This window comes from Pleurodeles waltl, chromosome 6 (assembly GCF_031143425.1).
Source record: "Pleurodeles waltl isolate 20211129_DDA chromosome 6, aPleWal1.hap1.20221129, whole genome shotgun sequence".
Lineage (NCBI taxonomy): Eukaryota > Metazoa > Chordata > Amphibia > Caudata > Salamandridae > Pleurodeles > Pleurodeles waltl.
In genome coordinates, this window is record NC_090445.1 from 181,752,128 (window position 1) to 181,896,306 (window position 144,179).

The following is a 144,179-nucleotide window of genomic DNA, read 5'->3' on the forward strand; positions in this document are numbered from 1 at the left end:
TTGTGCAGCATAAATATGCACTGTTACTCGTTCACTGCTTCTTTATTGACTTACAGGTGTATTTGTAATATATGCTTTTCTGTGCTTGTCACTGAATTGTATGTGTTGTGGACACTTTTACATCCGTACATGTGCCAATCCTGAAATTGGTTTTAATTGTACTGTGTGTTATTTTCCTTCTGCTGTTGGGGTTTATCTGTCTCCTCCTGCGTTTCCCGAAGGAATAATTACTCTTTGAAGACTTACTTTATACATTTTCATGTATCTTATGATACATTGCACAGTTGTATTCTTAATTCTACGGTGGTTTTAGCAGATAGCATCTATGTGTGCTTTCTCTGTGTTTGTGAGGGTCAGCGTGTTAATTATTGCACAACAAGAGGTGCCACCGCAGAGGCAAAAACCAAGTGTTAGCACTATCTGGAATGGGGTGATATCGGTCATTGTGATGTCACTGAGAACGAATGTCATGTGAAGTGACTTCCTGTGATGTAATCAAGGGTCACATGACCTGTGATATCACTTCCGCTACCCCGGGTATTTTGGTGAAACAACGTCCATGAATCTACATGTTCTTCACAATATTTAAGACTTTATGAAATTATTAATTTTAATTCACTGAAAATAAACCAAGTTGGCGTGTGCCTGGTTGAAGGCTACATGAGTCCCCAAAAAGATGAGCATTTAACAGAGTAAATGTAATCAACATTTCATTCATTATGAATTTCGATTGCTGCTACATTGTATGCGATAACAAAAAACACAACGATGTGATTGTCATATGTTCACTTTAATATTTTCGAGGCATTATAACTTCTACAAAAGTAATGGATGAAGATGCAAGAGCCGCATAGATGGGTACACGTTGATAGGATTTTAACCGGCTTCAGTGTTTGCAGGCATCTACCACTGCTGACCATACTGTACAGACTGTAAAGGCAAAAACATCAATGAGAGGGTCTTTGCATAAAGCCACCATCATCCTCTGTCAGCATCTGGCGTCTTATATTTGTATTTTACAAAATGGGCCTAGGAACACTTCGCACTTTTTTAAGCATGTATGTATGCAGAAACCTCACAAAGAACATATATAGCAAGTAAAAAAAGATGACAAAAGACACATTTTTAGTTTGAGACAAAAACGTGTATGTTCGTTGCTCAAATTGGAATACATGTATGCATATGATATACAGGTTAAGGTACCCATGCCTGCAGAGGAGTGCCATGACATTATACAGGAACAAGGCTCAATTCCTTTATAAAGTCATGGAAATCCAAAGCCACGGCAGAGGGCACGTTATTCCTACTGATGGATGGTCACACTATCACCCACGCCAAAGAGGCATAAATCCTTGGTGTCGTGCTCCTTCAAATAAAAGATAGTATGATTGCTGACGAAGAATATAAGCAAACTCTGTACACAACAAAAAGCAGCTTGCAGTGTTTTCCAAAAGCATATTACAGTCAGTTTAATGTAAAGACGATTTCACAAAAGCTGTAGCTCATAATGAGTAGTAACATAGAGAAATATTTTCCTGCAATGATCTACAGTGCACAACAAATAAACATGTTGCTTGAGTCGCTCCTGTGTCCTGATCGTTGTAGTTTTAGAAAAAACGCATCATAGGAAAGAAAAATATTTAAACTGCAGCTGTAATAATGCTCTGTGACCTGGCTTCCAGCCTGGCTGCTGCTTCTGGCAACAGGCATTATTACATCACAATTCAAGTGTTAATGAGCTATTACTTTTCAACTGCTACATTATTTTGTTATTCTATAGTTGAATAAAGATGTCACCAGTCGTCTGTAGTAAGAAAATTAGAGATGTGTTTTGGGATTGCAGGCTACCATGTTTGATATTCCTATAATACGAACCTAGCAGAAAGACAGCAGAGTGCCCTATGGGGTCGAAGGCAGCAATACTGTCAGAGTAAATGTAAGTGGGGCTTCTGAGAAGGGAGTGGACATTTTACTGTGCCCCAATGCTATGTTCTTTAAATAACAATTTCTTCTTCTTTTTCTATACTGTAGATGGGTAGGAGTGGCCCTTAAGGATACGGGATGTCATTTCAGTTTGTGGGTGTGTTCATGTCTAAAGAATGATTCAAGCTGATCCTATCATGTTGTAGAAATGTTGAAGGAATGCAAGGATATTCAGATGCAACTTACATTGTATCTGCCGATGGTTCTTGCTCCGTATTTTCTACGATCTTCTTCTGAGAGCTGATCCATGGATTTTTCTGAAAGAGGGGACATCATTAGTTTAATCAACTCTGATAAATGCATAAAGTTCAACACTAGTAATGGTTCTCTCAAGAAAAATATACACTAATACTGGTTCTCTAAAAAAAAATATATATATTCGCCCTGATTCCAGAAAAAGGTATGTAGCACAGAAGTATAGTTATACCAAAGGTAGTCCTTACAGAGGAGGGTTCTAAACAGCGCTGGTCCTTCCATAAAGTAGAGCAAGAGAGAAATACGTACCAGAAGTACGTGTTGTTTTGTGTTTTCTTTGGGGGTATATGATGTTGAGTGTTACTTACTGTAATCTTATTTTACCTTTTGTCTTGGTTCCTCCAGCTGCGCCTCGAGACTGTGTGTTCTTTAAGGGTTCAATGTTCTGGACTGCTCTAGAGGGTGTAGTGTTGGGGCCCTAGGCCCCCATGCTACTAAAATGGACGACACGGACACAGTTGCTTAGTAGGTATAACTGGCCTTGGGCATGTGCGCCCGGCCCTTTTTATTGCCAGGGTCACCTGACCGGTGACGCCTGTGTTGGGTGGGTGTGGGGTGTATGTGGGAGGCCAGCCCTCAGCAGAGAGGCTGGACAAACACTAGAACGTGTCTAGCAGGACACTACAGAGGGTTCGGTTCTCAACAGCCACCCTTGGCAGCTGTGGAACCTCTGCCTTACCGCATGGTTGCAAGATGTGGGCTCTCATTGTCAATCGGAATAAATCCTTCTAAAAACGTACTGCTGTGCAGTGCAGTTCTTACCATCACATCGTGGCACCACGGAAGAAGCTGCTGAGAACCTACCCTGCTGGTTATTCTGTTGACGCTGGTCCGCATCAGGTTCGCCTATGTTAGCCTCACCAGTGGAAGCCTGTTGCATGTGCCCTTGGGTGAACCCTGGCTGGGAAGACACTCTTTTTATTTCCCGCTGTCGATGTTTGTGCTCCAAAGGAATTTTAAAATGTTGATTGTATTGCTGGGGTCGCTGCTGAGTGTTCCCTTCCAAGGAATGAACTTAGAGGTCACAAGCTTTTCACATGCACCACTCTTCTCTGCGTGAGTTCTGTGGTCACAAATTTGTTTTGTGCACATGTGCTGCACTCGCCTTTACAGATGTCATCAGAATGTCCTGATGTGCAGGACAACTTTACGTGGCAGCCATTTTGAATTGGTCCTCACTTCAAGATTTTAGCTGCCTGGTCACATGACTCTATATATGTTTTGGTTTACGTTCGACAAGCATTGCACATTACTCAATATTTCTTGTTATTTTAAGAAGCTTCTGTCAATTTTGGCAAGCATTTCACTGGCTAGAGGTACTGTTGGATTGTTTGTTTTACTAAATACCAGTGTTTGTCATGGCTTCAAATCAGCTAGTTCAGACACAACCTTTCCTGCAGAACCCAGGAAAGCATCCAGTACAGCGGAAACAGTGGCTCTGCATATTTGAAGATTATTTGGTGGCCATTGATGACACTAACTTTGAACCTAAAAGGAAGGTAGCTTTATTGTTTAGCCATATAGATCAAGAGGGGCAGCACGTTTTTGATAATTTACCCATGGCACAAGCCCCTATTGGTGGTCATGATGTCTGGAATGAGAACGTGGAAGCAAACACCAGGCTTAAAAACACATTTTAAGAGCACTTGAGTGTGCTTTTGGAAAATATAATGGTTTCAAAATAAAATAAGCACCTGAGATGAGATCATTGAGGACTTTCCGCCAGGTTTAAGATTCTTGGCCTCAACCTGCAATTTTGAAATTAACGTGGCATTTACATTAGGGATCAACAGCTGTAATTCTAAGAACCTTCAAGAACGTGTGCTGAGCAGTAGGGATTCCACTTTAGCAGAAGTTATATATATGGTCAAAGCTATAAAATGCACATTAGTGTCCAATGAGCTCATGGCTTTGGACCAACCATGTAATTCTTAACACTGGTTGCAGGTTTCTTCAAATTTCATTTCCACTAAGGACAAGTCTTTTAAGAGTGTGCCCAAGAAAATTCAACCTGTCTGTTTTAGATACAAGTCAAAATTTCATAATGGCACCAATCCTGCCAAAGCTGCCTTGCCTTAGGTAAATGCAGTGCTTAATTTGTGCTTGTTGTTTCCTGTGCGGGGCACTGGCACTTATTTTTGAGGGCTGGCACTTATTTTTCTGCCTCAAGCACTTACTGCAAGCAAAAGACACATATGGGAAAGAGGAAGAAGAGAAAAACGAAAGCGTCACAATGGGAGAAAGCAGAAAGCTGCAAGAGTGAGCTGAAGGAGCAGGAAGTGGCTCTAAATGGATTGAAGAGGCCCGAGATGGCTTCAGGATTATGCTGCCTCAGTATTCCGTGTTTGCACATTTAATTACAGCAGCTGCATGTTTAAGAGGAGGTCTTTGGGCAGAACCACGTTTTCAATTCACAAATTAAGCACTGGGTAAATGTAATAACTCAGGAAAGTGGGTAACTTCCAAAGTGTTAGCAATGGTGTAAAGTCTGTTATAAAAATCAATAATGTAGATGTTGATTGTATCACTGATTTATCCAGCGATCTCACCATTCAGGCTACTCCCTATTATGAAAACCAGGGTACTATCATTTCACTGATAAAGCTAAAGGACCTTGGTTTGAGGTACAAACAGGCTAGGTCACTCTGAATATGCACTCTGGATAGAAATTCAGGTACCCCAGAATGTTCTTCTCGGTATGCCAGACATCAATCATAAAGCATTTGGTGAGCATGATATTGGTTTGTTGGGATATTTTGTTGAATCAATAAGCTTTCTAGGAATATCTACTCTTACCAAGGTATATGTTGATTTAAAGGAATGGAAGTTAGTGAGTTGACAGGATTTGGCTAAAAAGTGCCTGATGTTTGTTCCAGGTTCTGATACACTAATGATGCTCACCAATATCCCAGTTTCCTTAATTGAATCTACTTTTGCGAACAATGCCACTGTGCTTTTTCCCAACGTGTTTAGTGACAGTATTGGGTCAGAAACTCCGAACACAAGATCAAATTCAAACCTAGTGCTGTACCAGTGGTTCATAAACCGAGGCCAGTTCCTTTCAGTGTGAAAGATGGTTTCAAGGCTTTGTTGCAGAAGTTATACAATTAATGTAAAGACACTATACAATCTAGTGATTCAGCTGATTAAGTTAGTCCTATAGCTTTTGTTTGAAAAACGTCTAGTGAAATCAGTTTATGTGCTGACCTCCACACACTTTACAACAATATTGTGGTTGATTGGTACTGTTTGCCCAAGGTACAGGAACTGTTAGCCAACCTGGGACCAGCCAGATTTTTTCATTCATTGATTTGCGTTCTGCTTATCATTAGATCCCCTTAGCATCAGAATCGCAGGATTTAACCATATTCATAACAACGTTTAGTGCGTTCAAATTCTTACGCTTGCGTTTGGGCCATCCTCTGCGGCAAGCATTTTTCAGAAATCTGTGGATCCAATTTTGGATGGCATTAGTGAGGTTCAGGCCCTCCAGGTCGATGTCTTAATTTTTGCACGGAGTGTGGAGGAACATAATGCCATTTTAGATAAGGTCATATCAGTTTTCAAGGATGTAAACATTACACTCAGGTATGACATGTAGGTTTATGGTGCAAGAACTTGACTATTTGTGTCACAGTATCACTTTTGAGGGTGTTAAACCCACATTTTCTTTAATTCAAGCTATTCAGGAGTCCAAGTCACCAAAGCTAAGGATAAAGATAGCCTCTGTTCTTTCTTAGGTATCAGTGAATATTATACCAGGTTCATAGAGGGTTATGCATTTATTGTTCAAACGTTGCATGTCCTTTTCAAGGAATGTCGTTTGGGACAAATGTATTGATGAAGCTTCTACCAAAATCAAGGAGTTGATAACTTGCACACATGTGCTTTCTTCTTTTATGGCAGGAATGGCAAGAAGGAAATGTTTAACAGTTGATGCCAGCCAGGTTGGTTTAGGTACAGTATTGACCCAATAGATTGACGGTACAGAAGAAACTGTGTTTTTTGCTTCTTGCTGTTTGAGTTAAGCTGAATGTAACTACTGTATCATTGAAAGGGAGGCCCTAGTGTGTTGCTGGGCTTTGGAGAAATTCAAAACATATTTGTGGGGTACTGAGTTTGAAATCTGTACTGATCACAAACCATTGATCACATGCTGGAAGGTAATGGTTTTGGGAAAGCGTTTTCAGGACTTGTGAGACTTCTTTCACAGTTACAGAAATATGTGTTTTCCATCAAATATATTCCTGGTGGTCAGAGCAGAAGGGTTCACTACCTTCTAGGATTTTGTGGCTTATGTGGATGATTTGTTTGAAGGCAAAGGAGCCATTTCTGTGTCACTTTAGTTGGGAACTTTGCGTTTGGATGGTGCCTGCAAAAAGTTATCATTCGTTAGACCTGGTTGGCCCCATGAAAGGAATCTGGATGTGGATGTGAGAGCTTTTGCCAAAGGTTGACAAGAGTTGTCTATGGTCAAGGGTGCTCTGATGAGGTATGATTTATACAAACCCTTAGTGTCACTGGGCCTGATTTAGATATTGGATGAGGGAATACTCTGTCACAAATGTGACGGATATCCCGTCCGCCATATTACTAACCCCATAGCATAGAATGGGATCGTAATACAGCGGACGGGATAACCGTCATGTTTGTGATGGAGTATTCCTCTTTGTTGACTTCTAAATCAGGCCCACTGATTAAACTAACCTATATATATATATATACTGAAGAAATATATTTGGAGGCCTTCATTGGACAGCCAAGTCAGCAAGTGGGTTAACTGTAGAACATACTCTCTCTCACAAACACTGGCGGACTTTTGAGTCTCTCTTGCATTCTGTGCCCTTACCTGGTGATGTTTGGGTTAAAGATGCATTCGATTTTGCAGGGCATTTTGATATGTTACCTGTTGGAAAGAGGTTTTTATTAGTTATTGTTGTTTTCTTTTCAAAGTGGGTTTATTGGTAATTTGTACCAGACCCTAATACCACTTCAGTGATTACGTTTTTGCAAAGAATTTTTCAGATCGAGGGTGCACCAAGAGAATTGGTGATGAATAACAGTACACACTTTGAATTTATCCAAATAAGGAAGTTTACTGAGTCAAATTTGATCAAACATCTAAGAGTAGTGTTGTATTCACCCAGTTCAAATAGCTGACTGGAAAGAATGAATACTTTTTTGGAAGAAGGCGTTTAAACTGCTGTAGCAATTGATGTAGATGTATAAGAGCTTCTAAGGCAGAAAGTGTGGGTGCTACCCCCACATCACTACTGGGTTGTCTCCTTTTAATTTGCTGTGTACCAGAGCACCCAGAGCAGGTGTATGTCCTGATTGGCTGGATGATCTAGTTTATGAAGATATTGCTTGTTCTGACAAGGATATTGCTGATAAAGTGTCATGCAAACAGAGTACGTCTAATGTTCTTTTCGACAAGAAACGCAGAGTTAAGGAGATGCCCATCAATGCCGATGATTAGATTCTCATTAGGAAACCTTATACGGTTAAACAAGGGAAATCAAATTTCACGTCACCACTTAAAGTGTTGAAAGTGTTTAGAGGTGCTCTTTTGATTTGATGGTAAAGGTTGGTGGAGCAGAAGATGTTTGGTGAAGTTGACTTCAGAGCAAGCACACATATTGTTGGATGGAAGGAACAATGAGAGAGATTTAACGGTTGATGGTGATGACTTGAGCCATTTTGATGGATCTTAGTGGATGCATGTCCCCCATATGACTTCAAATTTTCCACTGATGTTGTGGCTCTTATAAACTTTGCTGAGCCATCGTTGAGGTTTGATGGTTCTACTACTTCAGGAGTTTTTCGAAGGAATATTGATGTTGAAGGGGGTTGTAGGTAATGTTACAGCTGGTTATCAACACATATCTGAGAATTGTTTGAAAAATGTTGAATCTAGACCTGTTCGAAATTTATCTTTACCTGCTAGATTTAAAAACTTTTATCTCCATTACATTTCTTTTTAATTTGTTCTTCTTTATTTTTTGTTTATTAAGGGGAAATACAATGTGCAAGTAGTACATGTTGTGTTGTGTTTAATTTGGGGTATTGCTGATGTGGAGTGTTATGTACTGTAATCTTACTTTACCTTTGTCTTGGTTTATCAAGCTGTGCCTCGAGACTGTGTTCTTTAAGGGTTCTATGTTCTGGACTGCTCGGGAAGACTTGCTTCTCAATGGCCATCTTTGGCAGTTATGGAACCCTCTGCCTTACCAAAACCCTCTATTCTTTCTATGTTTTTGATTGTCATTTGATTTTTCTTCCAATTCTCTTTAACTAAGTTCTGAGTAATGAAGGGAGATGGTATCCCCCCACGTGGAGGGGAGCAAGAATGGTGGCAATCTATAAAAAGGGGGACAGAGACTCTCCAGGAAATTACAGACCAATAAGTTTAATTGACATGAGCCAAAAGATTTTTTTGTAAACAGATTCTGGCAAGGTTGCATTCATGGATTGTTGACCATCAAATCCTTGCTGATTGGCAGGCTAGATTCCAAAAAGGGGTTAGCACAATGGCTCAAGTCTTTAGGTTTAAATCACTTTGTTGGAAGTACCTGACCCTAAAACATGACCATCTCTACGTTGCCTTCATTGACAAGAGGGCGGCTTTTGACTTGGTTCGATGAGAGTCTCTTTGGAGAGTTTTAAATGCCTATTGTATGGATAGTGACCTCTTGGGGGTAATAAGATATTTGCACAAGGGCACCTACGCTAGAGTTAGGAGGACTGTGGGAGGTGATCTTACTGACCCAATCCCAATTGCAAGATGGGTGAGACACGGGTGTGTCTTGGCCCTTACTTTGTTTAGCCTTTATATTAATGGGGCAGTGGACCAGTTGGCTCGGTTCAATCATGATGCTCCAAAATTAAAGGGAATACCAACCCCTATTCTTATGTTCACTGACGACACCTTGCTTATATCAGGAACCCCAATGGGACTGCAAAATGAATTAGATTCTTTTGCAGCGTTTTGTGAAGTGAAGGGGTTAGAAATTCATCCAGAGAAGTCAAAATATATGGCCATAAATCCACATAAATCCTTTAGGGGGTAAATGACTATAGGGGGTGTCCCCATTGAGCAGGTTAAACAATTTGATTATTTGGGTATAAGAATGTCAGACAATTTTTCTTGGACTTCACAACTAAAGAAAAGCTCAGTTATCTTACAGCGGCGGGCAATGGTTATTGGTAGGAGCATAAAGACTAATAGAGTAATTGTTTGTGGTTCATTCAGATCAGTGATGACGTTTGTGGTGATATGCTATATGTGATATTACCACTTGTATCCTTGATGAAAATTTCTAATGGTCTAGTGGATGATAACGACTGCTACTGTTGCATGTACTACAGGTGCATATCCTTTTATACATTCAATGAAGACGGAAGGCTGCAATTCCAAATACAACATAAAGATGTCCCAACCATTGGCATAGAAACATGGTCCACTGTCAGCAAACAACTGTGAGAAACGCACTGTTTTGTAGCTTTTGTTTCTAAATGTGATTTTTCTACAGAGCATACATTTCCTTCTGTCTGAGACTGTAGCGGCTCACATCAAACTTTCTGATGGAGCCTCTGATCCAAAGTGTGTAACCCTGTTTCAGATGCAGGACCGGTGTACTGTAACATGTGATATGATGATTAAGCTTCAATTCTTTGTACTGAACATTAGATCAGTGTGTGCCTGCAGTTTAGAGACCTTCCTCAAGACACTTCTATAGTGTCTGATTTCTCAGCTATCCAAACTGTCAAAATTATCATAGCAAGCAGTTTTTCAACAGCTTTAGGAGTTCATTTCTTTTAACTCCATTCTACATCCTCCTCAACTAGGTTTCCAAAACGGTTCAAGTAGTGAACTGGCTGTTATCTTGGGCACTGATGAGCTTCTCGATGCACTGACGACAGTGTATGGGCAGCTTTAATTTTGTTAAATCTCACACTGGGTCTTTTATACTGTCAGTCATGTCATTTTTCTTATGAAATTGTTCAAACTCTGCATTAAGGATACAGCCCTAGCTCGCTTTTATAGCTTTCTGACTGACCAACATTTCAAAGTTTGATCTCTTCATTCACTTCATTTGTTGGAAGCCTCAGTTGTGGTGTTCCTCAGGGATCTATTTTGTCACCTATTTTGTTCAATTTATACTTGATCCCTTTGGCTCACCTCATCCAGTCCAGTGAATCTGGTCTGAATTTTTATGCAGATGATATTCACATGGTCTTAACCAAAATGTTTGGCCCACCAGTTAAATTGTTCCATTTAATCTGAGGCATATTTTCCTGTATAGCCAACCCTGATGGCCAAGGACAGGAGAAAATTGGAAACGGGAATGGGAAATGCTGTTCTGTCTGAACATCTAGAACAGATCCTACCAGGACTTGTCAATATTATACCTTCTTAATGATCACTCATAATAATTTGGAAACTCCCATAGTTAAAAGTAAACCTAACAAGCATTGACAAAGCCAACAGGTCTAGCGTTTTTCTTTTTAAAAAAAGCATTGATGTTTACATCCACGAGTCCTTAATTTGGAAAGCTGCAATCATCTCTTTCTGATACAGACTGCCGTTGCTTAGACCAGTGGTTCCCAACCTGTGGTCCGGGGACTCCTGGGGGTCCGCAAAGCCTTCTTAGGGGGTCCGTGACTGCTTAGAAAATTTAAAAAATATCAACAGATTAGGTCCCCAGATTACAGTAATGATCCAGTGGGGGTCCCCGGGTTCCAGTAAAGATAAAGTGGGGGTCCACATAAGTCAAAAGGTTGGGAACCACTGGCTTAGACTATTACTAGAGGTCACTCGAGTAAGACAAAGGTGCCTGCTGTTGTCTGTAGTACTTTAAGCTTTTGTCAGAGGTCCCAGGGTAAACAAACACTATCTTGTATGAATATACATTTTATTCGAAGGTGTAGGACATCATTAGAGAGCACCTTGATTTAAAGTCAATAAAATGTTAATACAGACACAACTCTTGTCTAAATAAGTTTAAAACAGTTTGTTGAATCTGATAAGTCATTTGTGCATTGACTTCTAAATTTCTTCAGCTTTATACCGATCTAAAGATTTTCTAAGCTGACAGTGTTTGCCTGTTATAACAAATTACGTCTGATCAATCTAAGAGAAGCAGGGCCATTTTTCTTAATGATTTTAGCAGTCATAGATATTGATAGAGATCCACATGGTTTAAAAAAGTACATCTTTTTTTAATACATCTCTTCATACAAAACATTAAAAGGCACAATAGAACAGTGCATAGTTATTAATCACAGTCATCAACATTATGTAGTTTATGGTTTCCCAAGGCAGAGGGATATTTTGGGTAACAATCTGTGTACAATCTATACTCCAATAATTCCTTGAACAGTTTATTAATCACCCTTCCAGACTTATGCAGCAACGTTTCAGGACTATTTTGTAATGTCTAAATCTCTCATCAGAATAAAATGTTCATTTTCCATAGCAAGACATAATAGAGATGTGCACAAATCCATATGTAGTGTAAAAACAATAAAAAGGCTAATTAAAAATTGACAACGTGGAACATCATGTTATACCTCCTACACATTGTAACGTATTTACCTTGCCTTCACCATCTTTAATGCAATCAATATTTATTGATCTATGCATTACAAAATAAGGTAGAAAATAAATCCAATTAAGTCACTAACAGACCCAATTACTAGACAATATACAAAACAACCACCCATAGAGCTAGACCCTTAACCTACTTTCACGAGTATATACTTACATTTCATTGATCGTTTTGAACATGATTATAGAAGGGCAATATTTTATTATGAGCTTAATTGTGGATACCTATTACTAGACATCATGTTCAGTTGAGCGGTATCAACTTCCGTCCATGAAAACACAGGGGTGCTCATTACGGGTTCGGCGGGGAAGATCGCTGACCGCCGTGCTGGTGGCCGCCAAAAGACCTCCAGCACGGCAGTCCTCAGACTGCCATATTACGACTGCTGGTGGCTTTCTGCCATTTTCCAGGCGGAAAAATGCCAGCAGTTGTACTGGCGGTCGGCGGTCTAGTCGCAGTTGCACTGCTGAAACCGCCTTGCCAACAAAATACCGCCCGCCATATTTCAATTTGAAAAACGGCATGGCGATGTTGTGTGGCAGGGTGCTGGCGTCGATGCAAGCGCCAGGACCCGTTCCTTCCTGGATGACCATTTCGATGACCAGGTAAGGTGACCATCCGAAAGGGGAGGTGTTGTGTGTGTGTGTATGGATTTGGGTCGAGTGTTGTGTGTGAGTGTGGGTGTGTGTGTGTGCGTGCGCGAGTGTTAGGGTGTTGTGAGTGTGAGTGAGTGAGTGTCAGGATGTGCGTGTGGGTGCTTGTGTGTTAGTGTTTGGACGTGTGTGTGTTTGGGTGCGTGCGTGTATGTGGGGGTAAGTACAGGGTGCAGGGTTGGGGAGGTTACTATGGTGAGCGGGGGTGAATGTTGTAAGGTAAGGGAAGTGGAGTGGGGGCCTCTTGGATGTAGAGGGGGTGGGGGAGTCGTCTACCGGTGACAGGTTCCTGTCGCTGGTATCCTTTCCTCCAGGGTTTTCGTGGCGGTGCTACCACCACGAAAACCCTGGCGGAAAGGGGACTCTTAATACCGCTGGCGGTCTTAGGTGGGCTGCTGGGCTGGAGATGCTTATCTCCGGCCCGGCGGTCTGACTGCCCTGGTGGCAGGACCTGAAAAGTGGTGGTTTGGCACAGGCCAAACCGTCATACTCGTAATATCACGGTCCACACCGCCAGCCCGTCGGCGGTGGGACCGCCGCAAAGAGTCTGGCGGACTGAAGACCGCCAGATTCGTAATGAGGGCCAGAGTCTGTTTCTCACATTAGAAGTAACAACGTGTGGTATTTGATAATGCTGTAACAAACTGTATCTATCAGTTGTGTATTTAAGTGGCTGACAACAACTTGGTTCTTGTCTCCCTATTTTTCTGTTTTATAGTTGAATTCCTGGGAGGCTGGCTAACTTCTATACTTGGAAGGGCATTATATTACTGAAAAAGCTCTCAAGTTTGACTGAATGATTTCGCATTTATGGCGATGGGTAGTTGCTGATTTATAACTTGGAACCCAGTGCTGTAATTGTTTATCTTTTAATGATGTCTGCATGAGGCGAAGTTTATATTATGTCTTCTCTATTTGCACAGCTGACTGTAGTGGTTTGACCACTGGAAACAAGTATTCTCTGTACTTTGTGGCTTTAATTTAATTGCATATAAGCCCATGCCTGGAGGTATGCACCATATCATGTTGTTTTTTCTGGGTGTCCATGTTAAGTAGGATAGCTGCTGAAATATGACACCATCCTGGGTAGAGTGGATTCATTAAAAGAAGGATAGATTGTTGTAATTGTTAGATTTGACTTTAAAGGCCCTTCTAGTAGTAGGAATCCACTTGCATTCAAAAATTGTGGCATTGTACAATCATGTTCAATGTGATCACTCAATTGTGATATACTCTTCTAAAATTATTTTAAGGGTTTAGCTATATGGGTGATTGCTCTGTATATTATCTGGTAATTGGGTCTGTTATTGAATGAATTACATTTATTTGCTAAGTTCTTTTCATTATGTGTGGATGAAATGAATATTGATTGCACTAAAGATGGGGAAGTGAAGATACGTACTCTGCAATGCACAAGGGGTGTAACATGATATTCTACCTTGTCATGTGTGTAATAAGCCCTTTTTATGGCTTTGTACACCAATTGTAGATTTATGTGCATATTTATAATCTGTCTTGACATTAAAAATGAATCTTCTGGTGTGATGATGGAGACTTTAAATTTATGAAATAGCCCTCATATGTTGACACATTAGTCACAAAAGGTAATTAGCAAACTATTAATAGAATTATAGATTGCTTTGGCAATCTTGCAGTATCTGGGAGTCTAGACTGTACGAGTCTGTTACCCAAGGTATCGTCCACCCATGGACATCATATGATATTGTGGCTTAACAAGAAGCACATGTGTTGATGACTGTGATAAATAACTATGCACTGTTTTATTTTATATTACTACATTGATTTTTAATGTTTGGTACAAAGAGATGTTTAAATAAAAACGGTACTATTTTGATGACCAAGCTGCTCTCTATAAATATTTATAGCTACTAAAATTATTAGCCTGCTTCCCTTAGATTGATCAACCAATATATGTCACCATTAATAGTTGTAGTTTTACTATTTTAAACATAATAGAGACTTGATTCTCCTTTAACAGGAGTTTTTAGCACTGTGCAATTTATTCTTAGTGCTAACCTCTTTACCATTTGCCAGTACGTTTGAACCTTATGTACTGTATATATCTTTTACACACTACAACTATTTATCGTTATATGAACCTGGACTAAGTGAAAGATATTTTCTATTTATTGGTGGGTTTTGTGTGTAGCTCTCTAATGGGTGGATGTTTGAATGGTTGGCGAGTGCATCAACAGATAGATGAATGTGACTTATAAATGTTTACAGAGAATAGGTTGTGGCTTGAGAAAAAAAGAGTAAGAGCCAAGGGACCTCTCTTCCTCAAAGTGTCGTGTGTTGCTTCAATCTGCCATCCATAGCTTCACTTCCATATAACTGACAGTGCATGTGAACGGATGCCCACAGTATTTTTAAAAATGATTTTATTATTATTATTTGGTATCAATACAAACAGTTATATGGTAAGTCAAGCCATGGTGTCTACACAGTAAAATATTAGGGTGAATTGGAGGTCAACAGTATTACTTAATAATCAACTCCCAAGACATGCAGGGTAAGTTCCTGATTGCATCTGGATTGCCCCTTTGCGCTTTAAACCCCGCCAGAGCTTACATGTATAATCACATGAATGTGCATTCTTTAGTCTCCTCTGCGCCCAATCTCTGGGATGACTTTGTGCAAAGCAAGTGTTCCAAATGATTCTGGGACAAGAGTAAAGCAAAAGGGAAGAACTGAGGGAGTAATAAAATCTAACCTCCCCGACTGGATGAACCAAAGAATAAAAGGTAAAAAAAAGTACGAAAGAGTACAACTGATCTGTCTCAGGGAATCAGTCCTCGGGCAGCAGGGGACGGACTGGGGGAGCATGTCTCAGTATGTGTCAATTGTGTGTCTGTCAAGTGGATTTTATCAGAGTTAGTGGTCTCTACATACGAAGGTGGGACATGTGATCCACCTCACACATCAGCCTAGAGAGTATAATCTGTGTGGTATCGCCATCATAGAGCTATGCTGGTATACTTAAGTCATCTAATTGCTTACTGTAGGAGCAGCCACCCTCCGCTCATCTGGGTCACCATCCTGGGTCTCCTCATCTCACTCCTCTTCTGCCTCTGGATGCTCCAAGTCCCCTAGTACCTCCGTCCACAAATCTGCTATAAGGCAGCTCCTAACCCCTCTTGCATCTTGCCTGATGAGGGCTTTCTTCTGCTCTGGCCCAAGTGGTAATGTCTCTGACCCATACCTCTAATACTGGTCCTGACCCATACCTCTAATACTGGTCCTGTACCCCATTTCCACGTCATTGCTATTCTATGTTTGGCCAGAATGAGGGCCAGGTTCAGGAACCTAGTGCCCACTTTACATGTTTTTGATCTGGAGTACCCTCCTAAAAGGCAAGTGTGAGGGAGAGAGTGTCCCAATGCTGTATGCAACTAGAGGAGTACTGCAGTCCAAAACAATTGAAGGGTAGCACACCCACATATCATATGACTAAAATCAGCATCAAACAGTTGACACCTGGGACATTAGTGAGGTTTCCCACCATATATGACTATTAGTCTGGGGAGTAAGCTATGTCATATGTACAAAGTTGAAGTGCATACATTTCAGCCTCATATTGTGATATACTTTCTTAGGGTATGCCAATATTCTATTCCATTCCCTATCTGTGACCTCACAGCCTAAGACTCTTTCCTGCCTCATATCATACAGAGATCTATAAAACCATGTCACCAGGTATCCCACCAATCCCATAGAAAGCAAAGGCTGGAGCACTGCATTTGCCATGGGTTCCACCTACCTCTCCTCCCACAAATCTGTAAAAGTCTGCACTAGTGCTTCATAGTTCAGAAATTGTCCCTGGGGCAATGCGTATTGTTCTGTTAATTCTTCCAGTGGTATAAGGGTGCTTAATTGTTAACAGTCACCTGACATCGTCAATCCATCCTCCATCCACTCTGAGAGTTGGGCAGCAGAGAAACAAGTAATAGGGTCACCATGTGGTAGTCCTACCAGTGGCATGATAGGGGTGTAAAGCGGAACCTTCTAGGTCTGAACTGTGCAATGACTCCAGCACTGTAAGGCTACCATTAGTAGGGTACTCAGTTGTAGAATAGCCACTTCATCCCTGGTGTGGTGTCAAACCCAGGAGAACTAACTTGTCTCTCTGCGACCCATCAAGCCATCTGGCCACCCACTGCAGTTGTGCTGCCGGGTAGTACAGCTCAAAATCATCCCTCCCTTATCCTCCCTTCTCTGGCTGACATTTCAGGACCTCCAGTGACACCCTGTGGAGACCCTGTGGCAACCCCTTCCCATATTAATTCCCAGAGTAGGACATACAACTGCCTGAAACAGGTCACAGGCACCCTGATTGGGAGGTTTGTGAAACAATTCAACAGGAGAGGAGGCGTCATTCTATTGGGCTATTGATATTCGGGCCATGATGGGTAATCTTAGGGATCTCCAAAAGGTGGGACAGGAGTGAACTGCTTTGCACAGGTTACCCTCCGTTAGGTCATCTCGGGTGTGGTATATCTGAAAAGCCAGATATTTAAAGGTTGTGGGTGCCCACACAAGTCCTGTTGGAAGGGCAAGCAGTTGGTGCACATTCAGCCTACAGGGGAAAAGGCAGGTTTTGGTTCTGTTGACCCATAGGCCCAAAAGTGCCCCAAACTCCTCTAGGTGTCGGAATGCAGCCGGAGCTCCAGTACGGCCATCAGACAGATAAAAAAGGAGATCATCCTCATAAAGAAAGATGATCTGTTATGCCCATCTATCACTATGCCACTGCCACCACCTTCCCATCTACATAACTCTGCTAGAGGATCGATGGCTAAGGCAAATAGAAGAGGAGATAAGGGGCAACCCTGCCTCGCAACCCGGAATATGTCCTAATTGACAGATTTCACTTTGCTGGTCCTAACCTGTGATATTGGCCCAGTATAGAGAAGTGTGACCCATTTAATCTAAACCTCTCCCATTCCCATTTAACTCATTATTTTCATCAAGAATTCCCACTGTATGGAATCAAAGGCCTTCTCGAGGGCTACTGACATAAGCATTACCCTCTGGACCGTTCACACTGTTGGGCTCATAAAGAACATGGTATAGCCTCCTGAGATTAAGGGAGGTGCTGTGGTTTAGTATAAAGCATTTTGATCCCTATGTATCAGGGCCAGCATATATGGTAGCAATCTATATGCCAGCTCTTTACTCAGAATATTGAAGTCCATGTTTAACATGAACAGTGGGAGGAACGCAGATGTAAGTGCACCATAGACCTTAAGTTTGAGTCTCACTTGTCGTGGAGTCAGGCAGGTGACCTAATGAATGTCCACAGTAGGCCAAGAATTTCCTCCATGGTGCTATGGTCAGTTTTATGCACGAAGTACGCCCAATCATGCCATTATATCAAGAATGCTCGCAATGTGCTAAGAATTACCTCAATTAGGGTAGGGTCAGGGTAATCCTGGAAAAGCCACATTAGGCTTTAGGTTGCCTTGCGCACATCTGGGAATGAAATATAAATATTCCCATGGCCTCCTATTCCATCTGTGCATTCGCACATAGCATAGTAATTTGCACAAGAGACGTGCAGCCTCCTGTGCAAATGCAGTTTTATTTCTACAGCAAAACCTTTTCAGCATGGAGATAGACCTTCCCCTGCACCCACAGTAAAACTAGAGATGATGTGTTCCCGTTCTCATCCTGGATGGGGAGTTCCTGCTGTCTTTGGCTGTAGTAAATGTCTGACCGTTTCTAGGGTGGAAAGGGGTCAGAGAAGAGTTTGGGATTTCCCTCACACGTACATATTTGTCAGAGATGCCAAATTCTGAGAGAAAACCAGACCTTGGAATGTCCACTTTCCAAATGTTGAGTGGAATTAACTTCTGGGGATTGCTCTGCATTTGTAGTCGATAAATCTGCAGCAGTAAATGCACTTATGCCTGCCAAGAATCCCTTTATAAATTCCTAGCTGGTGTGAGAGAGGTATTTCTGGTTAAAATCTTGTGCATACTCCCAAACATACGTTTGCAAACAAGCCCATATGATTTTGAATTTTGTTTGGCAAGTTTTCAGTGTTATTTAAAAGTTTTGTTATCTGTTATAATGAGATTGTCTGTGTATTCTTTAATCTAGCTACTAGTACAGTATACCGCTTGAAAAAAAGAGCATGAACAACAGATGGTATTCTACATTGTAGTTTTACTTGATGTAGTGAGTGAATTGCCTGACTTTGTCTCACAATGTTACAAGTGGTGCAAGTTTTGGTTTGGAGCAAAGACAACCTCATTCACAGGCTCTTTCCCAGTGACTCTAAAGTTTGTTGTTCGCTCTCACCTAAAATTAAATTTAACATTTCTCGATGACGACAACCTCTTCGAACTGTATTTGTCATGCAATTTTTTTCAGTGTTTAGTTATTTCTGTTGCTACATTTTCTACATTTAGGTGGCGGTTTTGCCTATATTTCCCTGTTTTATTATTTTGCTTTGTTACACTTCTTCTGTTTGTTTCTGGTACTTTATTTTCTTTATGTCGTATTCCAGTTTACGCAGTGACAGGATCCATTGTAGCCCAGTGCTTCTAATTAAATGCCTACTGTATCCAGAGACACCGCATGCCTTTTTAAATAAGTGCAGTACAGCCACCAAATCCGCCGGGCATGTACCATGGGAGCGGCTAAACATTGGCCAAAGCAGACTTATACGCACCTGGCTGGGGTAGGATATGTTCTTCCGATTTTCTTGATTGTCTGGTAGTATTCAGTGCGTTTTTCGCCGCCTGCCAAACACATGAATGAAACTGTGTAAATACTCGTACCAAGAACTGCTTGCCGTAGACCAGTGCTTTCCAAACTTTTTAGAACCCCATCCACTTTTTTAGTACAACAACCTTTTGCAACCCGTCTAGTTTTAATGGACGTGAGGTGGGCGATTTTTTTAAGTAACTAAAGCATTGTGTGGTAGCACATTGTCATTTAGGGACAGCACCTTTTCCATTGAAATAGTCACTAAATTTGCACAGACATACCGTTTTATTGATCAAACTATATTGCAAGCAACTGATAATGTGTGCAAATTGGGTTTCAGTGAATATGCATTTATTATTTGTGCATTCCCAAGTAAAGAGGCCCGATTTGTTCTGATTCAACTAAAATCTTTGCTTCCATTACACTTCAGCCTTTCAAAAAATGTGCTTCATTTTTGCTTTCCTAACTGCTGAATGGATACATTTCACCGCCAGGTATTATGTTTATGTTTTTGTGCATTAAGAAAAAATGACATCCTGCAGTCTTTCCTTCCACACTTCATGTACCTCAGCAAGATTGTCACATAATTCACTTTACTTTTCTTTCTCTGATTGAAAGTAAGAGGAGTTTGTAAATACCAGTCCTCATGTTAAAAAAAAATAGCACATGATGAAGCCTGACCTTTGGTATCCCTATTTGAAGCGCAGCAAATATGACAAGATAAATACAGAATTCAAAGGCATCTTTATTTATTGCTTTGACTTTTGTGACCCACCAAAAATCACCTGGGTTGGGAACCACAGTTTGGCAAACCCTGCCCCAAACACATTGTGCAATGACGTAGCTAACATGTTCATTGGAAGCAACACCTCACATTGGTTAATAGGGGTTCAAATCAGAGCTGTCTACCAGTAAACCAGTGTGTGGATCTTTCCTATGTACGCCTAATCTAACCCCTATTTTTCAGCAGATTAAAATGAAGTAAGACTACAATGTAAAGCACAGGGCCGAGTGGGAGGCAAAAAGGGTACAGAAAGATACCTTGAGCTCGATTTAGTAAGGGTTATGTGGGTACTCGCTCAGCATTGTCCCATTTTGCTCTATGCCAGCAGGCTTTTTCAATAGTAAGTACATCTTTCCCCTCATCATTAAATAACCCTCTTGGACTTTCTGCTGATAACACCACATTTAATTAAACTTGGCCGGGGGAATCATACCTTTTTGGCGATTCATGGCTTCTGCTGTGTAAAAGGGGTTGTCCTAGATACATGCTAAAGCTATTTTAATTTCAATTTTATTACCTTACAGTACAAAACTTTCATGGGAATTAGATCAGTATAACAAAAAAATAAGTTAAAATAAGGCCAAATGAAGAGTAAATAAATAGGGTTTAGTGGTATTAAAAATAGGGTGGACAGAAAAGAAAAAGAGAGGGGTGGAAAATTTAAACAGGCATTGGTAAAGACAGTAAACCTGTCTTTAATGTGCCAACAGATTAAACACCTCGTTCATAAATGTTGCTAACATTTTGCATGCACAAATGCTGTTTAAATAAAGCATTGCCTGCAGCATTTGATAATGTTGGGAAAAGAGTATCACAAATCATTACATTCTGTATAGAACGCATAATCAAAATAAAAAATGAAATGTGACAAACAGCAGAATGATTGTATTCAGATGTAAAACAGTCCCTCATGTATTCCAATCAAAGCACTTCTGGGAAGGTGGTATGAGGCACCATGTAGCCAACAGCATGAGGTGAGAGAGGGATATTCAGGTAGAGACAAAGACTGCAGACTTCTCTATGTATATTTTAAATAATTATTAACAATAAATCTTGCAGAAAGCTGCACTGTCAACCTAGTCCTAAAGGGAAGCATGGGGTTTGCTTGTTGATTATATAAATAAAATAAACCTATGTATATCTTAATGTAAATGATGTAATTAGACACATTTATTTACTTAGTATATGCAACTTGCAGGCATAGGTTGAATATAATTGTAGGGAAAATATGTTTGTAGATGAAGCAACACTACCATCTAAAGACTATAATAATATTAATATTTATGTTCATTTATGCGGTTCTGTATAGCATGAAGTTGCAGCAAGAGTGTTAGAGCACTATACAAAAGAGCCCACGAGAAAACATAAGAATTGAATGCAGGAAATAAACGAGAAGGAGTATAGGTAAATATACTGGTAATATCCAGGGTCAGAACAAAATAAGCAGAAGTTAAAGCAAAGTCACTAGCAGCCGCTCTAGTACAATCAAAATGTCTGAGGTACAGGAGGATTTTGTGTATGATTTTTGATGTTTTCAAGACCTGGGGTGGTACGGACATCAGGAAGAGTTGAACAGCAAATACTTCTGATGCTAGCCAAGAATGATTGCTTCAAATACCATTCTTTTCTAACTGTAGGAGGCTCAAGAAGAAGGGATTGAGCATTTCTTGATCCTTGCCAGCCACCAGAGATTTTAAGGCCCATATTTATACTTTTTGACGCTAAACTGCGCTAACGCAGTTTAGCGTCAAAAAGTTTTGCGCCGGCTAACGCCATTCTGAAGCGCCATGCGGGCGCCGTATTTATTGAATGGCGTTAGCCGGCGCAAGCAGACCGGCGCTGCCTGGTGTGCGCGAGAAAAACCACGTACACCAGGCAGCGCCGGCGTAGGGGGAAAATGGCGCATGGGCGTCTTAAAATGGGGCAAGTCAGGTTACGTCGAAAAATTTGTCGTAACCCGACTTGCGCCATTTATTTTCGACGCCCATCCCCCATCAACATGACTCCTATCATTGTAAAGATAGGAGTCATGCCCCCTTGCCCAATGGCCATGCCCAGGGGACTTCTGTCCCCTGGGCATGGTCATTGGGCATAGTGGCATGTAGGGGGGCACAAATCAGGCCCCCCTATGCCAAAAAAAATTATTAAAAAAAAATTAAAAAAAACTTACCTGAACTTACCTGAATGTCCCTGGGGTGGGTCCCTCCAGCCTTGGGTGTCCTCCTGGGGTGGGCAAGGGTGGCAGGGGGGGTCCCTGGGGGCAGGGGAGGGCACTCTGGGCTCATTTTGAGCCCACTTGTCCCTTAACGCCATGCCTGACCCAGGCGTTAAAAAGCGGCGCAAATGCGCCGTTTTTAGCCACGCCCACTCCCGGGCGTCTCTTTTGCCCGGGAGTATAAATACCACGTAAAGGCCTGGGAGTCATTTTTTAGACGGGAACGCCTCCCTTGCATATCATTAACGCAAGGAAGGGGTTCACGCTAAAAAATGACGCACATTCCGGGAACTTTGGCGCTATTCGCCTCTAACGCCATAGTATAAATATGGCGTTAGTTGGCGTTAGTTTAGCGTCGAATTTGCGTCGAAAAAAACGACGCAAATTCGGCGCAAACGGAGTATAAATACGGCCCTAAGTTTCTCCATGGGAGACTGGATGGGCGATGGAGTTTATTTTAAATTGTACTTAAGTTTCCATGGAGATCCACTGAAAATATGTTAGGACCGAGTTAACGTGGTGGAATATTTTCCAACCTGAAGCAAGCAGAAGCAGTTAGCACCGCTTTGATAGGTGCAAGATGATCATTGGGAAGGTATATAAAAAGATAATTCCCATAGTTAAGTCTGGAAAGTTCAGGTACAAGGGGATAAAATATTGGCTTTTGATCCTGGTCAGGAATGAATTGCCTGATGCACAAGAGTAGTTTGGGTTAATAGGTTGAACTTTTAGGCATTGCAGAAATTTGTAAATGTAGGTTACACTTGTAGTCTAGGGTGACAGATTTGGCAGTGTCCACAATGGTTGGTTTGCAATCTAGATGAGTATGTGGACTCATTCCAAGGCTGTATGGAAATATTGGACTTTTTGTTGAGATTAATCCAAACTTAAGGGCATATTTACAAGCCCCTTTCGCCTCTTAGCCCTGCCGTAGTGTCATTTTTTTTACGCTAAGGTAGTGCTAACCAGTCCCCCAGCCTGCGCCATATTTATAAAGTAGCTCAATGCAAGCATTGCACCACTTTGTAACCCCTTGCGCCACATTATGCCTGCGTCAGGTATAATGTATGCAAGGGGGAGTTCCCCCGTAGGGAGGCCCGAAAAAATGGCAGAGTGAAATTTACAAGATTTCACTGCGCTTTTCTAGTGTAATTTTTTAACGCCTGCTCAGGGCAGGCCTTAAAGTGACGCTAGTGCATTAGCCTGTGGGCCTTTCTGTGCTTTTCTGGACCAGTGGCAAAATCTTTGGTACTAGTCCATCAAAGCGCCACAATAGCATAAAACATTCTGACACTATTGTCCTAACGTGCGCAAGGGAACTGGTGAATTAGAGACGATGCTCCAGTTCCTTGTAAATATGCCCCTTACTTTTTAAAGGTCATGTTTTGGGTGATGATTCAACATCTGTCTTCGGACGTTTTTGACAATTTTGAAGAGCAGTAAAATATAATTAGGGTAGATGATTTTCCTATATATTCGGATATTGTCAGTTTATTGATGGTTCAGTGTTTAAAACGTTTGTTGGATGGGCCCAAGTGATTTACCTAAGAATTAAAATAAGTTGGTGACAGGGTGGATCCTGTAGGGACCTCTTTTTCAGGTTGGCTCTGCTGAATAAAACTTTGATGATTTTTATTGCTTGGATTTGGTTTGGCAGGTATGAGGAGAACCACTTTAGTACCACACTAACAATGCCCATTCGATTCTTAAGGCTATAATTCGGGGGATATGGTTGACTGTATCAAATAAAGCTACAAAGTCATGGAGCACATTTAAGTAGGGCAGACATGGGTCCAGGAAAAAGATCATCGACAATTTGTAGAAGAGCAGTGGCAGTGCTTCAACCCTGTCTGAAACAGATTGAAAATGCCCAGAAGACTCTTTGTTTGGATGTTGTGAGATATTTGGGAAGCAGCACAGCTTGCAATCACTTTTCCCAGGAAAGGTAGCCCGTATGGAGGGCAGGCGCTATTGGGGGCACTGGGATTCACCTATGCTTTCTTCAGAATAGGTAAGGCTTGACTAGTTTTCAAACAGTTAAGAAATATGCCTTGCATACGTTCACAAAACGAGTCCAGTTTGTTAACAAGTGTTTGGCCACTTCTATACAAACGTTACTGAGCAGCTGATGCTCCAAGGAAACTGTAAAATTAGAGAAGGATGTCTGCGCTTTCATGATTAGATTCTCATCAGTCAGCTGATCAGTGATTGAAGGAAGTGAGAATTCTGTAGATATGCGTTTTTTTCAATAAAGAAGTTTACGAATTCTTTACATCTAGAATTGGGGACTCCATTTAGGCTGGTCATGGAGGTGCTATTGACAATATGGGTCATTTTTGGTAATGTCCAAAAGAGGTTTGTTATGTGATAATTTGGACCTGAAAATGGGTTTTGTAGTTGCTTTCTGGCAGTGCTAAGCGGAGCCAGAGTCTCAAGAGTAGGGTATTGCTTACAAGTGTTCTCTGTTCTCCTGATGGATTTTCTTTCTTCATGGTGATCTTTCAAGACCCAAAGGGCAAAACATTTCATTCTTCTTGCTTTTGAAAAGAGCACCCATAAAGTTTTCTGTTTTTATTGACCACGAGATTTGCAGTGGGTGAATGCAAAGGTAAAAGGGAGCTAAGAATGGTGGGAGCAATCGATCGAGATGTGGTCATTTATGTAAAGATGCAGATCTATGGCAATGATCATATTGAGTACAGATGCTTTGCAGAGCGTGCTCGATGTCTTGAACAAACATAGAACGCTGTTTTGTTTGCATTGCCCAGTGCAAATTCACAGAGAAAGATGCTTTTCCCAAGAAATATGTTTTTCTTTCTTGGCAGAAGGTAGATGATGTTCAGTCTATGTGCAGAGCTAGTGTGGGCAGAGAGGTTTAGTGATAAGCATTACAGAGGTGATATTGGTCACTAAGGAGTCGGTTGTGCTGTATTATATTATTGTTGATATCTGCAGATCTTCACGATCACATCAAAGGGTAGCGTAGAGTAGAGGGAAGAAAAGATCAACAACATCATGAGACGCGCTGAGGATGTTTAGATGATACTTGACTGCTAAATGGCAACTATGCAACAGATAATGAAGGGAGGAGTAGATGGTTTTAGAAAAAGGGGTGGCTAGTGTTTCCATAGGTACATCCATGAAGTTGAAATGATCTAACTTCCCAGATGCCATATGAGCTGAAGGTGGTCTGTGGTTAGAGATCTGGGGAACTGGGAAGTCAATTTAGGGTTGGACAGGAGCAACATTGAAAGCCACAGGTAGGCTTTCATAGCTTTCCACAAGGTCTGGGGGTTCACCATCCTCAAGATAGGATCCCTTAGTTGAGTGAAAAGGTTGTGGTTGCTTTAAGCACCCGAGTAAAATAATGTTTTGATGCATATTTGTTCCTCTGTTTCTTTCATACAGTCTGAACTGTGTTTACAACTGTCTTCAAGAAGTCTGTCTCACTTTTCTCCATGCCAGTGTAGTCTGGACTCTATTTGGTAGTTAAAAGTGTAAACTACACCTGAGGCGAAAGCACAGTGAACGCAGTATTTACATATGCTACTAACGTGAGCCTTTTGTTCATGTGTCACTGTTTCTTCTACTCCTTTTAATACTGTTTAAGTTTACAACTGTCTTTAAGGCATGTTGTTCAGCTTCTCAGTATGGTGGTGAACATGTTGAAGTGAGGTGGAGCTGCAGAAAGCTGCTGAATTTGCTAGGCCTGCTAGGCTTAGGTGGCACGGACACAATATCTACATTTGCACTTCGAAGGATCCATAATTATTTTTTTCATAAAGATAAAGTGATATGGTGAGTGGGGAATAACAGTTGGTGATGCATGGGGTAGGCAGAGAGTTGTGCAAGGAGGAGGTCCTCGTTCCAAATCCCCTTACAAAATGATTAGAGAGAGCATCTTTGAGCCTTCTGTTTTTCCGGCCATGCCTCCAGTGAAGGTATTTTCAATAATTTGGGAAGGAGAGGGAGCAAGAACCTGGAAATCACCATTAATGTTGATTTTTTAAAAAAAAATTGTATATGTAATAAAACATTCATACCAGAAACGTTATTGATTGTAACAAACTGGTAAATTAGAAATAGCATAAAGTGACTGCATAAGTGGGTGAGGGAAAAGATTGTGATAAAAAACGTAACGTAAATTTGCATTTTTTACTTCAGACGTATTTCTAATTTTAGGCACGAGGTGAAATAACTTACTAAGTATAGTTATGTGACATGGCTGCGTTGGTGAAACAGGTCTCTAGGTTATGTGGCCTGAAAACCTAACAATTATGATCACATCCCATCCCATCTGTTTCCTTTGACGGTGCACAGTGTAGCTCACTTGTTTATTAGTCCCACAGTAATACATTTTGTCACTACCCAATCAGTGATATGAGATTTGCCCCTTCCTTCGATCTTCAAGTTGCAAGGTAATGGGAATAATTTTTCCAGGTACAAGAGACCAGACTGTGAGTCTGAAAGAAGAGAAGTACAACGTTATATTCTTTTAGGGAAATGCTGGTGGCCACAGCAGGTAGCTTCCAGTTGTTGTAAGTTGATACATTTTTCACCACCCTGCAGAAATGGAGAAAGTACATACCAGCCCTTAGCAAAGGTGTGGAATATGTAGTGCCGAGGCTGCAGTTGTTAGGAGAAACCTCCAACAGAGGTGGACAGTTGTGTGGAGCAGACCCCAGAGGCTATGCTTGTTTGGCTCATCTTCTACATAGGAGGTGGGTGCACGGAACAGTGACGAGCAAATGTAGAAGATGCATCAATTGGACTCCACCAGATGGGGTGCAAGGGACAGCCAAGCATAAACAGAGGATGCCTGGAGCAGCCAGTGTTGATGTGAAGCATTTATAGTCTAGCGCCCATAAAAGTGGAGGAGCGATTGAGTAGCCTAGGTCAGACATTATGAATGCTTGGTGCATCCCTAGTAGACGTGAAGGGTGCATAGAAGATCCCTAAGTCAATGTACATAATGAATAGTACACTAGCCAGTAGATGTGAGGAGCAATGTTTAGTAGAGGGAAATGGTGCATGCAGCATCTTCTTGTAGATGTGGTAAATTCATGGAGTGGCCGCCAGTAAAGGTGGCTATTGCTCTGAGCGATCCACAGTAAACTCAAGGGATACATACAGCTTGCTGGTATTGAGGCGAGAAAGAAATAGGGCTGAGACAGAGTTAATTGCACATTATGGGGCATATTTCCAAGCCCCTAGCGCCACCAGAGCACCACGTTTTGTAACACTCCGGTGGCGCTGTGCACTGCACCATATTTACAAGGCGGCGCTAAGCTGCTTTTTGTGGCTTAACGCAGCCTTGTAAATATGGGCCCCACCGACACAGTTTTCTGCGGCAGAGGGGGTGCAATGGGTGTTTCTGTGGGCGTTCCACTGCAACACCCATTGCTTTTGATGCTGCTCCAGATTTACAAGAATTGTAAATCTGTAGCAGTGCCAAAAACTAACGCCACCCCAGGGGTGGTGTTAGCATGACGTAACGAGGAGAAATAGTTTTATTTCTCCTCGTTTTTACTTTTTCCATGTGTGCTGCATTTTTCAGCACACATAGAAAGAGCAAAACGCCATGAATGATTGTGTATGTCCAAACAATCATTCAATAATGACAATTTGCTACTTGTATGTTTGCTGCATTCTGCGGCACATATAGAAATGCCAAATCTCCATTGTAGATTGTTTATGTGCACCTTCCTGCACATAAACAATCGTTCCATTCAACGCAGACACCCTTGCACTTTGGTACAAGGATGCCTGTGTTGGCGCTGGCTGCTAAATTTAGCACCATTACTAGGGGAAACACAGGAGTGCAGCATATATTTGTAAATACAGGGCATTCCTGCATTTCAGAACTGATGCAGCACGGCGCTGTCAATTTTGGCGCAGCAACGCGCTGTGGCAGTTCCTTGTAAACCTGGCCCTAAGTTTCCTTATATTTCAGCAACAGCAGGTGTGCCTTCTAGATCAGCACAGATATTGATATGCATGAAATACGTTAAGCTTAGGTATCTACATTCAAAACACGTCAAACATTTATGCAGGATTTATTCACAAGAGTAAGATGCCAATAGCATCTATTTCTTCTATTTCTAACATGACAGTTTTATTTCTATGCTAATTTTAACATATTAATTATCTAGGGTTAGGGTGATATTGCATCATTACTGATGAGATGCAAATGTATGACAGTGCGGTGAGATTGTGTGAGTTAGACATACATTAGGACAGGAGAGTGTCTGGTTAGCAATGCCGTACTTGGAAGGAGAGGCTGCTGCATTTATTCTATTAAGATTTCTACTGACAATGTTAGTTGGCACTGTACAGTCTAAAACTGCACACGGAAAGCCAACTTTTATTGTTTTGCAATTGTAGCAGGCTTTTTTAAATAATTTAGTCAGAAATAAAAATGGAAGCTAGACGTATTGGCTTTGCCAATACTTGTTGGCATTTCTGCCCTCCTCCCCTGAAGTTTTAAAGAGGATCATCCCTTCACCCAGGCCACCTCACGCTAGTCCAGTCACAATGTGTAGTGTCTCTTCCTGCTCTCTGAAGAGAAACCTTTCCAGAAATAAAATAGGTGTCTGTGGTTGACTGAGCAAGAAGGGTCTGTTACCATCACCGCATTGTATGTAATCTGTCAGCCGCCGCCAGTCTTTTGTGTCCTCGACTGGCACTCGCCGATGAGCTCTGAGATGAGAGGCTTTGGGTTACCTGTAATAGATCTCTATTCTCCTCTTACCCCTATCACTTTGCAAGCAGGAAGCGCCCATTAACTTTGAATGGTGGTCCACCTCTGACAATCCACCCTGGAGCCGTAATATGAGGACCTGGTTAAATGTTGCGTGCAAAGCAAGGTCTGAAGCTGTGTTAGTCAAGCTACACAGTCTCCCGTGCTGCAGGTTTGTTGCTTTCATTGCAGTACCTGAACATATTTTCTTCCATCATTCAGTGCTTAAGCTTCTTACCTTCTTTGTACTACATGGGCAGGAACAAGTATGAGGATTCAGAGCTTATGCGCTGTGTGCGCCGTATACTTAAACCTTGAATAGGAGTGGCCAGCGAGGGATGTAACATTTATCACACCTGTTAAATTCTGATTCCCCTTTTTTTACAATATGAGCTCTCTAAATTGGGCATTACAAGCAGATCTAGGTGCTTTCCAGATCAAAAACTGCATGTTCACAATGTGTATTAAACTCCCCCCCCCCCACCTTCCCGATTGAACTTCGGCAGTTTTGACTCGCATACATCTATATGGGGAGGCTGAGGTTATCACACGGGAGAATTACCGGATCTAGTAAGCCCCTAAGCAAACAGGTGTTTGCACAGTAGTCGTTAATGACCAGGGCACTCAAAGTCAAGTCCTTAGTCAATTAAAAGGTACTAACTCATTGGTTACGTGAAAATATGTTGCACCCTGACCCTCAAAATCCATGTTCGAATTAGCATCAACTTTTAAAAAGGCATGTAAAACAAGCAATTTCGTGGATTAAATCGATGTTTTCTCCCCAAAACATTGCAGATGTGTACTGCGTTTACTTCATGTGGACAAAATAGCTATCCCAAGCAAAGTTTCATGTCTTCTGGTTCCAGTACACTCTCACAGTCCCCAAATCCAAAACCAGCCATGCTTTCCTGCACATGCCTCGTTGCATCCTCCTAGATTGCCGGCTGCAAGACTAAGGGCATAAACCTCTAATTTATTACAAATCACTAACATTGGGTAATTCAAGCTACAGCTTTTCTGCTAACCCTTTTGACGCCCTACTGGTTGTACAATTATCCAAACCTGAGCATCCTTTTCTGTCTGAATAAACCATTCATTGCACTTTAAATTATCAAAATACCTAATTATTTTTACATTATGGTGAGTAAATTAAAATGAACCCATAAACGGAATAGTTGGGCATTTTACCATCATTATTGTCTCTCTGACGACTATGGCACTTTATCAGCAGTATTCCCCCAAATGTAAGCTCAAGGCCTTCATTTCGGCATTTGTACTGTGACATTGCATCAGACTATGCAATTGTTCTGAGCTTTGGCAAATCTTGATGAAGCTAAAAGTGTATGTTCCTCCATAAAGTTTTGTGTACCCACAATTTGTATTTGTGCACAGTTTCTTGGAAAATCTCTTACAAAAACTATATTCAGGGGGACAGTGGTGGAAATGATCATGCGGAATGGCACTTTTTTTTTTTTACATCGAATTATATAAATGAGTTAATGCGCACTTCCAACAATAAAGGGAGGAGGTGTTGGTGTGTTGTTGTACAGTGAACAGAGACATTTGACACATTCATACATGGAAGTAATAGAGGATCAACTTGAATACCTTTAATGGTATAAAGGCACAGCCTGCAGTTAACGTGATCATGTCCAACCTAATGCTAGGAAGAATAAGCATTGGTGAAATTTGTTCCTCAATTTTCAGGCGTAAAAAAATTGGACACAATCTGTGCCAAACTACTTTTGGGTTCGTTGCAGCTTCAAAAAGAAGCATTAGAAGAGCCTGTAGGTTTTGCTGTAAACGGCAAAAACATGTAAATACAGACATTTATAGGTGCTGTTTACATGTGTTGTATGCAACATGTTTTTAGCACATTAAAGCCTGTCCTACTGGCTTCCACATTTCTGGGAAAACCAAAGCAAAAATGGATTGCTTTCTATATAGAATGAAAATAGGTGATATAGATTTGAATGTAACAAACAAGAGTGATTGATCGCTGAGTGCGCTTTTCATGTGAAAAATAGTCCCTTGTGCATTCTTCCTTCATTGCAGAATGATTCACAAAAAAGCCAATAGTATGAGGCGAAGGAGTGATTCTCCTTGGAGTGAAGCCAAAGCCTACTCTATGTATTTGTTAAAGAATCTGCAAAAATATGTTGGAAGCAACTGTGCTGTCAAGCCAGACCTACCGAACAGTGCTTTTGTCGCACAGCCATTCAAGACATCTGCATCCGCAAAGATGGGAAAAATGGCTGCAGTCTGCACCAGGATTACTGCACAGTTCAGGTCTGAGGTGAGGGGGGAAATGATTGGCTTGCAGGTAGCTGGAATCCAGAAAAGTAATCCTTAACCCGCATTATGCTAGCATAGCATACATTTTACATTTTCTTCGTGAAATCAAACTACTTTGATTGTCTGCAATTTTCTACACTTTTTTAGTAATTTTCAGGGCCTACATGGAAGTTCCCTCTACCTGCAAATGGCACCATTGTACTCACCTGCAATGTCCCAGACTTTAAAGGAGTACTTTTATCTGACTAAAACGTATCCTAGAAATGCCCACACTACTGCTGTTTCTGCAAAAAAAAGTCAGGATAGGAAATGCAAAAGAGAGGGCGCTCTTATTTGTGTCTGTTCTGGGGATGTATACCCCACACTCTCTAACCAATGAAGGGAAAATAAATCTAAAAAGGACGTTTAGTGATATTTGCCCATCCGTTCTTGGTTTAATCAAGGGATTCTCTCATTTTAGTTTTGGTTGCACTGCACGTTTGTGCTGAATAAAGTGTGCTACTCTCCGAAAAGCGCTTTGATGCCTCATCAGGGGTAGTAAGCGCTATATAAATACTATTACAATACAATCTTATTGCAATGTTACTACGCTAATGGGGTGTGTTTACCGTAAAGAGTCCGTGCTAGCCACAGTGCCCAACACTGAGAGTGTATTGCACTAACAGAGGAGGCTGACCCTATGTTAGTGGCTGCACTGAGGTGGTGGCATTTCCCTCTCATTGTGTCCTTTCAGCTGCTTCCTTGTGGGTCTTTCACTGGCCTTCGTGGTTGGAGAATCTAGGCGAAGTCTTGAGATTTGTAAATACTCCACACTCTCCGCTAGGGAAGTGAAACAAAGTCAAATCGATAGAAGAAATGATTGTGCACAACATTACAATACTTCTGAAGGGGAAGTGACATGGGGTTTAAACAAGGAGACGCTGAGAACAGATTACAAAGTATCTGCTCTGATGACGAAACAATTACAAACAAAGTCAAGACGCGATAAGAAACAGTAGCAGCAATCGCTGTGTTAAACTGACTCTGAAAAAGAAAGAATGGATGCAATGTAAATCTAGTTAATCAAAGAAAACTTCTATTTTAACTACAGTTTGCATTAAGTTCTCAAAATCACCAGTTCAAACTGTGTGCAGTATACATTTTGTTGCTGTCTACTTTCCCATTTGATTGAGGTATCCATACAAACAATGATGATCTATTAATCAATGGCTTCCTTGATGAGACACTTTAAGTCCAACAACTGTACTGTGCAAACCACATAACAGGTTCACCAGCAGAATATGGCTGTGCCATTTCCGATTTCAACTCTGCGGGCCAACTTGAAATGATGTTCCAGGTGGAGCGCCTCATGTAAGTACCAGTTGAAGATGACGAAACATGAGGCAAAGGAATGATGCATCCATCCAGGCAGACCGCAGTTATTACCAAGCACCACCGCTCGCTCCAAGAATCATGGCAGGGCACTGCTTCTAGTTGTGGGCTAGCATATGTGAAGGAAACTGCAAGTGCAGCAGATGGTCGACACCAGTCTGGCAGCTTGCAACTATGCGCAGCACAGGACCAGTAGCCAGGGTTGCCATCTCAGCTGGTTTTTACCAGCCTGTCCAGCACTTTTCTATGGAGGCCAGCAAAAAAAAAGGTGGCAACCCAACCAGTTGCCACCCCCTAGTTTACTCGTGGTGACATCTACAGAGCTTGCAATCATCCTACATCTCCCCCCTTCAGCCTTTTTTGTAATAGGCTTGTGGTTTCCATGATCCTCCCAAAGGAATGAATGTTGCTCCACAGAGCTTCACCCCCTGCTTTCTAGCTCTTCCCAGAGTACTTGTCTTCCCCCAAAAGCACACTCCTCTCTACTATTGCTTATTTATTAACTCATACAAGGCATGGCCATGGTCATCTTAGCGTGAGGAAAAATTAGACAATTAACAAGGCAGAGGTCAGAAGTCAGATAAAGGTGACAATGAAGACAGAGATGAAATAATCCAAGAAAGATATTTTATTAATAAGGAAGAAACTCGAGCCACAGGAAAGTACAGTCCCTCATCAGATCGGTCTCCCAAAGATCTCTCAACAACCTTCACTTGAATATTAACATTCTAAGAATGGAGAACAAAACAATGTACAAGGAGTATATCAACTAGGCAATATGTGAAGATATCACACACAGGCCGATAAACAGGGCACAAACTAAACAAAAACTAAATATGTAATTAATGCCCATGCGAACTTCGATACATCTCGATTCTCTGAAAGGAGGATGTTTCAAAGCTGGGGTGGCTTCACACCTCCCCACAGCGCATGTTTGAAGTGTACAATTCTTAGCATCAGCAATGACCCTGAGTGCAGTGGCCTAAGAGCCACATGAGGATTAGTCCTATAAACGGCATGATAAATCAAGCAAAAGAATTTAGTCTGAAAATGCTGCATTTTGTCAAGTCTATGGAATCTACATGCAAACTTAAAGGTCATCTTTGAAACCCGCTGAAGCTTAGAGATCAGGGACTCCGGAGACCAAGACATAAGACATTGCTGCATCAAGATGGGAAAGTAAACAGACTCCCACAATCACAGCATGCTTAGTGGGAGGGATTAAGAGAAGACATTTCTTTAGCGTTGTCATTTGAAGCTAGTCAGCCAAACTCTCTGGGTCTGTGTTTGGGCAGTGAAGGAAAGCCCTGGTCAAAGAGAACACATACATTTTTTACTGAAATTATGTGCTTGCGAGTCAGCCCGGGGCTGTGAGCCAGTGTTTGAAGTCATGATATGTAACATTCCTCCACCTTCTACTTCCCACTTCCACATATCCAGCTCAATACAATACAAAATGTCATTACAAACCCACATTTACACATTCCTCAAAGGGATTCGTTTTGCGGCGTTGTGTTGCCCTTGAAAAGGGGCTTCAAGTGCATCAGTGGATAGAGGAGCACTAGGACCAAAATGAAATATGCAGAATACTTAAGAGGCAGAGACTTTGTACTGGGGTGAGGGGTGCGATTTTTAGTGGGGCAGATCTTCTTCTTGTCCCCATAAAATGGGATTTAAGTGGGCAGCAAATTGTAGGAATGAAGGTCTTGACCGTAAATAGCTTCTGTATGTGAGCTGGGACACAACCAGAGAAGATATAACAGGAGATTACTGGAAGGGGGCAAAAGCAAGCAGAAAGAGAACAGATAATATGGTCAATAAACCGCAAGGGCACCCTCAGGACCACCTTTTAAAAATGGAGTTTACATGGGTCCACAAGCCAAAGACTTGCAGTTGAATAGTGTAGTTTGCTGCTCCCGTGTAATATGTACCTAAATACAGAATTTAGGGTGCTCCTCACAAAAATTTAAGTATGTATGTAAATGGTATTTCTATAGAGTAAACTTAGCCAAAAGGCAGTGGAGCGCTGTACGGGGTCAAAGGTAAGCATAAAGTCAACGAGTAATAAGAGAGGAGAGGAAGCAGGATTGTGGACATTTAATGCATTGCGATGTAGTGTTTTTAATAGGTGCGTCTCAGTTCTTTCCTAAATTGGTGCTGCGTTGGAGTGGTTCTGATGTATAGGAGGATGTTGTGCCAGAACCTCGGTGCATAGATGGAAAAGCACGATATCACAGAGAATCATGTGTCAAAACTAAGCTGGAGGACAGTAACCAATCAATTACATAACAGAATGGAAACTTTAACAGACTGAGCTGTACCGTCACTTTCAAGGATATAGGTTCAAAAATAGCTACATGGCCTTAATGAGGGAGATGGAAAAGGAGAACAAAGAGTTTAGGAAGAGACTGGCACAGCTGAAATAGCAAGTGAGGTATTCATGGGGGCAACCAACATTTTAATCACACAGAGTGGCTGGATAACCCAGTACGGATCAAGCAAATGAGGGCTGCTGAACTCCCCATGGCGTGGAGAGACATGAGCCCTTCTGCATCTGCTAAGAAGCCCTACTATTACCGGTTGCTGATTTCCTCCCTCTGACTTTGCCACATCTCATTATTGCAGCAAATTCTTGATCCTCTAGCTTGAGATCCTACTTTGTCCTCTGTGACTATTGTCTCTCGCTTCGTCTTCTATTTCACCTCTAACATTGATCAACCATAATCTGCCTTCCTCATCGCCTGCCTTCCCTGCATGTGCCTCATCTTCCCTATCCCGTTCACAATCATTTTCAGGCACATCTGTGAACTCAGTAAATCTGTGTTCCTGCAAAAAGCTGGCCCCTCCCCGCTGCCTTCCTGTCCACTAATTCCTTCAATTATTCTATCATGTGGGCTCCCCAGTTCCTCATTCTTCTTGGGGGACAGAGGTATATGTATGGGAAGTGCCTCCATGCATGAGGGCTAGCCATTCAAAGTGTGGGGGTCGACTTAAATGTATGCAGCGCTAAGACTGCAGCGTGCTCTCTAGGAATAGTGGTAGTCAAAAAGTGGGTTTGCTCTTTCTGCATGCCCATCTATGCCCCATTCTGTTTCTCCATCCCTTCATGCAACAACTACTGTAAATACAAAAAGAACAGGTGATGGACGGAATGCTGAACATTCTCAAACATTCATCCCCAGTACAGAGATCTGGGCATACATCCACCCCAAAATTGGTCCAAGGATGCTTGTTTCAGGATGCTGGTTTTCCAGGATGCTTGCTTGCCTGCCAGTTCAGGATTGACTGATCCCATGGGGAGCAGGGTCAAGAATGATCTGCATATGGCTGGGTCCAAACTGGAATAGCATGGTGCGCAAAAAAAACGATGGATTTAGGCCAAGATTTCTGTGCTGGGGATGAATGTTTGACATTGTTCAGCATTCCATCCATCAATTGTTCTTTATGCATTTGTTGCCATAAGTGGTGGGACTGCAATGTCCAGGCATGGGTCCCGTGCTCGCCATGCCACTGGAGTCAAGCTATCCTGGCTGATGAGGCCTGATACCCCGAAACCGGTTCCAGGATGCTTGTTTCCGGTCCAGGGCGGATCTTGCCTGGAAGTTCAGACTGGACTTTTCCCATGGTGAACAGGGTCAAGACTGATTTGCATATGGCTGGGTCCAAACTGGAATGGCATGGTGCACACAAAAGTTGTATTTAGGTCCATATCTCTGTTCTGGGGTGAATGTTTGACATTGTTCAGCATTCTGTCCTTCAACTGTTCTTTTTACAACTACTGTAAGGGAGGAGTTGTGTGCCTGATTCTGAATTCACAGCCCCTTGAAAGGATCAGAAAGAAGATTTTCTATTTACCTTCTCTGGATTAAGATAAATAACTTAATATTATAGAAACCCTGGTGCAGTGGTGTAGGGTAGAAACACAGGTACAGTGCACATAAATACAACAACATAATTGTCTAGTCAGTATTATTCATTTAATAGGCAAGGGAATTGTATTCTGTTCCACAATGGCAACCAAAGACTTGTGAAAAATAATGAATGAGCCAAGGACTCGACAAAAGCCTGGCTACTACAAAACCCTGCAACAGACATGATGAGCTTCCTCCCCACCCCTTGCATCCTCTTTCCAGGTCTGGGAAGAAGAGCTGAGACCAGCAACAGCCAGTGATTGGCTGAAGGAGTGTCTGGGTCAGGTACACAAACCCAATGCACATTATTGGATGCCTGCTCGTTACCAAAAGAACAGTTTGCTGGGAATGATTATCTATCTACAGCAGGATTCACTTGGCATCGTTTGGATCATTCCAACATTTCAAGAGAAACGTACAATCTGAGTAATCACCTGGCTTGTGACCACCGTTTCTGAGTGCAAAGTGACCTATGAGTCAGGTAGGAAAGTTCATCTTTTGAACAGAAGGAAAGGAATGGACTAGAGGCAGGTAGCATGACTGTTTCTTTTAAATGAATATGCTCCAAGTTCAGTGGTTGAGGAAAGCTGTTCTAAAACATGAAGGAAAAGGAAGTAGACTGACCTGGGGGGTTAGTACCTGCTTCAACTACCACCAGAACTATAAACCAAAAGGAACTTGATTGGTTTTAGGCAAAAATTAAAAACCTGGCTTTTCCCGAATTAAAGTTTTTTTTTTTTTTTAGGAAGGTCTCTCTGGGACCCAACATGCCTTCCTTTTTTATGGTTCCTTGTGTTCCTTTCTGCTGTGCTCATTTAGCACTGTGATGCCTGTAATGGTAAATGTTGTGCTCTACAATTGAAGCAATAATGCAATAATAATAAACCCAGCTGCTGAGAGGGCTGGCAGGCAGACCTTCAGCTTAATACTCAGAGGCTTCTACGGATTGCAGTGATCATCGCTACCATGCCCAACAATGAACAACGCATAGCACCAAAAAATGCAATGATGTTCCTCCCTCATTATCCCCCTGGCCAATCGAGGAACTGTGTCAGTCGTGTTATAAGGAAGAAATAAGTGACAGAGCCACTCAGTGCTGACTGCTACCTTTCAGCAGGTCTCCTTGATGTGCTTGTCTTTGCTGCTGCTGTCACCCTCTAGCTCTGCGCACCCCAGACTCCTTGCTCGGATCTCCTCTCTGATATTGAGTAGAAACAACCACTGCAATGCTGCGCTGTCCTAGAGAGTGCACATTCTCTCAGAATGATCCCTGCTGACATGCCCCTGTGCCAAACAAGGACTGATGTGTTTTATCAGATCATCTTCCTGCTAGGGGCACATGGCTCCGCCACGTCAGGCCCTTCTCCCCAGCATGTGATCAGATGCTTGCAGCTTCAGCGTCTTAAGGTGAGTGGATCTTCACGCTAATTTGCTGCAAGTACACGAAAGTGCATAGCTAGGTTTGCAAACCGCTGAAGCTTCTGAAATCATAAACCAGACACACAAAGCCTTATTATTAGTGGGTCGGCGTTTTCCAACCCGTGCATGAACCCGTTTGTTACGAGTTGGAGGATATTTATTGCATTCAATAATAAGCAGGTGTGTTAAATATCTTACCCTTCATTACATTTCCACAGGTCATCCAGGTGAAAAGTGTACAGTATTTATCGTGCATGAAGTTTGTGCTGGTGTACACACCAAAACCTGCATGATCCCCAGGAATTCGCAATAGGTGCTGTTTATCGCAGCATATCCCAGGTTATTGTTATTTATCTAATGCGATAAAAAGCGCCTGGATCACGACAGACTCAGAAGCAGGGCTTCTGTGTTTAGATTGCACAGGCACACGAGCACACAGATGACCCTCTAATATAAATTTCATAGAAAGCTGCTCTCATTATTAAAAAGTTGTTACCTGTGCATTAAGGTCGAATTAGTTGATTAAAAGCAAATCTACTGCTTATACTGTGGTATTAGACTTAAATAGAATAAAATTCCTTTAACTTATAAGGTGAATAGTGCTGAGTGGACAATCCATTTATTGTGTAGTATTCACATGCACTCAACCAGAGTTTCTACCCTTCATTAAACTTCAGAAGTACCCTTTGAATCTTCGACCTTGCTGCTCACTGGCAGCTAACCGCTACAAAGGAGTAGCTCACAGTATCAGCTCCCTGTGACTTCAAAGATCACAGGCAGTGCTTGCCACAATGACTACCCTCTTGCTTCCAAAACCCTTTGAGAAGGCCTCTGGAACTATGGGAATTCTGAGGCTGCGTCTTTTTCCACAGGATTTACTGCTCTTGGCACATAAACGATTATCTAATGCCTAATTTGCTGATGACAACTAAATTTCAAATATAAAGTAGCAGAAAGAGATTAAACGTTATTAAAAGTGAGTGGGAGACTTCAAGGCCCATATGTATACTTTTTTAGCGCCGCGTTTGCGTCACAACACAAAATACAATTTCATTTTGTGAGTTTGCGCCGCTTTTGCGTCAAAAAGTGACGCAATTGCGGCACCAAAAAAGTAAAAATATGGGCCCAAGTGTTTAGTGGTCACCTTTCAGTTGGTGATTGCTGTTTTGGGCTGTTAAACTGGTGATAATGAGTTGTAACTTTAGCTCAAACAGTATCAATGTGGATCAAAACGATGAAAAATGAAAATAATAAAGACAGGCTGTGTCGCATCGATAGCGTAGCTTGCCTTTTCTTGATAATTCCAGTGGCCCTGCCCAGAAGTACCTGCGAGCTGGCAGGGTGGCAGTCCCCTACCTCTTCATTCTCGTGCCGCCTCCTGTCCAGCAAGCTCTGCCTTCGACGGGCTTCCCAGTGGTACGCAGAGGTCATCATGCCAACCGCCCAGCTCTTCTAGGCTAGAAGAGAAGCAGAGACGCTGTAATTTACTGCTGACGTGTGCAGGAGGCCGAAGGGGGAGGGACCTCCAGTTAAACCTCTTTTATTGATTATTACTCCAGTAAGTAATTCATGGGACGCGTCCAGTGTAAGCACGAGATGGCTCCTTGGCATCAAGGGAGCTCTGCGCCGGTGCTGAGTTTTTCATTTACAAATCATTGTTTTCAGGTGTGTTCACTGGCAAGAACTTGACCGAAACTCCCAGAATGCATTGGCATTATGTACGAAAAGCCAAGACTTGAGCACTGCATTCTTGGTAACATGATGGCTACCTGGTAACCTTATTGTAGCAGCACAGGTTGGAGGCTGGGAGGACGGGACTCCCGCTATCAGCACATACTCGGAAGGGTAGGCACAGGGCACCTCTGTGAGAAGAGACAGAGGCCAGCAAACATCTGTCAATAGAGGCACCCACATGGCAGTGTGGTGGGGAGACATGCACAGAGAAGGGACATTAAGGGAGGGGGCACCTTCACCACAGAAACACCACTGTAGGGGAGGGAGAACTATCAGCATATAGACGGGGCAGTGTGGAGGGCGATTCCTCTATTAGCGCAGGCAGGGGCAGTGTGGGAGGGAAAACTGACAACACACAGACAGGACAACGCGCAACGGAAGACCTCCATCAGCACAGAGACAAGACATGTGAAAAGGAACATCTTTACCAGCACAGAGACAGGACAGTGAGGTGGTGAACACCTCTCTCAGCACAGGCACGGGGCAGTGTGTGAGATAACACCTCTACCCGCACAGGAGGCACAGGGCAGTGTGGGAGGTAACACCTCTCTCAGCACAGGCACGGGGCAGTGAGTGAGGTAACACCTCTACCAGCACAGGAGGGACAGTGTGGAAGGGAACACCTCTCTCAGCACAGGCACAGGGCAGTGAGTGAGGTAACACCTCTACCAGCACAGGAGGGACAGTGTGGAAGGGAACACCACTATCAGCACAGGCACGGGACAGTGTGGAAGGGAACACCTCTCTCAGCACAGGAGGCACAGGGCAGTGTGGGAGGTAACACCTCTACCAGCACAGGAGGGACAGTGTGGAAGGGAACACCTCTCTCAGCACAGGCACGGGGCGTTGTGGAAGGGAACACTTCTATCAACACAGACTGGGGACAGTGTGGAGGGAGGCATCCCTAGCAGCACAGAGATGCCACAGTGTGAAAGAGAACATCGCTGTCAGCAGACAGACAGGACAGGCGTAGGGCAGTGTGGAAGTGAAAATTGTCAACATAGAGATAGGACAGTGTGGAGGGGAATATCCCTATCAGGACAGGCAGGGGACGGCTTGGAAGGGAAACCTCTATCAGCACAGAGACAAGAGAGTGTGAGAAGGAACATGTCTCAGGCGGATGAAAGCGTGGAAAGGAAAACTGTGAATGCAGACAGGACAGTGTGGGAGGGAAACCTGTATCAGTACAGAGACAAGAGAGTGGGGGAAAGAACATATCTACCAGCAGAAAGACAGGTCAGGCGGATGACAGCGTGGAAGGGAAAACTGTGAATGCAGACAGGACAGCGTGGAAGGGAAACCTGTATCAGCACAGAGACAGGACAGTGTGGGATGGAACACCGCTATTAGCAGAGAGAACGCACAGTGTGGAAATGCACTCCTATACACACGAGTACGTAGGTACCTCAGAGTCCTGGCATCCGTCAGTCTGTGCAGTCGCTGGAAGCTCTGTTTGGAGCCGGGGAGGGCGGGCCTGCTGCCCTGCGGTGCCCCGCCCCGGCCCGCCTCCCTCTTTGCTAGGGCTCCTCCTGCCCCGGGACAATTATTAGCATCACAATGTGGTTGTCGGGCAACAGAGCCCTCAACAAGACATTCGTTCTCTCGTTGCTATAGAACCCCCTATACGGGATCGTACATGGTTGAGTCCCCGTCCACCCCACGAAGCCTATCAAGGTCAAGCGGCAAGAATGCCTCAGCCGGCCGTGCCTATAGCTCAGTTGATTAATGCACGCTCTGCGCTTATCTCTATTTAACTCGCGAGTGGCAGATTTTGTTCTGAGGCCAAAGTCCAAGCACCCAACTGGCATTGAACGAAAAAATGTGAAGATGCGTGATTTACTTTTGTGATCCCTCTAACTTTCTTTCCCTTATTCCTGTACCCCCTTGAATGTTTTGAAGAGCAAGACAAAAGTCCCAGCCGGCAGTGGACAGTCCCTTCACAGGGTGGTCATGCCCCTTACAACACAAGTAGATATGTCTGAAAAAAAAGACAACCCTTAGCATCTTTTACCATGGAGCGCCCCCCGGAGGCCAGGGTAAGGTCCAAACATCCGTAGGCACTTGTGCAGCAGATACATTCTTCAGATAATTGGAAAACTCGCGCATGCGCCCGGATTGCCTCTTTAGTGAGTGAGAAGACGCCGCCTGCAGTGCACAACTCTTTGTTCATTCTCAATTAGGGGTCTCGTTGGTCAACCATTCAAGTGACGTTTATAGTAACAAATTAAACAAGCACTTGCAATGCAGTAGGTCTCGAGTTTGCGCAAGTTAAAGCTATTAGCGTTGTGAACTCCTAACCAGACTTTTATTGCCACATAAACTGAACATGAAAAGTAAAACAGTTTCACATAACCGGACTTTTCTTGCCACATAAATTGAAAATGAAAAGTAGAACAGTTTCACATAAGCGATCTGACGGCCACCCTGAGTGCTAAGCAGACACACATAAGTAAACAGAAGTTTGCTTGCAGTGAAACATATCGGCAAAAGTGCAACTCATCATCATCACACAAGCTTTATTCAGTCATATTTAACCATCAAAGCAGATAAAAAATCACAATGAATAAAATAGTAGTGTATACATAATAAATAGAAAGATAAAAAATGGGGTAAAAAAAAGACAGTAAACATAGAAATAAAAAAATAATTAAGAACCATATCTACAAGTAATCCTTAACGTACTACCGCAGGAAACTGTCTAACGCCTTGGTGATTAGGAGAACTATCTCTCATCAGCGTCCTATTTGCAACTTGGGATATCTCATATAGTTTTTATTACCATCAGCCGCAGATTGGTCGCAGTAATCAGAAAACTTGTATATAAAAATAGGTAGATAAATAAATTAACAATGTTCAACTGATTACAAATCATTTTGCCTTTTTAAAACCTGAGTTACGTATATGCCAGGAACTTGCTGACCGCACAGATTAAAAGAGTAGAAGTGTCTCTCATCAGCAACCTAAGTGCAACTTTACAATGTCTCAAGCCCACATTCCTACAAGCTGGGCGAATCCACTTCCGCCGAGCAATCCTATAAGCAGGACAGATAAACATAAAATGTACTGTAGTTTCCGCAGTACAAATACAACTAGGGCATAGATTTGTTGTTAGAGCAGGTCGCCAGGTGCTAGAAAAGGACTTCAATGGTAAGCACCCATACCTGAAACAGGCATACAAGCTTTTAATTTAATAGGTCAGGAATTAGATCCAGAAAGGGTTCGAAATAAGGATACCACTTGAAATCAAGGAATTGTGATGTCAGTCGATCATGTGACGTACATAGCAGATAATTATTCCTGACATAAGACCAATAAACTGATTTCAGGTGTTGCTTCTGGGCCCTCTTTAGATTATGGGTTTTTCTCCAAAAATCCCTGAGTCCCAGAATGTGGAACCATCTCGAAACATGCTTGAGCCAGGGAATGGAAAGTGCATTGGGTTTATCTAAGATGTCTTGTGGATTCCTTGTATACAGCTAATTCAGGGGTAGTCCAAATACGTTCCCAAAAAACTAAGGGTATTAAGGTTATTACATCGGAAATACGTGAAAACCCGAGGTCCAGAAACACTGGAATCAGTGGGGTCCTGCGAGGGCATGCAAGGAGAGATCTTATAAAATTGTTTTCCCCCACAGATAATTTGCTAACGTTAGAGAATCCCCAAACCTCAGCACCATAGGACGCCACGACCTGAGCTTTTGCTAACAAAAAAAAATTGATGGCTGGTGAGACAACTTTCATGGAAGTAGATTTGTAGAAGCGCAGGATAGCCCCAGATCTGTGCTGTAAAAGTGCTGTGCTCTTATCAATCTGGGCCTCCCATTGCATATTGTTGCTAATTCTAAACCCCAGGTAATCAATAGAACATACCTTAATTAAGGGAACCTCGTTGAGTAAGATAGTACATCTTCTGGTAGGGCTTCTACTAAAAATCATAAATTTGGTTTTGCTGGGGTTAAGCTCCAATCCATAGTCTTCACAGAAAGCACTGAACCTATCCACTAGGACCTGAAGACCCATGGGGGTTTTGGAAATCAAAAGAGAATCATCAGCAAATAGCAAGATCGGAATTTTTTGGTCATTCAAGGAAGGAGCGTCATTTTGACATTCAGATACAACTTGCACCACCTCATTAATAAACAAAGAAAAAAGGGTAGGAGCGAGGACGCAACCCTGGCGTAGCACCCGCCTGATGTCTATTCGATCGGTGAGTTCACCCTGATTACCCCATCTCACTCGTGCACAGGTATTCTCATGCAACCTTTGAATTAGATACACTAAGGCCCATATTTATACTTTTTTAGTGCTGCATTTGCGTTATTTTGTGATGCAAAAGCGGCGCTAATTTACAAAATACAATTGTATTTCCTAAGTTTGCGCCGCTTTTGCACCAAAAAGAGGCGCAAATGCGGTGCTAAAAAAGTATAAATATTGGCCTAAATTCTGCAGCTCACCGATTTTATTCAGAACTTCCCAAAGTTTCCCTCTGGGGACAAGTCAAAGGCAGATCTTAAATCCACAAAAGCAACGTACACTTTTTGTTTTGCTAGAGCGACATATTTCCAAAATAACAAGGAAAGCCTAAAGACCTGATCCATAGTACAAATTTTTGGGTGAAAACCGGCCTGAAGGGGAGATGAAACCTGATTATCTTGAACCCATTCCATGAGCCTGTCTAAAACTTGCTTAGCAAAGATTTTTTTGCAAATTATCAATAAGGCTGATTGGTCTATAATTGACAGGTGAGCCCACATCACCTTTTTTGTATATAGGAATGATTTCCGCCCCATACCACGTATCCTAGATAGGGCCACCTGCTGCTATGGCATTTGATAATGTATTTATATACCACGCCCAAATAACAGGTTCAGATTTGAACAAGTCCCTTGGTATCTTATCGGGACCGGGAGCCTTGGCTGGTCTCAAGGAATTAATAGCAGCCGTGGTTTCAGCTACAGAGTCCTGTTGTGCAGGTAAGGTGTAAATCTCGAAAAAGTGGGCCACCCATCTTTCAGGCTGGATATGCGTGCTAATAGTATCATTACACCCTCTATATCTATAGGCCAACAGCCACCAGAAGGACCCATTATCTCGGTCCTTAATTGCTTCCAACATCCTCTGCCAAATATCGTGTTCCCATTTTTTCTTCGCTAGTTCCAAGGCCTTGTTATACCTGAATCTGGCATTTCTGATCTCCCCCTGAGAGTGCATTTTAAGGGCTGATTTTAGATTGGACTTTGCATAAATGCAATCCCTGTTAAACCATTCCCTAGATTGAGTATTATCAGGGGAATGCCTAGAAATGGTTTTCTTATAAAAAGTGCCTTGTAAGGTACTTGCCATTTCTGCATGGATTCTCAGGATTGGAATATTACTAACCTCTTTCTCATCAAAACTAGAAAAAAGTTCTAGAAAGGATAAATAGATTTCCTTAATCAGGTATGGATTAGACAATACTTTTGGCCAGCTAACACGAGTTACTCTATGATTCATGAGAGGGTTCGTAACATCAGTAATCTCAGAATTCCGAACTCTCTTGAATGCGTGGCTGGTTAAAGTAAGGCACAAAGGGTTAGGATCACTATCATGGCGAGGTTCTACCTTCATATCTAAAGTGCTTGTCCAAAGCCTTATATCCACCAGGAAATAATCAATGGTACTAGATAACGATCCGCGCTTAAAGGTGGGGGCACGATTTAAATCAGATCTGGAACGGCCATTGCATGCTCTTAATCCAAATCTGAAGCAGAGGGAAGCCATCTGCGAGGCAGCACTAGAACCAATACAGTGGGGATCCTCCTTCGGTTGAGGAATACCCCAAAATTCGTCCTCCTCAGTTGTCAGATTACGAATAAGATTATTGGTTTCAAGGGTACAGTTCATGTCTCCCGCAACCACCAGGTAACCTGATGGATGCAGGAGCTCCATATATTTGGCTAGCTGGACAAGAACCCTGGACTCAATGCCAATTTTTTGTTCAACAGGATCATGAGACCACCTTTTGATCTACCAAAACCCCCAGATGCAGTTTGGGCCGCAGAAAAATATGTTATGAACCCGTCTAAATAGATCACCTCCTCAGCCCAGGTTTCCTGGAATAGACATATATCTTGTTTGTTGATGAAACTAACCCACTCCAGGTCTCCCAGCTTTTTCCCAATTCCTGCCACATTCCATGACATGATAGTGAGTTCTGGGCACACTGTCTTAGTCCTAGATCTCAAATGTAAAACTTCCTCTAAATTACTGGTCAATTCTTCTCTACTAACCCCAGTAACTATAATGGAAATCCCTACAGGAAGGGCAGTGTTTAGTCAGTCCAGGTCAGATAACGAAGGAGAGGTATTCTCTGTCATAGTTGGAGTACAATTCTGGTATAAAACTTGGGCCCCACTCATATAGCCATTGGATGGAGTGCAACAGCTACTAGTCTTGCCACCAGGTGGATACATGTGAAGACCAATACCTATTCCTCTACCAGCCCTCAAGGAACTGGTCCTTATATCAAAGGCAATAAGATTATCCACCAGACTAGTATCACAGAAGAGAATTGAGATAAAGTCAAATTACGATCCTAGTTGACCATGTGTGCACACCTCCAGGATGTCAGACCGGATAACAGAGAGACATTTCCTCTGTGTACGTATCCAATGGATAACTTTATTAAAAAGGGAGTCTTGGGTCTCTCTGTGACCCACTGGCAGCCTGGGAACCCCTGTCATGTAGATGTAACCATCTCTCCTTCTCCGACCAAGTCTCCCCTTCATGTCATACACCTGTGTTATTCCCGGGGGGCCAAGAGGGGGAAGCCTTGATGGACTATCGGGCGCCTGCACACCCATGACTCTCCGGGAATCCTTAGAGGTGACGACATGGGGGGACATAATCTGCTTCCCTAAACCATATATAGGCCCATTTTTATTAGGGACTGGGTTGGACAATCGCCCAATTGTGGTTGACATAGATGAACAGGTCGCTCTTCCGCTCTCCACCATGCTTCCGGGCCTAACATTAAGCATTGGGCGTGCGGAAGAGGTGACCACTTCGCCACTGATATCTGAAATAACTGGCGTATTCAACCTCCCAACCAGCATAAGGTTATGATCATCCTCACTGGACAGTTTGCAATCACACACTGCCCTCTGTTCGGGAAGTCCAGAAATTTTATCCAAGATTGTCAGTACCAAGGTCTTTAAATCGTCCAGCTTTTGAGAGATGGTAGTCAGCTCAAGTGCACCATTTGATTGCGTCTTCCTAACCTGCTTCCCCATTACTGGTTCATCGGGGACTAGATGCAAGGCATGTTCTGAAATTTTGCTAAGAGTAGACAGAGCTGAGAATCTGTTAGAACAGGGAATATCAGTAGGGATTAGGGCCGCATGCCTTGGAGGAAAAGTGGCCATGATTCAAGGGCATTCGACTGGCTTCACACACAAAGCAGGGCTCTTCATAGGTGAAGAAATTAATGTTTGAATTGCAGGAAGAGGGTGTAGATCCACCTCTACAACCATTTTGGGCATCTGTGGTCTTTTCTTGAAAAGGTCAGGGATATTTCTATGCGAGATAGTATCAGGGTTTGGGAGGGCAGAAATGGAGGGGCTCCTCTATATGGCCTCGACCTCCTCAAACAACAAATCAATAGCTTTAACTTGATTGCTGCTGGTATTGGAGCATCCATCCACTTTTCCACTTAACCGTTTCTTGTGCTTTTTAGCTCCAGAGTGAGGCACAGGGATATCGGCAGCCTTCCGCTTCCCCATAACTTGAGCAAAGTGATCAAGAGTTGTGTGGGGAAAAAGGAAGGATTAGAGCAAGTACCAAGGAAAGTGCTGTAGGTCTTCTTACCTGAGGCACTAATGCTCCAGATCTAAAGAGGGTGGCCCAGCCCAGACTCGAGCAGGCGATGACGGGCAAGACAGGCCCGTCTTGGCCTGGTCTTCGCCCAGGCGCGTCCCGCGTGGCGAAGTACGAGGCCCCTGAAATAGGGCCGTCGATGCCAGGAATGCTGGGGGATGTGGTTTCTGCTCCCCCTGTTGCCGTGTCAAATGTCTTTGATATGGGCGTCCCGCGCGGCGAAGTACGAGGCCCCTGAAATAGGGCCAGCAATGCCAGGAATGCTGGGGGATGTGGTTCCTGCTCCCCCTGCTGCCGTGTCAAATGTCTTTGATATGCGCGTCCCACGCCGCGAAGTACAAGGCCCCTGAAATAGGGCCGGCGATGCCAGGAATGCTGGGGGATGTGGTTCCTGCTCCCCCTGCTGCCGTGTCAAATGTCTTTGATATGAACGTCCCTCGCGGCGAAGTACAAGGCCCTTGAAATAGGGCCAGCGATGCCAGGAATGCTGGGGGATGTGGTTCCTGTTCCCCCTGCTGCCATGTCAAATGTCTTTGATATGCACGTCCCTCGCGGCGAAGTACAAGGCCCTTGAAATAGGGCCAGCGATGCCAGGAATGCTGGAGGGATGTGGGGCCAGATGCAGGAAACACTTTGCAAGTCGCAAACGGCAAAATCTGCCGTTTGCGACTCGCAAATGCGTGTTTCCAATGCAGAAATGCATTTTGCGAGTCGGGACCGACTCGCAAAATGCATTTCAGAATCGCAAATAGGAAGGGGTGTTCCCTTCCTATTTGCGATTCGTAGTGGTATGCAATACCATTTGCGACCGCATATGCGGTCGCAAATGGTGTCGCAGTTACCATCCACTTGAAGTGGATGGTAACCCACTCGCAAATTGGAAGGGGTCCCCATGGGACCCCTTCCCCTTTGTGAATGGACCCAAAACAATTTTTTCAGGGCAGGTAGTGGTCCAAGGGACCACTACCTGCCCTGAAAAAATACCGAAACTAAAGGTTTCGTTTTTTTTTTTAAGTGCAGCTCGTTTTTCTTTAAGGAAAACGGGCTACACTTAAAAAAAAAAAAATTGCTTTATTTAATAGCAGTCACGAACATGGAGGTCTGCTGACTACAGCAGGCCTCCATGTTTGCGAGTGCCTATAGTCGGTATGGGGCCGCAATTTGCGACCCACCTCATTAATATTAATGAGGTGGGTCTCTGCGACCCCATACCGACTCGCAGACGGTGTCTGAGACACCGTTCTGCATTGCAAATTGCGACTTGCAATTTGCGAGTCTGAAGGACTCGCAAATTGCAAGTCGCAATTTGCAATTTTCCTACATCTGGCCCGTGGTTCCTGCTCCCCCCCTGCTGCCGTGTCAAATGCCTTTGAAATGCGGGTCCCCCACAGCGAAGTACAAGGCCGCTGAAATAGGGCTGGTGATGCCAGGAATGCTGGGGGGTGTGCTTCCTGCTCCCTCTGCTGCAGTGTCAAATGTCTTTGATATGCGCGTCCCCAAAAGTGCAACTATCCATGTAACCTGCAAAAGTGCAATTATCCATCTAACTGGCAAAAGTGCAAAAACTCATGTAACAGGGTCGATGTCATGCAAAGCGCTCGACTACTGCCCAGCGAGATTGCGCTGCCTACGAGATAAAGAGAAAAAGTAGTCTAAAAACCATACCGAAAACATGGAGCCCCGTATGTTTTCAGTAGTTGGCCAGTGCGCTGGAGGCGGGCTAAACACCGGATAAGGCATGACGTACGCATGCCTTGCACGCATGCCTTTCACTAATTAAATCAAGGAATTTTTAAATGCAAGCCCACGAACCAACCAAACTGATGGGCGTGCTTAAAAACCCAGAGAGACATTACACCAGGGACGGTTAGCTTTGTGCTCGACCCTAAAAAGTAGTTCGCTCACATAAACCGTGTGGAAAATTGTGTGATAATCCAGTATGCAAGGCAGTAACAAAACTGCCCCAAGGCGGGACAAACGTAAAGCATTTTCCAATGCCCTCAAGGGATTTTTGAACTGCAAGCCCACAAACTAATGAAAGTGATGGGCGTGACATGGGCATGGTTAAAAGCCCACAATACTTACAACAGGTTGGAATTGCTTGTGCGCTCCACCTAAAAAGGTGAAACAGCTGCATTCAGGGAGAACATGACAGTGTTGCTAAGGTCAAGGTGAACATCGTTTTCTTTGATACCAAAATTGTATGAAACTTTAATTAACAATACGAATGTGCTTTCGGAAAAGATAATGGATTTTGGAAGATGCTCTTATATTAATTGTAAATATATACCCCTAAGGAGTAAATTATTGAAAATGTACTGTGCAGATGTGGTACTGATTGATTCCTCGCTGTGTGTCGTGCACTCAACAGCATGCCGGGTGTGTGCTCAAAACACACAAAGGCATAAACCTTTACTTGAATAAGGAGAATGACGAATAGACTGTTTATGTATGTAATGAACAAGCAGTGTTTTCTAGCTGTGGTCCAAACCTGTGAGTCACGCTTCACAACAGCAGTTTAAAGCTGAGGTTCCACCCGTCCGTCCTTCCGTTTTTACCAGGACATCTTATATATTTGAAGCACTGAATTCAGAAAGTGAAAAACTGACAATTCGGTAACAGATTTCAATCTAGAATATGTTCATTTTGAAACTAGAGCGTTTTTTCTAAAAACTAAAAAACATGATCTTAACTTGCGTTTGAAATACAGCTTCAGTTATTCCTCATTGTGAAGTACAGATGTTGACAGTGGCGCTGGAACAATTATCAGAGGGCGGGTGCTGGTCACTGACATCATACTATACAAATGTTACAATACAAAAGCCATGTGGGCGTGAACAGCTTCTCAAGGGGTGACTAAATAAACCAGGGCCTTTCAGCAGGAGGCCGAAGAGCAATGGGCATCCAGTAGTTCATGTTGGAGCACATATTACACATATATGTCTAGAATGTGGCCAGCACTGTCAGTTATCAAGAGCATATTCTCAATTAAATGTGACTCTTTCTTATAATTAAATCACTAGAAACAAACACTGGACTGCAAAGTCGTCTCACTCTCTTTCTCCTGTGGCCCTTTGTCTGAAAATACGTCCTTCTTTCATCTTCAAAGCACAGAAGGCCTGCCTCAAAGTAGGGGTACCCCTTCGTGTTGGCACAATTGTGGGCACAGTATTCTCTGAACTATAGTGGTAGAAGTGTGCTCGTTCTCTGATAAGCCTAGCTGGATTTTCTCCGGTGCACACACAACATACACAAACTTAAAGAAACTGCAGAAATTGTGTTTACATCTCGCAGTTACCAAAGGAACTCCAGATGTTTCCCTCTGCAGTTCCAGTCATTTTCATGTGCCATTACAATAATGTTTTGCTCACTCTGTGCATCTTCAGACAGTGCCTCATTATGAAAGAGCCACAGCAGAAGTAATGCCCACTGGGAAATAAATATTCTGACAGGACATCGACAGTCACGAAAATGTGTGCTATTGCAAAATAATAAAAAAACAAAACAAAAAGGCCTATTGTACAGCTAAGTAATGCCACCCAAAGTACCATGCACCCTTTAAAAATAATGCCACATGAGCACTGCACTTGAATGGGCTAATGTGCCACAATATTTGACCATGCAAATGTCCTTCCGTTATATAGGACAAAACGAACACCTTGTTCTTGTAGAGCCTGGCTAATCACCCGTCAGGGTCTCAAGGTACGGGGAGGCGAGGGAACTGCAGTTCAGTCGATGAGCTGGATGGCCAACTAAGCAATGTTTGATGTGACACGCCACCATTTACCATAGCATCAAAAAGAACAGTGGCAGAAGCTGGTTATTGCCAATCTTGAACCAATTCATATCTTTTACTGTTATTTTGACACTTACATTTGGGATTTTACATTGGTACATTTATTCACACTTTGCTAGCACAATTGTTTTCTGCTTAGACTTGTTACTTATTAGTGGTGGCGGTGTTGCTGCTTAGTAAGTATGCTATCAAAATTTGTGTTGGTCGCGCAAACACCAGTGTACATTTTGTACATTGGACTGCATTAAATGTATGACTGTGTCTGGAAGCAAAAACAAAACGTTTCAAGCACATTTAAAATGCACAAGAGCACTGGTGAATATTCAGTGTGCGGAGTTGTGTGATGCTGAACCACATGGATTATACTGAAAGTGCACGTGCTGTGAATTTGGGTTTAGTGGAATTTCAGGAACAAATACAGGGGGTCATTCTGATTCTGGCGGGCGGCGGAGGCCGCCCGCCAGACTTCCCCCCTCCAAAATACTGCTCCGCGGTCGAAAGACCGCTGAGGGTATTTTGGCTTTTGCACTGGGCTGGCGGGCGACCGCCAAAAGGCCGCCCGCCAGCCCAGTGCAAAAGAGCCTTCCCACGAGGACGCCGGCTCAGAATTGAGCCGGCGGAGTGGGAAAGTGCGACGGGTGCAGTGGCACCCGTCGCGTATTTCAGTGTCTGCAATGCACACACTGAAATACAATGTGGGGCCCTCTTACGGGGGCCCCAGCAGTGCCCATGCCATTGGCATGGGCACTGCAGGGGCCTCCAGGGGCCCCACGACAACCCATACCGCCATCCTGTTCCAACAGGATGGCGGTATGGGCTGTCAGAATCCCCCATGGCGGCGCAGCAAGCTGCGCCGCCATGGGGGATTCCCAGGGCAGCGGAAAACCGGCGGGAGACCGCCGGTTTTCCACTTCTGACCGCGGCAAAACCGCCGCGGTCAGAATGCCCTGTGGGGCACCGCCAGCCTGTTGGCGGTGCTCCCGCCGACCCTGGCCCCGGCGGTAAGGAACCGCCGGGGTCAGAATCAGGCCCACAGTCTTTACACTTTCGCAGTTACGATGTGTGAGAGTTGACTGCTGCGCTTTCAATAAATGATTGTGCACTGAGTCCAGGATTCTGTTCTTTCCACTTGTGTGCATTTATTTCCTTATTATGGCCGCTGCACTGACACACTAGTAACACTTAGAATGGCAGCACCATTTACTTTGAATTGAAATGGCATTGCATTTATATAGCGCTTAGTACCAGTGACGGGGCGGTGAGCTCTTACCAATGTCTTTCTTGCTACCCTGAGGAGGGAAATATTGAGTAATTACCCAATCGAGCAAAAACAATAAAAGTGCATGCTATTTCTCTTGCAGGTGTGGCCATTGTGCCATGGGAGCAAAGCTGGGGGCTATCGAGCAGCTATTATCGCATTTTCTTGAGTTAAAGCTATTAGCATTGTAAACTCGTAACCAGACTTTTCTTGCCATATAAACTGAAAATGAAAAGTAAAACAGTTTCACATAAGTGAGCCGACGGCCGCATGAGCGCAAAGCAGACACACAAAAGGAAACAGAAGTTCACTAGCAGTGAAACATAGCAACAAAAGTGCAATTGTCCATGTAACTGGCAAATGTGCAAATATCCATGTAACAGGGTAGATGTCATGCAAAGCGCTTGACTACTGCCCAGCGAGAATGCGCTGCCTACGAAATAAAGAGAAAAGATAGTCTAGAAACCATACGGAAAACATGGAGCCTCATATGTTTTCAGTAGTTGGCCGGTGCACTCGAGGAGAGCTAAACAGCAGAAAAGGCATGAAGTATGCATGCCTTGCACTGATGAAATCAAGCGAATTTTAAAAGGCAAGCCCACGAACCAACCATACTGATGGACATGACATGGGTGTGGTTAAAAGCCCACAGAGAGATTACATCATGGACAGAGCGCTCTGCGTGCTGGACCCTAAAAAATGTTTCCTGTTGTGCCATGTGGTCAGTTATCACTAGTTTGTTCTGTATGCACTTGCTACCAGGTGCCCTCTTCAGGGAGTACATGCAAACTAGCAGGGGCATAGGAGACACTACATTTCTGGGTGGGGGACCGGGCTAATCTCAGAGGACCCAATACAAATTCCCAGTCGCTTCACACTGCTGACTCCAATAAACCTATACAATCACTGAGGTTTGAAGTGAAATAGTGATATTAAATTACACCATTTTTTTACAAAGTTCATATTTATCAAACAGTCTAATGTACACTACAGTAGCTCAGGGAGTCAAGGCTTCTGCTGCCAAAGTCCAAACGCACTCTGGAGGTCACAGGTTTGAGCCCGCAGGATCTGCTTTTCTTCCTTCGGAGGTTCATTACATGAGTGCTACTTAGTTGGTATGATATTGACCCCTGTATATTTCTTTTCTATGAGGCTGCAAGAACATGACTAGAAGGGCCTCATAAGCAGAGGTAGGTCATTTGTGCCTTTAGTGTTGAGCCTTCAATATCATGCACTAGTACATGCGTCCAGCTTGCAAGACTCTGTTGTTAACTAAAAAGGGATTGAAGCCTGTCCGTTGCTTACCATTTGTTGGCTTGCATGGCACTCTTCTTTACATTGTCATAATTGGTCACTGCAGGCCTAGCATCATTTCCATTCCTGTCAGTGAAACAAGGACCAAGCACTGATTGATTCACCTTAATCAGTGCCAGTCCGCTGCTCCTGACGTGATTGAGATACTATTTTGTTCTTTTTTTTAGTGCTCAGTAAACATAAGGCGTATGACTGGCAAAAATGTGCCCAGCAGGAGAAACAAAATTGCAACATTTTATTTTCTATAGTTATTTATTTTTTATTTTGCCAAGTCTTCTTTTTTCACTTTGTGCTCATGTTTTGTTTTGTTTATGCTCCTGGGCTCTGTTCTCAAAAGAGGACTGATCTTGTTCAAAATGTTGCAAACTGACATTGTTTCTTTCTAATGTGTACTTTTTGAAAATATGCTTTAACACATAACTGTGCACTATACCCCAATCCACCCCACCCCAATCTAATCTGCCCCACTCCAGTCCAAACCACTCACCTCAATCCACAAAACTTCAATCCTCTCAACCAACCCCACTCCAAGCCAAAAAAATCTACCACACTCCAATACAGCAATGCAAAACCATCTGCCCCACTCCAATCCACAACAATCTCCCCTACTCCAATCTAAAACAATGTGCCCCACCCCATTCAAAACAATGCGTCCCACTCCAATCCAAAACAATCTGCCCCACTCCAGTTCAAAAAAATCTGCCCCCTCCAATACATCAATCCAAAATAATCTGCCCCACTCCAATCCAGAACACTCTGCCCCACCCCAATCACAAATATCGGCCCCACTTCAATCCAAAATAATCTGCCCCACTCTAACCTGCCTCACTCCAGTCCAAAACAACCTGTTCCATTCCAGTCTGCCCCACTTCAGTCCAAAACAATCTGCCCAACTCCAATCCAAAACGATCTGCCCTACTCCTGTCCAAAGCAATCTGCCCCATGCCAATCCGCCCCATTCCAGTCCAATCCTCTCCACTCCAGCCCACCTCACTCCATCCCAATCCACTCCACTCCTCCCATCCCACCCCACTTCAATCTGCCCCACCCCAATCCAAAACATCTGCTCCACTCCAACCCAAAACAATCTGCCTCACTCCAATCCAAAACAATCTGCCCCACTCTACAATAAATCAATCTCCTCCATTCAATCCGTCCCACTCCAGTCTAAAATGATTTGCCACACTCCAATCCAAAACAGTCTGCCCCACTCTAATCTACCCTGTTCCAAAGCCAAAACAGCCTGTCCAACTCCAGTCCGCCCCACTCCAATCCAGTCCATCTCACCCCAACTCCATCCCAATTCACCTCAATTCCAATTCACCACAATCCACCCCACACCAATCTAGTCCACCCCATCCATTCCACTCCAGCCTAATTGTCAGAGTCACCAGATCCTCGGGTTTTGTGCACGTTCTCAACACTTCCACCACAAGACAGCTCCAATACTCTGATTAGAATTGTCACAGAGTCTAAGAGAGTCCAAGTGGGGAAAAGGGGATTAGGAAGGGAACAGCTAGGAAGGAGACCTGTAGGAAGCAAAAAGGTTAAAACACACAATATCAAGATTATATCATATTAATCAGTACTAGGCTATGACTCTAAGCATTGTCATTCTGAAAACATGGACAACCTAAGCATAGACTTAAATAAGTAGGCTTCAAGATGACTGGATACCTGTGAGAGAATCAAGAAAGGATTAAATGCAACTTTCAAATTCAAGTATTATCTTTTGCATGAGGATCAGGAAATAATCTGAATGATTTCTAATCCATCATATGAATCATGCTTGAAGAACTTATTATGCACATACAACATCACATCTAGAACTCTAGCATTTTTTTGTTTTCTCAAAATTGCAGGAACATGAATTGAGCACATTGCAGATTTTCACAAAGGTTGTAATACCATGGAATGATTGTGCACCATGAATAACATTAGTTATACTTGAGAAATAAATTGCGCGTCTTGCCGACTCGGAGGTCACCAAGGAAATGCCATGACGTGGTAGCGCATAATGAACACTGTGATTTTAAACACAAGAAATAAATTGCACGTATTGCCGATTCGAGCACCCCCAAGTAAATGCCATGAAATGGTAACGCTTGCTGAATAGCATGAGTTCAACACAAGAAATGAATTGCGCATTCTGCTGATTCGAATGTCAGCCAATAAATGTCATGAAATGGTAACACACAATGAATATCATGAATTAGACACAAGAAATGAATCGCGCGTCTTGCCGATTCGAAGCCCACCATGTGAATGCCAAGGAAAGGTGGCGCACATTGAATATCATGAATTAAACACAAGAAAAGGAATCGCGCGACTTGCCGATTCGAAGACTACCATATGAATAACAAGAAATGGTAGCGTACAAGGAATAACATGAATTACACACAAGAATTGAATCGCACGTCTTGCCGATTCGAATGCCACCATGTAACTGCCAAGAAATTGTAGTGCACAATGAATATCAAGGGTTAAAGCACGAGGAACGAATCGCCCATCTTGCCGATTCGAATATTAACATGTAAATGCCAGAAAAAAAAAACAGAGCATATTCACACGCACAAGGTAAAATCTCTCAATATGAAAATTATCCCCAAGAGCTCGAATGCCTTCGAAAACGGGATCGGGGGCCCAGCCCGACCTCCGTCTTACCGCCCTGATCAAGGATCGCCAATGTAAATGAAGGGCAAAGGCCTGGAAGATCAAAGTAGGCCTCTGGAACAGGAGCTCAGGAAGTTGCTGCTGCTCTGCACCGGGACCTCTGAATAGTGAGCACGTGGAGCTGGGCTGGCTCCCTTTTATAGAGTCTTAGCCCAGCCCACCAACCACACCCAGGCATGCTGCACGGAAAGCTTCTAGAAGGCCCTGGAAGGGGACCACACCCTGACACAGTCTGAAAACCTGCAGCAGTACATTGCATGTGAACAGTATTTATATGCATGCTGAACATAAATCTTCAGGATTGAACTCTGTAATGCAAAAGGTTAAACAACATCATATAAGAACAATGCATAAATTATGTTAACTTGAAATTGTTAGGTTTTTGCATTCTAGTCGCTGGTAGAGCGCCGGTAGAGCGCGCACTGATGTTGACAGTACTCCCCTCTCCCAGACGCGCTCTAGGGCCTGGTTTGTCTGGATTGAGACGATGAAAACGTCTCACAAGTACTGGAGCATGGATATCAGATGCAGAAACCCATGAGTTACTTTCAGGGCCATAACCTTTCCATGAGATTAAGTACCATAGATTATGCCTTCTCAGTTTAGAATCCAACACTTTCTTGACTTCGTATTCTACTTCCCCCAGTACTAGAACTGGAGCTGGATGAGGGTGGACCTTCTGGACAGCCTTTTTTAAGAGGGAAGTGTGGAACACTGGATGAATCCGTAATGATCTTGGCAATTGCAGTTTATAGGTCACAGGATTGATTTGCTGAAGGACAGTGTAAGGACCTATGAATTTGGGGTTGAACATGTGCTTCTTCTTGAAGTCTATATGTTTTGTGGAAAGCCACACTTTATCACCTGATTGATACTGTGGTCCCTCACAATGTTTTTTTATCATAATGCTTTTTGTATTTTTGTTTGGCCTTTTTTAAATGCTGTTGAATCAATTTCTGGGTTTGATGCAGATGTTGAAAGATTTCTGACACAGCTGGTGTAAGAGAACTTTCTTGAGGGATTGTGATGGGCAAGGTGTCAGGATGATAGCCAAACAAGCCAAAAAAGGGTGTAACACCAGCAGAAGTGTGGAATGAGTTATTGTAGGCTAACTCAGCTAACCAGAGCATTGATGTCGAAGAATGAAGTGCTTTTTCAGCGTAAGCACGCAGGTACTGCTTCAAAGTCTCATTTAGTCTCTCAGTTTGACCATCTGTTTGAGGATGGTGGCTAGTTGATAGTGTGGATGTCACTTGGAGTGTTTTGCACCACGTCTTCCAGGAATTGGAGGCAAATTGCGACCCTCGATCGGAGAGGATCATTTTCGGCAGTCCATGATAACGAACCACTCCATCCAGTAAAATAGTTGCCAGTACACTGGAGGTGGGCAATTTCTTGCAGGCAATGAAATGTCCATATTTCATGAGACTATCTACTACCACCAGGATTACTGAATGGTGTTGGACCACTGGTAGACCTGTAATAAAGTCTAAAGAAATGTGCTCCCAAGGACGACTTGGAGTTGGGAGTGGATGCAACAACCCTTTCGGTTTTGAATGACTTGTTTTATTGCGAGCACAGACTTCGCAGTTGTTTACCATCGCTTTTACATCTTTTGTTAGGGTAGGCCACCAAAAATAGCGTTGGATTAATTCAAGAGTCTTAGGAGTACCTGGATGACCTGCTGTAGGTATAACATGCAACCAATGAAACACTATCTTGCGAAGTTTGGTAGTGCGCACGAACAAACGAGCGTCATGAAAAGGTCATCCTTGCTTGATCGACCTTTTGGGATCTGCTTGGGCCCATGTCTGTCATTTCTCAACAGTGCAAGAATTGCAGATGTCTTCAAAGAAATCTTCAGTTTGTATGATACATAGGACTTTGTCTGAAGCAATGATAGCTCTGGAGGTTTGAACTGCAGGCAACGTGGTAGACTCTTGGCGGGACAAGGCGTCAGCTTTGCGATTGTCTTTACCAGGTCGGAAAGTTACCACAAAATCAAATTCGGCAAAAAACAGCATCCAGCATAATTGCAGAGGAGTCAAAAGTCTGGCGGAACTCATGAACTGAAGATTGCGATGATCAGTATATACTGTGACAGTGTATTTGGCACCCAACAAATGATGTCTCCATTCTTTAAAGGCATCACGAATCGCCAGAAGCTCTTTTTCAGCAATGACATAGTTCTGTTCGGCTTCATTCAACTTCTGAGACATGTAAGCTACAGGATGAAGTTGACCAGTGTCTTTGGTTCGTTGCGACAAGACTGCTCCTAATGCCACATCTGAAGCATCAGCTTCCACTATGAAAGGACGATCCGCATCAGGATGAGTCAAGACTGGGGCAGTGGAGAAAGCTTCCTTCAAAGTTGAAAAGGCTTGGTCAGCTTCTGGGGACCATACAAATTTTTCTTTCTTTCTTAATAGCTTAGTGATTGGAGCCACTGTCTGGGAGAAATGATTTATGAACCTCTGGTAAAAATTTGCAAACCCCAGGAAACATTGTACATCACAAACAGTCTTTGGGGTGGGCCAATCAGATACGGCCTTTACTTTCTTTTCTGCCATCACCATACCTTGAGGGGTAAGGATAACCTCTAAAAACTCAACTCTGGTAACATGAAACTCACACTTGGTTAGTTTGCAATATAAATGGTGTTTTCGAAGGGCTGCAAGAATGTTCTTGACATGTTGTACATGTTCATTTTCATTGTCTGCGTAGATCAAAATGTCATTGATGTAGACTATGGCAAATATGTTGAGGTACTCTCTAAGAACATCATTCAAGAAAAATGGAAATGCTGCTGGAGCATTACACAGACCAAAAGGCATGACGGTGTAGTCAAAGAGACCATATTTTGTCTTGAACTCTCTTTTCCATTCGTCGCCCTCTCTCATTCTGACCAAATGATAAGCACCTCGAAGGTCAAGCTTCGTGTAGATTTTTGCTTTCTTTACTTGTTCCAGCAAGACCGGAATTAGGGGCAAAGGATATTTTTTCTTGAGGGTCACATTGTTCAATCCCCTATAGTCGATACAAGTTCGAAGTTTTCCATTCGCCTTCGGAACAAAAAACAAAGGAGAAGCTGCAGGAGACTTAGAAGGGCGAATGAAACCATTCTCCAAGAATTGATCTAGATACTTTCGTAAATGTTGGTTTTCATGTTCTGACAGGGCGTATACACAACAGTTAGGGAGTATCGCATCTGGAACTAGATGAATTTGACAGTCATAAGATCTATGAGGAGGTAAGTTCTCTGCTTCTTTCTCATCTAATACATCTTCGTAAGATGAATACTGTTTGGGCACTTTAACTTCTTTCTCCGCGGCAGTGGCTATGTAAGAGTTGCAAACTTTTGATACTTGAAACTTTTGGAGGCATTGTTCTTTACAAAGTGCAGATGAGAACACAACTTTTCATTCTGCCCAATTAATCTCTGGATTGTGATGAGTTAACCATGGTAAGCCAAGGATAATTCCATACTGGGGAGCATGGATCACGTCAAGAATGAGTTTCTCTTTATGTTTCTTTCTTTGATTCTTATCTTCACAAATCACAGACAAGGGGACAGGCTTTAGAGTTACCGGACCTCCAGTCAAGAGTTTTCCATTTACTGCCTGGATGATTTCTGGGGTCTTTTTTTCAATACATGGGCTCCCCCATGCACGAACCAATTGGGCATCAACAAAGTTCCCGGTAGCCCCAGAATCAACTAGAGCCTTCTTGAAATAGGTCTTTTTCTTTACCTGAACTTTTATACCCAGTTTGAGATGTCTAGATTGTGAAGGGTCCACGGTGACACCCAAGAGCAACCCTTCTCTGCATCTTGGGTGCTTTAGTTTTTCCGACTCGACTTGTGCATTGGCTGCGACCTTCTGGACCGGACCTCGTTTGCTCTTTGGTTTGATTGGACATTCTTTTCGTCTTTGGTCAAAGGTCCCCTGATTGTTCCAATTTCCATAGGTTCCGGCGTTCTTTCTTTCAGAGTTCTTGAGTCTCTATTATCATGAACACGCCAGGAATATTTTTCAGTCTTTTTGCCTGTTCCTTTTCGTTCTGTTAAACGATGATCCAGCCTCAAAACAAGGTTTATCAATTCTTGACAGTCTGTAGGCTGCGGGTCTATTTGAGCTAGAATATCTTTTAGCTCCTCTTTGAGTCCCTTGTAGAACAATGCCGCTTGTTTTTCTTCAGGCCAGGATGTCTCGGTGACCAGCCGATTAAAGTTGGCTAAATATGACACTACTAAGGTGGTCATTACAACCCTGGCGGTCGGTGTAAATGCGGCGGTAAGACCGCAAACAGGCCGGCGGTAAAAATTTACGACTGTGGCGGAAACCGCCAACAAAGACAGCCACTTTAACACTCCGACCGCCACGGCGGTACAAACAAACAGCGCGGCGGTCACCGCCAACAGACAGGCGGAGGACAATGTACCGCCCACAGTATCACAACCTACCAATCCTCCACCTTTTCCGGGGCGGATTCACCGCGGATAAAAACACGGCGGAAACAGGATTCCGAAGGGAAAACGCTCACCTCTACACAACCCACGAGGAACTAGGACACCATGGACCCGGAACTCCAAATTCTCCCTGCGATAGTCTTCCTGCTCCTCTACCAGGAGCACGAATGACGGCGGCGAAGACCACAGTGAGTACTGCCCCTACGACACAGGGGAGGGGGGAGGGAAAAAAAAGGGGGACACACATGCAACACCCCCACCCTCACACACCACAACACACACACTAATACATATGGATACATCACAGTTACATCCCCCAACCCCCAACCCCACCAGAAGAATGCAAAGACAATAGAAAATGAGTGTAACCATTGAAATATAATAAAATCAAGTAGGCAAAAATATATATATATACACCATTAACAAAATATACACCAAGCATAGTAGTCCAGGTACTACTCCAATTAAGTCCGTGGAACACTGGGCCCACACGGTATGGGCGAGGCCCACACAAGATCCCCGACCATGACGGAGAGAACACTGCTGGGGCATCAGAGAGCAAGAAAACAGGCACCTCAGGGGGAGGGAAAAGGGGGGCACTACAGCCGCTTGAGAGCACGACGCCAAATCCACGAGGGGGCCACATGCCCACTGTTCAATCCTGGGGAGTGCAAAGCCACAGTCTCTCAAGTCTATACAGTGGGTGGGTTGCCCACTGTTCCATCCTGGGGAGTGCAAAGCCACAGTCTCTCAAGTCTCACAAGTGGGTGGGTTGCCCACAGTCTCTCAAGTGGATAACAGTCTCCACTGGTTCTGGAGGGGGCCTTGTGCCCAGAGTGCTTCATCCTGCTAAGGACAGAGGTAGTGGATGGATCTCTCCACTGGTTCTGGAGGGGGCATGGTGCCCACAGTGCTTCATCCTGCTAAGGACAGAGGTAGTGGATGGATCTCTCCACTGGTTCTGGAGGGGGCCTTGCGCCCAGAGTGCTTCATCCTGCTAAGGACAGAGGTAGTGGATGGATCTCTCCACTGGTTTCAGAGGGGGAATGGTGCCCAGAGTGCTTCATTCTGCCCATGACGGACTCAGTAGCGTCAGTGCCCTTGGCGCTCATGGGCCAGCGGTGCTTGATATGGCGGTGCCCTGTTCAGCGGTGCTTGAGACGGCGCTGCCCTGTTCAGCGGTGCTTGAGACGGTGGTGCCCTGTTCAGCGGTGCTTGATACGGCTGTGCCCTGTTCAGCGGTGCTTGAGACGGCGGTGCCCTGTTCAGCGGTGCTTGATACGGCAGTGCCCTGTTCAGCGGTGCTTCCCTGTTCAGCGGTGCTTGGAGTGGCGGGCTCCTTTGCAGTGACTCAGCTGCTGGCAGTCCTTCATGTCCCAGCGGGGCTTGTGCTGGCGGTCCTCTCTAGCCCAGCAGGGCTTGTGCTGGTGGTCCTCTCTAGCCCAGCGGGGCTTGTGCTGGCGGTCCTCACTGTCCCAGCGGGGCTTGTGCTGGCGGTCCTTCATGGCCCAGCAGGGCTTGTGCTGGCGGTCCTTCATGGCCCAGCGGGGCTTGTGTTGGTGGTCCTCTCTGTCCCAGCGGGGATGACGGCTGTGGCCTCCTGGGCAGCAGGGCTAGTGCTGGCGGTGGGGTCCTGGGCTGCTGGGCTGGTGCTGGCCTCATGGGTAGCTGGGCTGGTGCTGGCGGTGGCCTCCTGGGCAGTAGGGCTGGTGCTGGCGGTGGCCTCCTGGGCAGCAGGGCTGGTGCTGGCTGTGGCCTCCTGGGCAGCAGGGCTGGTGCTGGCGGTGGCCTCCTGGGCAGCAGGGCTGGTGCTGGCGGTGGCCTCCTGGGCAGCAGGGATGATGGCGGTCTTCTCCGCCGTGCTGCTCTTCCCAGACTTGCTGAGTTTCTTGTGTCCCTTCCCCACCTTGGAAGGAGTCGCAGCTGACTCCACACTCCCACCTGTGCCCCTGGGAGCGGCTTTGGTGGCTGGAGTCTTCCCCTTCTCCCGCCGGGCACTGGCCAACTTCTGATGCTTGACAGGTGGGGGACTGTCTGTGCTGTGGCTCCGTGCCACACTGGCTGCCCTGGTGGCCGGTGCACTCCAGATTCCGGTGACTACAGGCACCACTGGTCCCGGAGATGTTGTGGCTGAGGTGCTAGTTCGGGACCTAGGAGACGGATGGGGTGGGGGAGGTGTGGGAAAGAGGTCAAGGTTGGACAGGAAAAGTTTCTTGGAGACACTGGTACGGGTAGCTGGAGGGGGTTTGGGAGTGGAGGAAGAGGTGGTGGTTGTAGGAGGTGTTCGTTTGCTGACTTTGGGTGAAGGTGCATGCGCTGGAGGCTGTCGTGAGGTGGATGGCTGTTGGGTGGGTGTGTGCCTGTGTTTGTGTATCTTGGGAGGGGGCGTCACAGACACACTGGGAGAGGACACAGGGGACGTGTGAATGGTAGTGGGGGTGGTGACTGCACGTGAACGGGGTTTGGTGGTGGGTGTGCTGGTGATGGTAGTAGTGGCTGTAGAGGTAGTGCATGAAGGTGTGAGTGTAGACGAGACTGGGAGGGAGGAGGGAGACGAGGAGGAAGGGGACACAGTGGAGGCAGTGGATATTGGTGTGTCTGCATGGGTATAATGCTTGCGTGAGTGCCTGTGGGATGTGTGGTGCTTATGTTTGCCTGAGCTTCCCTTGTGTGTTGACGTGTGTGCATGCTGGTCTAGAGGTGTGCTTGGGATAGGCTGGGGTACAGGGGATTAGGTCTGGGTGGAGGCAGTTGGAGGGGGGAGGCTAGAGACAGGGACAATGTCTGCCATCAGTGCTGATGCCAGAGTCTGAAAAGCTTGCTGAAGGGCCGCCTGACCAGCGGTGCTTGAGACGGCGGTGCCCTGTTCAGCGGTGCTTGATACGGCGGTCCCTGTTCAGCGGTGCTTGATACGGCGGTGCCCTGTTCAGCGGTGCTTGAGACGGCGGTGCCCTGTTCAGCGGTGCTTGATACGGCGGTGCCCTGTTCAGCGGTGCTTCCCTGTTCAGCGGTGCTTGGAGTGGCGGGCTCCTTTGCAGTGACTCAGCTGCTGGCAGTCCTTCATGTCCCAGCGGGGATTGTGCTGGCGGTCCTTCATGGCCCAGCAGGGCTTGTGCTGGCGGTCCTTCATGGCCCAGCGGGGCTTGTGCTGGTGGTCCTCTCTGTCCCAGCGGGGCTTGTGCTGGTAGTCCTCTCTGTCCCAGCGGGGATGACGGCTGTGGCCTCCTGGGCAGCAGGGCTAGTGCTGGCGGTGGGCTCCTGGGCAGCTGGGCTGGTGCTGGCAGTGGCCTCATGGGTAGCTGGGCTGGTGCTGGCGGTGGCCTCCTGGGCAGTAGGGCTGGTGCTGGCGGTGGCCTCCTGGGCAGCAGGGCTGGTGCTGGCAGTGGCCTCCTGGGCAGCAGGGCTGGTGCTGGCGGTGGCCTCCTGGGCAGCAGGGCTGGTGCTGGCGGTGGCCTCCTGGGCAGCAGGGCTGGTGGCGGTGGCCTCCTGGGCAGCGGGGATGATGGCGGTCTTCTCCGCCGTGCTGCTCTTCCCAGACTTGCTGAGTTTCTTGTGTCCCTTCCCCACCTTGGAAGGTGTCGCAGCTGACTCCACACTCCAACCTGTGCCCCTGGGAGCGGCTTTGGTGGCTGGAGTCTTCCCCCTCTCCCGCCGGGCGCTGGCCAACTTCTGATGCTTGTCAGGTGGGGGACTGTCTGTGCTGTGGCTCCGTGCCACACTGGCTGCCCTGGTGGCCGGTGCACTTCAGATTCCGGTGACTACAGGCACCACTGGTCCCGGAGATGTTGTGGCTGAGGTGCTAGTTCGGGACCTAGGAGAAGGATGGGGTGGGGGAGGTGTGGGAAAGAGGTCAAGGTTGGACAGGAAAAGTTTTTGGGAGACACTGGGACGGGTAGCTGGAGGGAGTTTGGAAGTGGAGGAAGAGGTGGTGGTTGTAGGAGGTGTTCGTTTGCTGACTTTGGGTGAAGGTGCATGCGCTGGAGGCTGTCATGAGGTGGATGGCTGTTGGGTGGGTGTGTGCCTGCGTTTGTTTATCTTGGGAGGGGGCGTCACAGACACACTGGGAGAGGACACAGGGGACGTGTGAATAGTAGTGGGGGTGGTGACTGCATGTGAACGGGGTTTGGTGGTGGGTGTGCTGGTGATGGTAGTAGTGGCTGTAGAGGTAGTGCATGAAGGTGTGAGTGTAGACGAGACTGGGAGGGAGGAGGGAGACGAGGAGGAGGGGGACACAGTGGAGGCAGTGGATGTTGGTGTGTCTGCATGGGTATGATGCTTGCGTGAGTGCCTGTGGGATGTGTGGTGCTTATGTTTGCCTGAGCTTCCCTTGTGTGTTGACGTGTGTGCATGCTGGTCTAGAGGTGTGCTTGGGATAGGCTGGGGTACAGGGGATTGGGTCTGGGTGGAGGCAGTTGGAGGGGGGAGGCTAGGGACAGGGACAATGGCTGCCATCAGTGCTGAGGCCAGAGTCTGAAAAGCTCACTGAAGGGCCGTCTGACCAGAATGAATGCCCTCCAGGAATGCATTGGTTTGTTGCAACTGCCTTTCTACACCCTGGATGGCATTCAAAATGGTAGACTGCCCAACAGTGAGGGACCTGAGGAGATCAATGCCCTCCACACTAAGGGCAGCAGGGGTGACTGGGGCAGGGCCTGAGGTGCCAGGGGCGATGGTGATGCCCACCCTCCCGGGTAAGCGGGCACGGGGCAAAGGCTGAGGGGCTGCTGGGAGGGCGGTGCTGGAAGGGGTGGTGGCGGCTGTTCCTGTAGATGGGGGTGGCACAGATGTTGCCGCCACCACAAGGGAGCTCCCATCAGAGGACGAGTCCGTGTCAATGGTCTCAGCTCCTGTCCCCGCCGTGGAGCTCCTCTCGCCCTCCGTCCCACTGGTGAAGTCCGATTCCGTAGCGTGGCCCTCCATGGCCATGTGGGATGCAGCCCCCTCGTGCTCTGGTGCCACTGCTCCTCCGCCTGATGATGCTAATGCACACAAGAACAGAGAGACCACAAAAAGGGGGGGGACGACAGAAGAAAGACTTGTTGAGTGCATGCATTACCGCTACCGTTGGCGGACACGACAGACACAGAAGCCCCCTGCACTACGCCGTGCTCTTGGGCTCCACTGTTCAATTCCTGGGAAATGTCCTACTAGGCTATGGACGACATCTGCACACATGGATGACACAGGGGCATGACTAGGTGTAGTTGGCACTCTACAGAGGTGCGGTGGGGTGCCACATGGCCTGCCTGACGGAGGGACCTTGCCTATGGAACTCGCCCTGGCCTAGGGAAACCCACAGCCCACCTCCCCCACCCAGACCCCTCCACTGTGCGCAAAAACAGTAGATTGAGAGTGTACTCACCCCCTTGTGGCTGCTGTGATGCCCTCAAGCTCCCATCTAACTCTGGGTACGCCACCGCCAGGATCCTGAACATCAGGTGGGTCATGGTGCGACAGGCACCCCTCCCACGTTGGGAGGCCATCCCCAGCTGAGCCTCCGCCTTCTTCTTGCTCCAGCGGGGAATGTCCTCCCATCTTTTGCGGCAGTGGGTGTTCCGTCTGTGGTAGACCCCCAGGGTCCGGACGTCCTTGGCGATGGCACGCCAAATATATTTTTTCTGGTGGGCGCTGTCCTACATGAGTTGTGCAGGGGGAAGAGAAACTTATTACCAACTGCACCGTCAAAGTGATTGGCCCCCATCCCTACCCTTGTCATGTGGCACATGCACTCGCCGTTGTTTCATGCACACCGCACTCTCCCCCCCTTCCTTCTTACATCCACCCCTCTCCACACAGGCATAGCCCATACAGCATGCTCCCAGTGTACTTACCTGTTTGTCTGGAGGACCGTAGAGTAGCGTGTACTGGGGGAGGACCCCATCCACGAGTTTCTCCAACTCCTCCGATGTGAAGGCAGGGGCCCTTTCCCCAGACACTCGAGCCATTGTCTCTTCCAGACCGAGATCACAGCAGCACTTGCAGTGTAGGTCCTCTCCTGTCGAAGATAAGGTATCGAGTGATTGAACAGATAGAAAATGGCGGTCACGTCCGCGGAGGTGCATACCGTCACCGCGGGCGTACATCGTCATTGGCTCCTGGGACCTATAGGGTCCAATGTTAACCAATGCAGCATTGCGCCGCGGTCTTCGACCGCCTACCGCTATGGTGTACAACACCAGCGCAGTTACCTCACATCCCATTGTCCCACTTTAGAGGTCAGGCAGCCGCCATTTCAGAGGCCCACATGGCTTCATTTTCAACTGCGTCACACATACCTAGGCCTAGACTCAACACACATACAGCCCACTTTTTAGATTATGATTGGTGTTCTGTGTAAGCTGTGGGTACGTACCTCTGAGTAGTTTGACTCTGTGCTCGCTGTTGTCCTTCATAGGCACCGTCCGCTGGGACATGTGAGGAGATGGCGGCATCCTCCGGTGTACTGACTGTTGGTGGACCTGTCGATAATGGAGGAAAGACATGTGATAATCACATACAGGCTTGACCGTGCCACAATCCAGGAACTGTGTACCCAGTTGGAGCCAGACCTGATGTCAGCTATCCGCCATCCCACAGGTATCCCCCCTCAAGTGCAGGTGCTGTCAGTACTCCATTTCCTTGCAAGTGGGTCATTTCAAACAACAGTGACCATAGCATCAGGGATGTCCCAGCCCATGTTTTCCAACGTGTTGTCCAGAGTGTTGTCTGCCCTGCTGAAACACATGCGGAGCTACATTGTTTTCCCTCAGGTGGAAGATTTGCCTACAGTGAAAGGTGATTTCTATGCCCTGGGACATATCCCCAACATCATAGGTTCCATTGATGGGACCCATGTGGCTTTGGTACTCCCCCACAGGAGTGAACAGATGTACAGAAACCGGAAGAGTTATCATTCGATGAATGTACAGATGGTATGTTTGGCCGACCAGTACATCTCCCATGTGAATGCCAAGTTCCCTGGCTCAGTGCATGACGCCTACATCCTCCGGAATAGCAGCATCCCTTATGTGATGGGTCAACTCCAAAAGGCACCGTGTGTGGCTATTAGGTGAGCACCTGGAAGCTAGTCAGTGGGAATGTTTTTCTGGGTCTGGGGACATCCCTCCAGGTTAGTGTGTGTCTAACAGTTGTCCCTCGCCATTTACAGGTGACTCTGGTTACCCCAACCTGTCATGGCTACTGACCCCAGTGAGGAATCCCAGGACAAGGGCAGAGGAATGCTACAATGAGGCCCATGGGCGAACTAGGAGGGTGATCGAGCGGACCTTCGGCCTCCTGAAGGCCAGGTTCAGGTGCCTCCATATGACTGGTGGATCCCTATTCTACTCACCAAAGAAGGCGTGCCAGATCATCGTGGCCTGCTGTATGCTTCACAACTTGGCTTTGCGACAACAGGTGCCTTTTCTGCAGGAAGATGGTCCAGATGGCGGTGTTGTTGCAGCTGTGGAGCCTGTGGACAGTGAGGATGAGGAAGCAGAGGAAGAAGACATGGACAACAGGGACTCAGTGATCCAGCAATATTTCCAGTGAAACACAGGTAAGAATACAAACCTGCCTACTACATGTACTTAAACACTAATACCTCTCTACTGTCTGTCGTTTTCACCCAGTGTATGGTCACTGAGTTGTCACTTTCCCTTACGATTTCACAGATCTGGGTCCCACAGTGTGACATCTGCTTTGATTCCTCATGGACTAGAGCTGTGTGACATAGGTATGTTGACATTACAAATGAAAGAGCTTTTTGCCACAGTAATTGCTAATACAGTATTCCGAAATCACAGACTGACTCCAGATTGTTTTGTGCTTAAAGGGTGTTTATTTTAGTGCTCAAAATTGGAGGGGGTAGCAAAATGGTGAGGGGTGATGGCGGAGGAATGTCCATGCAGAGTCCAGTCTATTAGTCTCACAGGTGCATTGCCCAAATGGGCATAGGAAGTGGAGCTGGGGCAGTTTAAGGATGGACAGGGTGACAAAGTGGGACATTAGGATGACAATCAGGGTGGTCTCATTTCTTGGCGGGTCTTGGCATCGTTCTCTGTCTTGTTCCTGGATCTCAGGGACCGTTTGCGAGGTGGTTCTCCCTCTGCAGGGGGTGGGGTTCTGATGTGGTGGTCCTGTGGCGGTGCCTCCTGTCCACTAGCGCCGGTGGAGGTGGTGGGCAGTTCATCGTCCAGACTAGTGTCAGGGGCCCCTTGTAGTGCCACAGTGTCCCTCCTGGTGTTGAGTACTTCCTTCAGCACCCCTACGATGGTGCCCAGGGTGGAATTGATGGTTCTGAGTTCCTCCCTGAAACCCATATACTGTTCCTCCTGCAGGCGCTGGGTCTCCTGAAACTTGGCCAGTACCGTTGCCATTGACTCCTGGGAGTGGTGGTAGGCTCCCATGATGGAGGAGAGGGCCTTGTGGAGAGTGGGTTCCCTGGGCCTGTCCGCCCCCTGTCGCACAACAGCACTCCCAGTTCCCCTGTGTTCCTGGGCCTCCGTCCCCTGGACCGTGTGCCCACTACCACTGCCCCCAGGTCCCTGTTGTTGTTGGGGTGGTGGGTTAGCCTGGGTTCCCTGTAGTGGTGGACACACTGCTGATTGACGTGTCCTGGGGACGGAAGTATGGGCCCGCTGGGTGGGTGCTGTGCTGGTGTTTCCAGAGGGGGGAAGCTCTGTGGTGGCCTGTGACTGGGTGTGGGGAACCAACTGTACCGAGGTCCCCGATGGGCCGGGCTGGTCATCTAGATCCAGTTGGACAGAGGTGCTGTCATCACTGTGGGCCTCTTCGGTTGGTGGTGTGGACATGTGTGGACCCTTCTGTCCGGTGACGTTGGGTAGGAGTCCTGCAGGGGTATAAAAGGATGTTTATTACATCTGTGTGTGGCATGGTGTGCAATGGGTGGGTGACCGTGTACCCCAGTGCTTGCATTCCTGGGTGGGACCTTGTGTGATGATGGTTTAGGGGGGTGTATGGGTATGTGCAGTGGGCATGCTTTAGTGATGGGTGTCCATGCTTTGTTGTTGCATGCAGGGCTTGGGGTTAGTATGTGTGGTTTGTGATGTTGGGACATTTGTGAGGAGTTAGAGTGATGGGGGTGAGGGTGAGGGTGGGGGTATGTGCTGGCATGCAGGTAGGGTGGGGGATGTTATAGTTAAGATTTGACTTACCAGAGTCCATTCCTCCACCTACTCCTGCGAGGCCCTCAGGATGCAGAATCGCCAAGACCTGCTCTTCCCATGTTGTTAGTTGTGGGGGAGGAGGTGGGGGTCCGCCGCCAATCTGCTGAACCGCCAGGTGGTGTCTTGAGATCACGGAACGCACCTTCCCCCGTAGGTCGTTCCACCTCTTCCTGATGTCTTCCCGATTTCTTGGGTGCTGTCCCACTGCGTTGACCCTGTCCACTATTCTTCGCCATAGCTCCATCTTCCTTGCAATGGAGGTGTGCTGCACCTGTGCTCCGAATAGCTGTGGCTCCACCCGGACGATTTCCTCCACCATGACCCTGAGCACCTCCTCCGAGAACCTGGGGTATCTTTGCCGTGCCATGGGGTGGTGTAGGTGATGGGTGGTGTAGGTGATGTGTGGGGTGGTGTGTTTGGTGATAAGTGTGCTGATATGTAGTGGTGTGTAGTGTGAGGTGCGTGGAAGTTATGTGGGTGATGGTGTTGTGTGCCTGTCGTTGCTAGTATTGTTGATGGTGGTGTCTCTCTCTGGCCTTCGTTTGTGATTTTTGGTTGTAGGGGTTTGTGGGTGATGTGGGTGTGTGTTATATATTGTATTGGGTGTGTGAGAGTGGTGTGTGCATGTGTATCAGGTGTGTGTATTTCGAATTGTCCAATGTGGCAGTGTTTTGTAAATGTGTGTGTATTTATGAGCGCGGCGGTGTGTACCGCCAATGGAATACCGCGGTTGAAAGACCGCCGCGTGGATTCGTGTGTCGTGATAGTGGGCGTATTTCTGTTGGCGTGACAGTGGAGGTTTTGTTTTCGTCAGTTTATCACTGACCTTTGGTGTGACGGACTTGTGTGGGTATCTGAATTTTGGCGGATTCCGTGCTGTGGGTCATAATGGCTGTGGCCGTTTTCCGCGGCCGCAGCGGTGTGTTGGCAGTCTTCTGCACGGCGGTAAGCAGCTTTTACCGCCAATGTTGTAATGCCCGCCTAAGTCCTGATTCCCTTGTCGTAAGTCTAATAATTCTCGATCGTCTGACAATGTTACAGTTCTACGATCAAAAACTCGTTCAAACTCGCGAACAAAATTTCTCCAGTTGTACAGCAGGGGACTGTCTTTACGCACAAGAGGAATAGCCCAGGTAGCTGCATCTCCAGTCAGACATGATAACAAGAAAGCTACTTTGGACTGGGCATCGGGGAAAGTATGTGATCTACAGGTGAAGTGTAATTCCACTTGAACCAGGAAAGATTGCGCTTTCAAGGGGTCGCCTGAGAAACGTTCTGGGGGAGCTAAGGAAATGGCTGAAGGAACATTGAGGGAAATGTTTGTCGGATTACCTCCAGAAGTCTGAGAAGAAGAACCTGGCCAAGACACACCTGTGAGATTTTGTTCCTTCTTCTCTACCTTATCCTGTAACTGACTCAGCTAGGCTAGTTGCCAAATCTTTTGATGATACCACCTCTGCTTGGAGCTGAGTGATAGCCTTGACTAGCTCGTCCAGTGTGGCCATGTTGAGAACATACACAAACCAGGAGGATAATAATTCGTTGCCTCACTATCCTGTCAGAGTCACCAGATCCTCGGGGTCTGTGCACGTTCCCAACACTTCCACCACAAGACAGCTCCAATACTCTGATTAGTATTGACACAGAGTTTAAGAGAGTCCAAGTGGGGAAAAGGGGATTAGGAAGGAGACCTGTAGGAAGCAAAAAGGTTAAAACACACAATATCAAGATTATATCATATTAATCAGTACTAGGCTATGACTCTAAGCATTGTCATTCTGAAAACATGGACAACCTAAGCATAGACTTAAATAACTAGGCTTCAAGATGACTAGATACCTATGGGGGAATCAAGAAAGGATTAAATGCAACTTTCAAATTCAAGTATTATCTTTTGTATGAGGATCAGGAAATAATCTGAATGATTTCTAATCCATCATAGGAATCGTGCTTGAGGACCTAATTATGTACATACAACATCACATCTAGAACTCTAGCATTTTTTGTTTTCTCAAAATTGCAGGAACATGAATTGCGCACATTACAGATATTCACAAAGGTTGTAAATACCAAGGAATGATTGTGCACCATGAATAACATTAGTGAGACTCGAGAAATAAATCGGGCGTCTTGCCAACTCGGAGGTCACCAAGGAAATGCCATGAAGTAGTAGCGCATAATGAACACTGTGATTTTAAACACAAGAAATTAATCGCGCGTTCTGCCGATTCGAATGTCAGCCAATAAATGTGATGAAATGGTAACACACAATGAATATCATGAATTAGACACAAGAAATGAATCGCGCGTCTTGCCGATTTGAAGCCCACCATGTGAATGCCAAGGAATGGTGGAGCACATTGAATATCATGAATTAAACACAAGAAAAACAATTGCGCGACTTGCCGATTCGAAGACTACCATATGAATAACAAGAAATGGTAGCATACAAGGAATAACATGAATTACACACAAGAATTGAATCGCACGTCTTGCTGATTCGAATGCCACCATGTAACTGCCAAGAAATGGTAGCGCACAATGAATATCAAGGGTTAAAGCACGAGGAACGAATCACGTATCTTGCCGATTCGAATGCCACCATGTAACTGCCAAGAAATGGTAGCGCACAATGAATATCAAGGGTTAAAGCACGAGGAACGAATCACATGTCTTGTCGATTCGAATATTAACATGTAAATGCCAGGAAAAAAAAACAGAGCATATTCACACGCACAAGGCAAAATCTCTCAACATGAAAATTAGGCCCAAGAGCTCGAATGCTTTTGAAAACGGGATCGGGGGCCCAGCCCGACCTCCGTCTTACCACCCTGATCAAGGATCACCAATGTAAATGAAGGGCAAAGGCCTGGGAGATCAAAGTAGGCCTCTGGAACAGGAGCTCAGGAAGTTGCTGCTGCTCTGCACCGGGACCTCTGAATAGTGAGCACGTGGAATTGGGCTGGCTCCCTTTTATAGAATCTTAGCCCAGCCCACCAACCACACCCAGGCATGCTGCAGGGAAAGCTTTTAGAAGGCCCTGAAAGGGGACCACACCCTGACACAGTCTGAAAGCCTGCAGCAGTACATTGCATGTGAACAGTATTTATATGCATGCTGAACATAAGTCTTCAGGACTGAACTCTGTAATGCAAAAGGTTAAACAACATCATATCAGCACAATGCATAAATCATGTTAGCTTGAAATTGTTAGGTTTTTGCATTCTAGTTGCCCATAGAGCGCGCACTGCCCTGATGTTGACACTAATCCAATTCACCCCAATCCAGCCCAATCCAATCTACCCCTCTCCAATCCAATCCACCACAGTTCACCCCATGCCAGTCCAACCCACCCTACTCCAGTCCAACTCACTCCATTCAACCCCACTCCAATCCAATCCATTGAAACCCAATCCACCCACTTCACTCCAGTCCATCAACTCCAATCCAATCCACCCTAATTCACCACAGTCCAATCCAGTTTATCTTAATCCACCATTCTCTAATCCAATTCACCCCCACACCATCGTAATCCACCCCACCCCACCCCACCCCATTTCCATCCATTCCAATCCACCCCACTCCAATTCAACCCAACCCACTCAATCCAGTTCACCCTACCCCATTTCAATCCACTCCACTCCAGTTCACCACATCCAGTCCACCCACTCCAATCCACCGCTCTCCAATCTGCCCAGCTCTACTTCAATCCAGCCGACTATACTGCAATCCAATCACACTCCACCCTGCTCCAGTCCACCCCACTCTACCCCAATCTACCCCACTTTACACCACCCCAGTTCAGTCCACTCAACTCCACTCCAATCCATGGCACTCTAATACAGTCCAGTCCACCCCCCCCCACAATCCAATACAATCAACTTTACCCCAATCCACCCACTCCACTCTAGTCCAATCCACCCACTCTTCCCCAATCTAATTTCCCACCCCACTCCAGTTTAGTCCACCCCACTCCAATCCATCCAGCACACCCCACTCCAATTTTCCCCACTTCAATCCAATCCACCCCACTACAATCCAATGAATACAGTCAACCTCAATCCAGTCAAATCCAACCCATCCAACTCCAGTCTAGTCTAATCCACTCCACTCCAATTCACACCACTCAAAACCACCCCAATCCAAGTCCTATCATTTTAATCCAATACAAGACACATGGCCATAGCCAATAGCTTTTGTATATGCGAGACCTATTGGCATTGCCAATGCTTGTTTATTTTGCAGTTTTATATAGCAGGAACTCGATCCAAAGGTACTTCAGACCTTCACATGAGCACCTGTTAAATTACACAAGATCATAGTGTAGGAAGTTGGCCTGGTGTGTGGTGGACACCTATTGTGTTGGCACCTTATACCAGGTCCAGGCAACCCCTATAAGTGAATGAACACAGTGTCTAAGAAGCCAGGCTCTCTAGAGGTAGCAGTGGATGAGCAGCCAAGACTTATCTAGGAGACATGGAAAGCTTATGCAATACCACAATGGTCACACAGTAACTTATCACACATGAAAGGAACCACACAAAAATAAAGGTACTTTATTACAGCAACACTAAAATAGATTACTTAGAAGCAGTCCCCCAACTGGTGGTAATTGTAGGAAAGTACCATCTTTCTTGGCATGTTACCCCCCATTTTACATGTATGTCAGTATGTTTTTGCCTGTCCCACTGGGATCCTGCTAGCCAGGACTCCAGTGCTCACAGTTTGTGGCCTAAATGTGTATGCCTGTGTAGTGCCTAACTGTGTCACTGAGGCTTTGCTAATCAGAACCTCAGTGCTCATGCTCTCTCTGCCTTTAAATTTGTCACTATAGGCTAGTGGCTACAATTACCAATTCTAATTGGCATACTGGACCCCCTTATAAGTCCCTAGTATATGGTACCTAGGTACCCAGGGCATTGGGGTTCCAGGAGATCCATATGGGCTGCAGCATTTATTTTGCTACCCATAGGGAGCTCAGACAAACCCTTACACAGGACTGCCATTGCAGCCTGCGTGAAATAGTGCACACACTATTTCACAGCCATTTTCACTGCACTTAAGTAATTTATAAGTCACCTATATGTCTAACCTTCACTTGCTGAAGGTTAGGTGCAAAGTTACTAAGTGTGAGTGCCCCCTTGCACTAGCAAAGGTACCCCCACATAGTTCAGGGCCATTTCCTCAGACCTTGTGAGTGTGAGGACGCCATTACACGTGTGCACTACATATAGGTCAATAACTATATGTAGCTTCCAATGGTAACTCTACATATGGCCATGTAACATGTCTAAGATCATGGAATTGTACCCCCATTCCAAATCTGGTATTGGGGAGACAATTCCATGCATCCTGGGGCTCCACTATGGACCCCCAGTACTGCCAAACCAGCTCTTTGGGGTTTTCTCTGCAGCTACAGTTGTTGCCACCCCACAGACAGGGTTCTGCCCTCCTGGGTTCTGAACAGCTCAGTCCCAGGAAGGCAGAAGGCACCCTCTCCTTTTGGAAATAGGAGTTACAGGCTTGGGAGAGATAGCCTCCCAGAGCCTCTGTAATTGCTTTGAAGGACACAGATGGTGCCCTCCTTGCATAAACCAGTCTACACCAGTTTAGGGAACCCCAGTCCTTGCTCTGGCGTGAAACTGGACAAAGGAAAGGGGAGTGACCACTCCCCTATCCATTACCACCCAAGGGGTGGTGCCCAGAGCTCCTCCAGTGTGTCTCAGACCTCTGCCATCTTGTTTTCAGAGGTGTGGGGGCACTCTGGAGGCCTCTGAGTGGCCAGTGCCAGCAGGTGATGTCAGAGACCCCTCCTGATAGGTGCATACCTGGGTAGGTAGCCAATCCTCCTCACAGGGCTATGAGGGTCTCTCCTGTGGGCTTCTCTTCAGATTTTGACTTTCAAGAACCCACCAGGGCTCCTCTGCACCTCTCTCTTTGACTTCTGCCAAGGATCGACCGCTGACTGGTCCAGGACACTTGCAAAACTGCAACAAAGTAGCCAGAAGATTACCAGCGACATTGTAGCGCCTAATCCTGCCGGCTTTCTCGACTGTTACCTGGTGGTGCATGCTCTGAGGGCTGTCTGCCTTCACCCTAAAATGGAAGCCACAAAGAAATCTCCAGTGGGTTGACGGAGTCTTCCCCCTGCTCCAGCAGGCACCAAACTACAGCCTCACCGGTACTCTGGGTCCCCTCTCATCCTGACGAGCATGGTCCCTGGAACACAGCTGGTGGACCCAAGTGACCAGACTGTCCAGAGGTCCAACTGTCCGAATTTAAAGGAGGTAAGTCCTTGCCTTCCCTCCCCAGACAGTATCACCTTGCACTGTGTGATCTGCAGCTACAAAGGCTTCTGTGCACATTTCCAAGAAATCCTGCATGCACAGCCGAGCCTAGGTCCCCAGAACTCCGTCCTGTGATGCTCAGCTCCCTGAGTTGACCTCCGGCATCGTGGGACCTCTTTGTGCAGTGTTGAGACGACCGCTGTGTTCAGTCTTCTTGAACCCATGTTCAAGGACTCCTGCGGGTGCTTCCCTCCTTCCAGTGGGCTCTCTTCATTGCTGAGGGCCCCCTCTGTCTCTACTCCTGAGTGGCGACCTCCTGGTCCTTCCTGGGCCCGGGCAGCACCCTTTTTCTTCAACCGCGACTCTTGCATGTAGAAAGGCTTGTTTGCGATATTTTGCCAAGGAAATCACCCTGCATCTGCCAGCATGTCGTGGGACAACTTCTGCACAAAGCAGAACCTTCTACCTCACTCAGTTGGTGCAGAACCAGCAACCTCTTCCAACCGGAGGCAGCCATTTTGCACCTTCATCCGGGGTTTAGTGGGCACCTGCCCCCCTTGGACACTTTAGCGACTGTTGGACATGGTCCCCTTCCTTTAGGTCTTCAGGTACAGGAATCCGTCTTCAGTGCTTGGCAGTCTTGTGTGGTCTTTGCAAAATCCTCTATCACGACTTTAGTGTGTTTTGGGGGAAATAGTAGCACTTTACTCCTACTTTCCTGAGTCCTTGGGTGGGGTGTCCTCTATACCCTTGGTGTTTTCTTACACTCCCAGCGAGCCTCTACACACTACACTTGCCTAGGGGTGCATTCGTGGTTCTCATTCCACTTACTTAGTATATAGTTTGTGTTGCCCCTAGGCCTATTTCATCCTATTGTGTTCTACAGTGTTTGCACTACTTTCTGACTATATTACTTACCTGATTTGGTTATTTGTGTATATTTTGTGTAGGTTACTTACCTCCCAAGGGAGTATATCCACTGAGATATTTTTGGCACATTGTCACTAAAATAAAGTACCTTTATTTTGGGCAACTCTGGGTATTGTCTTTCTTATGGTATTGTACCTATGTGATATAGTGGTATTGCAGGAGCTTTGCATGTCTCCTAGTTCAGCCTTGGCTGCTCTGCTATAGCTACCTCTATCAGCCTAAGCTGCTAGAACACTTCTACACTCTACTAATAAGGGATAACTGGACCTGATATAAGGTGTAAGTACCAATGGTACCCACCACAAGCCAGGCCAGCCTCCTACAGTAAGTACACAATATATTTACACATTAAATATTAAGAAAAACAAGTATTGGAAAGAAATAATGGAAAATAGCTTGGGCCCTATAAGGAGGCCAAACCATATACTAAAATAGTGGAATGCGAAGTGAGGTCCCCCACCCAAGGATTCAAAGTAGTTAGAGGGGAGGTGGGACAACTCAGGACCCCAAGCGGTACCCAGGGGACCCCCAGCGACCAGGAGAGAAGGGGTAAATACCTGGCCTTCCCAAAGACTAACAAGGGGATTTGGAAAAGGAAGATTGCAAGACCAGGACCAGTCCAGTGGAACCCAATGGTGGATTCCAGAAGAAAACGGCCTGTAAAATAAGGGGACATGGTCCAGTCCACACAGGAGTGTCCAGGTGGGCAGGAGCCACTACCCACTCTTCTGTGGATGAAGATCTGGGTTAACGAGAAAAGATGAAGATCAGCTGTGGAGACCAGGAGCTGCAGAGAGGTCCTTGGAGTCATGCAGATGATGTCCCATGTTGGTTGCCGGGTCTCAGATAGTCAATGGTCAGGAGGACCACCAACATGCCTTGGTAAATGCAAATCTGGGCAGAAGAGGATTTTAAGAAAAGAGGAGGACCAGCAAGGTCAAGGGGACTCCACCCATGGAGGGGAGTACAGGTTGACCCTCAACAGTTGGAGAGCCAGCAGACGTAGTCGCAACCCCCACAGGCAACCCACCGGCAGCAGACAAAGTAAGTTGCAATGAGGCCTACTCAGCACATGTGGAGAAGAGTCCCACGTCGCTGGTGCAGCAGAGGAGAGACCGTCCTTGCAAGGATAAATTGCTGGTGGCTGGGGCTACTTGATGCCTGAAGATCCCTTGGAGCAGGAGTCAACAAGCCTTGGTTGCTCCAAGAGTTGCTTGCACAGGGGTACTGTCCTGCAAGGAGAGGGAATGGCTCACCATCTCCCAAGTTGGATAGCAGGTAGAGAGGACCAAGAGGACCACGCAAAACCACCACTTGTGTTGGAGATTCTTATTGGAGCTGGTTGGCAGAAGATCCCAGCAGCCAGTCACCGTTGCCTTAGGTGCCTGCGGATGCAGAGGAGTGAATCCTTCACTCCATGGTGCTTTTTTGATGCAGCTGCAGCCTTGCCAATCTCAGAGGGTGCGCAGCTGTGGAAATGTTGCATTGCCTGAATGAGCCGAAGAAACAATGTTGCAAGGCGAGGTCAATGCAAAGGGGAGGAGCTCTGGTGGAGTCTTGCATGCCGAATCTGGGGACCCGCTCGCAAGGGAGTTCCTAAATAGCCCTAGCAGGAGTCTTTGTCACTCTGCAGGGTGACCACCTATCAGAAGGGGTCACTGACATCAGCTACCTGTCCTGACCAACCAAAGGCTCCCAGAGGCCACTGTACATCTTGTTTCCAAGATGGCAGAATCAAGTGAACACCTGGAGGAGCTCTGTGCATCACCCCTTGGGTGGTGATGGACAGGGAAGTGGTCACTCATCTTTCCTTTGTGTGGCTTTGCACCAGAGCAGGGACTGGGGGTCCATGGCCTGGTGCAAACCGGATTATGGAAGGAGGGCACCAAATATGCCCTTCAAAGCAAGCCAGTGGTGCGGGGGGCTACCCCTTCCCAGACTTGTAACACTTATTTCCAAGGGAAAGGGTGTTGCCTCCCTCTCCCAGAGGAAATCGTTTGTTCTCCCTTCCCCTGCCTAAGCTATTCAAACAGCAGGAGGGCAGAAACCTGGCGAAGGGGCTGCAGCAGTGTGGGCTGACCACAAAACCCTGGAAAGGACTGGTAGGAGAAATACTGGGGAATCCTCTAACAAGCCCCCAGAGTGCATGGAATCATGCTACCAATACTGCATTAGTATTCGGGAATGGTTCCAACATGTTTGATACCAAACATCCCTAGGTTCAGAGTTACCATTATGTAGATGGACCACGGGTAGTGACCTGTGGCCAGTACATCTGTAAAATGGCTTGTGTAGATTTACGAAGTCCAGTGGATTGGAACTGGAGTTCGTAGAGGCATCTATGCTCATGAACAGAGCCCTCTGGGCTCATGAACAGATCCCTCTGGGCTAGGAGGGCCCACAATAGGGGTGGCTTACAGAGACCTGGTGCAGTGACCAGCACTGAAAGAGTGCATGACACTTTTCATGCAAGCTGCAATGGCAGGCCTGCAGACTCAGTTTGCATGGGTTCCCATTGTTGGCATAATACATGCTGCAGCCCAGAGAAATCCCCTGCTGTACCATTACCCTGAGTACATAAGTATCATATACTAGCGCCTCACAGGGGTACACCAGTGTGCCAATTGTGGGGTGTAAAGGGTAACAAAGCAACCACATTTAGAGGGGAGCACACAATCACTGGGATCCTGGTTAGCAGGAGCATAGTGAAAACAGTCTAGACAAATGATAAACGGGAAAAAACTGGGGGTAACCATGCCACAAAGAGTGACTTTCCTACACATATTCATTTTATTGGCACAGAAAAATTAAGTGATTTGCTCAGAATCACAGGATGTTGAGGCCGCATCAAGACTCAAACCTGGTTGCCCAATTCCAAAATTGGTATCTCTGGCCATAATGTCATATCCTCTTTCTTAGATAAAATCCAATTACATGTATTTTGGGAAGCAAGTAGCTCTCCTAACTGGATTTAAGGTCAGAAAAATACATGTAACTCACCTTACTGTATGCTGATACTCGAAAATTATTGTGTCAAAGTGCTCTAAAGTAGCTAAAAAGACTAGATGAATACTAAACAAAACATATGCCAAATATGGCTCAAAGCAGAAAGACAACAGAGGAAGAGTGAGACCCCTCAAAAATGTATCTGAGCCTTACCTGGAGCTGGGAGTCTTGAAGCAGATATTGTTCTCCTTTCTGTGGTATTTGTTCTCACAGACTGGGATATTCAGAGAAGCCAGCCAGCACCTCATGTTGCTCAAACTTCTTCTACAAATAGAGCGGGACAGTCAGGTCTGGTTACCATGAAGTGGAGCAGCCAGAAAAGGAGAGGCAGCTTTCATGCCAATACGGTGTGTGTTGGGAAAGAGTGAAGATGTTTGTGCCCATCTGCTTATTCCTTTCAACGGTTGCTGAAGAGCAGTGGGGTGAACCATGGTCTTGTGTAGATAGAAAATGCATTACTGAAGTGCAATGAGAGGCGCAGAGAAGGTATAGGGTTGAAAGTGTCTGGTTTTCTCTGGTGCTTCTGAAATAGGAAGGTAAGTCTGTTATTGTTACATCTCTGACCCAACCTCCATTGTACTCAGGATCACAGTTTGCATTGTTTTCATATGCACAAAATTGGAAGGGACCTTCATGATAGCAGCCTCATTGTGTGACCTGCAAGGTGGTCAAAATTTCTTGAGGCAGGGTCAGTCTGAGACAGAAAATAGGCCCAGACACCAAAAGAAAAGTGTCCCTGTTAGCAAATAAGGTTGCTAAAAAGTGACCCACATTTGCAAATCGGGCCAGGATTGAACTTGTAAAGACACTTTGGACGTGTTTTGTGAGCAGGAGATGGCTAAATTATGTGGCACAGTTGAGTAAATAATGTGCCAGGAACAGGGAAATTATGCGGCATAATGCAGCAATTTTTTTTATAGTATTCATTATTTTGTCATTTTTACGTTTAAAACTGTGTGGGCATTGGTTGCACCTCATTAGTCCCAGTTTAATATCCAGTTTTAGAATACAGCAATAAACAACAGAAAGGTGACCAGCCAACTTTTACAAAATGCTTTCCTCTGAACAGCAACACGTGTTGCTTTGTCTTTAGTAACTTTTGACCCATATGAGCTAGAAACATTTTTTGCCTTAAACTCAGTCTGCAGCAGAGGATGAATTATGTGACAAATTCATAATTGTATAAAAAAGACAGCGGTTGCACAATGGCATGATTCCAGTAGCCTTGGTTATGGCAGACTGCATGCATGTGCATTTGCTAAAAGAAATGTTTGCGTTAATATCAGGGAAATCAACAGTAAAAACCAGCACACAGACCATAAATCTGACCCAGAAACAGCCAAAAAACACCCACACACTGACCTGTCGGACCAGCCCTTCTGAAACTATCAGGTTGCTAGAGTCCAGTCCCACCCTGCCAACACACCATAGCAGAAAGCACTTAAATCAGTGTGGTTTCTTAACTATTAAAGTGCAGGCCATACCACTTTCTGTTTCACCTGTCTGGTGTGAAAGTGCTTTATCCACAAAAAGGAGTGCATGATCAAACAATGTATCTGTTTGATAAATCCTAAATGCTTCCTTGGGGGACTCTTGTCAGACCAAAGTAATTGAATGGCTATTCAGAAGTAGCCCTAAGGTACAGCAAACACATTGTTCAGGGTATCTGTTAGCAATGTACTTTAATTAACCCCATAGGTGTGGGCGTCGGCCAGTGGCTGACGCCCGCACACCGTCCCTGACACCAGAGAGGGGTTTGAAAAATCCTCTGGTATGTTGCACCAGAGGATTTTTTTTTTTATTTAACCCCCCATCGGGAGACACTGGAGAGCTTCTGTGTCTCCACCCGCCCCCTTGTGACGTCAGCACACCGCAAAACGTGCTGACATCACACTTCTTTTCCGCACCAGAGCAGGAAGCGTCAGTTAAGGCCGCTTCCTACTCCGGTGGGGAAAACAAGCCTAGACGGGCCTCCCCACCGTTTGGGAAGGCTTAGTCAGAAAGGGGAGATTCTCCCCTTTCAGACGAGGCCTTCCTGAAATGGTTTCCTGGCCCTGAATCGCAGCCGTGCAGAGACCCCCACCCCCGGGCACATTTAAAATAAAATTATGTTTGTTTACCCCTGCGGGTTAAAAAATAATTACAAAATGTAGAAATTAAAAAGAAAATTAAATTGACAGAGGGTCGTCCGTTAATAGTAAACTGTGAACAAGACCGAGAGGTTGAAACGCATTGGAGGTGTCGTTTTGTAATTCTTTGGATTTAAGCAATTAAACTCCTGAAGTGCAACAAATCAATTGTTTGCTATGTATATATATATATATATATGTATATGTATATATTTATCCAAGAAAGAAGCGACTCAAACAGACCAAAGAACAAAAATATATGTCTACTACAATGCTTCAGCTTCTGCCTTTCTCAGGTAGCATAAGATGGTTTGCTCAGGGGCTGCACAGCTGACATTGCTGGATTTTCAAAACGCATCATGAGTGAAGATTCCAATTGGAATGTTGAATCAATGCAGTCCTGAGAACTCTTCAGATATGCAGAAATCAAGTGGTATTGCCAGTGCCAGTGATGTTCAGTCCATCTGGATGCAATGATTTTAAATGGTGCATCCAGAAGTTTTCTCTGACGTCCAGTAGTTCTTCCTTTAAAACATGTTCCACAGGGAAAATCTTCAAATCTGATAGTAAATGGTCCACAAGGTTAAAATGATTGGCTACAGTATGGTCAAGTTTCTTGTTAATTATGGCAGATTTGTGGTTCCTGAATCGTGTATGGAGGTCATTCACTGTTTGACCTACATATTGTTTTTTACAGCTTTGGCGTTGGCACTGAATCACATAAATAATGCATATTGAGCGACATGTAAGATGCTGTCTTATTCCATAGGTCTTTCTTGTAACAGGGCTAGTTGCTGATGATGTTTTCAAAAAGTATTCACATGTGATGCACCTTTTAGAATCACAGCAATGAACTCCTGCATTTGTTATAGCTTGCTTAAGTTCAGCTCTCACAATAAGCGATCGTTAATTGGGAGCTCTGCGGTAAGCATTGACTGGCGGTTTTAGAAAAAGCTTTTGCACTTTTTTTTTAGAAGTGGATAGTAAGGGAAAAGTTGTTTGTATTATATTTCTGTAGTTAGGAGCTGATGGATGATAGTCAACCACAAATGGAATTCTGTCACTTTTGTTTTTTCTGTTGGTATTCCAAATAAGTGCTTCCTGGGTAACTGCAAAGACGTGCCAATTTGTTGCAGAATGATATCCAAAAGATAGCCTTGCTTTTTAAATAATGTAACATTAGACTAATTTAGAACCTTCATTTGGGGAACCTCTTTTACTCAATATGTCTATTAAAAACTCCTGCTTCAGTTGTTAGTGCTTGCTCGTACTGTAAAGACCACAGTGTAGTTGACATTGGTTTTAAAGAAGTCAAGTTCCATCTAGAATAGATTATTTTTGTTGGTAATGTGAATGATGATTACTGTTGCAGATTGCTACTTGAGTTGCACATACAGCATCTTGAGTGGAATCTACTAAAGTTGAATTGCTTTATAGATGTGGACAGTGCAGTATTTGCAAGCTCACACAAAATACCAAAGTAATTGTGAGAGGTGATTAAAAACACACATGCAGCTATTCCTCAAACTACAATACTAAAAACGCAGTTTACGTTATTACCTGTCCAAGTGAAACAAATATATGAATAACAACACAAGAGATATAAAAAACATACATTCCATCATAAATCTAGAATAAATTTTCTGACACGTAGTGTTGCTAGCTTTAGGGGATTAGGAAAGAGAAATTAACCACTAACCAGATGGTATAAAATGGATTCTTCTACCTAGAGTAGAAACTGTGAGGACAGGGGATTCGAGTGAAGAACAAGCACTGGCAAAGCCAAACGGTTTTACAGATGCTATATCTATTTGTTTTATCAATATTCTGAAACATAAGTCATGTGCCATATGCCAGAAATGACCACATGTCTGTAAAGTGGCCTTAAACCGAAGATGACGCATCCATATCATTAACTCTTAATAGAAACATCAAGGTTCTTTTTTAAGTTAGTGTCTTACATGCAACCATAAGACAAATGTTCCATACCTACCTCTCACATGCACGCTATCAACATCATTACCACTTGTAAGGAAGCATGCGGTTTATTTTGAATTTTCATGAGCCTTACTTCCCCAGGTGTAATGATACAGCTGGAAGTGATATTGCCTGATTATACAATTAGTGTCCCCATATATATATATATATATATGCATATATATATATACAGAGGCCCATTGACAGTGTCCATCATTTAGGATGGGGCAGACGTGATAGACAGATAAGCTGCAGGTTCTTGCAACATCAAGTAAGTGAGGGGGCTCCTTAAAAGCAGTTTTTCTCTCAACATGTTTCAGACCGCTTTATGCCTATAGCATGGTAAACCCTCTTTATTAGGGGTTCTGAATGCGGTCACAGATGGAAAAAGGGGAGTGTTTGTAATTCTGGCCTGGGAACCATTGTAACAGCTAATAAAAGATGGGGCTCCCTTCGTAAACAGTCTTCCTCATAACATGTTTTCTGTAAAATCATCCATGTGAGGTCTTCAGAAATGCAGTCCTTTACCCGGTAAATAAGTAAATATGTGTAATGTTGGCCTGTGAGCTCCAGAGACAACTAATAGATTGAGGGGCTTTCTCCAAAATGGTTTTGTCCCAATAACATGTCACCTGACCACCCTGACAATGTAGTGTGACAATCCTCATTAGAAGGGATTGTAAACGGCGGGTTTAAGATTGTGGCAAAGGTGTGAACGATAGTTACGTTTATTCCTCTAGCAGTTGTAATTGGCAGATTTGCTAGAAAAAAAAACCAATGTTCCCAGGACAGAACAATATGCCTTATACATCTGGCCTCATATTAAGTTTGAGGGTGTAAAAATAAAACTGAAAATGGAAAGCTTTACAGTTGGGCAGAAGAATAAAAGTTTTTTAGTATTTGCTTTGCGATGAACAATAGCGGATGGGGGGCAGCAAGACAATGTAGGGTGAGAAGAGGTGGGTCAAACAATGACGGTGAAAGGGGAGACAGATCTCCTGGTATCTAATAAATGAATGCGGTTAATGGAGTGCTGGTCGTAATTGGAAAAAAAGTTCCTGCAAAACAACGAGTAGCTAGCGAAAGGACACTGGTCAGTTGCCACTGGCAGTGACTGGAAGCTGTACTTCATCCAGACTCCACACAACGGCATGGATGGTAAAGCAGGGAAGGAAGTCACAGCAGACGATGTGCTGTCCAATCAGAAGCCGATATATTAGAGCAACTTTAGAATAAGCCAATGAGAAGTTCAGGTAAGTAAGGGGTATGTTCTAAACCCCTTTTAAGATTTTTTTTTTGTTAACAAAAACTTCGCAAGCACAGCATTTAAGTGTGCATCGTGCAGGCGAAATCTGAAAATAGGATATGATTGAAACCATATTTATATAAATGTTATAGACGCATGGAATAGCCTGAACTCTCTGGATCAAGTGCATGATTTGAGTTAAAAAGTGCAAATGAATGGCAAGACTTTAGACAACACAGAGAAAACACAGACAAGAACAGACATTTTTGCCAGTTTGAAGGAAGAAAAAACAATTAATATGGTACAGTGTTGACCCCAGGCTTTGCTAAATGGTGAGGTATCTGTTCAATAAACATGCAAATATGTAATGTATGATGTATTCAAGTTAGGAAACACAAGCAAGGGCATTTCATGTTCTTTAAAAATATAGAATGACATATTTCTATTTAAAACACAGATTAATGTGTAATATTTATACGAGTAACGTAACAAATATTTGAATGTTTACTTAAGTTTAAAAACTGCAGGAATCGAGAAAGTTATATATACATAATGTTACAAAAATGTTACAATGGAATGGAATGTAAAATGCTGATGTACCTGTATGTTTAATTCAGTGAAATGGTTTAATGGCTGATGTACCTGTATGTTTTGTTCAGTGAAATGGTTTCATGGCTGTTAATGTATATACAGATTGTGTTAAAAGGGTGTAAACCCCAAATTATTTTAATATCCTCATGCTGTACCTGTATCTGGAATTTTGAAATGGTGCCTGGGCCATTAATAACCAAATTAGTTTGTAAATGTGCCTACTGAACTAGAATATATGCAGACTGTCTCAAATCTGAAGCAGGATGTACAATACTATATTAGAAAACGTTTAGCGTTCCATGCTTACGTTACTTAAGGTGGAGGCCATTTAGATTCTTAAGAGCGACTCTCGTTAGGGATCTGCAATGGTTGTCCCTTGGCTTAAAATGTGAGGCAAGCAAGCGAACCGTGCAGACCCCACTACTATTCAAACAGATGCACAGGTCAGGAACAGAGGTACCTGGATGTATGAAAAGCACTCAGAAGGATGAACAAGGTTAAATAATAAGAAATATGCAAAATTGACATTAGCTCATTTATACCAGAAAACAGATATAGGTTTTTGTAATTTTATAGATTTACCAAGTGATAATACAAGTGCTAATTCTGCTGTGGCTAGAGGCGGTTTTTAAAAGCAGAACATATGGACCATATGTCCCTACTACTGCCGTTAAAAACAAGGGTACATTTTAGTTTTAGGTGTGTTTTCACCCGTGTTTCACCCGTAGAGGGGTAGAACTACCTATAAGGTAACTTTTTAAATTTATGAGACCGTTATCCATACAGAAAATTATGTAACCAACAGGGCTCTCTTTCAGTAGGTAACATAGATATCCTATTTTTTTTCTGCATAGTGTTGACTTGATTAGCGATGGTGCCGCGCATAACTTTAATGGCGAATTTCCATCAGATATGGAGCTTTCAATGGCACCTCACAGAATCCCTAATGGTGATTCACCTAGGCCCTACAACCCCCAAATGAATTAGGGGTATATATTTCTAGTGAGGAGCACATCTTTGGCCAAATTAGAATGGTTTCTCCCCTTTGGGTCTCGTCTGTGATTAAACATAAACAATTGCTAAAAATATAGTAAGTAATAGGTTACTGATTTGTATATACACAAGGAATGACTATAGGCCACTGCGCTATGTTGAATAGTTTACAAAATATTTTATAGAATAATGCCATGTATGAATAAATCTGTGTTCTCAGCTCTTGTAGCAACATTAAATACATGAGCAAGAATGATGACATTTTATTAGGCAGAAGTTGTATAATTCTTTTAATTGATGTCTGTGTTTTTCAATAGAGTGTCCTTGTGATCTGTCTCGAGGAGTTCGGCAATTTGTATGTGGCTGAAATACATTGACAACAACAGAGCGGCAATGTATTATAATGGAAAGAATGGGATAGGCTGGACTATTTCAGAAACAGGAAGAAGTGATGCTACTCGGGGTTAAATTGCTTCATTTGAAATTAAAAATTAACCAAAATCCAGCCATTTTTCCTTTGTAAAATGTATTACAAGGAAACTTCTGTCTTATTGACTGTTCAGTGTTTTAAATCATTTTATAAGTATATCAACAATGAACTCTGAATAAACATATACATTAATTCGATATTTCATTGTTTGATTATTCGCTCTAGTGCAGTAAGTAAAGTGAACCAATAAATGAATATCAACGTTTCTTGAAAATAACTTAACTCGAGGATTCACTACTTAAATTGTTTCCTCCTTACTGACCTATAGTACACATTTATCCGTATGCAGAACACTTTTCTTGAAAACACCGATTGGCTGTAAATGATATGAACACTTATGAAAGAAAGGAAACCTGGAGGGAAGCAGTGGTATATGAGAATTCCGTCGTTAGGTGTACCTGTTTATGGTAGCTGGGTGACACACAGAATAGGAATTGACGCAAGCAATCAAAGTCTTTGGATAGTTGAGTGCGGAGTGCAGCTGATGTGGTTCAGATAAACCAGAACCACCAGTTTAGGCACTGATCATGCTGGTGGAGGTACCTCACACGGAGCGCTAAAAAACACCATTGATGAAAAAGGAGTTATGAGAGAAATTTTGGTTGCTTGGAAGGACTGCTGAGGTGGAGTTAGTTGATAAAGGTTGTTTTGTGTGTTGCTTCGTGAACTAACTTTTCAGTACTTCTAGGAGAGCACTTACTCCAATTGTGGTTTGCAAGTGACTATGCAAAGACTTGCTGATTAATTATTTTTTTTGTCTCCGTTTGTCTAACCTCATGTGATCACACCGAAAAAAGCTCCAAAAAGCACTAGGGAGAGAGGGACTTTAGCTACTCCCACATGTTGGTATCCTTTAGTCTATACTGAATTCGGCAGAATGTGTATTCTTGCACTGAAAAAGAGTGCTAGTTGCATACTTATTGGCTCGCGAGGGCTGTTCCTTCGCCTAGCCTGGCCACCCGTCTATAATGATGAGGCAGCATGCAATGGGAATCCTCCATCCTGCTGTACTAATATTGGTTTCCCCCTCAAATACAATGGAGCTTTGTGGAGAGTGTAGCCTGTCCATCTATGCTTTCGGGTAATGGCGCCCTCCTCTCAACTACTAAAATGGACCATCTGTGAAATCAGTTGATATTTGTCAAGGATTTCTGGACTCTAAGGCCCATATTTATGATTTTTAGAGCCATTTTTGCATAATTTTTTGACGCAAAAGCAGCGCAAACTTACAAAATTGTATTTTGTAAGTTTGCGCCGATTTTGTGTAAAAAAACGACGCATATGCGGAGCTAAATAAGTATAAATATGGGCCTAAGTTGCATGACAGCCAATTCCAGCAGTCGTTTGGGAGCAGGAGTAACTCCTAGGACTGTTTACTGGCAGCACCATAGCCACTTCTAGGTCTAGATGTACTAACAATTTGTTTTGTGGATGCAAATCTTTTTTAGTACAGTAACAATGGCAAAAGTTATTTATGCCTTCCAAAGCCACGCAACACAGATTTGAATGGCTTTGTGTGAGACTTTTCCCAAATAGTAATGCACAAAGGCTTCTGATAATCTTTAAGCTGTCTATTTGTGATCCGAAATGGAGCTTGCGATTTGTTTCTTTAAGGTAGTTAGTGTAGATGGTTACCAAGTAACTTATAGCACTCTAGAATGCATGTTTTTCTAGCACAACCTTGGCACGTATGTTTGCAGTTGTCTGCAGTGTTTTGCATGTTCACGTGTGTGTGTTTACAATTCTAGAACATCCAGAGGGAGGGGATTCCACACCATCAGATGCTAAGATATTTTAACATGTCTTCCATCCTCTTTCCTATAGGTACCTAAAAGGTTATCCTCACTCAGGTAGTACTTGAGTGTTTTTTTTTTTAGAACTTTGGTAGGGTATGACCACACCCCTACAGCTAGGGATCCAGAGCCCTGAGGAATGCCCCAGACCAGGTTAGGCTTGCAGTGAGGGCAGAAACATGTTGGCTTTGTCAGATGGCCAGAGTAATTATGCTCTTCATGCTGTCCCCGACTTTTTAATCATACCCACGGACACCACTAATAAAGGTGAAATACACCAGCAGTCCTAGAGGTAATTTTAACGAATCTGGATCCCACTGTTGGTCCAGTAGCTTTTATATAAGAATTCCCTCCAGTGCAGGTTTACCAAGAGGTTGAGTCTGCCCTAGTGGCACTGTTCTACCAGGGGGGGTCCAGGTGGTCAATGATGAAGCATGACATGATTAAGTGTGTGAGACTACCTCTTCCAATAAGAGGAATCTCCCTTTTGAAAACCAAGTGTTCAACACCCTTTCCGGAATTCAGAATTAAATACATAAATCAATAAGGTAATCATTTCTACCTTGTCCTTCTCCACCACACTTGTTGTGATTATTGATAGGTTTTTAATTAACACTTTGGTGCACTACTATAATGTGACGTATTAATGGCAAAGCTACCAATTGTTAAAGAAATACACTTTTTTTAATTTTAAAGAGACTTTATCACATTTTGCATGATGTTTGTTGTATGATTTATATAGCAAACATTTTCTGGGCTCAGCTCATTCACAGGCTCTAAGATCCGAGCCAGACCTTTGGCTCGGCTCTGGCTCGGCTCTCCCTGTTCATTTGTTTACTCGCTCATCTCTACTCGAAGCCAGGCATAACGAGGAGAGATATCTTTATTTCTCATCAATATTTCCTCTATGTGATCCATTTTGTAGCACACATAGAAAGAGGACTACACCTCTAAGAAATGTTCTTGTGCAGGATGGTGTCCCTTTTTGCACAAAATAATCCTGCTTGAAACACAGACACCCTTCGATTATGGTGCAAGGGTACCGGCACGGTGCACCAGCGCAAGGAGAGATCAGAAATGCTCCATATTTGTTAGTAAATATGGAGCATTTCTGTTCTCTCCCTTTCATGCAATGCAGCACATCAAGTCCCTTGCTGCACTTGGTTGAATGAAAGAATAGTAAATCTGCCCTCTAGTGCATTGCACAAAATTCTAAAATGCTTATTGGCTGTGTAGCGTGCACATATGTTGGCTGTAAACAAAATTCAGGCACCTTCCAACAGTCTGTGGTGCTGTGCACTTCGGAGAGTGCTGGACTATGCTGTTGAATGAACAAAGTCGAGCTAATCATGGATGGGATAGCAAAACTGAGCCATGTATTGACAGCCATGCTTGACCCAGGCAGGTCCTGCTACTGCTACCCACAGTTCAGGAGAGGTGGTACTGCAGCAGCAGTGTAGCAGCTCAAAGCACGGCTGACACTGGCTGGAGATAGTAAGTGGTAGTTGGATCCCACTTCCAGGGTCCCCATGGCAGCTGCCTGGCATGAGTCCATCCATGACTGATAGCCATAACTAGCTGGTCACACCCTGCCAATCTCTCATATGGTGTTACCCACAAATGTGGGTTCAGACCGAGTTTGTGACTGAAAGCTGACAAGATAGGAGTTTGTGTTGTGGTGTGAGGGGCAAACCCCAGTTTCCTGCGCCGAGGGCTCACCTCTCCTCTCCTGGATGTCACACACTGGCAGGGTTAGTGGTGTGCCTTTGTGAGTGCAAGGGGTGCATGTTGAGCAGTGTTTGTGCGCAGGGTGAGCGGTGTGCCTGCAAAAGTTCATGTTGAATGGGGTGCCTGTGTGAGCGGCGTGTGAGTGCAGGGTGAGTGATGTGCGTTTGTGAATACAGGGTGGACAGTGTGGCTGTGTATGTGAAGAGTGAGCAGTATGCCTGAGTGAGTGCAAGGTGAGCTGTGGTGCATGGTGAGTGGTGGATGTGTGGAGCATGAGGTGCATGTCTGTGTGAGTGCAGGGTGAAAAGCGTGAGAGTGTAGTTTGAGGAATTTGTGAATGCAGGGTGGGAGGTATGCCTGTGTGGGTGCAGGGTGAGTGATGTGCTTCTCTAAGTGCACTGTGAATGGTGTATGTTTGAAGGTTGAGTAGTGCATGTTTGCAGGATGAGTTGTGCCTGTGTGAGAGCAGAGTGAACAGTATGTGAGGGTAGAGTTGAGTGGTGTGCCTCTGTGAGTGCGGGGTGAGTGGTGTGCCTTTGTGAGTGCAGGGTGAGCAGCATGCCTTTGTGAGCACAAGTGAGTGATATTGGTGTGCAGGGTGAGCAGCGCCTGAGTGCAAGGTGAGTGGTGTGTAACTGAAGGATGAGTGGTGATTGCAGGTGAGTTGTATATGAGTATTGAATGAGTGGTGTATGAGTGCATGGTGAGTGGTGTGCCTGTAAGTGCATGGTGAGAGGTGTGCTTGTGTGGATGCACAGTAAGAGGTTTGTGTGCATGGTGAGTAGTGTGTTGTGTTAGTGCAGGGTAAGGAGTGTGTGTATGCTAGTTTATGGTGAGCAGTGTGCCTGTGTGCGTTCAAGACAAATGGCGTATAAGTGTAGTGTGAGTAGCATGTGAGTGTAGTGTGAGTGCAGGGTGAGTGGTGTACCTGAGTGAGCGTAGAACGAGTGGCACGTGAGTGCAAAATCAGTGGTATATGAGGGGAGGCTGTGTGTTGTGGGAGCGTAGGGTGAGAGGTGTGCTTTTGTGAGTAGAGGGTGAGCATTGTACCTTGTGAGTGCATGGTGACAGTTGTGTCTTTGTGAGAGCAGGGTGAGCAGTATGCCTGTGTGAGTGCAGGGTAAGTGGTTTGCCTGTGTGGGTTCAGGGTGAGTGGTATATGTGTGCAGCATGAGAGGTGTCCCTGTATAAGTGCAGGGTGAACAGTGTGTGAGGGTTGTTTGAGCATCTTGCAGCTACAAGCACACTGGGTGGGGTATGAGTGCAGGTGAGTGGTGTAAATGCAGAGAAGCAGTGTGCCAATGTGGATGCACACTGTCAGGTGTGCCTGTGTGAGTGCAGGGTGAGCAGTTTGAGATGTTTGGGTTCAGGGTGAAATGTTTATGTCTGTGTATGTGTGCAGAATGAGTTGTTTATACTTGCAGGATGAGAGAAATGCCTGTGTGAGTTCAGGGCATACAGCAAATGTAAAGTGAGCAGTGTGTGAGAGGAGGGTGAGTGATGTGCCTCTGTGAGTGCAGGGTGGAGCAGTTTGCTTGTGAGAATGATGGTGAATGGTGTTTGAGTAGTGTGCAAGTGCAGGGTGACTGGTGTGTCTGGGTGCATGCATGGTGAGTGGTTTGCCTATGTGAGTGCATAGTGAGAGAGGTGCTTACGTGAGTGCAAGACAAACAGCGTGCCTAAGTGAGGGCAGGATGAGCGACGCATGTGTGCATGGTGAGTGGCATATGTGATCATGATGAGAGCTGTACCTACGTGAGTGCAGGGAGAATGTAGTGTGAGCAGCATATGAGTACGAGGTGAGCAGTGTTTCAGTGCATGGTGAGTGGTGTGTCTGTGTGAGTGGAGGTAAGCAATGTGTCTGTATGAGAGCAAAATGAGTGGTGTATGAGTGCAGGTGAGTGATATACAATTGCAGACTGAGGCCCTCATTACGAGGCTGGCAATCATCAGACCGCCAGCCTCACTTTGGTGGTCTTACCGCAGCGGATCCGGCGGTAACCCTGGCGGTAATGCACCCGGTGACAGGAATCCTCATTGCACACATGTCCCCACACCTCCATGCACCCCCCAACACACGTCCCCACACCTCCATGCACCCCACCCGTCCACACACTTACAAACACCCCCCACCTATCCACACACTTCCAAACACCCCAACCGTACACATTCATCCAAACACCCCACCCGCTCTCACACTAACATACACACACCCACTCACACATATACATCCCCCTCCGCAAACATTCACACCCCTCCCCACTTCTCCTCTGCACTGTATACATACACTCACCGCTCTCCCCATTCACTCACACAAACATGCACCCCCTCCCCGTCCACTTACACAAACACACGCACACACACACACAAACACCCCCCACTACCCCATCCACATTCACTCACCCCTACCCCATCCACAATCGCTCACACATGCACCCCCATCCACAATCATTCACACCCCCACCCCCTCTGCATTCATAGACACACCCTCACCCCCTCCACCCACACATACATTAACATACTCCCCCCTCTGCATATGCACACTTGCACCCATGCACCCCCACTCACTCGCAGATTTGCACACAGACACCCCCACTCACTCGCTCACAAATACGCACTCATACACCCCTATTCGCACACATACACGTACACGCACACACCACACACATGCACCCAACACTCCCCACCCACCCTTTCAGATGATCATCTTAGCTTTTCCGGCGAGCTGGTCATCTGGGAGGGGATGGGTTCTGGCGGTTTTGCACAGCCAGTACCACGCCAGCAAGACTTCGCAAAGCCGAATTACGGCTTGTAATATGGCGGGCGGAGTCTTGCTGGCTTGGCTGTGCTGGCGATGCACCCGCCTCTTCAACTCTTTTAAAAAGACCGCTGAAGTTGTAATGAGGGTCTGAGTGTTTTATACGTGTAGGGGGAGAGGTGTGCCTGTCTGAGGCCATTGTGAGTAATGTATGAATACAGGGTGAGCAGTACGTGATTGCAGGGTGAGTGGTGAGCAGAGACGGACAGATGAATGGGAGAGGGAGATTGAGGGACAGATGTAGAGAAGTATTAAAGGATGATGAATGGAGAGAAGAAAAGCTACTTAGAGAGGGAGTTGGATAGATCGATGCACGGATGGATGGATAAAAGGAAAGATGGACGGGTGGACTGATGGGAGGAAAGAAACAGATGACTGGATGGAAGGATTGCTAAAAGAAAGAAGGATGAGAAGAAAGAAAGATGGACCGATTGATGAAAAAGACAAAGAAAGATGGAAAGATGGATGATGGATGATTAGATGGATGAAGGATGGGTGAAAAAAAGAAGAATGGGAAAAGACAAGACATTGGAGGGAATGAAGCAAGGAATGAAGGAAAAAGACTGAAAGAAGGGAAAGAATAAAAAATATGGAAAAAGACATAAGGAAGAAGGAAAAAGAGAAAAAGGAATGAAGTAGGAGAGAAGGGTGGAAAGAAATGCTGAAAAGGATGAAGAGAAAGGAAGAAAGAAGGAAACAAAGGCTACAAGGAAGGAATGAACTAAAGAAGGAAGTAGGTAGAAACCAAGGAAAAGAAATAAAAGAAAGGTGATACATAAGAAGGAAAGGAAGATAGAAAGAGTTAGGGAAGGTGGAAATAGAAAGAAAGGAATAACAGGAAGTAATAGGTAAAGAAGAAAAAACATCTACAAATAAAAAAGAGGTTAAGATGGATATATGGAATGAAAGTCGGAGGCTAGGGAAGAAACATTGAAAGAAATAAAGACGAAGTCAGACTTAAAGAAGAAGGAAAGAAAAAAACACAGAAATGAAGGTGTAAACAAAAATGAATGATAGAAGTAAAAAAATGGAAAGAAGAAAAGACATGGAAAATAAGATGAAGTAAGGAAAAGGAAAGACAGACTGGTGAATCTCCCAGTATAGCGTTTTAGCCATTTTTTGTTAAATATTTTTTTATTTGAATATTCAAAAATCTGTAACAGTAGATATATTGAGTGTAAAACAATAGCAACAGAACTATACAGTATTAGAAGTATAAGCAAATGAAAACCAATTAAGAAATTATGAGTATAACTAAGCAAAACATTTTGGGCCTGATCACGAGTTTGGCGGTTGGAAAACCCGACAGCCAGACCCGTGGTGAGAAGACCGCTGCAGACTGGTGGTCTCTCCCCACTTCACTGCCTAGACAATGTTGTGGGCAGTGCAGGGACCCCCACTGTGGTCCCCAGCACTTGTTCTCTGCCAGCCTTTTCATGGCGGTTGAATCGCCATGAAAAGCCTAATGGAGAACATGGTTGTAATCAACAGGATGACACTGACTTCGGTGCCACACTGCCTGATCACAACCAAGACTCCTGTCAGCCCATCGGGATCAGAGATCCTGGTGGAGATGGCGGTCTTTTGGCCGTCCGACCGCCAGACTTGTTATGAGGTGGTCAGACCGCCACAGCCACGCCGGTCCGACCGCCAGACTCATAATCTTCCTGTTTATATAAAAAGAGACAAATGGAGAAAAGTAGGAAGAATAAGAGAAATGAGGGGAAACAGTAGGAAGAAAGAGAAGAGGAAAGGATAGAAAGAAACAAAGATAGAGGTAGAATATGAGAGTTAAGATACATGTGAGTGAGAAGATAAATATGTAGTAAAAGGTAACCAAAATAGATCCGATTTCATCTTCTGGAGTATCGATAATGAGGGAACAGTAGAAATTCTATGTTCATCACAAATACAATTCCACTATGTCAATACAGATAATTTAGAAGTATCTTTCCAACAGGAGAGCAAAATCTTAAAAGCAAGTGCAATGAAATGCTCCAACACCATAGGTTTAGTTGAAATATGGTCAAAGTCAGGTGACGTAGAGCCAAAGAAATCTTTTGAATTAATAACTGAATATTACATTGGAAGATCTGCAAACATTTAAACCAAACAGCTTTCCAAAAATTAAACGCATGAGAACAATAGTAAAGTAAATGAGTTAAAGTACCATTCAAATTAGCATAGGACCAACATATCGGAGAAGTAGTTGAATCAAATTAGATATACATTCAGGAGTAATAACAGCTAACTCAATTGTTAACAAAAGATAGAGTTTGTGTGATACTTGCAGCTATAGAGATGCTAAGCACTTTAAGCCATGTTTTATCCCATATATGGATAGGTAACTACATAGAAAGACCATTTCCCCATAATAATTCAATAGAATATTTTTATTGTACAAATGATGATAATACAATTTTGTATAGATAAGCAGCTTTGGGAATAGAATTGTGGCTAACATTTTATAATGGAATCAATGGTGTGATTGGTGCAAGGTCAACAGGAAGATTCTAATTATTAAAAAGGATTGAAGGGCAGGCAAGATTAGGTTATTTTCCTGTAAAAAAGAATTCGGTTAGTTATATTGTATTTGTAGTTGGTAAAAAGGTATTAAAGAATTATATCCTACCAGAATGAATACAATACCTTTCCCTTTCCAATGTTTGAAATAAAACAATTTGTGATGAAATGTAATAAACGTATTATACCAAATGGAAGTGGTAAATTTTTATAAAAATCAAGACCTGCTGAAAATATTGTATGGAGCAAATGTTGCAAGTATTTTAAAATTGGCTTCTTAGAGATGAAAGTGCAATCACACATATAAACCACATCATTAAATGAGAAATCTATTAGTAAGGAGCATTCATTGTGGCATGGGGGATTCTTGGAAATGATTAATTATGGCATAAAATTGTTTAATTAAAAAAGCAGAGTAATATTACATAAAGTCAGGGAAACTGACACCACCTTCATTCTTTGGGCATTTAAGTTTAGACAAGGCAATACTTGAATGTTTGTTATTCCAGAGGTATTTAGTACAAATAGAATTAATCTGGGAAGAGTAATAATTGGGTATTTTCAAAGGTAACAGAGAAAGTGCATAAAGAACTTGTGGTCATCATCTTGAGGGTATCAAATCTACCCCACCATAATAAATGGAGGGAAGACAAAGATTAAAGTCATTTCTGACTTTTAAGCTTTAAGTCATTAAAATTGTGGCTAATTATGCTGGAAATAGTAGAAGAAAACCAGCCCCCCAGGTATTTTATTTTAGAAGGGCACAAATGTAAAATTAGTATTGGCAAATACATATTGATAACATAGGAATTTAATAGTAAAATTTGAATTTTGGAGATGTTTAGCTTATAACCAGAAATGGTAGAATATAAATTAATCTCTTGTAAAAAATGATTTTAAGGAAAACAGAGGATTAGACATGTGTATCAAAACATCGTCAGGATAAGCCAATTTTTTTGTTTCAAGGGAATTGTGTAGGCAGGTGTATCAAAACATTGTCAGAATAAGCCAATATTTGTGTTTCCAGGGAATTGTGCTTACATCTGCAAATAAGTGTGTTGTAATGAATGCGTTCAAGGAAAGGTTCTAAACAAAGAATAAAAAGCAAAGGGGATAGGGGACAACCTTGTCTAGTACGTCTTTTTAAATTAAAATACGGGAGAAATGTCCATTGACAAAAACACTGGCATGAAGGTCAGAGTATAATACATTTATGTATGAAATAAATTTAGGGTCAAAGCCAAACCAATGTAGAGTAGTACACATAAATTGCCAATTAATGCAGTCAAATGCCTTTTTGGCATCAAGGGATAAGGCTGTAAGAGGGGAATTATATTTCTTTTACCAAGTGTAAGAATGTTAGAGGACATTCCAGCATTATCCACAGCAATCCTATCCTTAATAAAGCCAGCTTGATCAGATTTATTAAGAAAGGGAACACAATTTTCAAGGTGAGATGCTAGAATTTTTGCAAACATTTTGCAATCATAGTTGATTAATGAAATAAGACTATAATTTTTACAAAGGGTGCGATCCTTATCTGGTTTAGGAATGAGAACAACCAGGGCTTCCAGAAAAGAGCCACTAGCCTTTGAATTAAAAAAAAAAAAGAATTTAAGAGTTTAAGTAATTTAGGGGCAACAATCAATAAAAAAGAGGAAAGTAGTTCAATACAAAATCCATCTGGGCATGGGGCTTTAGCTTTTTTAAGAGATTTGATATCATCCAGAATTTCTTGAAGATTTATATCAACTTATAATAATTTAAATTTATCAGGGATGGAAGGAGGATTAGGAAGACTATTAAAACAGTTTGTATATAATATTCTGAGGGATAGATATCCACTGTATTCAATGATTTATAATAGTCTTGGAAGACATAAGAAATGTCAGAGTCTGAGGGTGCAATGATATTGGTGAGCTCATTATGAATGGGTCCAATATTTTTACACTCAGATTTAATTTCTAGATAATTAGCCAACATTTTACCCGCTTTAGTTTGACCTCTGTGATACTTCGATTTAACCTTGAGGAGGATATTACAGGCATCAGTGGTAGCAAGATTATTGAGGGTAGACTTGGCTGCAATCAGTTCTTGTAGAACAGAGTAGGATTTTGAGGTAAAAAATATGTTTGTATTTTAATTTGCTGTGATTATGTATTGTATTGAGAATTTATTATCTTTATTATCTTTCTTCCATTTGTTTCAATAAGCTATGGTGAAGGCTCGAAACGAAGCTTCAAAAACATCCCAATTATTAGGAATGGAAGTTTCAATAGATTGTTTAATTTAAAGAAAACTCATTATTAAAAACATTGGCTTCTATAATAAAGTTATGGTCTGATAGGAGGAAGGTATTGAATCTCCAATGACCCATTTTAGAGTTATTGAGATATAAATCAAAAGAAGATAAAACAGGAGCATAATCTGAAATAAAAATGGAATCTATATCTGAGGATTGAATAGAGGGAAGTAAAGATTTAATCACTAAAATATAAAACTTTGGACATTGTATGATGTACAGTAGAGAAAAATGTGAATTCACAAGGATCAGAGTTACAGGCTTTCCAGACATCGAATAATGGATGAGTGGCAATAGATAATTGAAAAGCTTTCTGAGATTCGTTAGGATTAAATTAGCATTTAGATTTCCTAACCGTAAAAAGAATCTAACCATTGATTAAAATCTCATGCTGCAATAATGTTATGATTATTAATGGAGGTCAGTTGTATTTTATTATTATGCCAAAAATCAGGATCAGGTTTGACAGGAACATAAATATTAAATAAGGAAATCTGTTTATTATGAATTATAACACTATCCAGTACCCATTGTCCATATTTGTCACATTGAGTTGATATAACCTGAGCCTATATTGATTCATGAAAAAGAATGGTATCACCACCTTTTCGGTTAATGGCAGGAAAGAAACAACCTGTCATACCCATTGCTATTTTAGTTTAAGTGATTCAACATCATTGTAATGAGTTTCCTGTAAAAAAGTAACATGTGAATTACATTTTGACAGATGAGAGGGTATCTTTTTCTTTTGACTGGATGTGCCAAACCACGAATATTCCACAAAACAACATTAAACATATTGGGAATTAGTAGTTGGGGAACAGTTACATAGATGAGAAGCTGCAAAAACATGAAAGAAAACATAAAGACACCATTTATTATCATCAAGATAACATATACTGTAGTGATGCAAACATAGTAACAATAGAAAACAAATAAGCACTCACATAATAACAAGAGAAAGAATAAGAGAATGGAAAGAAGAAATGGGATATGGGTAATAGGATGAAGAGACATACCAGGGATAATAATCTAGATCTGAAGCAAAGAGCATGAAGAGTGAGCATGAGACATGTGAGCACCTAAAATAAGAATAACAGCAGAGAGGTTAAAAATAAAATATATAGGAACAGCCATATACTTAGAAAGATAAAGAAAGAAATTGAGAAAAACATGCACATAGCAAAATTATTAAGAATGTTGAGCAGTTGTATCCATTGTATGAGATAAAATATTGTGATTAAAAGATTTTAGTTTAACAGGGACAACAAAGGATCGTAAGGTGACTTCATAAGTAATTTTACATAAACAAGGATGTAAAATGCCATGGGAAATGTTTAACTGTCTCATTTGGAGTTGAAGGGCAAGGAATTATTTTCTTTTGGCGTTTGCAGCGGTTATATGTTGAAACAATGTGTGCTTCAACCACATATGCCTTAACAACGAGGTTGGAACAACGACCTCATTGTTATCACTAAATGCCTTTACTACGAATGCCTTAACAACGATTTTTCGTTGTAAAAGCACTCCTGGTAAAGGCATTAGTGATCAGCATGCACGGTTCCAGCATGCGTCCCCCCCTTAAAATGACTGCGACCCCCCCACCCTCACAACCACCCCAACCCCCAAAATTATCACAACCCCAACCCCCCTCCCCTAAAACCTAAAGCACCCCAACCCCCCAACCCACTACTAAAACCTAAACCCTAAACCCTGACCCCCGCCCCTAAACCCTAATCACCGAGCCCCCCACCCCACCCCCAAAAACTAAAAATACCCCGAGTCACCACCCCTCCTCTAAAACCTAAAGCACCCCAACCCCCCAACCCACCCCTAAAACCTAAACCCTGACCCCTCCTCCCCCCCCTAAACCTTAATCATCCGACTCCCTTCTTCTGTGCCTTAACCACACATGTATGTGGTTCACACATGCGTGGTTAAGGCCCTAAACAAGGAAGTCGTGGTGAACGAAAGCGTTGTTTTGCTTTCGTTTTCCATGACTTTGTGGTTTACAACTCGTTGTTCCTGGTGTTTCCCGTTTGTAGCATTAGAGAGGTCTTGAGAATTTAAAATATTATGGCAGGACCAAACAAGGCAACATTTTTCTTTAGCCGCTTTCAATGCACACATCAGGCCCTTGAACTCCCAAAACAGGATTTTTATACCACTAGGTCTAGTAGAGTGGGTGTGAGAATGACCTAAGCAATGTGCTCTTTGAATATTAAGAAACAAATTATTCTGAAGACACCAAAGATCTGGCAAGAATGTCTTCAAGAAGACAAGAAGTTCATGACCCTCAAGAGTCTCTGGTAGTCCATTTAAACAAAGATTGTTTCATCTGTTTCTATTTTCAAGATCTTCAGTGTGGAGTTTAAGCTTTTAGATCACTTGTTCTAGCACAGGGATTTTGGTAACTGCATCTTGAAGATCACAAATATGCTGTTCCATTTAATTTCAAACATCTTGCCCTTCATAGCGATCCACCTATCCTCAATTTGTTGAAGCTTCTTGTTAATAGTATTCATGAAAGGCTTAAGACCACCTACCTTATCAAGGATATTGACCAAAACAGGTGTATGAGAAGATGAAATGGGTGATGGAGAGTCATTCTTCTCCCTTGTAGATTTCATGCCTGATGAAGTGGATTTAGAAATAGGAAGTAGATTGCTGCCCATTTTGATGTAGTGCACAGAACGATGTAGAATCTTTTGAAATGGCGTAATCTTGCCCTTACAGTATGCTGATGGTATACAGTATACACAGAGATTGGATAATAAAATACAGTGCAGCAACCTCAAAACTTAAATACTGAAAATGGCACAAAGTTCAGTTCATTAATAAAGTTAAAGGACCAACGGAAGCACTGGTATTGTTTAAGCCATCAATGAATTAAGGGACTGAGGCAGACCAGATGTACCAACCGTAAGAAGGATGCAGAAGGAAAAGGCCGAAAAAGAGTCACTCCATTGTAGTACAAATTAGAAAGAATTCCATTGGAAATACTGGCATGTTGGCAGCAAGATTGAAGGAGTATTGTGTAGATAATTAAAATTTGAAGAATGAGTGGCACGCACATAAAATGGCAGCCATTCATTAGATATGCTCATTCACAGTTGCAATGTCAAATAATGAAAACATTCTTCATGTAGCATGGTAGCAGAGGCAAGTGCAGCACCAGTTCACAGGGCACAAAAAGAGATGGCTAGGGCAATAACCTGAATGCAGCGAGATGAAGTAGATGAAGGCAGACAACGCAAGTGATGTGCTGGTAAAATGGTGGCTTTTCAAGTCTGACAGGAACTCACCGCCGTGGCACTGGGGCACATGAGAAGCTCTGTAATGATTTTCTGCAGGCTAAAAACAGTGTGGGAGTAGTGTGGAGCATAAAGAAATGTCCAAGCCAGCAGAGTGCAGATTGGAAATGCCTGTTCAGTAGTTAATTGCCCTGTGTTACTACGGAGCTCAGTAATCTGCCCCCATCTTGTTTGGCGTGGTAGCTACACCCCACCTTTTAGCCATTTTATGTGAAAATTGCTCCATAAAATGCACACTGTTGCACTATTTTACCATATTTTCCTTGGAACGACTGACTCCTTAACATTTGTGAGTAAGGTCGCCCGCAATAGAAAGCACTTGCTAAATTTGTTTAATGAGTGGCTATGGTATGCCTCTACCTTTTTGGTGACATTCTTTAAGAAATTAGCTGTCAACTGCAACATATGGTCACATTGTTTTCACAATTTTCCCTGGGGAGAGCAATCTGCCGGTTGGCTGCCAACCCTGCTCACTTCATTCACTCACTAAGCGCCATGTAGGATATGTAGAGGATATTTGATTTCTGGTGATATCAAACATGTTAAGGAGTTGGTTCCCAAAAATGAAAAAACTGAGGATTTGGGAGTTGTTTGGGATGTTGACAACTTGTGGGATAGCTGTGGGGCAGCTATATGGGGAGGCATGCTCCAAATTACACCTGCAAGAGCCTGGAAGGCTGTATCAATTATCTTGCTAAACTCTAAATCCCCTTTAACCACTATTATATCATAATACATAAGCTGCTGTGATGGCTGTAGCAACCATAATGTTTTTGGAATTAGCCATGCTTAGTTAGGTGACTTAAAAGAGAAGCATGAAGCATGAAGGCTGATGTGCAAGTCCAACTTATCATCTCTGCAGTTCACTTGCTGTGGGTCAGTTATTCATCTGTTGGAGAGTGGAATAAAGTGGGGTAGCAGTCGACCCTGGGCTGTCTTCTGAAGGTCTGGCAGTGGTGAAAGTACCCCTCTGAAGTATTTTAGAAAATGACTAATATAGGAGGTTCCTCAGGTGAATAGTGAGGAAGGGAAATTTCATCTGGTGGTGTTATGACCATGAACACATTCATCAATATTCACAAGAGCAAAGTATAAGAACTAACCAAGGTTTGCTGACTATTTTACAAAGAAGACAGGGGATACTGCAGTCTGTAAATCTGTAAGTAAAATGTCAGGAAAATTATGCGGTTTATTTTGAACCAAAGTCCCCTGAGGAAATCTGTTTCAGCTCAAACTACCAACCAAGATTTGAACAAAACGTTTCCAACACAAGCAAAACCGAGGAGGGGTGCCTCAATCTTCGATCTGAATTTTCAGCAATATTTACTAAGAAGTGGGATGACAAGTAAGTTAATTCTTGAGTAGGCAGGGTCAGATGAATTAAGCATGTACTTGGCCCCATCCTATATGCGATTAAATACTCAGTCACATGAGTACTCCTATTCCTCCCATTCCAGTTAATCCAACTCATTCCATGATTATCATGAGTTACTTTCTCTCTGTGCTTGATAAAAAATGTACGCAAAAGGAACAGGCTTTCTGAAGAGAACAGAGGCACCTATTGGGTGAACATTACTGCTGATCAGTGGTGGCTGGTGACATTTGGAAGTGGTGAGGCGTAAACGTTTGTGATGAGTGTCCTGTGGCGAATGAGTGTAGTGAGCAAGCCAGACCATCATAAGGGGAGAAAAGGGGAGAACATTTTGAAAAAAGAGTGGGAAATGGTGCATTTTTAAGCCAATTTGAGAAAGCAAGAAGGTTAAGAAAGCAATTGTGAAAGAGTAGTCATGGCATCAATCAAGAGATTTCATGTGATAATGACATAGTTAGCTGCTTATTCAGTACTGCCACAGAACTTCATAAGAGACTTTGAGATAACACTGCTGAGTACCTCACAGATTTCTTCCAAGTTAATTCACAGTACGCTGTCAAACTCGTTTAAGAGAAAAGGGATTGAAGAGATTCCCTAGTAATTTAAGTATTGGCAAATACACCTCATGCAAAAATAACCATGCTGGAGTTCAGGTGAATATACAGTAAAGAAGCCTTCAAATGTTGTCTTATCTTGTCACATGCACGCGATTTCGCTGGGGGTTCAAAGACAGAGGTGAAATGTCAGGCAGTGTCTTGTGACTAATTGTTGCATATTCTCTTCTCATTGACATTGATGTACCCTCTAGCTGCAAAGTGAGAGGATTTTTGTAATGCTAAATGTGTGGCAATCTTGCTGTGCTAACGGAGGTGTGAAACTGAGGGAAAGGCTGTATTATTAAAACGCATGTGTAACACAGTAACATTTAATGAGTACCTGCAAATAAACTGCAGAAATGTATCAAAATATATCAGCAGTTAGGAAAGAGCAAATAAAGCACTTTTTCTACACATTGTAATCTTTATAATTTTCTCAGTAGAAACATTCCTCTCTATGCAGTGTAGTGGCTATTTCACCTGCTGTATATCAGGCTGAACAACACAGATCTGCTAACACCAGGTTTGGTCTCAACATCAGACAAGGCTGGGATTTCCTTTCTCAAAAGTTACACCACAACACAGACTGCAGCCTGAGGCCACACAGTTATGCCATCTGTTACAGGTCCCCCTGGCCCCTGTCATCACAAATGGTTTGTGTTTATTGCTTGGCTTACATAGTGCAGAAAAGAAACAAAGCATATGCCTCGTTTCACACTACCAGTGCTACTGGTGATGAATTGCTGCAGGAGTACAGGTTCAAATGTATGTAAAACATGGCATCTTTGAGAAGCTTCAAATCAGTGAATGATGCCACATCATAATCACACAGATGCAACTATTTACCACGGCTAAACACATACATAACAGGATGTGCCTTGGACCACATCAGACTCCAGCTTAGCTGAGTACCCAGGCTTAAATCTAGAAGTGCACAAAAAAAAGCACTGCAAAAAAACTGACATGGGCTTTGCAAAGGGTCTGATAAATCTTCAAAATTAAAAGAGTTTGGCTGAAAGCCAGCATGCCAGAAGATATCAAGTCATTTTGTTGAGATATGCTAGAGGGCATTTATTAAATTTGTTATGGGTCAAGCTGATTAAACCCCCTATTCAATATGCTTGCCTCATTTACTTGTTCCTGCTTTTCTTTCGCATTTGCCTTTTTATGAGGATTAAGGCCCTCTTTACGAGTTCGGCGGTACCTGAACTGCCATGTTGGCACTGGTGGTCGTACCGGCCCAGCGGTGAATATCGCCAAATTATGACCATGGCAGTTTAACCAACAGTTTACAGCTGTTAGGCCGTTGCGGACTGCGGTAGGCACATTCAGACCGGCGGGGACAATTTTTCTGCCCGGCACATTACGAGGCTGCACACCGCCAGGGTTTCTGCTGAGGTCGCACCGGCCAACCAAAACCCTGGGGGAAACCAAAATCAATAAAAGGAGACACTCACCTTCAGGAACACAGACACATTTGGAGGCACCATGGAACCAGAACTGGAAATCCTCCCACTGCCCCTGCTCGCATTAGGACTCTGGAACCAGTGACGGTGACGACAAAGACAACAACTGTAAGTACACCCACCTAGCACACACTGGAGGGAAAGCCATTAGAACACACTCACACAAAACACACACAGCCGGGATGGCCAGCGATGGCCACACACACACAACCACACACCCATACCAACACACACACAGCATCACACACACGTGCACACACAAATCCCACACAGGCACACCAAAAATGCACACACCACGGCCAACACACACGTGGCAACCACTCACCACCCCACACACACACATCACTGCCACTGGCTAACACACACAAACACAAAACCACCAAGTCACAGAACGATATCACAACCACAACTACACAAACGCGTAGGCAAGCCAATGCACTGCATACCTACATGACAACACATACTGACAAAAACACAGAATGACAACTCAAAACCAATCAACACCATCACACACCCATACAACGTACCATATGTCACACCATGCCCACACGACACACAAAGCATAGAACATAGCCATCACCACACACATGGTCGCACACACAACGACCACACAATAGCACTTAACACCACCACAACACATCGCACCACGAACAAAACACAATATAGCTACACACATGTATGTAACTACACAATCATATTCCACACACAATACACACCCCTCACAGTGGGACTGATGGCATGGCCTCACACACACACATGCAGGTCATGCACAACAGCATGCACAACCAACAGACACACGTCACACACACACAAACTAAGAACCACAAAGACAAATCCAACATGGAGAAAAAAAGGTAGGACAAGTAGTGTTCGATGGATGCCAACACCCTGTTGGCCCAGATCTATTAAATTGTGTAATTAAGAAATAAATATGAACTATGTACAAAATAGGCCATAGGCCAGTCCAATGTCAATCAATCAAATATTTATTATGCGCGCTACTCACCCAGAAGGGTCTCAAGGCGCTGTGGGAGGGGGCGGGGATGCCATTTTACTGCTCAAAAAGCCAAGTCTTTAGGTGCTTTCTGAAAGTCGGGCGGCCCTGGGTCTTCTGTAGGTTGTTGGGGAGGGAGTTCCAGGTCTTGGGGGTGAGGTAGGAGAAGAATCTGCCTTCGGAGGTGGTGCGTTGGATGCGGGGGACTGTGGTGAGGGCGAGGTGAGCAGAGCTGAGGAGTCGAGTGGGTGCGTGGAAGTTCACTCGTTCGTTGAGGTAGGCTGGTCCAGTGTTGTCGAGGGATTTGTGGGCGTGGATGAGGATTTTGAAGACGATCCTTTTTCTGATGGACAGCCAGTGAAGGGTTCTGAGGTGAGTGGAGATGTGTTCGTGGCGTGGGAGGTTGAGGATGAGGCGTGCGGCTGGGTTCCGGATATGCTGGAGTTTCTGCTGAAGCTTGACTGTGGTACCAGCATAGAGGGCGTTTCCGTAGTCTAATCTGCTGCTGATGAGTGCAGGGGTGACGGTTTTTCTGGTTTTTATGGGAATCCATTTGAAGGTCTTCCGTAGCATGCGAAGAGTGTTGAAACAGGAGGATGATATGGTGTTGGTTTGCTGGGCCATGGAGAGAGATGAGTCTAAGATGATGCTGAGGTTGCGTGTGTGGGTGGAGGGTGTTGGGGGTGGTCCGAGGGCGGTTGGCCACCAGGAGTCGTCCCATACTGTCTTGTTGGGGCCAAGGATGATGATGATTTCTGTTTTGTTGGAGTTGAGTTTGAGGCACATTAGGCACCTCACTGTTGCCCCAACTTCACTTCTGGCTGCAAATTGACATCCACAAGGTAGGGGCATCCAGGGGGCAGGCAGGCATCTCAGTGGCAGTGGTGGTTTAAGGGAGCGGGGTTTGGGCTTGGGAGGGAGGTCATAGGGTTAGGGTTTGGGTGGGAGTTCCTTGGGTCTGGGCTTTGGAGGGGGCTCTTTGGCCTTGGGGGGTCGACCTTTTGGGAGGGTGAGGGGCATGGGCACTACCAGGGATGGCAGGGGAGGACTTGGAGGTGGAAGGGCTGGACTTGGGGAGGGATACAGAGCTCTTAGGGGTCTCACAGGATGGGAGAGGGGTAGGTAACAGGTAAAATTTATAGATGGAACATTTTTGGCACACAGGGGCAGTCATTACAAAAGGGTTTGGGAGTGGAGGCAGAGGTAGTGGTGGAAAGATTTGTCTTTGAGGGTGTCTTGGGTGCAGATGCGTTCGTAGAATGCTTGTGTGTGCTGGGTGTCTGTTGGGTAGGTGAGTGTGGGCATTTAGGTGGCTTGGGGGTAGGGGGGAGGAGGTGTTGGGAGATGCCATGCTGGATGGGTGACTGTCTTTGGGGTGGAGGCTGCAGCTATGGTACATGTGCTGCATGTGGGGTTGTCAGTGGTTGCTGTGAGTGCGAATGTGGTGACTGGGGTGGATTTCTGAGGGTCTGATATTGTGATGATTGTGGGTATGATGGGACTGGTGGTTGGATCTGCAAATAATGATGTGCTGGCTGCAGGAGTGTCAGGTGTAGTGTCTGTGAAGGAGGGGGTGGTGGTGGAGTCTGTGCAGGAAGTGGATGTTGTTGTTTCTGCAGGTGGGTGTTGTCTGTGAGTGTGCTGTTGGTGGTCTTGTGGTGCTTGTGTTTGTCAGTGCCAACCAAATCTGTTGAGGGGAATGCATGTCTGTGTGAATGTGTGCTCTGGATGGGTGTGGGGAGAAGGCTTTGGGATTAGGAAGGGGTAGGTGGAGGGGGACGTAGACAAAGGGACACTGGCTGCCATCAGTGAGGAGGCCAGAGCCTGAAAGGTTCTCTGGAGGCCAGCCAGGGCACTGTGAATGCCTTCCAGAGCCTGGGAGCTCTGGTGGACTTGAGCTCTCAGTCCCTGGATGGCATTCACAATGGTCGACTGACCCACAGAGATGGACCTAAGAAGGTCAATAGCCTCCTTACTGAGGGCAGCAGGGCTGACTGGGACAGGGGCAATGGTGCCTACAGCAAAGGAGATGCCCACCCTCCTGGGTGAGTGGGCACAGACAACGGGCGGTGCTAGTAAGCAGGGTGGCAGACAATGATGGGGCTGGGGTGGTCCCAGATGGGTCTACCATTGCCAGGGAGTGTCCACTGGAGGAGGATTCCAAAGATGATGTGTTGGATCTGCTCTCTCCGTGGCACTCCCCTTGCCCTCCGTCCCACGGGGTCCCTCGGTGTCTGTGGTGCCAGCTTCCTGGGTCCCGTGGGCTGCTGCCTCCCCACTAGCCTGTGCCCCTGCTCCTTCGCCAGATGATGCTGATTCTCACAGTGAGAGAGAGAGAGATAGGGGGCAAAATGGTTAACATACACTTCCCATTGACACAGGTAAACATGTACATCTGTCACAATACATATCAGGGGTAGGCAATCACATTTGCAAAGACACATTACCTACATCATGTAATTACATGTCATTACTACCCACACCTGCCTGCCAACCCTACAACAAAACCCAAGTAGGACAGCACTACTAGACTCATCCCCATGATGCCAACCTACGTCCTCCTAAGCTGGCACAGCCCAATAGGCAAGCAAAACTGTAAGAGTCACAGGCCATGTGATGTGCCCCCAACTATCCATGTCGACATGCTGTAGGCAGTCAGTCAGCAATGCAGCAGAGGACAAGCTAGGGGCTTTGTAATAGATGTCATATACACACCATGGTGACACATTAGGGATCCTTCCGGGTACTTACCACCACCAGTACTGACCCATGGTATGGAAGGCCACATACCCAAAAGTATTGCTCCTAGGAATACAACATCTGTTCTATAAGGCCTCATCAAATCAACATGTATCAGTATCCCAGTTTGTCTACCTACACATACTTTACAGTCAGCAGATCACCTATAAAGGCCTAGTCAGTTCTCAGGCCAGTACTCCTGTTCTATAAAGGCCAGTTCTGTGGTGGAACTGTGATGCCAGCCCCACAATCTGTCTATACCAGAAACAGTACATGAATTACATAGTCCCAATGATGAAAGGAGATTCACACAGTCGCATATACAGGTAGCCTACATAGATGGTAGTGGACTGACACCTCAGAGCCACCAATGCAGATGGATGGAGCTGCTGATTCACAATGCTTAGGGTGCTACTGACACTCACATCCATTGTATGGCCAGGATGGAGTCACACATGTGCCTATGTCATTAGTGCATCTCCACATCACAGATATGGAGAGGTATGGAACATGAAGGTGTAGATCCACTGACAATAAAGCATGGGGACACATCTACTTAAAATAATCTGCCAGGGTGCCTATTGCCAAATCCCAAAAATTGAGGCACATGCGGCATTAACTACAATGGCACTTTGCCAGCAATGAGGCACCCATATCCCAATTGAGGGCAGTTAAGTCCCTGGATACAGTCAGTACTCACTCCCATGTAGCTGCTGTGTTGCCCTCAAATGCCCATCCAGATCAAGGTAGGCCACAGCCAAAATGTGGGCCACTAAGGGGATCAGGGTCCAACGGGCATCCCTCCCTCGTAGGGAGGACATCCCCAGCTGGGCCTCTGCAGTCTTCCGGGCCCAGTGCCTGCGGTCCTCCCACTGCTTGCGACAATGGGTGATCCGCCGGCTATGGACCCCCAGGGTCCGCACTTGCTTGGCGATGGCACACCAGATCCCCTCCTTCTGATGGGGGTGGACCTGCATGGGTGACACAGACAAAAGGAGAAAGTAATTTACACTGGCACCATACCAACAGCAGTAGACTATTTACAGCAGACCCATCAAATGCCCACACATACCAACCTCACGGTTCACATGGCTAAACCCCATGTCCCCTGCATGCATGCACTCCCTGACCAGCACACGTATGCCATTCACCATCGCACACACCCCAATCACCCATGACTAAGGCATTGGGCTCACCTATTCCTCTGGTGCCCCATAAACCTGTCCATACAGGGGTAGGACCCCTTCGGCCAACTTCTCAAGCTCTTTTTGGGTGAAGGCAGGGGCCCTATCACCCACAGGACGTGGCATGATGGCTCCCAGAGACAGTACACAGCAGCTCACGTAGTGGAGGTCTTGCTTGCTTGCTCAGGAGTCAAGTGAACAAGGCAGGAGAAAATGGCAGTCACGCCCACCGCATACTGCACCGTCACCGCTGGCGGTGATTGCCAGTGGCCCCAGTTCCCCATAGGCAGCAATGTTACCCAATGAGAAGTTGCACGGCGGTTGCGACTGCCTATCGCCATGACGAGATATGCCAGCGGACTCAGGTCACTTCCACCTGTCCAATACTGCAGGACAGGCGGCTGGTATTTTAGGCACATATCATACCTTGAGGCAGCAAATTAAGTGCGCCATACACCTTTTTTGGCAGGATGCACATTAGGGCCCAGTGTGCCATCATGGTTTGGCACATACAAGTGACATGCATGACACAGTGACCTTATGTGGCTGGTTTTCTAATGACCAGCATGTCCAGAAACTCGTTGCCTGATTGGCGCTGTTACCGTATCGGTATATGGCATGACTACATACATGCTCAGTGCAGCACAGGCCAATGTTCCACTTATGGTACATGACACATGTGATTTAAGTCATAAACTATTGCTCAGGGGCAGCAATGTGTATAAATGGTGTAGTGCTTCCCGCTTCAGCATGCCCAATATAGTATGTGTCAGCAGTGTGTGGCATGTCTACAGTGTTAGGTGTGTGCTATTTTGATATGTTATGGTAACATGTGTGGGGTGCATTTCACATTGTACAGTTTCTCCTCTCCATCCTAGATACTCTGTCATAGGGAGATTGAGACAGGCACCAGTGTACCGTCTGCTAGTGGACCTTGCAAGTAGAGGAATATAATACAGACCTATTGTCAGACCATCATGGATCTATGTACCGAGTTGGAGCCAGATCCATTGTTCCCATGAGGAACAGGGTCAAGACTGATTTGCACATGGCTGGGTCCGAACTGGGGTGGCATGGTGAGCAAAAGAACGATGGATTAAACCCAGATCTATGACTGGGGGTGAGTGTTTGACAATGTTCATCATTCCGTCCATCACTTGTTGTTTTTGCTTTGGAGCCAGATCCATTGCCTGCCATATGTAATCCCTATGCCATCCCTCCCACAGTTCAAGTTCTGTCAGTGCTACACTCTCTTGCCACAGGATCCTTTCAAATTACAATGGTCTTGGCAGCAGGGATGTCACAGCCCATGTTCAGTCTTGTGTTGAAGGATGTACTGTGTGCTTTTTTGAAACACTTGGACAGCTACATTAGGGTCCCCCAAAGAGGGGATTTCACCTATATGAAGGCAGACTTCTATGATTTTGGACACATCCCTCTTGTGATAGGGGCCATAGATGGCATCCATATAGCATTGGTCCCTCCCAGTGCCAATGAACAGGTGTATAGGAACCGGAAAAACTACCACTCCATCAATGTTTAGGTGGTGTGTGTGGCAGATCAGTACATCTCCCAAGTGACAGACAAGTTTCCTGGATCTGTGCATGACTCTTACATTCTGAGGAACAGCAATGTCCCACACATGATGGCACGTCTACAGAGGGAAAGGGTTTGGCTCATTGGTATGTAAGCACTTGGATGTGTGTCCCTGTTATGCCAACTGTCACCACAATGTTCCCTGTGGCTGTACCTATCCTGATACAGGTCCTATTTCTGTGCACACAGGTAACTCTGGCTATCCTAACCTTCTCTGGCTGTTGACACCAGTGAGGTACCCTGCCACTGAAGGGGAACACCGTTATATTGAGGCCCATGGCAGGACGAGGAGTGCAATAGAAAGGACAGGACATCTGGCCTCCCGGAGGCCAGATTCTGGCGCCTGCATGTCTCTGGAGGTGCCCTCCTCTACACCCCCCAAAAGGTATGCCAGATCATAGTTGCCTGCTGCATGTTCCACAATCTAGCCCTAACATGTCAGGTACCCTTACTAGCTGATGAGGAGGAGGTGGCTCAACCAATGGCTGGTGATGTAGAAGTGGAAAGTGATGAGGAGGAAGATGAGGAAGGTGTAGCAGACTCAAGGGCTGAGCTCATAAATTAGTACTTCAAGTAACATACAGGTACATTGTCTGTATATTTGCTGGGTTGTATGTCAACAAACTTTGGCATCAATGGCCCACCTGATTTGGAATATCAGTGGTGGAGTAATGTGTACCTATCCCTATGTGTGTGTTGTGGGAGGTGAATGACAGCATGTAAGGTGCTGACTTGAAATATCTTACCTCTCACATATGTACTCTATGAAGGTTGCATGACTCACATGTCCTAAGGACATGCCTGTATTGTTCTGTGTGTCCTGCATTTTCCTGTTCTCATGTCATTCCAGCGACTGACTGTGCATCTTAGTCACTCCTACCGTTTGTTTGAGCCATTCATGTTCAGTATCCTGTGATTAATGTTCACTGAGTGGTGTTTTGCATGAGAGGTGCTGTCTACAGTGTTTTGTGATGTATGTCCAGTGACTGGTGATGTAGAATTGTTATCTGTTGTGGCCTGTTTAGTTCCCTACTACACTGGGCACCTCAAGTATGGACATGTGTGGCACCATTCCTACTTTCCTTTCTGTCATGGTCTTTTTTCAGGTTGGCTAAATGGATTTACTCTGGTGTGTGTCAAGACTAGTGACTCCCTTACATCCGCCCTGGTAGTACTGTGTCTGCTGCAGAGGATGCCTTCCTCTGCAATCCATTTCACTGCCTGTTGGATTGTGGCCCATTCCACATTGACATTTTGGTTAACATACAATTGTATCTGTACAAATAGAGACACATATGCAATAGCTGTGATCTATGGTGTTTATTGTGAGTAGAGTGGCAAACAGTTGATGAGTGGGGTCATGGTAGATGAAATGCTCAGAGTAGGGTGCACAGCTGTAGGTAGTACAGATCCAGTGTCCATGGGCCACAAGAAAATGGAGTAATGTCATTGAACAGTCAACAGGGTGTCTCAGTGGCACACAAGGGAGAGCAATCAGGAGAGGGTCACTTCTTGGCAGTGGGTTTGGTCTTGGCATCTGCTTCAGCCGGATATCTGGGTGGATGTCCACATTTGCGGGGGGTCTTCAGCTACAGAGGGAGGGGTGCCAGTGGCTTGTGGTTCCCCTAGCAGGGCCTCCATTCCACTACCTGCTGCAGATGTTGATAGCTCTGATGAGGGGTTGGTAGTGTATGAGGGGCCTGCTGGTGGGTGGAGGCGGGACGCAGATAGTTGTGAGCTCACTGAGCACCCCTGCAATGGAGGCCATGGTGACATTGTGGGTCATCTGTCACTGCTGCATGGCGTCCTGGTGGTATTCCCTCTGCAGCCTTTGGTTTTCCCCCAAAATGGTAATGATCTGGCCCATCCTGTCCTGGGATTGTTGGTATGCTTCCAGGACTTGGGAGATGGCCTCCTGGTCATTCGACTCACTTGGCTGCCTTGTCCTCTGGCCCACAGGTGCCCTCCCACACCCCCTGCCCCTATGTGCCTATGCCTCTGGCACAGTGTACCCACTCCCAGTTTCATCAGGACCTTCATTGTCTGGGTTGTGAGGGGTTGACTCTGGTCCCTGTAGTGTGGGGCACACTACTGATTGAACAGTCCTTGGGGCACAGGTTTGAGGACGAAGGGTTGGCTGTGGTTGAGGCAGGCGCAGGTTGAGGCAGGGAGTGGGAGACTGACCAGGGGTCCCAGATGGGCGAGGTAGGTCATCACTACCAAGACCTCCAGCGGCGTTGTCCTCACTGGGGCCTTCGTCCTGAGGAGAGCTGGCAGTCTCATGTAACCTCTCCATGGTGGTAGTGGCAGGGGTACCTGTGGATGGAGTGAGAGAAAGTTAAATGTTGGAGGTGTGTATGGTTGCCTTTAGTGTGATGCATACAGTGACTTGACTTGATTTACAGCAATGGCATTGACAGGTGCAGCACAGCTCACACTGTTTGTGGGTGGTGACATGTGTACCATGCTCCTTGGGGATGTTGTGAATTAGGCTTGGTCACTTTAGCTGGGTGGGTGTGTTCTGTTCCTATGTGATGGTTCACCTGACAGGTTTTCCCTGTTAGCTGGTGGGCATTCTGGCTTGGTATATGTGAGTGGGAATGGCTGTACATTGCAGCATGGTGTCCAAATGGGAGACGGGTATATGTGTATGCTAGGTTGTTTGTCCTGTCTGTGCCTGTTGTGCATGGAGTATACCTTCTTACTTTCAGGGGCAGTATTAGTCCATTTCAGGGTAGTAGGCCTGGATTAGTGGCCCTTAGGATTGGTGACAGTACTGTGTCTGTGTTTGGGCTAGTTTGGCATTGTGTTGTGCCAATGCACTGCTGTCATTGCATCTCAATCGAAGCATCCAGTTTGTGTAGCTAGTGTAATAGTGTAGGAGGCTGGCCTGGCTTGTAGTGGGTCCAGTTATCCCTTATTAGTATAGAAGAGGTGTTTCTAGCAGCTTAGGCTGATAGAAGGTAGCTATAGCAGAGCAGCTTAGGCTGAACTAGGAGACATGCAAAGCTCCTACTATACGACTGGTGTCATATGCACAATATCATAAGAAAACACAATACACAGATATACTAAAAATAAAGGTACTTTATTTTTATGACAATATGCCAAAAGTATCTCAGTGAGTACCCTCAGTATGAGGATACCAAATATACACAAGATATATATACACAATACCAAAAATATGCAGTAATAGCAAAAGGAAGTAATGCAAGCAATGTAAAGTTACAGTAGATTGCAATAGGAGCACATGGGTATAGGGGCAACACAAACCATATACTCCAAAAGTGGAATGCGAACCACGAATGGACCCCAAACCTATGTGAGCTTGTAGAGTGTCGCTGGGGCTGTAAGCAAACAGTGAGGGTTAGAAAAATAGCCCACCCCAAGACCCTGAAAAGTAGGTGTAAAGTGCACCTATAACCCCCAGAGAGCACAGAAGTCGTGATAGGGGGTTTCTGCAAGGAAGACCAACACCAGCAAAGCAACAACAGTGGATTTCCGGACCTGAGTACCTGTGAAACAAAGGGACCAAGTCCAAGAGTCGTGACAATGTCGAGAGTGGGCAGATGCCCAGGAAATACCAGCTGAGGGTGCAAAGAAGCTGCCACCGGATGGTAGAAGCTGTGGATTCTACAAGAACGAAGAGGGCTGGAAACTTCCCCTTTGGAGGTTGGATGTCCCACGTCGTGAAGAAGCTTGCAGAGGTGTTCCCACGCAGAAAGACCGCAAACAAACCTTGCTAGCTGCAAGGGTTGCGGTTAGGGTTTTGGGTGCTGCTGTGGCCCAGGAGGGACCAGGATGTCGCCACTTGGATGAGGAGACAGAGGGGGCGTCCAGAAAGTCAGGGAGCCCTCACAGAAGCAGGCAGCACCCGCAGAAGTACCGGAACAGGCACTTGGAAGAGGAGTGAACTGGAGTCCACCCGAAGTCAGAAAAGGGAGTCCCACGACGCCGGAGGACAACTCAGAAGGTTGTGCACTGCAGGTTAGAGTGTCAGGGACCCAGGCTTGGCTGTGCACAATGGAAATCCTGGAAGAGTGCACAGGAGCCGGAGCAGCTGCAAATCACGTGGTACCCAGCAATGCAGTCTAGAGTGGGGAGGCAAGGACTTACTTCCACCAAACTTGGACTGAAGAGTCACTGGACTGTGGGAGTCACTTGGAAAGAGTTGCTGAGTTCCAGGGACCAAGCTCGTCGTGCTGAGAGGGGACCCAGAGGACCGGTGATGCAGTCTTTTGTTGCCTGCGGTTGCAGGGGGAAGATTCCGTCGACCCACGGGAGATTTCTTCAGTGCTCCTGGTGCAAGAAGGAGGCAGGCTACCCCCAGAGCATGCACCACCAGGAAACAGGCGAGAAAGCCAGCAGGATGAAGCAATACAAGGTTGCAGTAGTTGTCTTTGCTACTTTGTTGCGGTTTTGCAGGCGTCCTGAGCAGTCAGCGGTCGATCCTTTGGCAGAAGGTGAAGAGAGAAGTGCAGAGGAACTCTGGTGAGCTCTTGCATTCGGTATCTGAAGAATTCCCCAAAGCAGAGACCCTAAATAGCCAGAAAAGGAGGTTTGGCTACCTAGGAAGGAGGATAGGCTAGTAACACAGGTAAGAGCCTATCAGAAGGAGTCTCTGACATCACCTGCTGGCCCTGGCCACTCAGAGCAGTCCAGTGTGCCAGCACACCTCTGAATCCAAGATGGCAGAGGTCTCGGGCACCCTGGAGGAGCTCTGGGCACCTCCCCTAGTAGGTGCAGGTCAGGGGAGTGGTCACTCCCCTTTCCTTTGTCCAGTTTCACGCCAGAGCAGGGCTGGGGGATCCCTGAACCGGTGTAGACTGGCTTATGCAAAGATGGGCACCATCTGTGCCCATCAAAGCATTTCCAGAGGCTGGGGGAGGCTACTCCTCCCCAGCCCTGACACCTTTTTCCAAAGGGAGAGGGTGTAACACCCTCTCTCTGAGGAAGTCCTTTGTTCTGCCTTCCTGGGCCAGGGCTGCCTGGACCCCAGGAGGGCAGAAACCTGTCTGAGGGGTTGGCAGCAGCAGCAGCTGCAGTGAAGCCCCGGGAAAGTGAGTTTGGCAGTACCCGGGTCTGTGCTAGAGACTCGGGGGATCATGGAATTGTCACCCCAATACCAGAATGGTATTGGGGTGACAATTCCATGATCTTAGACATGTTACATGGCCATGTTCGGAGTTACCATTGTGACGCTATACATAGGTAGTGACCTATGTATAGTGCATGCGTGAAATGGTGTCCCCGCACTCACAAAGTCCGGGGAATTTGCCCTGAACAATGTGGGGGCACCTTGGCTAGTGCCAGGGTGCCCACACACTAAGTAACTTAGCACCCTACCTTCAGCAGGTGAAGGTTAGACATATAGGTGACTTATAAGTTACTTAGGTGCAGTGGTAAATGGCTGTGAAATAACGTGGACGTTATTTCACTCAGGCTGCAGTGGCAGGCCTGTGTAAGAATTGTCAGAGCTCCCTATGGGTGGCAAAAGAAATGCTGCAGCCCATAGGGATCTCCTGGAACCCCAATACCCTGGGTACCTCAGTACCATATACTAAGGAATTATAAGGGTGTTCCAGTATGCCAATGTGAATTGGTGAAATTGGTCACTAGCCTGTTAGTGACAATTTAGAAAGCAGAGAGAGCATAACCACTGAGGTTCTGGTTAGCAGAGCCTCAGTGAGACAGTTAGTCATCACACAGGGAACACATACAGGGCACACTTATGAGCACTGGGGCCCTGGCTGGCAGGGTCCCAGTGACGCATACACTAAAACAACATATATACAGTGAAATATGGGGGTAACATGCCAGGCAAGATGGTACTTTCCTACACAACCCCCCCCAAACGAAGGACAATAAGACTAGCCATGACCTGATGGGTCTTCATTGTCTAATTGGAAATATCTGGAGAGTCCATCTGCATTGGAGTGGGTACTCCCAGGTCTATGTTCTACTGTATAGTCCATTTCCTGTAGAGATATGGACCACCTCAACAATTTAGGGTTTTCGCCTTTCATTTGTTATAGCCAAAGTAGAGGTTTGTGGTCTGTCTGAACAATGAAGTGAGTGCCGAACAGGTATGGCCTCAACTTCTTCAGTGCCCACACCACAGCAAAGGCCTCCCTCTCTATGGCAGACCAACGCTTTTCTCTAGGGGTCAACCTCCTGCTGATAAAAGCAACAGGTTGATCCTGGCCCTCAGAATTGAGTTGTGATAAGACTGCCCCTACCCCTAATTCAGATGCATCAGTTTGAACAATGAATTTCTTGGAGTAACATGGGCTTTTTAGGACAGGTGCTGTGCACATGGCCTGTTTCAGCTCATCAAAAGCTTTCTGACAGCTAGCTGTCCACAATACCTTTTTAGGCATTTTCTTGGAAGTGAGGTCATTAAGTGGGGCTGCAATGGAGCCATAGTTCTTAATGAACCTCGTGTAATGCCCAATGAGGCCTAAGAAGGCTCTCACCTGGGTCTGAGTTGTAGGGGGAACCCAATCCATGATTGTTTGGATTTTCTCCTGAAGTGGTGCAATCTGTTCTCCACCTACCAGGTGTCCCAGATAAACCACTTTCCCCTGCCCTATCTGGCACTTTGAAGCCTTGATAGTGAGGCCTGCCTTCTGCAGGGCCTCCAAAACGTTCCACAGGTGGACCAGGTGATCATCCCAGGTGGAGCTAAAGACAGCTATATCGTCCAGATATGCTGCACTAAAAGCCTCCAACCCTTGCAGGACTGTATTCACCAACGTCTGAAAAGTGGCAGGTGCATTTTTAAAACCAAAGGGCATTACTGTGAATTGGTAGTGCCCTCCAATAGTCGAAAATGCAGTTTTTGCTTTAGAATCCTCTGATAACTTGATCTGCCAATACCCTGCAGTCAAATCAAAGGTGCTTAGATACTTGGTAGATGCCAGTGTATCTATGAGCTCATCTGCCCTGGGTATAGGGTGAGCATCAGTTTTAGTTACCTGGTTGAGACCTCTGTAATCTACACAAAACCTCATCTCTCTTTTCCCATCTTTTGAGTGAGGCTTTGGTACAAGCACCACAGGAGAGGCCCATGGGCTTTCAGAGTGTTCAACCACTCCTAGTTCAAGCATTTTCTGAACTTCTTGTTTTATGCAGTCCCTGACATGGTCAGGCTGCCTATAGATCTTACTTTTGACAGGCATGCTGTCTCCAGTATCTATAGTGTGCTCAAACCAAGAAGTGGTGCCTGGCACAGTAGAAAAGAGTTCAGAAAACTGACCTAGGAGATTTATGCAGTTGTCTTTCTGCTCAGCAGTAAGACAGTCTGACAAAACTACACCTTCCACTAGAGCATCCTGTTCTGTGGAAGAGAAGAGATCAGGGAGAGGGTCACTCTCTTCTTCCTGTCCTTCATCTGTTGCCATGAGCAGGGTGAGATCAGCCCTGTCATAGTAGGGTTTTAGGCGATTGACATGGAGCACCCTAAGGGGACTCGTGGCAGTGCCCAGGTAAACCAAGTAGGTGACCTCTCCCTTCTTTTCAACAATGAGATGGGGTCCACTCCATTTGTCTTGGAGTGCTCTTGGGGCCACAGGCTCCAATACCCATACCTTCTGTACTGGTTGGTACTGAATCGGAACAGCCTTCTGGTCATGCCATTGCTTTTGGAGCTCTTGGCTGGCCTGAAGGTTTTTACTGGCCTTTTTCATGTACTCAGCCATTCTGGATCTTAGGCCGAGTACATAGTCCACTATGTCTTGCTTAGGAGCTTTTAAAGGTTGTTCCCAACCCTCCTTCACAAGTGTTAGGGGACCTCTTACAGGGTGTCCAAAGAGGAGTTCAAAGGGGCTGAAGCCTACTCCTTTCTGGGGTACCTCCCTGTAAGCAAAAAGGAGGCAAGGTAAGAGGACATCCCATCTCCTTCTGAGTTTTTCAGGGAGTCCCATTATCATTCCTTTGAGAGTTTTATTAAACCTCTCTACCAGTCCATTTGTTTGTGGATGATAAGGTGTGGTGAATTTGTATGTTACACCACATTCCTTCCACATGGCCTTCAAGTATGCAGACATAAAGTTGCTACCCCTGTCTGACACAACCTCTTTTGGGAAACCCACCCTGGAGAAGATTCCCAGGAGGGCTTTTGCCACTGCAGGAGCTGTAGTGGTCCTTAGAGTAATAGCTTCAGGATATCTTGTGGCATGGTCCACTACCACCAAGATAAACCTATTGCCTGAAGCAGTAGGAGGGTCAAGGGGGCAACTATGTCAACCCCTAACCTTTCAAAGGGAACCCCAACCACAGGCAATGGAATAAGGGGAGCCTTTGGGGTGCCACCAGTCTTGCCACTGGCTTGGCAGGCCACGCAGGACTTACAGAAATCCTTTGTGTCCTCTGACATCCTAGGCCAGTGAAACAGGGGGACAAGCCTTTCCCATGTTTAAATCTGACCCAAATGTCCAGCCAAGGGAATGTCGTGTGCCAGAGTTAGGAGGAACTCTCTGTACTGCAGGGGAATGACCAATCTCCTGGCTGCTCCAGGTTTTGGGTCCCTTGCCTCTGTGTACAAGAGGTTGTCCTCCCAGTAAACTCTATGTGAGTCACTGACATCCCCATTTTGCTGTTTGACAGCTTGCTGTCTTAGACCCTCTAATGTGGGACAGGTTTGCTGTGCCACACTCAGCTCCTCCCTGTCAGGCCCCCTCCACCCAAAAGCTCAGCAGTGTCTGCTGCCAGCTCCTCTGGTGAAGGTTCTGCACAGGGGGGAAATTCTTCTTCCTCAGAAGAAGAATCCTCTGTAGAGGGAGGGATAGTGGGTAGGGATTTACCCTTACTAACCCTAGCTTTAGGGAGCACTTGGTCCATTGTTCCAGGATCCAAGTCACCCTGTCCTTTTTGCTTTTTGGCCTGAGCCCTTGTCAAAGCAAAAATATGCCCAGGAATGCCTAGCATTGCTGCATGAGCCTCCAACTCCACTTCTGCCCAAGCTGATGTCTCTAAATCATTTCCTAGTAGACAGTCTACAGGTAAATCTGAAGCAACCACAACTTTCTTTGGACAAGTAACCCCCCCCCCCCCAAGTTGAGATTCACAACAGCCATGGGGTGGCTAAGAGTGTTGTTATGAGCGTCTGTCACTTGGTACTGGTGACAAGTAGGTGTTGTTCAGGGTGTACCAGTTTCTCTATTACCATGGTAACACTGGCACCTGTGTCCCTGTAGGCCTGAACCTCAACACCATTGATAAGGGGAAGTTGCTTGTACTTATCCATATTAAGGGGACAAGCAACCAAGGTGGCCAAATCAATGGCACCTTCAGAGACTAGCACAGCCGCTGTGGTCTCCCTAACAAGACCAATCCCAACTAAATTACCAAACGTGAGCCCAGCTACTCCCTTAGATTGGCTATTATTAGGTTTGCTCCCACCACCACTTCTATTACTAGGGGCACTAGAGGTTGCAGTAGGGGTTGTGGTAGTGGGAGGCTTGGTGCTTTTCTTTGGACAACTGGTATCAGTTGTCCAATGGCCTTTTGCTTTACATAAATAGCACCATGGTTTCTTTACTTGATTAGAAGAGGATTTGGACCCACCACCCCCACCAGAGTGTTTTTGTGGGCCTGATGAAGAGTCATTTTTAGATTTGTCCCCACCTTTGTCTGAAGACTTACCATCCTTCTTCTTGCCATCCTTGTCACCCCCTGTATGAACTTTTCTGTTCACTCTTGTTCTGACCCATTTGTCTGCCTTCTTTCCCAATTCTTGGGGAGAGGTCAGATCTGAGTCCACTAGATATTGGTGTAACAAATCAGACACACAGTTATTCAGAATATGCTCTTTCAGGATTAGATTGTACAGGCTTTCATAGTCAGAAACTTTACTGCCATGTAACCACCCCTCCAAGGCCTTCACTGAATAGTCAACAAAGTCTACCCAGTCTTGTGAGGACTCTCTTCTGGTTTCTCTTAACTTAATCCTGTATTGTTCAGTGGTTAAGCCAAATCCATCCAATAGTGTATTCTTCAACACTGTAAAATTATTGGCACCACTTTCCTTCACAGTAAGGAGCCTATTCCTACCCTTTCCATTGAAAGATAGCCATAGAATAGCAGCCCACTGCCTTTGAGGGACCCCCTGTACCATACAGGCCCTCTCAAGTGCAGTAAACCACTTGTTAATGTCATCCCCCTCCTTGTAAGGGGGAACTATCTTATGCGGATTCCTAGAATCATGCTCTCTCACAGGATTGCTATCTGGAATACTGCTGCTGCCACCATGGGGTCCAAACCCCAACCTCTGTCTCTCTTTTTCTAAGTCTAGGGATTCCCTGTCTAGAGCCAGCTGTTGCTGTTTAAGCTTCAACCTGGCCTCTTCCACTCTCAACTTATTGAGCTCCCTTTCTAACATTTTGTCATCAGGGTGGGTGGGTTGGGAATGTTTTGACACAGAAGAAAGATTTGAATGAGCAGAGGGAGACCTGTCCCTAACAGTTGGCACCCTAACAACCTGGCCTCCAGGAACAAAAACATCCCTACTGTGATGGGAGCTTCTATTACTACCAGTTATGCTAGGTGGTCTGCTAAGGGGCAGATTAGGAAGGGAACCCTGTAACACTCCCTCAAGGAGCTCCCCTGAGTCAGAGTGTGAGCTATCTATCAACTTTTCAGATGAGGTGCCACCCTGGGCCTTATCATTCTCAATAAGCATATTAGACAGTAACTCTCTAGAAGGGTTCTTTCCTACTACTAAACCTCTATCAATGCAGAGACTCCTTAGGCTCTTAAAGTTAAGATTGTCATAAGTTGTACTGACCAAATTAAGAGGAGTTCCTACACCAGACATGATAGAAGAAGGTTTAGAGACAGATAGAAGAGAGAAAAAGTTTCAGGTCTTTTTAAAGAACAGAAAAAAAACTTTTTGAAACTTTTTGAAACTTTTAGAACGTTTTTAGGTGTACTTTTCAGCACTTAGCAGATAGTGTAAGAGAAGAAAAGCAAAACTTTTTGGTTAGGTGTACATACACTGAACTTGTTTTGTATATTATTCTCTTATGAAAAGTACACAATGACAAATTGGTAAGTAGTTGCAAGTACTTATCCCACCGCTGCACAACCAATGTAGGATGCTGGCCTGGCTTGTAGTGGGTACCAAGGGGTACTTACACTCTGTACCAGGTCCAGTTATCCCTTATTAGTGTAGAAGAGGTGTTTCTAGCAGCTTAGGCTGATAGAAGGTAGCTATAGCAGAGCAGCTTAGGCGGAATTAGGAGACATGCAAAGCTCCTACTATACCAGTGGTGTAATATGCACAATATCATAAGAAAACACAATACACAGATATACTAAAAATAAAGGAACTTTATTTTTATGACAATATGCCAAAAGTATCTCAGTGAGTACCCTCAGTATGAGGATGCCAAATATACACAAGATATATGTACACAATACCAAAAATATGCAGTAATAGCAAAAGGAAGTAATGCAAGCAATGTAAAGTTACAGTAGATTGCAATAGGAGCACATAGGTATAGGGGCAACACAAACCATATACTCCAAAAGTGGAATGCGAACCATGAATGGACCCCAAACCTATGTGAGCTTGTAGAGGGTCGCTGGGGCTGTAAGAAAACAGTGAGGGTTAGAAAAATAGCTCACCCCAAGACCCTGAAAAGTAGGTGTAAAGTGCACCTATAACCCCCAGAGAGCACAGAAGTTGTGATAGGCGGTTTCTGCAAGGAAGACCAACACCAGCAAAGCAACAACAGTGGATGTCCGGTCCTGAGTACCTGTGAAACAAGGGGACCAAGTCCAAGAGTCGCGACAATGACTAGAGTGGGCAGATGCCCAGGAAATGCCAGCTGAGGGTGCAAAGAAGCTGCCACTGGATGGTAGAAGCTGTGGATTCTGCAAGAACGAAGAGGGCTAGAAACTTCCCCTTTGGAGGATGGATGTCCCACGTCGTGAAGAAGCTTGCAGAGGTGTTCCCACGCAGTAAGACTGCAAACAAGCCTTGCTAGCTGCAAGGGTCCTGGTTAGGGTTTTTGGGTGCTGCTGTGGCCCAGGAGGGACCAGGATGTCGCCACTTGAATGAGGAGACAGAGGGGGCGCCCAGCAAGTTAGGGAGCCCTCACAGAAGCAGCCAGCACCCGCAGAAGTACCGGAACAGGCACTTGGAAGAGGAGTGAACCGGAGTCCACCCGAAGTCAGAAAAGGGAGTCCCACGATGTCGGAGGACAACTCAGAAGGTTGTGCACTGCAGGTTAGAGTGTCGGGGACCCAGGCTTGGCTGTGCACAAAGGAAATCCTGGAAGAGTGCACAGGAACCGGAGCAGCTGCAAATCACATGGTACCTAGCAATGCAGTCTGGCGTGGGGAGGCAAGGACTTACCTCCACCAAACTTCGACTGAAGAGTCACTGGACTGTGGGAGTCAATGGGACAGAGTTGCTGAGTTCCAGGGACCACGCTCGTTGTGCTGAGAGGGGACCCAGAGGACAGGTGATGCAGTCTTTTGTTGCCTGCGGTTGCAGGGGGAAGATTCCGTCGACCCACAGGAGATTTCTTCAGTGCTCCTGGTGCAAGAAGGAGGCAGGCTACTCCCAGAGCATGCACCACCAGGAAACAGGCGAGAAAGCCAGCAGAATGAAGCGATACAAGGTTGCAGTAGTCGTCTTTGCTACTTTGTTGCGGTTTTGCAGGCGTCCTGAGCAGTCAGCGGTCGATCCTTTGGCAGAAGGTGAAGAGAGAAGTGCAGAGGAACTCTGGTGAGCTCTTGCATTCGGTATCTGAAGAATTCCCCAAAGCAGAGATCCTAAATAGCCAGAAAAGGAGGTTTGGCTACCTAGGAAGGAGGATAGGCTAGTAACACAGGTAAGAGCCTATCAGAAGGAGTCTCTGACATCACCTGCTGGCCCTGGCCACTCAGAGCAGTCCGGTGTGCCAGCACACCTCTGAATCCAAGATGGCAAAGGTCTGGGGCACGCTGGAGGAGCTCTGGGCACCTCCCCTGGGAGGTGCAGGTCAGGGGAGTGGTCACTCCCCTTTCCTTTGTCCAGTTTCGCACCAGAGCAGGGCTGGGGGATCCCTGAACCGGTGTAGACTGGCTTATGCAGAGATGGGCACCATCTGGGCCCATCAAAGCATTTCCAGAGGCTGGGGGAGGCTACTCCTCCCCAGCCCTGACACCTTTTTCCAAAGGGAGAGGGTGTAACACCCTCTCTCTGAGGAAGTCCTTTGTTCTGCCTTCCTGGGCCAGGCCTGGCTGGGCCCCAGGAGGGCAGAAACCTGTCTGAGTGGTTGGCAGCAGCAGCAGCTGCAGTGAAACCCCGGGAAAGGTAGTTTGGCAATTCCATGATCTTAGACATGTTACATGGCCATGTTCGGAGTTACCATTGTGACGCTATACATAGGTAGTGACCTATGTATAGTGCACGCATGAAATGGTGTCCCCGCACTCACAAAGTCCGGGGAATTTGCCCTGATCGATGTGGGGGCACCTTGGCTAGTGCCAGGGTGCCCACACACTAAGTAACTTAGCACCCAACCTTCACCAGGTGAAGGTTAGACATATAGGTGACTTATAAGTTACTTAAATGCAGTGGTAAATAGCTGTGAAATAACGTGGACGTTATTTCACTCAGGCTGCAGTGGCAGGCCTGTGTAAGAACTGTCAGAGCTCCCTATGGGTGGCAAAAGAAATGCTGCAGCCCATAGGGATCTCCTGGAACCCCAATACCCTGGGTACCTCAGTACCATATACTAGGGAATTATAAGGGTGTTCCAGTATGCCAATGTGAATTGGTGAAATTGGTCACTAGCCTGTTAGTGACAATTTAGAAAGCAGAGAGAGCATAACCACTGAGGTTCTGGTTAGCAGAGCCTCAGTGAGACAGTTAGTCATCACACAGGGAACACATACAGGGCACACTTATGAGCACTGGGGCCCTGGCTGGCAGGGTCCCAGTGACACATACACTAAAACAACATATATACAGCGAAATATGGGGGTAACATGCCAGGCAAGATGGTACTTTCCTACAAATAGTCATCCTTGCAAGAGGTGTGATGTGACGTGAACGTTGCAGGTTTTGATCAGGATGGGCTAGGGCATTGTGGGAGTCGCAGTGATTGTACTTGGCAGTGCAATCCATGTACTTGGCTGGGAGTGTGTGGGCATTGGGGGTGGGTGGTGGTGTGGCATGCAGTAGAGGGGCATTAGGTGACAGGGTGGAAGGTGTGGTGGGAGATAGAGTGAATTGGGGAGTGTTTGGGTGTTGAAGAAGCATGCTGGACAGGTCTCATTTGTGCCTGGGGAGTGTTAGTTACTCACCAGAGGTATTCCAGTCAGGCCCTCAGGATGCAGGATGTCCAAGACCTTCTCCTCCCACAATGTGAACACTGGGGGAGGAGGTGGGGACCCACTGCCAGTCTTCAGTACCGCCAGCATGTCCATGGAATGCACCTTCCACCGTAGGTCGTTCCACCTCTTCCTGATGTCCTCCCTTGTGCGTGGATGGGTGCCCACTGAGTTGACCCTGTCAACTATTCTCTGCCATAACTCAATTTTCCTGGCTATGGATGTTTGCTGTACCTGTGCTCCTAAGAATTGTGGCTCTAACCTGATCATTTCATCGACCATGACCCTCAACTACTCGTCAGTGAAGCGTGGGTGCTTTTGATGGGACATGGTGGTTGTGTTGTGGGTGAGGGTGGGGGTTGTGTGTGTTGGGTGCAGTGTAGGGTGCTTGGTGGGGTGGGGGTGTTTGGATGTGAGTGGTGGTAGGTTGTGGTTGTGTGCAGTTATGATGTGTGTATGGTGTTAGTGGTGCAATTGTGTGGTGTGTGGTGAGTGTGAAGTGTATACGTGCCTATTGTGTATGTGTGATAAGTTATGATTTTGTGCCTCCTCGCTGTCTGTGTATGTGGGTTTTTTCACAAAGGATTGAGGGTTGTGTAGGGGTGTGTTATATGGTGCTGTGAGTGGGAGTGCCTGGTGTGTGTATGTGTGTCAGGTGTGGGGTCTTCGAACTGTCCAATGTGCTGGTGTGTTGTGACAGGAGTGTATGGTCTGGCCACGGCAGTTCATCTGCCAATGGTTTTCCGCCATAGAAAGACCGCTGTGCTGATTTGTGGATTGTAATATGGTGGGCGGTAAGTTGTTGGCATGGCGGTGCTGGTGGTGGGACCGCCTCTTTCCCATCAACCAGTTTCCTGGTGGTGTAGGATTTATGGCCGTTTTTTGGTGGGCTTCATTGTGGACTCGATACGGCGTGCGGGATACCGCCAACACCAGCGGTCTTTTGCTGGCCCCCATCGCGGCGATCTTGCCAAAAGACCGCCAAACTGATAATGAGGGCCTAAGCTATGTGTGTACTGGTAATAAATATAATATCACCACATTATGATATGCCTGCAGACTCTTATCCTTCTTCACTGCTTCCTATTCTCTGTACAATCGTACATGGAAGTACATGTTTGAAAGACGACTATATTTTTGACTTATTGTTCAGTAAGTATGAATGAGATTTATTGAAGATGGCTCTTTATTACAACTGCCCAAATAAAATATTTAAAAAACAAACTAAAATAGATTGCAATGACCTCCAGAATCACTCAGCCTGCTTGCTTAGCGCGATGGAAAGAGAGCAGTTTCATTAGGGAGCCGGACGAGCAAATGTTATACATTCTAAAATGCCACAAAAGAGACGCACAACCACTGTGAAGTTGGTGTTATGTACCCACCACTAACCCCACTACTGTGGCACTACCACGTTGTTAACCTTAGCCCTCATCGTGACTCGAGTGGGTCGAGAGAGTCGGCACTGGGCGCTGCTATTTTGTCACTCACTCGTGTAGCACAGTAAGTAAGAGAGAGCAGAGGATGGTGTACATTAAACAACACAAGCCACTGAGGCCAGGCATCAGAAAAGCTTCCCCGTACACCACACACAATCCAAATATAAATCAATATAGTTCAGTGAGCTAAGCAACTCATTACATTACCACTACCTCATTCCATTCCATGTAAGTACATCCACATTTTCTTGCTAACAACCCCATCAGCACAAACTAGACACCAAGGTGAGTTACCAATGCTCCTTGCTTAATACTTTGCGAAATTCCGTCATCAAAAAATTGTAAAAAAACATTTGATTCACTCACAGCCAACAAGCTGAGCCAACCAAATTAATTATTCCTTAAATCGATTCTCATTCTCCACCGCATTTATTATCCTTTGTCAGGCCAATTTCAGTCCGAAGAGCAACTAGCACCATGACAAATTATTTGTATTTTTTAAAAGTGGAAATTAAGTGGAAGGGGCAATCTCATGTAGTACAGTGAGTATGTAGTTGCTACTCTTCAAGAGCAACATTCAGTTCACTGTAGGCATGCTTATAAATAATACGAAAATACAGAAGACTGGAACATTTCTTCTAGTCATCCTCCTCCCTACAATCTTGAGGGGCATAAATGAGGGGTAGGTAGTAGCATTAGCAATGGGTAGCAGGCTAGCAGCTGCTATGCTGCCATCTTTGGTACTGCTGGCTGGACTGCCCTTGCGAACCCTGGTCTCACAGCGCAGGTCACGAAGCCAGCAGGATGCAGAGATGCGGTGAAGAGGACTCTAAGGCAGTTTACTTGTAGTAACATTTGACACTGGCCACACCAGCACACTAAATTCTAACCAGAGAAACATTGTTAATTTGATGCCTTACATATTTTTTCCTTTTATATTTTTTATACCACGTAGTGGTGCCCCCACACCATGTCGCACCAAAAGTGCTGTCTCTGAATTCTATCAGCATGTGTACCCTGGTGAATCCAGACACTGCTCCATTGCTGAGAGCAGCGCCAGGATTGGATCGGGCAGGTGAACAGAGCTCTCATTCTTTGCCCAAGGGACTGCGGTTGTGATCCTTCCTCCATTGCTCACTGTTGCCTGGGCAGCAAGACTGAGAGAGTTGTAGTGTGCATGTCGGGTTGGTAACAGAAAGGCAGCCTGCCAAACTGACATGCGCACCTCTTTTAGGCCGAAGTGTTGATGACCACGTGTGTCTGCTTTGCAAGTTTGCATCACGTGACATGACAATTAGTTTGAAGTCCCACTCCCCCCCAATTATAGAAACTACTTGGCTGATAAAAGAAAAATTTGATGCCACAGGCCCGCCCGGCTGGGGACAAAAATTAAAATATGTATCCTGCATTTAATTTGGGGCCTGGGGGCAAAACATGGGTGTGGCAATGCACAATACTGTAAATTAAGAGCCACCACTGCTGCCACTTACGCTTGCATCAACACCATTCCCACTATCTCTTGTTTATTGTGCTCCTCCCCGTCCAGATTTCCCTGCATCCTCTGCATGCTGGTTAATGTCCACCATGATTTCTTTCATAGTATTCAGAGACCACTTGTGGTCCCTGAACAAAAACAAGCAATGGCAAAATATGGTGATGCTAGCCCAGCAGGGACAAGCGAGCATCCAAGGGACCCCATTACTGAATGAAACATTCAGAGTGCATGTGCTGGTGAGCCCTTTGGGAAGTCTTGGAGTGAGCTTGTGCCCAGGACTACAGAATTGACAGGGATCATAGGCTCAAAAAGTATTTCCTTTGAGGTTATTGTGCCTATTACCTGCAATGATCAAGTTGATGCTGTATACACAAGGCAAGGTTACGAGAACAGTGATCAAAATTCTCACGATTTGATGTCATTTAAATGTTCTTTTTAGTAAAATATAGCAAGGGTCAAATGTACACCCTGATTCCAGAACAGAAGGCCACGATAATGAGACTCTGAAGAACTGGAGAGGCTGAGATTGAGCCTGGGAGGAGACTAACAGTAACACAAGAAACCAAGACAGAGAATCATGTAGAGAATAAAATCGGTCCTTAAGTTGTGCTAAATGTTTTCATGCACAACAATAATTAAAGAAAACGTTGAACGACAGGGACAATAGAGGTAGGGCTCAGGAAGACTACACCGACACTACAAAATAAGCTGTGAGGCAAAATGAAATTAACAGAAAAAGGAAAAAAATCACAAAAGTGGGAAGAAAATGCAATGAATTTCAGGAAACAAACCCTGAAAGCATTGTTAGTGAGAAGATATCAACGCCCACCATTAGAGACAAGAATGTTCAAGGACTGGTCTTGGACAACCAAAAGTTATCAGCAATGTTAAAAGAAACCTTTACCAGAGAACCGTGTAGGTCTGTAACACATTACTGTCCTGGTCGAATGCCAAGAAGGGACCAGGAATAGTCAGGGCTTCAGAGCTGAAAATGATCCCAATCCCCACGTAGGCTGCAGATAAAGACTGCATTGTCGTGGGTTGCACACATTCCAAGTGTACGTACAGGGAACTACGAAACAAGCGTTCTACACGGAGCCTAGTTTTCGATCCCCTTTGGTTTTGTTCAGAACTTTGAACCCTGCTTTGATACTTTTAGCCCCTCCCTCCTATTGTTGGTGGAAGATGCTATGTCCTTTTACTGCTTGTAATGGCTAATTTCTACTCACTTGGCTGGGTAACGTGTGAGACTATTGAAGCAGACTAACTCTCTTGAAAGTACATTATTTTGAAGAAAAAATGTATTTATAATTGTGGCATGGTTATTTTTCAACTTGTATTCTGATTTCATCGTGTATCCTAATTATGAACGTTCTGGTTTTATCGTTCGTTTTGTATTCTGTACATGAAAGGCTCGTAGCGGAAAGTTTTTTAAGATATTTTCCATCAGCCTTCCTCATACAGAAGGATATCCGTGGCAGAGATGAAACCAGACAAAGGTTCCTTTAGTCTCTTGAAGGTGGGGACACTGGTACACTTCCTTGTTTTAAAGTCACAGTTCTCACAAACGTTGTTTCATTTGTACATCTCCATGATATGAATGTGCCAGTGGAAAGGGTGGCTGCAGATATTTGTCATTGTGTGACTCTTTAGTGAAGAACCACTTTGGAAGTGCAGATGCACACATGACTTTTGGGGTCCATTTGCATGTAAACAATGACACTCCTGATCTCTCTCCCTTCTGTGCTTTGCTTCACTTTTGCATTTGAAATGTACACTCCAGTGTCTTCTGGGCCAATAGCAATATGAAACTGCTTCTTTTGGAAGGTTCATTACAAAAACACGGGCATAATTTTAATGTCCCCTGGAAATTGTGAGCGACACTACCTTTATTACAAAATAAATCAAGAACGTACTCACAACATTAATGCAAAGCGCTTCAATTTTGTCTTGTGATCTTGAAGGCTTTCAGCCTCTATGAAGCTTGATTACGAACTACCAGTCTTTATTGTTAAATGTTACACTACCTGGAGTAGAGGTGGAAGAGCTAACAAATTAATATGGAGAACCAGAGCTGAGCCAAGGGCCTGACTTGTCTGTCAGATCCTGTGGATCAGCCGAGCCATTGACGTGTTTGGCATGTAAATCGTGGAACAAACATCATTTAAAAATATGATAACATTTATTGAAATTAAAATTAAAAAGTATTTATTTAACATGAAACATTTCGACTCAATCATCAGATTATATTACTACTTTCATAATCATTTATTAAAAGTGATAGTTTTAAACTTAGAAATATTAATGTCTCTCTGCCTGACAATAATGCCATAGGGAGACTAAGAGGCAAGTCAGTTGTCATGTGGCCTAGATTCTTATTATACGTGTAGCAACAATATACTCTATAAAATCAGACACAAGTGGGCTTATTTACAAGTCCCTAGTCCCACCGCTGCGTAATTTTTTTTTACACAGTGGTGGTGCTAAGCAGTCCCTAAAGTGTGCCCTATTTATAAACTGGTGGAATGGGATCATAGTGCCAGTTTCTAAAGCCTTGCACCATATTATACCTGCGCCAGGTATAATGTATGCAAGGTAGGTGTTCCCACGTAAAAAGCTATGGATTAATGGTGCAGTGAAATTTACATTTTGTTGCGTCGTTCTGCAACTTCACTGCATCAGGATTTTAATGCCTGCTCAGAGCAAACGTTAAACTGATGGAGGGATTTTTACCATGGGGGCCTTCCTGGCATTGCTGGAGTAGCGTCATTTTTTTGACGCTTGTCTAGCAATTAGTGACTTTAGCGCCACAGATGCATCAGGATTTCTGATGCACCTGTGACAATGTGCACCATGGAGTTCTGTATAGTAAATACAGCACATCCATGGTGTCCACTTCTTCCCCTTGGCTAAATATGGGACACAAGCTAGTTTTAAAGATAGGTTCTTTAAAGAGAGATCCCTCTTATCTGCCATTCCATCAATTAACATAAAATACATTGTAAATGGTGATAACATTATATGATCATTATTTTTTTCAGTGTTGTGTACACCACAAACTAGACTTTTCATAGAATTGATCGGTAATTCACATAAAAGGATAACCAGAAACTGATCAATGGCTGAAATACATTAATTTCACAAGAGTTAAAATATTTACATAAGTGCAATAGGGCAGTTTCATCTAACTAATTATCAAGCCCCTTCAGTATATTCTGTGTCTTAAAACATCTTTGATTGCTAAGAAACTGATATTGTAGTGTGTCTTTTCACAGACACCCTCGCCACCCTCCACTATCCCACTGGCAACATTCGCCTTCCGACTATCATTTACCACTTGCTTAGCGCAGGTGATAGATGGTTGCGGAGAAGTCACCAGCCTTGGGCACAAATACACAGGAAAGGGCCCTGTCCTCTCAGGTCTGCAAGATTATTCCCCATTCCAGGGTTTCTCACTTATTAGCTGTCCAGTGCAGAGGTGGAATTACTGGCCACATTTATAGATTCATATAAAGGTATTGTGCAGAGACAGATTTGTCTGTCCAGTAAGCAGAAAAGGAAGGTCCAAGCTCTGCTGGGTCACTATGTTAGATGTGGCACCTTCAATGAGTGGACCTTAGGTAGAATGTATGTAAATGCATGTGAGCCCACTGGGAACATTGTAATATGACTGTGGGGGTGCCACGGGCATGATGGTGGCGTCCTCCCTGCGGCATTGGTGGCCCCGTAGTGGGACCGCCAATGTCGTAATGAGTCCCTACATCTTCTTCTTACTCTTTAATATGAAGATACTCAATACTAAAGTCTACAAAATTAATATTACAAGATTTGTATTCCATTTTCCAAGCACCTATTTCCAATACCTTAAATACATGTTTATAGTATGAACTTTATTGAAACTTAATTGTAATATACAAATGTTGAAGTCTTGGATAAATGCTGGTATTTTTTACTTAAAAGGTAGTTATCATAACAATACTTTTTTAACTGTTGAAGAATTGCAACACAAATATTCCCACTCCACATCAGATGTTATTAAGTATGAACTTTTGTGTAATTCCATCCTTGATTTGTTGCCCAATTTTCCTGAGAAGAAAATTTCTGATTTGGAAAATTATATTCAAATAATTGCTACCTTTTCTCATGCAGTGTCAATGTATTATAAATAAAATAAATTATTTTGAAAGATATAATTTGCATTTTCTCTCCTTTTTTTGGAATAGTGAATAAGATATATCTATTTCTCAGGATATGTGGCGAAAACTATGGTTGAATAATATTTCTGGATGGTTACTAGTATCCTTATATCAAACTAATTCCTTCATACTATTTAATTGTTTATGGACTCTGTTAAATCTATTTAATGCAAAAGTACTAAATTCTCATAATTGTTGGCATTGTAATACATGTCCAGGCTCCTTAAAATATATGCTATTTGAATGTACTATTGTCTCTAACTTTTGAAAGGAGGTCTGGGATGTTATTACAATAATGTATAACTTTTCAGATAAACTCTCATATAGCATGCTGTTTTGTAAATCAAGTTTACTATTAACAAAACTGTGAGATTTGAGTAACAAACTTTTTGATTTTTTAATTTCTGCTGCTCTAAAATCAATTATTGACAATTGGAAAAACTCTTCATTATTATCAATTCATAGATGGTGGTCAGGGATTATTTTTAACAGGAAAGGAACCGATTTGACTATGTTGAGTGTTGTTCATAACAAAGATGCTCATCAGTCATTTTGGAAACCGACTGATAATTATATAGCAATGTATTTGTAAATAAGTATTATTATAAGTAGTGTTTATGATTACTGTGGATAAACTTATAAAGATGGTTTTTATTTATTCCCCCTTTTTATGTTCAATTTTAGTTATTCTTATATAGCAATTGCCATTGTGTAGGTACAATTATTATATTAATTTTATACACACTTTTTTGTTTGGTCTGTTGTCATACCATAAAATATCAATAAAAAATGTTTAACATGTAAATCAATGTGTTAACTTCAGCTTTAAAGGTGTGTGCTGGGGTTATGAATAGCTTCATGCTACAAAGGATTCTGGACGTGCAATAAACTGACAAGGAATTGGTGAACATGTCTAGCTAAACTGGAATGTTTTGAATAAACTACAAGGTATTTTTCTCAGTTTATCTCAGTTGAAGCAGTAGGATTGATTTATAATAAGGGTTCTGTCACACTCTTGTTGGAAGCAGTGTGGGAAAAGGGAATTCCAATGCTAGTTCATCACTTGCCACCTAGTAAGAACAGTAAGTGGAGGAATAGGAATCTCCAAGCTACGATTCATATGAGGGGAAATAGGGATTGGGAACAATAGAGAAGAATGCAGTACTGTGGAAATCACATTTGTCAGACATTTTAGATGACTCTGTCATGTAGGCTCTCATTATCCTAACGAGGCTACAGGATTCGGGTGGCAGAATCACCTGAATTGTGGGGAACTGAGTCCAATCCCACACCATGTACCAAATGTTGGTCTAATCCGGGTTCTCCGGCTAACTAGCCCAAGAGCAGGGATGACTGTGGCAACCGGGCACATGACAAGATTGACTCCTCAGGGGAATCGTGGTCGATCAGATCTCATCCTTTTCTCTCAGTAACATAAGTCTCACATATGTAAAGACAAACAGAGGGACAGAATGGTTCAATGAGGCTTATTGAATTAACTGCATCTTAGATACAATGTCATGAATTGCAATAACTAGGATGATAAAACACGCTAGAAGCAAAATGGTGAGAAGAAGAGTGAAACACAAGAACAGTCCCACCATACTGTCACTGTGCGTAATATATATGTGGTTCTTACCTAAGCTATGTTAGAGCACAGCATGATAAGCCCTAATCCGCTCTTCAGGTTTCCCTCCTGGGAACAGATCATTCCCCATACCTGAGCAAGGAAGCCTGTTGTCTAGAAAGACACCATCTCCATGTAGGCCAGGGATCCAGTAGTCTAAGCAAGCAGCTGTAGGGAAGGCAATCAGCAATCAGCATGCAGTTGTGGTCATCTGGCTGGAATCTCCCTCTAACGTGTATGGGACAGAGAAGTGTTTTTATAATAAAACAGCTGATATTCTGAGAAAATGTCCCCACATAGGGATGTGTATGTTTCTGTGAATGTTGCAGACACAATGTACCACTTTGCCTGCAACTCTCTCTGGCTGCAGCCTTGAAGAAAACACAAAGTGAAAAGAATATTTTGCTAGGAATGTAATGCTTTCCTAGGTGAAAGAACAACTTGATAAGGAAAATAAAACAGCACCACAAATGTGGCCTATGCTAGAAAAATGAAACAAAGCTGAATAAAATGTGACTGGGCTAAAGTGCACAGCGGCAGGCATAGTTGCTAAAATAACATGTCTAAAATCATGGATAAAATAGCTATGCAAGAAGTCGGGCTGGCAAATGGCATGAAATAGTAGTGGTGGCAGAATACTTACATGTAGCAATCCTCAACCCTTTTGCTTTTACCAGATTCACTGCAAGGGAGAGGCTATAACTAACCCAAGAAGTGCCAGGTTACCTTCCCTGAGCTCTGGAGCATCAGGGAATGCTGAGAAGAGGTGGTTCCATTGAATATTGCACAGCAAATGTAAGTCAAAGAAGGGTATAACTTTGGAGGCATATGAAGGAAGAACTAAATGAAACACTAGGAAAAAGAGTATAATAAAACAAAGGTGTATTTAAATCTAAAAACAGTGATCAAACTAAGTGAGTGGGAACCATACAACTAAAAGGTTGCAAGGCAACCTGCTACTGCCACCCACTGCTTAGATTGCCAACTATGTGATTCTACTACAGTCAGATTGTCTGACACTCTATGTCTGACCTGGAAACTCATTTCTGTCCTTAATCCTCATTCTCCCATTAGCTGGTCTTCAAAGTTGCCATGCTCTTATCATTCTTATTCTGCCCTTTCCCCAATCTTTCACCTTAGAGTAAGTGGACCTAAACTGTTCTGTCCCTGAGTCATGATCGGTTTTAAGGAACGCTACTAGAAGCCAGTGTTTATAGTTGTTTTTTGCTGTCTTGTTTGACAATTTGCAAGAGTAGATGATTTTGAAGGAGCAGTAGACAGTTTTCTCAAAATGAAAGGTGGTAAACAGCTAAAGATTGGGGGGCACGGTGTCAATGGCAGGACACAAGTGGCACACCAACGATCTTCACTTAGTTTGCCCTTGTGGAGTAGGTAACTCCCTCCAGTAACCATTGTGTAATATTGTGCCTCAAATTTATGTGGGTATAACAGTCTTGTACAAAGGGTCACAATTGGAGGAAAAACACAAATGGCACAGATCTCAGGATAAAAAGCCAGATTATCGAAGGTTAATAGAGGAATAACCAGGTACTGAAAAGAAGGCTGTAGAAATCCAAAAGCTTCTTCAAATACACTACAAAAAAGTGTGGAATCATTGCTCAAATAAATTATAGAAGGGGTCACAAACCTGATGAAAAATAACTCTTTGACTGTGTTGAGGCTAAGTCCTAGTTATTTCTAGGGGTGTGCAGAAATCATGGAGTTTCACTCAGCGAAATTCAGTGGAATTACATTCAGTAAGATTCCATGGAGTTCTGCGAATTGATGGAAATTGACATTATACTGCTTGTGCTGATTTTTAGCACTGCAGACTTGTTCTGCACTGAAAATAAGCGTGAACAGCACCACACAGAGCAGAAGAGAGTGCTGCTGCCTGTGTTGATTTTGCTCTCGCTTGAGTAGATTTTGTACTAGAGCAACAGCTTTCTCACTGTGAACGGTTGTGACGGACCACCACCGTTCGCAGTGAGAAAATCTAGCCAGGTGCCTTCCTAGCACCTAAAAATCACGCGGAAGCACGCCAGTTGTCACTCGTCATCTTGCCATTGTTGAGCTGCATGCCAGGAAAAAGTCTGCCACGCAACAGTTGGTGGAATTTGGCCGGAACACCTTGTTACAAGAGTAACCAAAGCAGAGCGGAACTTATCACCCACTCCTAGTTATTTCCTCCTTTTATAGGATACAGGAAAAGCCGTGGATAGGGGGAAGAAACACCTTATGGGATATAGAGCCAGTTGTACAAAAAAATGTGTTTGTGATTTCCTAATTGCAAATGTTTGCCATTTACAATTAGGAAATCTCAAACAGCAGTGTACAAATGTGTCTTAAACACATTTAGCGATTCTCAGTGGGTCGCAAATAGACCTCGCAATTTGCGATCTATTGGGAATCAGCAGACCACCATGTCTCTGATTACTTTTTAAATAAAGCAATAAAAAAAAAAAAATCAGCCCGTTTTCCTTAAAAGAAAATGGTATGCATTTCAAAAAGAAAACTGAAAAGTTTTCTTTTTTAGCTTTTAAGAGTAGTCAGTGGCCTGTGGGACCACTGCCTGCTCATAACAAATGTTTTCAACCACATTCACAAAGGTGAAGGAGTCCCTTGGGGACCCCTTCCTAATTGTGAATGAGTTACCACCTCCTTTAAGAAGTCAGTAAACTCACTGCTAGTCACTATTAGGAAGGGATGCCCTTAACACACCCCTTCTGAACACCAAATCTCAAACCCATTTTGGGATTCAGTAATAGGTTACTGAATTGCAAAATAGGGTTTTGTGCATTCAAAAAGGCTTTTTTTGCTGTCTCGAATGGCCCGATTTGGTGAATTGGCCCGTTTGTGGCCTAAAAAACCCTATGTACATATTGCTCAAAGACCCACCATCTTAGATTGGGAAACTTCTGGTGTGAGTATTGAAAATGTGAACATCTTGGAATAGACAGTTGAAGAAAGACTATTCTTCCAGCAACGGTCAAGTAAAAAAAAAAAATTGCGCCCCCTGCCTTCATCAAGGCTGTATTTCTGATAGCTACCTAACAGCCACGACAGAAAACAGGTAGCAGCCTGAAAGGAAAGAGAGAAAAAAAGCCCAAATAATTAGCATACACCCTGAACATTGTAGTTGCGGACTCAAAAAAATACTGAGAGAGACCTCCCAGTGTAAATGGAAAAATCACTGTATAGAAGTAAATAGATCAGGACATTAATGTAGAGTCTGCACCAAAAGTAAACTCCCCTACTTTTTCCAGTAAACTTGAAATTGCTAATTCCAAGCTACAATGCTGAACACTCTTCCTACCACTGTCCAGTATGGGTCTCAGCAATGCTTTGCGATGTAGGGGGTAAAGCATGGATTTTAGTTTATTGTCAATCAAATGGGATCTAAAGCAGGTGTAAGGTGTAGGCTTACAGCAGCGGTGTCCGCTTCCAAGAACAGTATAGTACTCTGATTACCCATGGCGATGCTTTTTCAAGCCTTGACAACATTCATTAATCATTATATACCGAGAGCTTCATGACCACCCTGGGTTTGTTTACATCATCTAATGCATTGTTATACTGGGGTGCTGCTCTAATCCTTGAAACACTGAACCACCTGTGAACTGTGACTGCTTATCCTGCTCTAGCACCAGGGTTGGACTAGAAGAGAAAATAGGCCCAGACACCAAATAAAAAGTCCCCCGCCCCCCATTGGTGAATTAAAAGTCTAATAATGTGCTCCATATTTGCAATGCATATGTGTTTTGCAAGGTATGGAAGATTGTATGGATTTGAGCTTGCTGCAGACAATGTTTGTTTTAATGTTAGAGAAATCAACAATAACAACTGACCCAGCAGATCTTAAAACAGGCCATAAACAGCCAAAGAACTGCCCACACACTGATCTGTCAGATCAGCCCTTGAGCACTGCCTGATTGCCCTATGTTACAGTCTGACCCTGGTTGGCACTGCTTTACAAGCCTTTTACCTCTTGTTGGAAAGGATTCAATCTCCCATTCAAAAGATACCACCAAGAATTCCTGAATGTCAATTCACCAAAACGCCAGGATTAGTGGTAGAGATATCACACACCCTTTGACCTTCAATTTCACTCACACACACCCACACATGCTTACATGTACGCACACATTAACACTTACACACTCTCTCACAAAAACACTCACCAGCAAGCATGCACACAACATACAAAAACATTTTTTGACTTGTCTCAGCTGCCAGGAAAGGTCATGTTCCAGCTAGTTGTCCTCCATTGTTTATTACACTAACAATGAATAATGAAACATGAATTGCTATTAGTGTAATAAAAAACCGTTTGTAAACAAAGAGAGTGGAGCCCCAAATGATGTCCATAGGGATGAGCTGCCACTGTGTCCCTGGCACTGATTTTGCCACCTCTGAGGCAAGGGGTCAGAAATGCATTGCCAGAGTCAAAAGGAGCAAGCCAAGAATCACAACGGCGACCCTTAAATGACATCCATGCAAGAATCATGCATGGCCTGGTAGACATGCTTGCTGAGTCTCCCACAAACGTCCTGATACAGAGTTTGGCGGACAGGTACTCTGTCACAAACATGATGGCTATCCAGTCGCCTCATTACTCATTACATGTTCCTTAGATTATAAGGCACGTATAATAAAAATAGACAGAAAATTTGTCACATTGTGATAGTGTAATGTTAGAAATCGGGTCTTTGGTTGGTAGTCAGGTTACCCCCTGTCCAAGCAAGGACCCTCACTCTAGTCAGGGTAAGTCACACACAATCCAAATTATCCTGCGCCCACCCTCTGGTAGCTTGGCACTGAGCAGTCAGGCTTAACTTAGAAGGCAATGTGTAAAGAATTTGTGCAATAAATCATGCAATAACACAGTAGAACACTACAAAAATACACCACACAGTGTTTAGGAAAATATATAATATTTATCTGGATAAATGCAGGTCAAAATGATTAAAATGCAATAAGTATATGTTAAAAATATCACTGTAGAAATGATATAAAGTGTCTTCAGTCTCTTAAAAGCAATAAATGTCTCTTGCAAGCACAAAGTACCTGGTTCAAAATCTCCGCAAAGAACCGCATAGGAGGAAGTGCGTGGGAAACAGGGAGGTGTGCGTCGATTTCTCTGGCCGCACACGGCGATGCATCATATATTTTTCACGCAGGGAAGGTTTTGCGTCGATTTCTGGCACTCGGTCTTGGATCCTCTTCGGGTTGGGGGTTTTCGGACGCCCCGCGGACGATGCGTTGAAATCCTGCGCTGACAGGACAAAGTCATAGGGTCTGCATCGATCCGGTGGGTGTTGTGTGGAAATTTCTACCACACAGCAGGCTATTCCTCTCAGGAAATCGGGCTCCGTTGTTCCGGCTTGGCTGTGCGTCGATCCAGTTGGCGGTGCCTCGATTTTCCGGTCGCTACGCTGGTGTTGCGTCGATCTTCTCATTGCGAAGTCAGGCTGCTTCGTTCCAATTCGGCATGCTGTGAATTTCTCACCGCAATGCAGGCTGTGCGTCGTTTCTGGCAGGCTGTGTGTCGATTTTTGCCGCACAGGGAGTTCTTCTTGTAGAGATGAAGGCCCTCATTCCAACCCTGGTGGTTGGTGTTAAAGCGGTGGCTAACCCGCCAACAGGCTGGCGGTTAAAAAAATGGAATTCTGACCCTGGTGGAAACCGCCAACAGAGACTGCCACTTTAACACTCCGACCGCCACGGCGGGACAAACAAACAGCGCGGCGGTCACCGCCAACAGACAGGCGGGAGACAATGTACTGCCCACCCTATCACAACCCACCAATCCGCCACCTTTTCCGGGGCGGTAGCCCCGCCGATAAAAACACGGCGGAAACAGATATTTCAAACAGAAAACGCTCACCTCCATACACCCCACGAGGAATCTGGACAGCATGGAACCCGAATTACACATCCTACCAGCTATTGTATTCCTGCTCCTCTACCAGGAGCACGAACGCCGGCGCAGAAGACAACGGTGAGTACTGCACCTACGACACAGGGGAGGGGGGAGAAGAAAATATTACTGGGACACACATACGCGACACACCCACCCCCACCCCTACCCACTACAACGCACACATCAATGCATAGCAATACATCACTGTTACAACCCCCAAGCCCCCCGAAAGAATCCAAAGACAAAAGGAATAGATCATAAACAGTCGAATATATTGGATTATTGCCTTATAAAAATATCACACATTTAAAACTAATATATACATAAATATTAAAAGTCCGATAATTCTAGCTGTCATTGTCAGTGGACCACTGGGCCCAAATCACATGGGAAAGGCCCACACAAGATACCTGACACCAACGGAGAGAACACTGCAGGGGCATCAGATAGAAAAACTACAGGCACCTGAGGGGGAAGGGAAGGGGGGTCACCTCAGACACATGAGTACACGACGCCAGCTCCACGAGGGGCCTCCATGGCCACTGTCCCATCCTGGGGAGTGCAAAGCCACAGTCTCACAAGTCTCTACAGTGGGTGGGTTGCCCACTGTTCCATCCTGGGGAGTGCAAAGCCACAGTCTCACAAGTCTCTACAGTGGGTGGGTTGCCCACTGTCCCATCCTGGGGAGTGCAAAGCCACAGTCTCACAAGTCTCTACAGTGGGTGGCTTGCCCACTGCCATATCCTGGGGAGTGCAAAGCCACAGTCTCTCAAGTCTCTACAGTGGGTGGCTTGCCCACTGCCATATCCTGGGGAGTGCAAAGCCACAGTCTCTAAAGTCTCTACAGTGGGTGGCTTGCCCACTGTCCAATCCTGGGGAGTGCAAAGCCACAGTCTCTCAAGTGGATAACAGTCTCCACTGGTACTGGAGGGGGACTAGTGCCCAGAGTGCTTCGTGCAGCCCTTCCGCCAATGGGCCAGCGGTGCTTGAGATGAAGGGCCCAGTTCAGCGGTGCTTGAGACGGCGGTGCCCAGCGGAGCGGTGCTTGAGATGAAGGGCCCAGCGGAGCGGTGCTTGAGATGAAGGGCCCAATTCAGCGGTGCTTGAGATGAAGGTGCCCAGTTCAGCGGTGCTTGAGACGGCGGTGCCCAGTTCAGCGGTGCTTGAGATGGCGGTGCCCTGCTCAGCGGTGCTTGAGACGGCGGTGCCCTGTTCAGCGGTGCTTGATTGAAAGGGCCCAGTTCAGCGGTGCTTGAGACGGCGGTGCCCAGTTCAGCGGTGCTTGAGACGGCGGTGCCCTGTTCAGCGGTGCTTGAGACAGCGGTGCCCTGTTCAGCGGTGCTTGAGACGGCGGTGCCCAGTTCAGCGGTGCTTGAGACGGCGGTGCCCTGTTCAGCGGTGCTTGAGACGGCGGTGCCCTGTTCAGCGGTGCTTGAGACGGCGGTGCCCTGTTCAGCGGGTCTTGAGACGGCGGTGCCCAGCGGAGCGGTGCTTGAGATGAAGGGCCCAGCGGAGCGGTGCTTGAGATGAAGGGCCCAGCGGAGCGGTGCTTGAGACGGCGGTGCCCAGCGGAGCGGTGCTTGAGATGAAGGGCCCAGCGGAGCGGTGCTTGAGATGAAGGGCCCAGCGGAGCGGTGCTTGAGATGAAGGGCCCAGTTCAGCGGTGCTTGAGATGAAGGGCCCAGTTCAGCGGTGCTTGAGACGGCAGTGCCCTGTTCAGTGGTGCTTGATTGAAAGGGCCCAGTTCAGCGGTGCTTGTTTGAAAGGGCCCAGTTCAGCGGTTCCGGCCCAGGCATGGGTGTCACTCGCCACCTGGCATGTGGCTGGCAGGGCCTTCCTGCCCATCTGTCCGTTGGCTTGCGGGCCCTCCTGGGCTGCCGTACCGGGCCTCTGGGTGTCCTCCTGCACACCTGGGAGGGGGCTGGTGGGGCACTCCTGGGCAGCTGGCCTGCTGCCAGACTTGTCGGGCGTGCTGCCCTTCCCACCCTTCCCTGGTCGTCTGTGGCCCTTTGACACCTTTGGCGGTGTGCCAGGTGGCACCCCACTTCCAGACGGAGCCAGGGTAGGGATTTTGGTCCTTGGTGTCCGTGGCCTCTCGCGCCGGGCACTGCTCACTTTTGGGTGCTTTTCCGGGGGTGGGCTGGGCGTGCCTTGGCTCCTCACCGGAGTTGTTGCCCTTGAGGGTGGGGGACTCCACAGTCCTTGGACAACAGTCCTGATAGGTCCTGGTTTGGTGGTGGCTGAGGTGCTGATTGCAGTCTTATGAGATGGACGGGGTGGGGGAGTTGTTGGAAAGAGGTTAAGGTTGGCAAGGAAAAGCAATTTGGAAAGAGAGTGACGGGTAGGTGTAGTGGGTATGGGAGTGGAGGAAGAGGATGTGGTTGTAGGAGTGTGAAGTCTGGTGTCTTTGGGTGCAGGTGCTTGGGCTGGAGGCTGTCACGAGGTGGATGGCTGTTGGGTGGGCGGCTGCTTGCGTTTGTGTGGTTTGGAAGAGGGGGTGACAGACACACTGGGAGAGGACACAGGGGACGTGTACATGGTAGTGGGGGTGGTGACTGCACGTGTGCGAAGTGTTCTGGTGGGTGTGCTGGTGATGGACGTAGTGGCTGAAGATGTTGTGCATGCAAGTGTGAGTGGAGACGTCACAGGGAGGGAGGAGGGAGACGAGGAGGAGGGGGACACAGTGGAGGCAGTGGCTGCTGGTATGTCTGCATGTGGATGTTGCTTGTGTGAATGCTTGTGTGATGTGTGGTGCTTATGTCTGGATGAGCTTCCCTTGGGTGTTGAGGTGTGTGCAGGCTGGTCTGTAGGTGTGTCTGGGATAGGCAGAGGTACAGATTGGGTCTGGGTGGAGGAAGTTGG

The 144,179-nt window shown here is 45.0% G+C and overlaps 1 protein-coding gene across 4 annotated transcripts; it reads right to left on the minus strand.

The window, feature by feature from the left end:
- Positions 1-771: 771 nt before the first annotated feature.
- Positions 772-41,240, minus strand: CCDC200 (coiled-coil domain containing 200). Of its 4 annotated transcripts, none has more exons than XM_069242374.1 (6): positions 41,111-41,240; positions 39,328-39,428; positions 19,200-19,269; positions 7,088-7,144; positions 2,170-2,240; positions 772-930 (listed from the first exon to the last, which is right to left on the minus strand). In XM_069242374.1, the coding sequence occupies exons 2-6, from the start codon at positions 39,403-39,405 to the stop codon at positions 904-906; spliced, it is 303 nt and encodes a 100-aa protein (XP_069098475.1). In that variant the 5' UTR covers positions 39,406-39,428; positions 41,111-41,240; the 3' UTR covers positions 772-903. The 4 variants fall into 4 exon arrangements, with proteins under 4 accessions (XP_069098475.1, XP_069098474.1, XP_069098477.1 ...); XM_069242373.1 differs by having other exon boundaries at positions 39,298-39,428; XM_069242376.1 differs by lacking the exon at positions 7,088-7,144.
- Between the last annotated feature and the right edge of the window lie 102,939 nt (positions 41,241-144,179).

Bases quoted from the DNA above. Each gene is read 5' to 3' on its own strand.
- CCDC200 (XM_069242373.1), bottom strand. From the start codon at position 39,405: ATGATGACCTCTGCGTACCACTGGGAAGCCCGTCGAAGGCAGAGCTTG. The intron at 7,145-19,199 runs GTGCGTATAAGT...TCTTTCCAACAG, and splicing joins ACATATCCTACCCCAGCCAG to GTAACATATCAAAATGCCCT. The intron at 2,241-7,087 runs GTAAGGGCACAG...CCCCTCTTTCAG, and splicing joins TTTAACCCAAACATCACCAG to AAAAATCCATGGATCAGCTC.